Below are 131,818 nucleotides of genomic sequence, written 5' to 3' on the forward strand. Positions count from 1 at the left end.
ATTTTAATATTTGACAAATCAAATCTACTTAGGTGAGCCATGGGCCACGCAAGGGAGATTTATGGAGGTCTGGGGCCGTCGGCTGCTTGTACAGCCCGTGTTCGCTGCTGCCCAGCGTGGCTCCGGCGCTCACATCCTCACTAATCCCCCCTCCCCGGGGGTAGCAATACAGCCTTCATGTCCAAACGGCTGATCAGCGTGACAGCAGCAAGAAAAATGGCCAAGCCTCTAACTCTTGGCTTATTAGGCTGGCAGGAGTGACGGACCCTTTGCCTGCCCTGCTCCGGGCTGGATTTGCAGCGTAGACGTGGCCTCGCTGCGTAATCCCAGGTGACCCCCTCCTCTTGCCCGGCACCAGAAGGAGCAAAGCCCCCCGCGCCCCAGCACCGGGGTGCCGTGGTGCTGGGCTCCCCCGCCGTGTGCACCCCGCAGCCCGGCAGCCGGCCCTGGCGGGGGCACAAAGCAGCCCCGAGAGCGGTGCTGAGCGTGCTCGGCCACGTGGCCCGTGCCCCGTCCCGTAGCACTGGGCTCACAGCGAGACCCGGGGTCACAGCCCAAGCACTGCCTCGAAAGGGGCAGCCGTCCGCCTCGGGCTGAGGTGAGGGGGTGGCACGCCGCTCCGGGTGGTCCCGCAGCCGGGGGGCCGGCGCTGGTCCCCGGCGCCGAGCTGCCCGCCTGCCCGTGGTGCTCTGCGTGCCGACAGCCTGCGCCGCGCGCCCACGGCATGCAGCCGTGCGCAGAGCCAAGCACCCTGCCGGGCAGAGCTGCCCGAACCCCACCGCAGCTCCTCAGGGGCACGGCGTTTCCCGGAGCCCCCCAGCCCTGCAGGCTCCGGGGCTGGGGGGGCCGAGCTGCCCCAGAGCCGGCAGGAGCTGTGCCGGACGTCCCCAAGCCGGCAGGACCCAGCGCCAGCCCTCGAACAGCCGCCAAAGGGGGCTGGAGGGGGACTTTCCTGCCCTCCCAGGAAGACGGGGGATGCCCAGGGGCATCCTGCCCTGGGGGGCTGGACGCAGGGATGCCTGGGAGCGGCTGGGAGCGGGAGCGCCGGCGGAGCTGATGCAGAGCAGCCAGCTTTGCCTTGCGCACAGCGCTCTGGGGACCGCTCGTCCCTCCTGCAGGGCTGCAGCAGTTTCCTGTGGTTTCGGGGCAATTATAAATCTGCAGGCTGTCAAGTCGTTCTCGGAGATCAAGGTGCTCCCTCTTCGGGGTGTACAGAGCCGTTCCCTCGCAGGGTCATTTCGGTAACGGCTCCGCGAGCCAGCCAGCCAGCACGGAGATTCATGGGCCCCGGGAGGTGACAGGAAATCTGATAGGTTTTAAGACAGCAACATGCCCTGAATCTGCAAGGTGGCTGAGCAGACAAAGTGGAGAATCCAGAGCGTTTACAGCCTCAGGGGACGCCGCGACCGCGGCGCAGGGAAGGCAGGCTGAGCCTCCGGGGACGAGCCGTCCAAGCCAGGGGGAGACCGCCAGCATCCCCGAGGTGCCTTTGCAAATCCCTGCCTCGTGGTCTGCATTTCCCCCGCCATCCCTGCAGCTCTGCAGCACCCGTGGGACGGAGCAGCGCGGAGAGGCCGGGCGTCCCCACGCTGAGCCTGCTCCCGCGGCAGAGCCCTGGCCTGGGCTCTCCCCTGGGCTCAGAGGTCTCACTAGTGACACAGGAGAGAGCGCTCCAATGCTTTCCCAGGGGACATTTCTACCCTGGTGTCCCTAACTCCTCTGAAGGGTCTGTGTGAGTTAGGAGCAGCCTATTCCTCATAACCCTGGTATTTCTCTGCTCGCTCCTTTATTTGACACAGCTTGGCTTGCCTTGCAGCCCTGTTCCTCTGCCCAGCTCTGGCGCTGAGCTCCTGGGCTCCCTGGTGCCGAGTGCAGACTCCTCTACCTGCCCTAGGTGACGGAGGAAGGGTCGAGTGCCGCCAGAGGGACGTGAAACGTGGGGACCGCCAGCCTGTCCGCAGGGATGGACTGCCTCTGGCGCCTGGAGGGGGACGTGCCCGGTCTCTGCTGAGGCTGGGGGCCAGCCTCCGCATCCCAGCGTACGGGGGGCGCAGAAGGGCCCCGCAGGGTGATGCTTTCAGAGCCACGAGCCGGGAGCTTGCCGTGCCAGCCCTGTCTTCCAGGTGGCCGCACAGCCCACTGGGCTGTGGGTAAGTCATGACTGCTTCAGCTCCAGCTTTCAGCACAAGCTTACGCTCTAGTAAAATAGCTATATTTGGATGCAAAGATTTCCAGGGATGTCAGAACACTGTGCTGATAATTAAACATCTGTTCTGCATTTGTCTGTCTTCCTGCCACCGAGTCTCTCTGCCCTTTGCCTGCGGGTGCAGAGCCCTCGCTCTCCCCTGTCTTTCCTCAGGCAAGCGCTCAGGACCGCGATCACATCACTCGCGCGCCCGCTCTCCGGCAGCCCCAAAGCGCTGCTCGGCCTGGCCCCGGGTGCCGGAAAAGAGAGGGGCAGCTCCAGGCGCCCTCGGAGCAAACTGCCCGTGGCAGCGCATGCGAAGAGGCAGCTCTTCCAGGCAGGCAGCCGGCAGAGCGAGGAGACGGGCGTCCCTCAGCACCAGCTGTCTCCCTGGGAAGGGCCCATCCTGTGGGGCCCAGCACCCCGAAGCTGAGGGCTTGTTTACACTGAGACCCCCTAAAAGCTATTCTGCACTAACGAGCAGCGTGAGTCACTGCCAGAGTTAATTAAGACCACTTCAGATTGCGTCAGGAAGTGTCTACACAGGAACGTGATGCAGCTCCATCAATCTACTTCAGAGCTTAATTCAGACTCTCTTACTTGAGTGCTCCTCTTGCAGGCACTCCCCTCGCTCCCCTCACCACTGGTGACACAGGTGACACCCCAAGGACTAGGTACACACAAAAGACTCACCAAAAGCAGCTCCGCTCCCAGCACCACTGGCCTCCGCAGGGCTGGGAAGCTGACAACCTGCCCTGTGGCTCGCAGGAGCCCCGAGCAGCCCAGGCAGTCTTTGCTCAGGTGCTGTCCTGCAGAGTGACAAGCCCTGAGATGGCCCATGCACAGGGGAGGTGGCAGCAGCCGAAGCAACAGCCAGAGGCCAGCTGGGGCAGACCTCCGCGTCAGGCCAGCGCTCAGGACTGGTTGGCACCCCAAGGCCTCTGCTCTGTCACTGGAGAAGGGAAAGGTGACCCATGTCACCTCTCCCGTGCCAGGGACCCATCAAGCCCCTGAGCACCCTGCTGCATCCCGGGCCACCTTCCTGAAAATCTCAGGTCTTGCCAAGCCTCTGTCCTGGCAGTGAGGCAGGAGGGAGCCCGGCCCCACCAGGCACCGCTAGCCAGTGCTTGTCCATGCACGCGTCCCCTGGACTGAGCAAGCAGCTTCCACTGCCGACCTGCAGCCAGGAGAGCATCAAAACAACCTCCAAATTGATCTCTGAGGCTCTCCTGCAAGCCCCAGTCACGTCCTGCCAGGAGCAAGCATCCGCTCTAGTTACTGTCTCCTAGGAGAGCGCTGAGGACTTCAGCCCGTCACAGGAAGAGCGGACCCAAACATGACATCTCCATGGAGCCCAGGGTACAGCCGGCAGGGCCACCGTGGCTGAGCAGCTGGCAGCTGGGCCCAGATCGATGAGGACCCGCCTGGCCCGGCAGCAGCTCTAACAAGACAAACAGGGCCTGAGCTGGCGGTGCGATAACAGCTAGCGACAGGGGTCGGCCGCTTCCCCAGCCACCGGCCCCAACCCAGTCTGCGTCCCCTGCCCGGGCACCCAGCGGGGCTAGGCTAAGGCAGCTCTACACTGCCCCGCATTGCTGGCCGGGGGCCGCATCCTGCCCGCTTTGCGTCCAGCAGTGCACCTGGGCACCCTCATCCAGCTGCCAAAAACTCTGTGCTGTGCCAGCAGGGCAGTGCCGATGGCCGTGACACAGCCTCTGCCAGGAGCTTGCAGCCTGCAGAGGGGCCGGGGCTGGCACCCTGCTTGGGAGGAGCAAGGAGAGGAGCTGGGGGAGCAGGCAAGGCAGGCTGAGGGTCCTCCCGGCTCCCGGCGCCGGCACGCTCGAGCCCCACGGCTCCCCACAGCAGCGAGCCCTGCTGCAGCCTCGTGCTCCTGCCCCCTCGCAGGCGCTGGGAAGTCCCAAGGTGCCTCCACGCTGGCTCTGTCCCCTGCCTGCTCCCTGCCCCGGTGTCCTGGCCCCCATGGTGTTTGTCACACTTGTCACCCTGACAAGAAGAAGATTAGCCGAAGAGCGTCCGTTCCCACCCCAAGCCACTGATTCATATTCATGAGACTTCAAAGCGCCTTGCGTAGCCCTCCCTGCACCAAACCTAATCCTCTGCTGCAGCATCGTGCCAGCAACCCTTGCTCGCAGCATGGGCCCGGCAGGCTGGGCAGCGCTGCTCCCCGCAGCTCTGGCAGCCCACGAGCCCTCCTGCCCCCGGCCGCTGGCCGCCACGCTGCCACGCACCCCCATGCCCAGGAGGCAGGTTCCTGCTCCCCCAGCGGTCCAGCACGGCCCAAGGTTGTGGGGCTGCTGGCTGGATGCTCCTCGCCGCAGGGATGCCGCCTCAGTGCTGGGCTGGGCTGGGGCCAGCCACAAAAACAGCAGGGGGAGGTAGCGTGGAGGGTGATGGCATGCTCCCATCCATCTGTCCGTCCGTCCACCCATCTGTCCACCCGTTCGGAGGATGAGGCCATGCCCTCACCGCCCATCCAGCCGGCCAGCCCAGCAGCCGGTCACACGACGAGGCAGGCAGCGCCGCGTGGATCGCAGTGATACCGCAAGCAGCCCTTTGTAGGGGCTAATTGGTGCCGGTGCCCCGTGGCCCCCCCCCGTGTCCCTGCCACAATCAGGAGCGCGCAGGCAGCAGGCAGGGCCTATTCAGGGGCGCTCGGGTGTGCAGAGCGCAGCCCCCGCGGGCAGCTCGCCTGCTCCCGGCAGGGACGCATCCTGGAGCAAGGCAGAGGGGAGCGTGCCAGACGCCGCCACTCTTGGAGCCGCGGGCAGCGATGAAGTGACCATTTGTCACTAGCCCATCCCTATGGCGCAGTGGGGCAGAGCCGAGGGGAAGAGGCACCCGTGGGGCTGCCCTCCCCATCGCTCTGCTGCAATCATGCAGGGCTGCTGGCACCCGGCAAGCACCAGCATCGGCAGGCTCCGGCACCGCTGCGGCCAGCTTGGGCACCCCACGGCTGCGCTCCCTGGCAAGCTGAGGGTGAAACGCAGACAGCCATGGGCAGCACGGAGAGCTCACAGCGAGCTCCCACCCGCCGGGCGCTGGCACCTCCATGCCGTGGGGGACCAGCCCAGGAGCGGGGAATGTGCCTGCTCGGAGCGCTGGCCCTGGTGGAGGGCAGGCGGCAGGGCCCCCACGGAGCCGTCTCCTCCAGATGGCGAAGGCCATTAGAGCTGCTCTCGCGCGCACGGAGCCATAAAGTTTATGGGCCTCATCATTTAGCTGTAATGGAAATAGTTAAATCTGTCTCTGTTTAAGCAAACTCTGCCCTCGCGGGAGCGCTTGGTGCCGCGCAGGCCTGGGGCTCTGCGCAGACAGATGGGGGATCCCAGCGAGCCAGGCTGCTCCGCGCGCTGCCCACGCGCGGGAGAAGCCGGGCACCCGAGCCCAGCGCGCCGGCCCAGCGCCCGGGAGGGTCCCCGCCGTGCCAGAACGAGCACAGGCATGGGACACCAGCACACAGGGGCACTGCCGGCCCTGGTGCCCCCTGCATCCACCCGTGCCCTGAGCCTTTCCTTCGTGTTCGCCCTGCCCAGACATGGGAGCCTGTTTCGGGACCTGGAAAGCTGCCCTAGGGCAGCTGGTTGGCAGCCAGGGCCTGGCTGTCACCTCTAGGTGACCAGCCTCGCTGCAGCCCTTGGGGCTGTGGGTGCAGATGCACTGGGGACTGAGGTGGGTGCAGACCCCAGTGCCGAGCGCCTCTGGGGAGAGGGTGCTGCTGCTGCCTGCCCTCCTGGCCCTGCCAGCTGCCCCCCTGCCAGGAGAGATGCCCCAAACCCCGTCCCAGGGCAGCGGCAGAGCATGGAGCAGGCCAGGGCACCCGCGCTCAGCCCCCAGGCAGCCCCGGAGCTGCACCGCTCTCACCCTCCTCCCCTCGGCCCGGGCTTCGACTGCCCACCGGCTCTCTCCCCTTCCCTGTCCCTCTCCGCAGGCCGACAGCTGCAGGGACGCGCCACGGACAACACGCACATGCCATACCTCCGTGCCTGCCTCAGTTTCCCCTCCTGCCCTTCGCGCTCCCAGCGGAAGGAGGGTGACTTGCCTAGGGCAGCCGGGCAGCGCTTGGGGCTATCCAAATACCCCAGTCGGCTATTAGGAGTGTGCAAGCAGGAGGACAGGGAGCACAGGGAGCTGCGAGGAGGCTGACACCCGCCTGCTTCACCTTGCAGCCCTCGCGGTGGCAGGGTGCCAGCGCTGCGTGGTGGGGTGACACTGGGAATCAGCAAATGCAGCCTCGGGGTTGGGGGCACCGTGCAGGGCCAGGGGAGACACCAAGGAGCCCCGTAGCCCGACCTCACCGACTGCCCTTGGGCAAAGGGGAGAAGAGGAAATGATGCCTCAAAGATCACTCTTCATCCCTCACCAGGTGGCCCCGAGGAGGCAGGTAGGGTGCCTGGTGGACCCAGCACAGCGCAGAGACCCCCCAGCTCCTGAGGCTGCCCTGGCGCGGGGGCAGAGAGGGCAGCACCCCGCTTTGCCCCGCAGCGTCCGTGCTTCCTGCTGCCTCTGCAGCCGGGGCCCGGGGAACGGAGGCCGAGCGCTCCCAGCCCGCGCGGGCAGCCGGCTGCCGTGGCGCTTATGGAGGCCAGCGAGCTCTCTGCGACGGTCACGCAGGGGCCGCGGGGTGGTGCTGACCCCCGAGCGGTGGGGCAGCCAGGGGGATGGAGCCAGCCCCACGCACAGGGCTATCAGCTCAGCAGCCTCCCCAAAGGCCCTGGGGCTTGGGGCTGCAGCCTGCGGGCGGGAGGGCGCTGAGACCTGGGGCCGCCCCGCCGGCGGAGCGGGGTCCCCGTCCACCAAGGCTGTGGAGTCGGTGGGAGCTCGCCCCTCCCCAGCAAGGAAAGCGTGATTAATTACAGCGTAAGTCATTAATATTCACAGCTAATTAAAGATCCTTATCATGAATAATGGAGCTCAGACTCCATGTTATGGGATAAGGATGGAGGAGGGGGTGTCGAGCCCTGTGGGAAGAGGGGTCTATAGAGGGGCCAGGCTCCAGGGTGGGAGCGCAGTGGGCAGCGGTGGGACCCTCCACGGGGCGTTTTGGGCAGTGGGGTGGGGGCTGCTGCTCCGGTGTGCCTGGGCCCCTCCGTGCTGGCCCTGCCGCGCGGCTCCCAGGGAGCAGGGACTTGCCCGACCCCGGCGGCTCGGAGACCCCGATGGAGCAATTCCCTGGCAGCAGCCGCCCTGGGTGCAGGGAGGGGGACGGGGCCGCGCGGTCCCCGAGGAGCAGCCAGGAGGGGAGGGCACCGGCATTTTGCCTGAGCTCCTGTTATACAAATGAAAGGTTTTTAGTGGGAAAGACTCTGGGAGAGTAATACATCTCCCATATTGATCGCAGGCCAGGGACCAAGGCACGGCTTAAACAGTAATTGATTTCTAGCCGCCGAGATGTGTTGGGGAGCATTGATTTAACAGCACTGCAGACACACTGCTACTAATCTGATTAAAGTATTTAGCAGAAATGTTATTCTTAAAAAAAAAACAGAGGCAGGTGATGGCACCGCCTGGGGCTGGGGGGCTCAGCGGGGCTGAGGCAGGGCTGCGGACAGGAGGCGCGGGGTCCTCGTGCAGTGCTGGCCAGGGGGCCGGGGATGGCTCTGCGCCCGCGCCCTCCGCCACGGTGACCACGTCTCAGGCACATGTCTCCTGCCAGCTGTGCTCACCGCCACTTCCTTCCGATTCGTCAAGGGCTCACGCGAGCCTGGCAGGATGCAGCCGAGGCAGGGCCAAGGACGCGTGCTGGGGGAGCGGGCGACGTGTGCGAGCGCTGTGCCAGCCGTCCCGAAAGCCTGGCCAGGCCAGAGAAGGCCAAGCACCGCTGCGGGGACACACCAGGCGGCTCGCTCCGGGCTGAGGCTGATGCAGCCTGCAGAGCTCAGGCCGTGCAGTGCAAAAAAGGCCCTGGACGGAGGCAAGCTCAGCAGGCGTTGAGCGTGCGGCCCCAAACCACAGTGCCCAGGGAGACGTGGGAACCGCGGTCTGCCTGCGCTTGCTCTGGAGGATGCTGGCAGCCCCGAGGCCCTGCTCTTGCTACTCCCCGTGGGGCCTCACCGGAGCCTCCTCTGCTCAGGGAAGGGACAGGACACTGGAGCCAGGGGACTGCATGCATTGCTGGCCCTTCCCGGCCACGCGCCATCCCCAGGCGCGTGCCTTCCCTTACACGTGCCCTGCTGCACAGTCAGTCCGCTGCAGAGAGCTCTCTGCTCTCCCCACAGCCTGTCTCCTCCTGCCCCACGCGTGGTGAGAGTAGGCGTGGGGATGGATGAGCAGTGGTGGGCATGGGGGTCCCCCCTCTGCTCCATGTGGAGGCACCAGCTGAACGGGCGGAAGGGTGTCTCTCCCCCTGCTGCTCCCATCATGCACATCAGCCCAGTTAATTAACATGCAATATCAAACAAATAAATTATTCCTGCTTCCTATTGATTCTAATTTACTGGCCCCTGGGGAGCCTGGGCTCGTTTATCCCACCTGTCACCCCTGCTTAGCAGCTGCACTAACATCTGCCCTACGTGTTTTACCTCTCCCGCTCCTCGACCTCTGGGGCCGGCAGCTGGGTCAGAGCCTTGCACCTACCCTTGCCCCTGGCAGCCCGCGCTCTGCCCCGGCGCCAGCACCACACTCCCCTTGGGCCCGCCAGGGAAGCGCGCCTGCAGCGCAGCTCACCCGACCTGGCAGGTTGCTGCCGCTGCTGGGAGCTTCCCGCAAAGGCAGCTCTTCTCCCTGCAGCGCCGGGAATGGGGACACTGCGGTGCAGGCAGCGGGAGTGCCGCAGCATCCCCTGCCTCCGCGGCATGCAGGACCCCCCCAGTGCTGCCCCATCCTCAGCCCCCTGGCTCTGTTCCCGCTAGCCAGGGGCAGCGAGCACACAGGGCAGTGGTGGTGACACCTGCACTCCTGCCAGCCTGCCAGTCCCCCCGGCCAGCACACCATCCCACCCCATGAAACAGCCCTCGGCAGCTGGCCCCCTCCCCAGCCCCACCGCGGGGGGGTGGGGGGGTCGGGGGTGCCAGTTACGCAGCCCCATCTCTGCAAGGACAGCCAGGCCCCCAGCCCAGCCCTTCCCCCCCCGCGGCGGGACGGCAGCAGGATTTCCCCCGCATCCCACAGAGAGGCAAACATTCCCCCCCCCTCCCCGCACGCTCCCTGGGTGCGGGCAGGACGTTTGATGTTTGCCCTGTCTGTGCTAGACTGATCAAAGCCAAAGCTCCTCCCAGCTCCCTCCCTGTATTGATGCTGGGTCAATAAATCGATCCTGGCTCAGCTGCCAACTTCACAGCCCTTTGCAGCTTCAGATCAGGCTTGTTGGGGAGATCCCGGGGAGGCACAGGATCCCAGCACTCAGCGTTCCTCCCGCCAGCTTCAGGGGCCCCGCTCGCAGCCAGCACTACACTGGGCTAATCGCACATCACCGATGCCAGCCCGGGCTCTCAGGCACGATGGCCAGCAGCTGCCAGCCCGTTGTAGCCAGGACTGCCTCTGCTAGGGTCCATGCAGTGCCCATCCAGGTCCCTCCCAGCCAGAGCATCCCTGCCCAGCCCTGCCTGTCCAGGGCTGCGGTTGTGCTGGCAGGAGCACCTGGGCTGAGGTGCAGCAGCACCGTGCCCCACGGCCAGCCCCCTCTGAGCATGGGGAGGTTTGCTAGCAGGCTGAGCACTGAGCAGCAGCTTGTATGGGGTCATCGGTGTGCTGGATGCATGTAAACTGCTTTGCAGAGACCTCACCTCAACTCAAGGAGAGCGACTAGGGGGGAGAGGCCTGGAGGCAGGCTGGGGATGAGGGATGAGTTTGCAAGTATGGTGTGTGTGCATGCTGCTCTGGACCCCAGTGCTTCCGCTGCTCTGGACTGCAGTGCTTTCCAGAACTGGCTAAGCTGGATTTCCTTGGTTTGGGCAGCTTAAATCAATCCAGGCCAGAAATGAACAGCAAGCTGCTCACTGGCTTCCTTTGAGTCTGCCCAGAGTGTAAGACGGCTTGGGCAGGAGTCAGCCAGCATCCGGCTGGGGAGCCTCGCAGGCCCCAGTCCCCTGCCTGGCCTCAGTTTGCGTAAGCACACACAGAGCGCCGGAGCTACCCGGCAGCTCTCGGGGACCCCGCCAGCCCCCCAGTGCTGCCCTTGCCCAGCCCTGGGGCTGCACCCACGCTGCTCTGCTCTTGCAAAAACCCGAGCAGTGACGGTCAAACCGCTGTGCCGAGACGTCGGTGAGGAAGGGCAGAGGTGATGCTGCTGCCCAGCCCTCTGCCAGGCTGGATGCGGGTCGGTGAGGCGAGGCAGGTGACTCATCTGCCCGGGATGATTCATCCCGGTGTCTGGCAGGAGCAGACGGAGAGCCAAGGTGGGTTCAGCCAGGCCAGGTTCAGCCAGGCCAAGCTGTCTGGCCTGGAACGATCCCATCCGCCCGGCCGCCTGCGAGACCCCGGCCTGACCCGGGACACGTGTGCGCAGCCCGCTGCCGCCGCCGGCCCGGCGGCGCCCCCCGCGCCTCGCCGCTGCCCGGCCGGGCGGACGGGCCGGGGCCGGGGCCGGGGCCGGGGCCGGGGCCGGGGCCAGGCCGGGCCGGGCGGAGCCGGAGGGCGGCAGCTGCCGGCGTTGCGCAGCCGGGCGCGGGCGGGCAGGCGGGCGGAGGGGCCGGCAGCGGGGAGATAAGCTCCCGTCTCACCCGCATTGTGTCTGACGGCCGGGAGATTTATGGCTCCAGGCTGCGATTTGCGCGCGGCTCGAGCGCACGGTATCGATCGCTGCCGGGGCTGGCGCGGCTCCCCGCGCTCCCCGCCCCTCCGGCCGCGGCTCGCCGCGCCAGCCCGCCCTGCCCGTTCCCTCTCGCAGGGCGGGGGCCGAGCTGCGCCCCGGGCAGCGCACCCCCCGCCCCGCTGCACGGGGCGGCCCGGAGCGCCCCCGGCGCAGGCCCGCTGCCCGCCCCGAGGCTCCCTCCCTCGCAGCCCGGCTCTGGGTCTGCATCCGGTGCCCCGTGCTCCCCGGCCCCCCGGCGCCGTAGGCACCGGCCCTACCTAGGGGGTCCCGGCGGTCCCAGTGGCTGCGCCCGGCAGGCAGGAGGGGCACAGCAGCAGGCTCTTGCCTACGGCGAGTCCTAGTGACTCGCAGCGTGCGCCAGGGAGCTGGAGCCGGCGGGGCGGGAGGGGGGCTGTGGAAGGGCGTGGGGACCGAGCAGGGGCAGGGTGCCAGGGGTTCATCAGCCAGTGTTGATGGTCGCTGGGGACTGAGAGCTGGCAGGCAGGAGGTGGGACACCCAAAACCCTTCTGATGAGAAATGAATGGAGGCCAGAGGAAATGGGATGCTAGGGGCCCGTCTCTTAGGAGAAGGGCTGAGTTTTGCCAGGCCTGGCCTCGGAGCAGAGTCAAGCAAGGGTGATTTGGCTGGGTGCAATTGAGGAGCACCCCGTGGCATGCTGGGGGGCTGGGCGGGTGGAGGTCAGAGGGAGTCATGGGGTTGGCCAGGGATGCCAAGGGGATGGGGATGGCAGGCAGTGACAGGGGACAGAGCATGGTGCTGGGGGCAGTGCCAAGGGCACAGGGACAGCAGTATGCACAGGACAGCAGTATGCAAGGGGGAGTTCCCAGGTGAGCTGAGGGGCCAGCACCAAGGGGATGGGAACGGGGACGGGGAGGGGATGAGGACAGGGATGGTGGGTTGCTCTGCAGCAGCAGAAGGAAACGATGTGTGAAATGAAGAGTTCCTGCCCAGTGCCCAGAGGGAGCGTGCAGCATACTGAGTAGGGCCTGGGACTGGGGAGGGAGCTGCAGCAGGGGGGCACGGCCGAGGGGGCCCCCAGTGCTGCGTAGGGACCCTGGCGAGGGGGCTCCTCTGCAGCACAGGGCTGCCTCCCTCCTGGAGGGGAGGCAGGAGGGGTGCTCCTGGCGTGGCAGCAGGGGGTGGGTGCTTTCGGGAGCCCCAGGATGGAGGTTGTGTGGGCACAGCCCTGCTAGAACAAGCCCTTGCTGCACCCCCCCCCCCGCAAGATGCCCCAGGCCCGGCCGCCCACACCCCCTCCCTGCTTGCTGGTTTCCTGCTGCTCCGCGGAGATAATTAAATCCGCTATTTCGGCAGGTTCCGCATCCCCTGCCAGGCGGATCCGCAATCAGCGTCGAGAGTGCCCAGGGCTCCCCCACCTGCACGCCCCTCCTCCCCTCCCTGCCGCCCGCACCAGCCCTTGCCAAAGGGGCACCTTGTCTGGCCCTGCCGCCTCCTGCCTGCGTCACCTCCTTGCCCTCTGGCGTCTCTGCAGTGACCTTGCTTGGTCCCTGCCCCGGCTGTACCTTTGCGGGCCACCCCGGGTGCTCACAGGAGGGGTAACAGACCCCTCTCCTGCGTTGGCTGCATGTCCCCCACCAGCTCCTGGTTGCTCCTGGGTGTCACAGCCCGAGGCCGGCTCCTCTCCAGGGCTTGGATCAGAGCTGGGGCCAGCCCCCCAAAGCCAGGGTGGGCATGCTCTGCCCCCTGCAAGCCAGCTCAGCAAGCGGCATGGGTGCACCACCCTGCAGAGGGACCTATCCGGAGAGTGGCAGCTCCTGCTGCACAAACCTGGAGCTGACAGCCCGGGCCAGCATAGCTCCCCCGCAGCCATGGGCCCAGCGCCCGCACCCTGCCCCGCAAAGAGAAATCTCCCAGCCCCACCAGCCCCAGCTCACCATCCATCCCCATTTCCGACTTTATCATCTTTCCACGGCACCCAGGGTAGCTTTAAATAATTCACCAATGTGAATGCAAGCACAGATGTTCCCGCAGGCAGCTGGGCGCGAGGAGCCAGGCTGCGACTGAGCAGCAGAGATAGCGGCGTCGTTCCCGCTGGCGCCCTGGCTCACGCCAACCTAGGGGCTTCCCAGGGCCTGTGGACACATCCCAGGCGGGAGGGAAATGCCTGGGCTCTGTGTTCACAGAGGAAAAACATCGACAGCATTAGCCTGAGATAGCCTGGCGCAGGAGGTGGTGGGCAGGGTGCCCAGGCAGCCTGGCACCGTGGTGCCCCCTGTCCCCAGCACTGCTATGCCATGCACTGCAGCCTGGCCAGCGCCTCAGCCCTTACCTGCCGCTCTCCCCCCAGGTCTTTCCTGCACAGGACGCAAGATTGATTCCCAAGAAAGCCTGTTGTTAAGCTGGCAGCTCTGGCTGTAAATTTGGATCAATAATTTAAGGGGGTAAAACTATTAAGAGAACATTAAAAAATCCACTATTGTTTGAGGCACGAAGGTCAGAGTGAAGGTCATGGTGCCTGGCTGACATGTACCTCGGCACTGTTCAGGAGAGGCCGAGGACGGGGGAAGCCAGGAGAGGCAGTGCCAAGAGATCAGCCCGAGCACAGAAATACCTCTTTACATGGCTCACCAGGCCACAGCACCCCATTGCCCAGGTGCTGGGCAAGGGGGTCTGCAGGGGTCCCCCCGAAGGGAGCAGGGCTGGAGGCAGTGGATAAGCACTTGCATCCATGCCTTTGGTTTCTTCCTGTTGTTCCCATGTTGGAAGATTTTGCAGACCACCTGTGTAGAGGTGAAAATGCCTGTCTGAGTGCTCAGATCTGGGACAGAGAGCATTGCCCACCCAAAGCACCAGCGCCAAAGGACTCCTGGTAACCCCGTGCCCACTGCCTAGATCTGGCTGCAGCACTGCCCCATGCCCAGATTGCACCCATCAGCCCCAGGACTCTCCGCCACGGGCACGCACCATGCACGGCACAGGGGCTGTGGGTGGCAACCCTCCTGGTCCTGCCAAAAACCCCAGAGGGGTCTGGACCTAGGCGGGGGTTTGGACCCTCCGCTGCCCTAGGCCAGCCCCAGCTCCCCGCAGCCCCGCAGGGCAGCGGCGCGTGGAGTCCCCGGTGCTACCGATGGCAGAGAAAGGGGAGACTGGCAGCATTAATGTAACTAATCACAGGTCTGTGCCAGGAGTGGGGAGAGCCGCATCCATCAGGGAGTGGGTTATTGATGGACTCCAAGGCTGCTATTATCCGTCGGCCACGCTCCCTCGCAGCAGCCCTGCTATTACACACACCATCACTCAGCGCGTGGCCCCGGTCTGCCACGCCAGGCCCTCGGCAGTATGTCAGAGCCACCAGACGGGAACCTCACTGGAAACGAATATGATCGGACAAGACCTTGCTGAATGGAGGTGTTTCGCTTGGAGCCCCATTGCCCGTGCTGCTTCCTCTCGCCTGGTGTGCTTGGCCCTGGCCTGGCTGCACACCGCGCCAGCAAGCAAGCACAGGGCAAGTGGGTGCCTGGAGAGGGCAAATGCTGCTCCTATCCTGGCTCTGTGGCAAACAGGCTGGTGCTCAGTCTTGCATAGGATGAGCAGGCTAGGTCTCAGCTTGGAAGGCATGCCATAGCCTGGCAGCTCCGCAAAGTCATGCCATGCACCGTGCAAACGGGAGTCGTTGCTGGCTTCGCCACCCCTCTGTGGCCAGCGCAGCCCTGTGCATCCTCTGGCAGAGCCATCGGGAGGAGGCAGCGCCTGCCCAGCCTGGACGCGGGAGGTGGCCTTCCCCTGCCTGGAAAGGGAGCTCTCGGGAGCCTCCGTGCTGCGACACGGACAGCCCACTGCAGCCCAGCTCATTTCGGGAAGATTAGTCCTTGATCCCACGCTGCCCAGCCCCAGGGAGGGCTGTTCCAGGAAGCAAGAAAGGTTAATTTCAGGGAGATTAATGCTGCTCCTCAGCGGGGTGGGAAATTGAGGTAAATCTGCTCATCTGAATGGAAGGAACAACCGCCTCATGTGGGGAGCAGATAAAAATAGGCTGACATTTACCTGAGAGCCCCGAGCAGGGTGAGTGGCGGGCACCGGGGCCAGGCCATGCTTGCAGGGAGACGTGGGGATCCACACGAGCCTCTGGCGCTCGCTGCCAGCTGTCCTGCTGCAGCAGGGCCGGACAAGGCACATGGCATGCGATGGCACAGCCGTGCATGTATGCAGGGGCAGGGCCTGGGGACGGCGGCAGTGATGGGGAGTCCTTGATGCAGGGAGCAGCTTGCAGCACCGCTTTGCCCTGCACAGGAGTCACCTCACTGAGAGGGGACCGCGGCGGCAGGAGCGGCAACGGCTGCCTCCTCTCCCGGTCTGCATGGAGCAGCTCCTCTGCTCCCCCACAAGCCCGAGGGCAAGAACCAGAGCCCTCCCAGCCTGCAAGGCTGCAAGCCTTCTCCGACAACGCTGTGGCATCGGGAGCCGACCACGCACTGTTCCAGCCTCGGTTCAGTGTCTCGCTCCGGGACTTCGGCACTCAAGCCTGCGCTCGCATGCGTAGCTCTCCCTCCCTCTTTCCAGCTGTGCAGTCTTCATGGGCTGTTTGCCCGTTGTTGCTCTGTGGTATCCTGTAGCTTAAATAGGTTTTTGCTCCTGCTGTTTTTCCCACTCCCCACGGTTCCCCGACGGGCCGGGCTGTGCTTTGCTGGGCAGAGCAAACTGCCTGGCTCAGGTCAGCCTCTGCGTTCGCCTGCTGAAGCCTGCCACCTCCCTCTGCACCTGCTCCACTTTGAATTCAGTTTCCCAGACGCTGGAGACAGGACTGAACATGCTGCTCTCCAAGCCTCGTACAAGGGCATTAACATTTCCCGTCTGTGCTGGGAGCTCCTCACTGGGATGACATTTGCCTCTTTCAGAGCCGCTTCTGAGCAGCGACGGAGAGCTGCCCTGCAGTCACAGAGGCCAGCACTCCTCCTCCGGCATTGCCAGCTCAGCATCCCACCGCCGAGAGCAGACGTTCACCTTGCTGCGTGCCCAAGTGGCCAGGCGCTGGCTCTGCTGCTGCTCGGGCACAGCCTGCGCCCCAGCAGCACCGCAGCACCCTGCCCTGGGGCGCTCGGCTCGGCCCCGCAAGCCTGAGCATCCCCCTCTCTGGAAAAGCTGGAGCACAGCTTCAGGTGGGAAAGGTTTACAGGTCTGAAAGCCGATCCTCCCGATCCTCCCCCTTCTCTGTGTTTTACCAGCCGCAGCTATTAACCGGAAATATTCCCATCAGCACCATTGATCCCCTTGTTTACAACCCTGTAATCCTCACTCTGTTGACTGGAGAGCAAAGAGGAGAGGGAGAGTGGAGGTGGCTCAAGTGCAGACATCGCCTCTGCCCTGCCTGCATCCCTGGACGCTGCCTGCCCAGCTCCGTCACGCCGGGGTGACGTGCGTCCGAGCGCTGTGGCACCAGGTTGGGCATGGGGACTCGAAGGCTGGCGTGGCAGGGAGATGCTGCAGCCCCCTGGGGAGCAAGGTGCCTTGCACCGCAGGATGGAGGGTGGCACCCCCATGACGAGACGGGCTGTGACAGGGGCCACCCTGGAGCATCACCACAGCCAGTGTGAGCTTGCTGTGTATGTGGCCCCCAGGCCTGGCTGCTTGGAGAGGGTCCCCCCTTTCCCCACAGCAGTCTCCGCGGCAGCCCGGCTATGACTCCTGCCAGCTGCCCGACACCCGGTCGCAGAGCACAGCGTGGCAGCCTCGCTTTGTTCTCATTAGTGCGATGAGCGGAGCCGTCATGCTGAATTACGGACCCTCCCTCCGCACAGCTCTGCATCCGCCAGGCAGGGAGCAGCTGCCAGCCGGGAGAGCCCGGCGCGGCAGAGGTGGGTGCCTGCTCGGCCACGGTGCGGCTGGCACCCTGGGCAGACGCAGGGCAACAGAGCCTGCCAGGCTGCCCGCCAGCCAGCGGCACGGCACGGCCTGGGGCGCTGGCCCTGCACGGCCCTGCCCACCACTGCCCCTCGCGTGTCGGCTCTCCCCATCCCAGGGGAGCACGAGTGGCTCCCTGGACCTCTGCACCGGGGCTGTGGCTCCCTGCAAGCCCTGTATCACTCTGCCTCACCCCGGCCATACTGGGCTTTCACTAGCCCATGCTGAGCATCGCTGGTACTGGTGCTTGTGCAGCAGCCATTGCTGGGACTTTCCCAAGCTCTTGTGGTTCCTCCAGCTCCCGTAATGCTAAAAGCCCATCCAGCCTCCCTGTACCGAGTGCCCGCAGGCATCACAGCAGCTGTGTTCGCCGGCTGGGCAGGGCAGGACCTGAATGTGTCTCCCAGTACTCCTCTGCTCACTTCCACACCCTTGCTGGGATGCACCATATTGCCTCCCTGCTTGCTCCCCCCGACGCAGCCTTGCTGGGATGAGATGTCCTTTGCTCCCTTACATTCCCTGCACATTTCCGTCCTGCTTCGTGGAGCAAGCCTTGCCAGAGCATCTCCAGCCCAGCCCAGTTCACTCCCGCTCTGCCAAGGGGCTTGGCCCCACTCCCGCCAAACCCCCACACCAAACCAGGCCCGCATCAGAGCCAGGGCCGTGCCTCTGCCTGGGAGAACTGGCTCGTGGCAGCTTCCCGCAACTGCTGGTGATCACCAGTCCCCAGGAGGCAGCCACCCGTGGATCCCGGCAGCCAGGGGGCCGTGCCCAGCCCGCCCTGCCCCACGAAACATTCTGCCGCCGATTGGGCACTCACGGTCTGGAAGTCGCTGCCGTTGCACTTCTCATCCCCAAACCTGCAGCTGACGAGCATCTCGCCCAGGTCCAGCTGGTGGCTCACGCGCTCGTAGAACTCAATAAAGTCGAATGGCCGGCTCCTCTCCTCCTCGCTCAGGACCATCTTCCTCTGCAGGGCGTCCAGGATGCTCCCGTCCACGTTGTCCAGTGCCAGGATGCGGCCGGCCCCATCCAGGAGGCCCAGGAGCTCTCCCGCCCAGTACAGGTCGTGGCTGGAGAGCTGCGAGAAGCGGGCAGGGTTGAGGTTGCAGAGCGTGATGGCGGGGAAGGCCATGCCGCGCACGGTCTCCTCCTCCAGCTGGGTGCTGTGGGGGTACTGGAAGTAGAAGCCCAAGCACTTGGCATAGACGTGCACGAGGAGGGCGAGCGAGCCCAGGAAGGCCAGCAGCCAGAGCAGGTTGCGGGCGCTGTAGCGCTCATGCCGGAAGATGTGCTGGATGCCGTGGAGCGTGGAGCGGCTGGCAAACTCCTCCAGGGTGCATGGACGCTGCTGGGGGGCGGCATCCACGGCCGGCGAGGCCACCGTTTCGGCGTGGAAGGCATCGCAAGCCGGGTGCCCGGCAGGGCAGCCCTCAAGGTGATGGGAGGCTGAGGGCCTGGGGGTGGCCCAGTGGCGCGGGGGCGTCCTCCGAGGCTCCTCGAGCCACATGCCGCTGCACCGCTCTGCCTCTGCACTCCCAAGTGAGCTGGAGGCCTCAGAGAAGGTTTTGGGGGCAGCAAGGGCCCCTCTGGGGGTGTGAAGAGCTGGGACCGGGTGCAGCGCTGGGTGGGCAGCTCGGCAGGGCAATGCGGGCAGGCTGCGCGCAGGGAGGAGCGCCGCGGGGCGGGACCAGAGCATCCGTGCTCCTGCCCTCATCCTGCCCTGAGTGGGGGAGCGGGAAGCACGCTAAGTGCTGAGACCACAGAAATACTTAGCTATCACCACATCCTGCAGGAGCTCGAGCCAGAGGCTAAAACCCACCCACAGGGCGCTCTTAGCTCACGTCTCCTGGGGGTTCAGGCAATTAGCTGGAGCCCTGCTTGCCTCAACCATCTCCCTGCACTTAGTGCGGGCTCCCTGGGGAAGGAGAGCTGGGCAAACTCCTCGAGTCCCGCTGCCGGGGCAGGGAGGAGCTCCCAGGGCTCTAAGAGGTGCATGGGCAGATGTGCCCCTGGCAGCAACAGCTATTCATGTGTTTGGTCATGGGCATCCGAGGCTGTGCAGGGACCCTGGGACAGCTAAGCTTTGCACCAGCCTCACGGGAGCACAGCCAGAAGACATGAGGCTGGCCAAGGAACCGAGGCACCAAGTGTCACTCTTATCACAGCTCCTGCAGCTTTGGCTTCAACCGCCTCCTCTGGGCTCACCAAAGGCGAGGGGCCTGTGAGCAGAGGGGCTGCGATGTGCAGGGTGCCGGGGAGGCTGCCAGGGATGGCAGGGGCACAGCACGGGCTGCGGCGCAGAGCCCAGAGGGGAACTCTTGCTGCTGGGGCAGCTGGCATCGCCCACGCGCCAGCCACGGGGCCAGCTCGCAGCTGCCGCTGCGCGCAGGCTGCCAGCCTCTCCGGCACGGCCGGCACCACGAGGCTGGTGCGGGGCTGGGCTGGCGCGGCCTGGCGTGCCTCGCCCTTCAGGGATGCGGGAAGAGACAATATCTTTTATGAGGCCAGGGATATAGCTGAGGAGAACAGAACTGCTTGTGAGCACTGAGAGAAGCATCTGGATGCCCAGAGGTTATCTCTCTCCTTCCTAACAAAAGATATTGCCTTTCGCTTCCAGGCTTACCACGCACACATCCTCCGCCTGGCCAGGTCCAGCAGTGCTGTTATGCTGGCAGGGGCAGCGCAGAGCAAATGCACAGAGCAGAGCTGTGTCCGCTGGGGCCAGGGTGCTGCCAGGGCAGCAGGGCTGAGGAGGACAGGTCAGGACCAGGGAGGAGGTCCAAGCATGGAGGTGGTGATGTGTCCCCCAGCCCTGCTTCCAATGCTGGGTGCAGCAGTTCCCAGGAAGAAGAGATGGGGAAAACAGAGCAAGAAGGTGGCGAGGGGAGGTCAGGATGGTGGTGCCGAGGCTCACAGGGGCTGCAGGGAGGTGAGAGGGCTTGGCTCTGTCTTGCAGGTGCTTAGACCTGGCCGCGTGGCCAGCGAGGTCCTGGTGCAGGGTGAAAGGCACTGCTAGGGGGCCACAGTGTCTGTAGCCATGGGCCCGTGATCCTGGCCCTGCCCAGCTGTGCTCCCGTGGCCTGTGCTCCCCAGCGCGGCTCTAAACCCATTAGCTTTGCATAATTAGATTTTTCTCAATTACGAGATTATGATAATTAACAGCTCATTTGTAGGAGGCAGTGCCTAATCCGGGCATCACGCTTGGCTCAGTGCCAGCCTGGCTTGCAAGGTTCGGGGAGCTGGGATCATGGGTGGCAGAGCAAGTGTCAGCTGGAGGAGCAGCGTCGGGCTGCCAGGCAGCCTCGAGGACCGCTCCGGTTTCCCGAGCCCCTGGGACCCCCCGAAACCTGTCTGCCACCAGGGACTGGCCAGCCTGCGCCTCCCCTGCCCTGCCTGGCGGAGGGGGCCGGCCAGAGGGTTCGTGGGGTGGGCAGGGAAATGGGGGCTGAACGGCAAGGCCAGGGGAGAGGCTGTGCTCCGGGGCAGGGGGATGAGAGCCCACGTGCGGACACGTCACTCCACGAGGGGGCCAGGCAGGGGGAGTTAGCAGGGATTTAAAAGTGGCACCGGCACCCAAACGGCCCCGGAGAGGCAGGGAGCATCCTGCAACATCTCCTCCTGCAAACTGAGGCCCAGGGAAACCGCAGGAGAGGTTAGCATTGTGGGCTGGGCTGGCAGGGCTGCAGTCATTAAGGGGTTGTTAATGAAGTTTCCTGGTCAATAATGTTGCTGAGGAAGGACAGGAGAGTAGGGCTGGGGGAGGTGGGAGCCAATAAGGTACTAATCTTTATCACAGGAAGGCAGGGCAGTCCTGGCAATTACTGCCCATCAAGAGAGCTTCATCCCTAGTAAAATAATAGAACAAATATTAAGAGAAAAATGCTTCTAAAGACCTCGAGGGCAGGGGAACGGGGAGCAATAAAGATGTGCTCAGAGCTCGCACAGAATAAATCTGCCCAGTCCTACTTGATTGCCTTTTTTGGGTAAAATTGCTAAATGAATCGATGGAGAGGAGACAAGAGGTGTGATATATCTGGCTTTTATTAAAGCATTTGATATAGTGTGTCGTGGAATTAATTCCAGTTGGCATGGACGGCCGTCCCTCGCTTGGGCTGGGTGCTGTGCAGCGCCCCGAGGCGGCTTCGTGGGAGGGGAATCGGGCAGAGGAGCAGCACGGTGGCACGAGCGTGGCACGAGCGTGGCACGAGCGTGCACGGAGCCGGCAGGGCAGCCCCCTTCTGCCACCTCGGGGGAGCACGCCGCGGCTCCCGCTCCCTTACCTGCCTCCCGGGAGGGCAGTGCCGGGGGTCTGCGCCGGGAGCACCCGGCTCTGCTCCAGACCTGCAGCCCCAGCCCGTGTGCTGTCCCCGTGCTTTTGGAAGATGTCGCTTCTGGTTGTGGCCCTGCCTGTGGATCCCTTGCTGGGAAACCACATCTTGTGTGGGCAGCCATCGTGCCCGGCCAGGCGCGACTGGCTGGGATGTCTCAAGCTGTTCTCATGTGTCTCCTTTGCCCGGCTTTTCTGATCTTCTGCCATGACCGTCTCCGCGTGGGGGATTTGGTCCTGCGCCTCTGCCCAGCATGGGCAGCAATTTTGGCTCCATACAGGCAATAAATCAGCCTGCTTGCCCAGGGTGGCTGCGCGTCCCCTGCTGCTCCGTCTAGAGTTACCCACTCAATCTCAGATTACCGCGGGGCCGGCTGAGACCTGGGTAACTTTGTGTCTCTTGTTTGAGCTTCTCCAGCTTTGTTTCTGTCGCTGGATTTTGCCAAAGGCTCTTGAGTGTCCCTGCCCTTGTGCCCAGCCTGGGTGGCCACGGAGCAGCGTTTGCATGGCGCGAGGTCCCAGCTCGCTGCCCGAGGGTGGCCCTGCCGGGAGCAGACGTGCGCCACGTGGGATTGCCCGTCTGCGAGGGGAGCCAGGCAATCCAGCGGCTCAGCGAGGCAGCTTTACTCAGCCAGAACGGCATTTGCTCCCCAGCCAGATCAGTGCAGGGTCAGAGATCCCAGGCCAAATTTAGACACGTCCTGGGCAGGGGAGCAGGCCAGATAGTGCATTCTCTCCTGGAAACCACATGGAGAGCTTCTGCTCGAAAACAGTTTCTCCCCATGTGGTTTCTTTGATGCTCACATTGGGAAGGATCACAGTTAAATGCTATTCTCCAGGCCTGAGTCTTTACCTTCACTGAGGAGCTGCTCCACCGTCCCGTCCAGCCCCAGCAGCCCCTTTGCGCTCTCCCAAAGAGGAGGAGGAGGACACAGGCTTCTGCGAGAAAGCAACAGCTAAAAGCTGCAGCAGGCGGTCCCGCAGCCAGCCCCGGTCATGCACAAATCCCAACAGGTCAACCACTGGGCACCTTGCGATGCAACTCGCCATGTGGCTGGCAAACAGGCAAAACGGAGCCCCTGGGAGAAACCTGTCAGGCTTCGCACATGTGGAGGAAACCAAGGGGAACATCAGGGTTTCTCATGAAAACAGCCCCGGCGCAGCTTCCCCGCACGCCTTGCCCTGCTGCAGGGCAGTGGGTGAGCGAGTCCTCGTGCAAGCAGCACCCACGAAGTGATAGGGTCCGCAGGAGCCCCAAGACACTGGGGCAAGCTGGCCAAGAGCGGGCTTGCGAAGGCACAACTTGTCCCAGCACCCAGCTGGGAAGGCAGGCAGCACCCTGCATGGCTTGCAGCAGATGGCGAGGGTGTTGCAGCGATGAGTTTGGGGAGGTTGCAATGAGCACAGCCTCAGCACAGGCCAGCGCTCCTCACCTGGATACTGGCCAGCTACTGCCCAGTGCAACTCATGGACTTCCTGGCCCAGCTGCTCAGTCAGTAAAGCACTAAATATCTGTGAGACCATTCAGGCAGCCCAAATGGATGCGATTAGCAAAGCGCCAATGGTTCAGGGGCTGAGTAGAGAGAAAAGGCCCCAGGAACACACCTGTGAGCTTAATTTCCAGCCAAGCTTCCCATCCAACTGCTGCCAGGGTGCAAGGCACCGTGACACAGCCCTACTTCCAGACTGTCTCCCTAGGTGGAGCTCAGGGCATTTTGCTGTATAGGAAACTGACCCTTTTCTGCACAGGTCTAATCACACTGGAAGTTATTCTGGAAACTTGTGCAGTGACTGGTTCCTCCATGCCCTGGAGCAACCACATTTTGGGTGTCCAGCAGCTCCTTAGCAAAGCTGCGTGTGTCTGGGCAGCCTCTGCTCATCTTTATTAAAGTCTGTTCAGACTCTAATTAGGACTCCTGGATTCCAGCCTGGAGCAACAGGAGAGCTGGGGCAGCCGGGGCCAGCAGCCTGCTGGATCCCGCAGACCAGGGCGGTGGCCTTGGTGGGCAGGACAGTGCATGTCCTGTCCAGGACGATGATAGCCAACACCACGCTCCTTCATCCATCCCCAGGCTCATGCATTCTCGATTTGTGCTCTTGGATCTCACCCTTTTTGAGGCCTTTCCCAAACTGAGGATGATTCGTGTCCTGGTGGCATCAGCAGATTCCCTCCGGTGCCCCCCACTTTTGGGGTGAAAGATGAAGCTATGCAACGAGGCACGTCCCCAACGGTGCCAAAACTTGTCTCTCTCCTCCCTGGTATCTCCTCTTTCCTCAGCAGCCTCTTACCACCTCCTTGTGCTCATGATAATCCCTTAATTTGTGCAAAGTAATAATTTCCTGTGTGGCACTGTCTCTGTTCTTCCCAAGTCCCGACAGCCGAGATCTGCATTCTTCTTCTTCTGAAAACCAGCTCTCTTATCAGCAGAAGGTATCGGGTGAATCAGGCACCATCTTCCTCTGATAAGGCTATGTTTTATTTTGTCCTATTTCCATTTATCTCCCAGCCTGTAATTATCCTTCGCACAGCACGTTCTCAGGCCTTGTGCTCTGATGAGCAAGGCGCACGGGCGGTTTGCTGGGCAGGCGAGTCCTGCTGGGAGGTCAGCGGGCAGCAGTGAAGTGGTGGGGAAGGAGCCAGGTGCTCCAGGTCCTGGGAAAACCTGGGGCTGGAGAGAGATGGGAGGAGAAGAAGGGGATGCCAGGGTGTGCAGGGTGACAGGCAGACAGGGGTCAGGAAAATGCTCCCATTGTGGCTCAGCGTCAAACCAGGGAAATTTCAATAAAAATAATGAGAGTTTCAAAAGTTGTGCAAGGACAGACGAGTGTGAAACCAAAGAGAAAGTTTAGGGAGAGCCTCCTGCGGCAGCCCAGCTCCACGGGAGAGTGGAGCAGCAGAGACCCCCCATGCGAGGCACACGGCTGCTGCTCCCTGGTCCCTGCCTGCCCACGGGGCTGCAGCCTGTCCCATCCTGTCTGTGTTGGCATGTGGCACGGCAAGCAGCCGCCCAAACCCTCCCAGTGCAGGGCCAGTCCTTTGGGGTGGCGGGACCCAGTGGGCAGGGGAAGAGGGCTGGTGCCCTGCGTTTCCCCCTTTTCCGGAGGGCGTCAGCTGGACCCAGCACGCACAGGTTGGTGGCGATGGCTCAGGACTCACACACGCATGAACACACGGACTCATGCTTACACATGCATGTACCCGCTTCTGCACACACACAGGCACACGCAGGCTCACGGCAGCTCTCAGCAAGCCAGAGGCTCCCTGTCCACCTCTGCACGGCACCTGCGTGACCCTCCGGCTCCCTGGCTGGCTCTGTGCAGTTTGGTTGTCCCACCTCTGCCTGGGCATGGGCCACGAAGGGTGCTCGCAGCCCTGGACTGAGGCCCGCTGCCAGAGGGGTTAAGGAGGTGGTGGTGCAGCTGGGTGGTGCTCCGGGGCGATCCCTGCCCTGCCACGCTGCTGGCTGCGAGCCGTTCCTCCTCCGCCTGCACCCGCCGCTGCGTTCCCTTTAATCTCGCACAGCAGCAGCGATGGATTTTCTCCCCGTGAGCCAGATGTGTTGCACGGAGCATAAACACCCGCGACAGTTGTTGTGCTCCGCGGTGTGAAGGCATCAGATGTCTGCATTAAAACAAAGCTCTCCACTTAATTACTCAGGCTGATAATTCAGTGTGTGGAGGCGGCTCTGGCTGAGAGCAGAGGGCTGGATCACAGCTGGGACTGGAGAGCCTTGGAGTGCACATTAATCCCAGCTCTCATAGTCCTGATTAACGGTGCTGGAAACCTGCCTACCCCACTCATTCCCAGGGGAAGGGGCTGCCCACAGCACCCACTCGCTGCCCTGCCTGAGGGGCCTGGTGTCCCTGGGGGACTGGCATCTGAGGGGCTGTGCTGCCCCACTGCTGCCACAGCCTGCTGGGCAAGGCGTCCTTCTCTTAACATTTTTGGGGCTGGAGGGCTCAGGGTATGGAGGAGCTTGGCTGTGCCTGGAGGGATTGTGGTGAAGGGCACACTCGTCCGCTGCATCCGGAGCCCAAGGGTCCTGCCCACAGGACAGGGAGGGCAGGACCCTCCTCACCCTCCCTCACCTTCCTCCTCACCCTTCCTCATCCTCCCACTCTGACATGGACTTGAAAGGCAGGTGGCACCCAGCTGTCGCGGCAGCTCAGCTCCCCGGCACCCTGCCGCTGTGCACCAAGACTGTGCGCGGACACCCAGCTGTGGGTGCCCAGGCCAGGCCCCACAGCCCAAAGCCCCTGCGCTCCCTGCTGCCTATCTGGATTTTGGCTGCAAGCCCACCACAGCCTCTGGGGCCTTGGGGATGTCCCTCCCTGACCCCAGTACCCAGGGCATCCCTGGACCTAGGGCATCCCAGCACCTAGAGCACCCCTATCCCAGCAAAGCCCCTGTCCCTGGGCAGCTCTGCAGGCTGGCACGGCTGGAGAGCTGCCTGGGGGGTCCTGCCTGTACCTGGGAGACCGATTTCCTTGGGCTCCCGTCCTGCCTCTTATCTCTTCTCCTTTTGGCTCCACTGCCAGGCTTGGGGTGGGATGTGGCAGCTCCAGCTGGACGTCACCAGGAACGATAGACCCTGCGCGGAGGCTGGTGCTGGGCACACCACACGGCCAGGGCTCCCGCAGGCTGGCAGGCAGCTCCTGGGCAGCGCCGTCCCGGCGGGGCCCAAAGGGTTAAGTTGTCATGTATTCAGGGCCACGCGCTGGCCAGGAATTACACTTTTATCGGCATGCGGTGCTGCCGCCGCTTGAATTGGGACTGGGAACTCTATTTCCGAGCTCACCCAAATTATTCTCGAAGAGATAAAGCACGGTGCAGAGCAGCGCCGGCGCTTCATTAACATTCCCCAGCCCATTCAGCTTTAAACGAAGATTGCCTGCCTCGGAAAATGATAAAATTGAACATGTGAAGCAGGGCATTATGTTCCATCAGCAGATATTATTTCCCACGCAGAGGCCGAGCGGAGACACAAACAGCTATTTATGCAGCGCCTGGCCAAGCTGGGGTGGCTCGAGCACCAGGGAGAGCAGAGCGGGAAGGGGGGGTGCACAGGGTGGGCGGCCAACTTCCCCACCCATCCCTGGGCGTGAGAGCAGCAGGCTGCAAGGGGGTGCCTGCACGCCTGCCCTGCCCTCCTGGTGCCGTCGCTCCAGGGAGGCGAGCGTGGGGCTGGGGGACGCCGGGATGTCCCCTGCCGGGCCTGAGCGAGCTGGGACGCTGCTCCGCGTGGTTGCCGGCAGGAGGGCACCCCAGCTGCGGAGGGGGGTGCAGGGGAGGCAGGGCTCCGGGCGAGCCGTGGGGAAGGCGGCAGTGCGGGGAGCGCACCTCTCCCGCAGCCGCGCAGCGCCGCTCAGCAGCGGGCTGAGCAGGAAGGCCCCTGGGGCTGCGATTGGATTTTGCTTGGCCGTGCCGAGCCTATCGATCCAGCAGTAATTAAAGTCGCTCCAAAACCTGACTCATGTTCAACCTTGGGAGGAAGGAGCTTCTCTGAGAAACACCCCACGTGCTGGCCCAGCACGGTGTGCTCAGCACCAGGCACAGCACCGCCCGGGTGCTGCTGGCTGGGCTCAGCCTCCTGCAGGGCTCTGCCCCCTGGGAGGGCTCTGCGGAGAGGTGACCCCCCAAGGGGACCCTGTGCCAGAGCTGCCCGGGGACCCAAGGCAGGCAGCCCCCCCAGGCTGGAGCCCCCGGCACCGTGCACCCCACAGCAACCCTGACGAGCTCCAGCCCTCCGCGGGGAGAGTTCAAGCCCCATCTTGCTGCGACCCTATAGCCCAGGACGAGCCCAGGCTGCCAGGATGAGCCTGTTTTCTCATCGAGTCTCTCTGGCATGTCCCTGGGATACATGGGTGCTCCCTGCCCTACCTGCTATGTTGCTCGTTTTCCACCACCTGGGGCCGGTGCAGGACCAGCACTGGGAGAGGAGCCCGTCTGATCTGCAGCCTCCCCGCTGGGATGCACTAGGGGGTCAGGGGGAACCCGTCTCTACATGTCTGCAGGGTGCCAAAATCCCTTTTCTCAGTTAGAGGAGCTCAGAGATGGCCAGGGGTGCGTGAAGGCAGGCAAGGGCTGTGTGTGTGTGTGTGTGTGTGTGTGTGTGTGTGCGTGTGTATGCGTGTGTGCACGTGTGCGCATGTGTACAGGCACGGGGCCCCCTCTGCGCGCCCAGCCCTGCCGCCAGCACCGCTGCTATTCCAGGTATGTGCAGCAAGTCGGGACAGGCGCAGGGGAGGGGTAGCGCTGCCACCATGGTCCCCTTCTCCCCTAGCAGCCCTGCCCCGTGTCCCCAGCACCTCAGGGCTGCGAGGGCCCCTGTGGGGCAGCTGTGGGGCTGGGCTGTGCCAGCGAGGGCTGCTCCGGGTGCCGGCGGGGCCGTGCCACGGCGCCCCTCGGCAGGGTGCTGGGGGGTGAGGTTCCCTGCAGCCCAGGCCTGCGCCGGAGGAAGCAGAGCTGCGCTGGGCTTTGAGGCAGGGAGATGGCTCCATCTGCAGGACACGGCCCGGCCGGGAGCCCCGAGGCTGAGGGGGGCTCGGGGTCCCTTGCCAGGCCCCTGCAGTGGGCTTCATGGCCCCTCAGTCCTCAGGGGTCCTTCTGCCCCAAGGACCTGGAGATGCTGCGCGGCAGGGGGATGCGTTAGGTGGCAGGTGCCAGGGAGTCCCGACCGTCCCAGACAGACAGCAAGTCCCTGTCGCCACCACGTGCAGCCAGCCACTTAGCATGCGTGGGCACAGCGATCTGGGGGGACAGCGGGCCGGGGAGAGCCGCGCCGCGGGCCAGCACGTGCTGTCGCAGCAAGGCAGCCAACAGCGCGCTCAGCCCCAAGGACACCGGCTCCTCCGGCTCCCGCCCAAGGGCGTCTGTCTCTGCTCTCCCCACAGCACCCACGCCAGCAGCAACACCTCTGCTGGGAAACGGGGGGCTGTGGGAAGCGGGAGTCCCACACAGCCAGCCCTGTCATGCACTGCTGCACCCAGCACCCCGAAGACACCCCACACCCGGCACTCTGCTCCAGCACTCCTGCATCCTGCACGCAGCACCCCACAGCACCCCATGCCCAATGCTCTCATCCCACGCTCCTGCGCCCCAGGGTGCCCAGGACTCCTGGGCACACAGCACTCCTGTCCTGCACCCCGCACTGCTGCACCCAGCACCCTACAGCACCCCACGCTCTCATCCTGCATCCCTGCACCCCAGGGCGCCCAGGCACCGCTGCACCCAGCCCTCCTGCCCTGCACCCTCGGGCACCCGGCAGCCAGCGCTCCCGCGCCGCAGCCCGGCCGCCCAGGGCAGGCCAGGGCCGGGGAGCCCGGGCAGGGCTCGGCCGCGCCGCAGCCGTCGGGGCGGCGGAGGCGGAGCCGCTGCGGGCTCCACCCCGGCCCCCGGCCCACATAGGCGGCCGGACGGGCCCCTCGCCCCCGGAGCCTGCGCCGTCCCGGGGGCGCCCGACCGACCGACCGCGGGCACGCCGCCGGGAGGCGGAGGGGGGCCGCGCTGCCTCTGAGGGGGTCTCCCTGGGCTTGGGGGGGCTGGAGCGGGGGGGGTCCTCTCTGATGTGCCCTGTCTCTCCGCAGCAGGATGATGCGGCAGCGCGGCAGGCACCTCCTGGTGCAGCTGGAGCGGGTACTGCGGCTGCTGGAGCTCAGCGGTGGTGTCGAGGAAGGTGGGTGTGCGCAGCCCCTCGGGGTGGGGGAACCGGGGGGGCCCCTGCACCTGGCTCAGCTGCAAGCCCCCAGGGCCTGTCTGCTACCTGATGTGTGGGATGAGGGGAGCTTGGGGCTGAGAGCCCCTTCCTGGCTGGCCACCCGCTTGTGTCCCACCCAGACTACATCCAGATTGCCCGGTGCTTTGAGGCAACGCGCCAGAGATGCTGCCGCCTGGAGCAGGACGGGCGCTGGGCCCGGGAGCAGCTGGCCCGTGCCGAGGCCGAGCGGGCGGCGCTGGAGGTGAAGCTCAAGCACGCCCGCAACCAGGTGGAGGTGGAGATGAAGAAACGGCACCGGGCAGAGGCTGAGCTGGAGAAACAGGTCTGTGGGCTCGGCAGAGGCTGCCGGGGGCATGCTGCAGGGCTGGGTGCAGTCACGCAGGGGACTTTGGCCTGCAGGCCTCCACCGCTGCCCCTTTCGCTTGCAGGAGCGCAAACTTCAGCTGGTCTTCGAGCTGCTGATGCAGGAGCCGTCGGGCAGCGCTGTCCTGACAGGAGAGCAGCGGTCTGTCCTCAGCGCCCTGGCGGGCCGTTGCCTCGGGGGGGCCCTGGCACCAGGGAGGAGGTGAGCAGGGCTGGCTGGGCACTGACTGCTGGCAGGATGGGGCTGCAGCCTCTGCCTTGGGGAAGATCATCCTGGTGGTGACCCTTGTCCCTGCCCCATTGCCCCCTGCCCCTTAAGCAGCCCTGGGCTCAGCTCTGCCCTTCTCTTCCCCTGTGCTGGGGTGAAGGGAGGGCTGGGGCTGGGGCTTGGCTGCGCTAGTTCTGCAAGGGTGGCTGGACCTTGCAGAGATGTTAGTCCTTGCAAGCCTTGGGCTTGTAGGAATAGATGTACAAATAGATGCCCTGGCTGGGGTGGGGGTGTCCCCCGGCTGTGCTGATCCCCTGGTTTGCCCAGCAGGTCGTCGGTGGTGGATGAGTCATGCCACTCTTTGCTGTCCCACTCGGACATCAGCTACGACCGCACCGAGGACGATGTGGTAAGGAAGGATGTGCTACCTGTCTCAGGGCTGGCTTCTCCCCACACCTCTGTCCCAGCAGCACCTCTAGCAGCAGCCTGGCAGTGAGGGAACAGTTTTGCCCCGCTCCTGCAGAGGGGCAGCCCCTTTGCCTTGGCCAGCAGCAAGCAGTGGGCTGGATGCCCCCTGATACCCTGTGCTGCTGAGCATGGATGCTGGGGGTACCCTATGCCGCCCTACCAGCCCCCAGGCACCCTCCTGCCTTTCAGGTTGTTGACGTGACAGTGGTGAAGACCCTGAAGCGCAAAGCTCAGGAGAGACAGGTACAAGCGAAATGATGGGACGTAGTGGCCTGAGTGTGCTGGGGCCAGTGCTGAGCTGGAGTTTCACCCTGATGTGGGTGAGCGGGTCCTGGGAGGGTCTCTGGGTCTCCTCTGCTCTCCCATGCTGTAGCTGTGAGATCCTTTGCCCAGTACAGGCCCCGTGGTGCCAGGGTGCAACCCAAGCCTACGGTGCCAGTGCTGGGCCCGTACGATGTAAGGGTACTTGAATATCTCCCTGACCCTGCATGGGAGGCTGCAAAGAGCCTGGCAGAGGGGTTTAATTTATTGATGCTGAGCTGGGAGCTCAGTCGTCTCTCAGCAAACCTCCCGCGATCAATAGAAACTCCATTACCCCGCACCGCGGCCCAGCGGGGCTCCTCAATAATTCATCCCCACGTGCAGGCATCCCGCACGCTGCTCCTCTCACCCCTCTGCATTGCAGGCCTGGCCTGGCCTGCCCCAGTACAGACATGGGGAGGGGGCCTCGGTCCCCAGCGGTGCCTGGTGGGGGACAGGCGGTGAGATCGGGACCCCTTGTGGGGCTGAGACCGCTCGGCTTGGGTGCTTGGTGCATGACTGCTGGGGGCAGAGGCAAGGATGGTGTCCCTGCCTACCTGTCACCCCATCTGCTCTGTCCCCAGCGTGCGTCCCTGGCCCCTCAGATCGGCCCCGTGGTAGTGGCAAAGCGGCACCGTCCTTCTGTGGCACCCCCCAATGCTGTGAGTAGGGACCTGGCCCCCCAGCCCACCTGGGGCAGGGGTGGGGGCAGGGGGGAGTGATGGGCAGTGCTACACCTTCCACCCTGCAGGCTTGTGGGTGCTATGGGGCCCCTGGGTGCTCATCTGTCCCCTCCGGGTACCAGTGCCCCACAGCCCGTATCCCCCGCGGGGACAGCATCCCGGGCTGCGTGGGGCCCTGTGGGGTGCGGGAAGGGGCCGAGCAGAGCTCGCGGGAGATGTTAGAGTGCTGTGGGGCTGCGGCCAGGCACCGTGCCTCACCGCCCCCCACCTCCGCAGGCGAGCGTCCCCCCCGCACCCCCTGCTGCCGGGGCGCCGGGCCCTGCCGGCAGCCTCCCGCCCGCCGCCCTGGTGCCGCGACGCCGCTCTCGCCAGGGACATCGCCTCTCCACGCGTGCAGGTCGTGGGGAGGGTGGGGGGCTCGGGCCCATGCGTGCACGCCGCCTGCGTAGCCTGCTTGGCTGTGGTGTGGGACAGCTCTGGCTGCTCCCGTCCCTGGGGAGGGTGGGGACCCACTGGGAGATGCTCGCCTCCCGCTGCGGTGGTAGCAGGGTCCTGCAGAGACCCCAGATGCCCCCCAGCCCAGGGCAGCCGCAATGCTGCAGGGGATCCCCTGAGAGGTGGGGAGCCTCCCCAGGTCCCTCACGGGGCCACTTTACTTTTTGGGGACCCCCCCGCACTGTCTCCTCTCTCGGCAGAGCTGACCACGGTGTGGGGCACCAGCGAGGGTCAGGGCTGCTGTGCCCCGGGGCAGGAGAGCGGCACCGAGGGCGGCTCTGCGGGGCGGCCAGCGCCAGCCCCCTTCCCCTCCCCTCCGCAGGGCCTCGCAGCCCTCCAGCATCAGTTCGCCTCCAAAACGGTGCGTGCCTCCCCCCATCCCTCCTCTCGGGGCGTGGGGGACGTGCCCGTGGGTGGGCAGCGCTCTCCCCCGCGTCTGGAGGGCTGCGGCCGGTCCTGGGTGCTGCCCTGGGTCCCGGGAGGGGGGGGGGAGCGGCGCGGGCAGGGCCGCGGCAAGGCGGCCCTGACCCCGCCGGCGCCTCGCCAGATCATCCGCCCCGAGCCGTGCGCCGTCTGCGGCTGCCGCGTCCGCTTCGGGAAGGCTGCCTGCAAGTGCCGCCGGTGCCAGCTCCTGGTGCACGCCAAGTGCCGGGAGCGCTGCCCCGGCCCCTGCGCGCCCCGGTCTCGCCAGCGCGCCTGGCCCCGCGAGGTGAGGGCTGCGCCGGGGGTCCCGGGGCAGGCTGCCCGCCCTGGCTGCGGGGACGGCTGCCGCGCTGCGGCCGGCCCCGAGGGCGCGCAGCGGGGCCGGGCTCGTTCTCCCCCCTCGCCTTGTCGTTCCCCAGGGCGTCCTGGCTGACTTCGCGCCCCCCGCGCCTCCCCTGGTGCCGGCCCTGGTGGCCCGCTGCGTAGCCGAGGTGGAGACGCGAGGTTTGACGGAGGTAGGGGCGGCGGGGCTGCCGGAGGAGGGGGGGCCGCGGCGGGGCTGCGGCGCTCAGCCCCCTCTCCCTTCGCCTGCAGACGGGGCTGTACCGGGTGCCGGGCGCGGAGCAGCTGGTGCGGGAGTGGAAGCGGAGGCTGCTGCGCGCCGGGGACGCGCCGCCCGGCCTCGGCGCCGTGGCCGACATCCACGTGGTGTGCGGGGTGCTCAAAGACTTCCTGCGGGGACTCAAGGAGCCGCTGGTCACCTTCAGCCTGCACCCTGCCTTCCTGCAGGCCGCTGGTGAGGGGGAGCCCCGGGCTGGGGCCAGGGGGCCGCTGCGGGCAGGCGAGGGGCTGCTCCTCCCGTAACGGCCTCCCTCTGCGCTGCCGCCGCAGACATCCCGGACGAGGCCGCCTGCGGCACGGCCCTGTGCCGCCTGGTGAGCGAGCTGCCCCCGGCCAACAGGGACACCCTGGCCTTCCTCATGCTGCACCTGCTCAGGTGAGGGGGGCTCATCCTCGGGGGCATCCGGCACCCTGCGTATCCCTCAGCTCCCCCCATCTGGGGGGCAGGAGCAGAGCCCAGCCCAAGGCTCTTGGGGCTCCTCTGGGTGTGGGGTGCTCTGGGTCCTGGCTTTGCAGTAGCCTCGGTCCCTGCTGCGGGCTTGAGCTGTCCTTTACCCTTCCTGGCAAGCTGGGGTCTCCTGTGGGTCTGTCCCCATCTCCCGTGGTCCTGCCAGGGTCTCTACCCCCTTGCCCAGGCTCTGTGCCCCAAAGCAGGGGGTAGTGCTGAGGGTGAGGGGTTGCGCTGCCCTCCGGTGCACAGAGGGGCCCCGTGGCGGGGCAGCGTGCTCACGCCATCCCCCCCTTGCAGGGTGTCCCGCAGCCCCGAATGCAGGATGGACGTGCTGAACCTGTCGCGCGTGTTTGGGCCCACGCTGGTGGGGCACAGCTCGGCCAACCCCACGCCGCTCACTATCATGGAGGACACGCCGCGGCAGTGTAAGGTGAGCGCAGCCCCCAGCTGCAGGCTGCGCCCTGGGCACTGCCTGCCTCCCCATCCTCCCTTCCTCCTTTCCTGCCCAGGTGGTGGCTCAGCTCCTCTCGCTGCCACCCGACTTCTGGAGACGCTTCGTGGGGATGGAGCAGGAGAACCCAGCGCCGTTGCCAGCCAGCACCCCGGCCCCAGATGGCACCCCAGGGAGCGAACGTGGTGAGGCACAGGCCTGGGAGCGGAGAGCCTCCAAGGGGAGGCTGTCCTTGAGCTGCAGGGTGCTGAGGGGCCCTGGGTGCCCAAGGGGGCTGGCATGTGCTGGCCCATATCGTGCCCTGACCAGGCCTCTGTCCTACAGAGCAGCTCTTCTGCCCCATCACCTCCCCAGAGTCCAACTCTGGCCAGCTGAGCCCTGCTGGGACCTGCTGCCTCCCCAGCACGCTGCGGAGCTGCGTGGGCACGCCTGCCCAGCCACCGTGAGTGCTGCCTGAGAGCCGGGGGGTAGGGGTGGGCGGGCAGCGTGCCTTGCACCCCTGACTCATCTCCTCTCCCTACGCAGGCAGGGCCCTGCCCCGAGGAACGTGGGTTGGTTCTTCCCTTCCCTGGTGTAGCTGTTGGCAGCAGCTCCCCAGGGGGATGGAGCAGTGATGGAGGAGGAGCGAAGCCTGCAGGACCAGGCAGCTGCCCTGGGCTTGCTCAAGGGCCCGTAGGCCCATGGTGCTGGGTGGTGGCAACGGTGTTGAGCTCTGGGCCCTGCTCAGCTTCCTCGGGTGCTCCTGCAGCCTTGTGCTTGGGGAGGGGGGAGCAGGGCCCGGCTCTCTGCCCAGCTGGGGTGTTGGGGATGCTGGCTGAGCACTGTACTTACAGGCTGACTTGTATTAAATGCTTGCAGCAAAACAGGCTGGGCTGTGACTGATGCCTGTCCCCCTCCAGCACCGTGAGGAGCTCTCCCCTTCTCCCAGGGGTGCTGGGCAAGAGCAGAAGCCCTTTCTTTGCCAGTGCTTCTAGGCATGGCCCTGTACCTATACCCTGCTGCAGGCTTGGGGCTGGCCCTGGGCCTGGACTAGATGAGGGCTGAGGACAGACTCAAAGCAGGGGCCAGTTGCCCATTTCTGCAGAAGGGGTGCAAGGCTCAAGGGCTGGGGTGGGGGCAAGGCCTCGGGGCTCACTGGCATAATGAGGTCTGACCTGGGCACTCATGCCATTGCATTCATAGATACTGGACAAGAGCTGTACTGAAAGACAAGGTGAGCAGTGGTCCCCAAAATCCTTGCTTCTGGTGGTGGGCTGGATTACTGGGGACTAGGCAGTAGCTGGAGAGGACAAGCTGAGCCTTCCCTGCCCTGTCTCAGTGAGCTGGATGGGAACTCAGGTTACAGATGAAGCCCCTCCTCTCCCTGCTCTGGATGTGAGAGGCCCCCTGTTGCAGCCCAGATGTTGGCCTCAAAGTAATCAGAGCTGCTGCTAAGGGCAGGACAAGCTTAAGCATTTCCAGACTTCCTGGCACCTCAGCTGAGGCTCCTTTAACCCATTCTTTCCTTCCCTCTAGCCCCAGGAGGTGCTCCCTCAAAGATGGGGAAAGCTGGAGTGGAGCAAGGGCCCTGGCAATGGCTTGGCCCCCAGTTGACTCAGTATGAGGGACAGCCAGTAGCAGAGCTTAGATGAAACAGGCCTTATGAAACAGGGATGAATTGCCACATGGCCATGTCCAGCAGCTGCACTGTACTAAAAGCCAGGACAGATGTAGGATACAGAAAAGATAACTTAAGTCCTGAAAATGAGCAAGTAACTCTGGCTCAATTTCACCCAGTGCCAGGGGTGTTCACCAGAGGGCAAGGAAATTAGCACATCCAAGGCAGAGGCAAAACCAAAGGAGTTTAATGTGCTTAAAGTTAGGGAACAGCTAATCCTCCCCACCCCCGGACCACAGAAGAACTGGCACAGGAATGTGCAGGGCTGGGAGCAAGGATTTACTGCAAATCCATCAAGCTTGGGTGGTACTGGATGGATGTAAAAATCCCTAATGCAGTGCCTAGTTGAAGGTGAGAGGTGTGATGGGGGTCCTCAGCCAGCAGAGCACAATGTGGGTGGTGCTTTAGCACAGCCCTCCCTGACAAGAGGAGAAGATGCAGATAAATGGATAAACAGCAACACTGGTTACTGTAGTGGGAGTGTGCTGGGCTAAGCAGGGACTTTCCTTTGATAAAAGAACAGGTTTCTCAAGATGCAGGCAAGGTGGTAGATCTCTGCCACCTGCACATATTTAAGATGATTGCTCAGGTGCCCTGTGGATGTGGGAGACTGAAAGCAGGACTGGTGCAAGGGGAGACATGCAGCAAGCTCCCAAACTACAACCATGCTGGTGGGAAGGAGGTTGTTGGCCTTCCAGTGGGGCAGGGGCCTGCTGCTGTCACCCAGAGCTCTGTGCAGGCAGTCTGCACAGGTCTGAGCCTGATGGGAACATACCCTGCAGGGCTGGCAGCTTCTCTGGCTCAGATTGAGCCCTTGGAGATGTAGGGGTTCCTGGAGAATGGGTGCTCTACACCAGCACCCAAGCAGAGGGTGGCTACAACGACATCTGAGCTGGACCAATGAGGTGTCTGAACCCTCAGAGCCTTTGCAGCTCCCTCCAAGGCCAGCAGAGCTCTCAGAGCGCCTGTGTGTCCAACTCAGCACTCTGGTACCAGTGCCCTTGGGACACCCTTGGCCTGCTCTCAGTTTTCACTGGGCCACTGGGGCCCAGCAGTAGGCAGGAGCCAGCTTCGAGCTGTTGCACTCATGCTGCTTAAATCAGGCTCTTTACAACAGCCTCGTAGAGGGGAAGGCTGCCCCTGCAGAAGGGCAGTGGGTGCTGGCAGTGCCCTTTAGGGGAGAAACAGCCAAAGCTCATAGGACCTAGAATGCTGCAGGCAGCAAGTGCTCCACCCAGCAGCTTCAGCTCAGGGCTCCCTATACAGGTGCACAGCAGCCAGCCTGGTGCCCTGCCCTGCAGGGCAGTGTGCTGTCCCCAAAGCCTTCACCCTGCCCCAGGGCAGGCCCCTGGGCTGCAAGGGAAGCAGCACACAAGGCTGATGCTCACCAGCTTTAATGTCTGGCTGGAGAAGGAATCAGGCACTTGGAGGATTCCTGGCCTGCATTTGCCACTCCGGGGACGAGCTGGGAATCTCCCAGGAAGCAAAACCCTCTTCTGTGGGGCATGGCAGGGAGCTGTGGGCCAGCACTGGCAGTCCCAACCTGGCAAGTGGCTAACTCACAGGATAATCTGGTTCTTGTAGCTGCGGCTCAGCTCCTTGTGGGGAAGGACGATGGAATTGAGGATGACCACCTCAGCAGGGATGGTGACACTGCAGCCTGCAGGGAAAGGATGAGTGGGGTCAGCAAGAAGGGAGAAAGCTCTGTCCCATGCTTCAGGGCCAGGGCTGCTGGGTGCAGGCATGAACTAGGACATACCCAGGATTGTGATGGAAGGTGTGAGCCGTCCATCCCGGAAGAGGGTCTCGCTGTCAATCTTAGCATAGGGATCATTGGGGTTGGGGTCGCTAGGTGTTCCCTCGACCCGGGCCCAGCGCCCAATGGTGCTGTCCCAGCCCACAATGGTATTGAGGACGCAGGTGTGATCCTGGGGGGGAGGAGATAAGTGGTGGATGAGGGGTGCTGCCTCAGTGCAAGGGGCTGGGGTATGGACATCCACCCTAGGGCAGCCATACTTACATGCAGTGAGGCCCCATGCAGGACAATGGACTCACGCACACGCACGCCAGCTCCCACTGTCACCCCCTTCCCAATAGAGACGTTGGGGCCCAGCTGTGAGGACAGAGGGATACGATGAGGTCGAGGACAACAGCGCCCTCAGCCTGCCACAGCAGGAGACAGCGAGTGCTGGGCAGCATCACCCCGAGGCCGCCCTGCTGCGAGGTTCCCCCCAGGCCTGCACTCACCACTGCAGTGCTGTCGATAGAGGCTGTTGGGTGAATGTACACGTTTCCTGCAACACAAAGCAGCTGCATGAGGGGAAGCAGCTTGCAGAAGCACCTGTCTCTCAGATCAGAGGAGGACCTGCCCATGGGTCCCACTTCCTCCCCACCCTGCTCTGCCCTCTCCTGCATCTGGCAGTACCAAAGCCTCTCAGGGTGTCGTAGGGATACCTCGGATGATAGGGCCTCCAGGTTTGTTCTGGGCCAGCCTTTCTGGGTGGCACTGGCTGTACTGGTTCAGGTAAAGGCGGCTGGCATAGATGGCAGAGCTGGGGGAGGGAAAAGAAGAAGATTGCTACTGCTTCTCTGGCACTACGAGGGCAGAGAAGGGTCGGGACTCAGCACCTGCCCCCCCCACCTAGGCCCAGAGCCCTGATTAGTTACCCTCCTCTCCCACCTCCAGTGTGGATCAGCACTCCTGCTGCACCAACCCCAGCTCCAGGCCTTACCCAGCTGATTTGATCTGGCTCCAGAAGCCATCAGTTTTGTAGACGTAAAGTTTGCCACTCCCAGCCAGTGCTGTGAAAACGTCCTGCTCGAGCCGGATCACTTCTGCACGCTGCCAGCCATTGGAGCCCTCCTCTCTGCAAGCAAAACACCCTTTAGACGCTCACCCCAGCAGTGCCTCGGCCAGGGGGCCCAGCAGCTACCCTTTCCAGATCTGGGGGCTCTTTGGCGATGGGGCTTTTCCTGGACTCCTTCCTAGTCATGCATCTCTCCTCATGGGAGGGGACAGCCCGAACTGTCAGGCCCAGCCTGCCCAGCCCTGCTGAGCCCCAGAACAGCAGAGGGACAAGGCCCTGCCACCTGAAACAAGCTCTGAGCCAGAAACTGCAGGGTGAGAGCACCACCCACCCCAGGGTGCATGTGCTGGCACGTGCCAGTTCCTGTCCTCCATTCCAGATGGGACCAGTGAGCCCTGCACAGCTCAATCTGCACAGAGGTGGTGGCACAGATGAAAGGCCAACTGAGAGGGTAGAGAGGGCTGGAAGGGGAAGCAGAGTATTCCCCACTGAAAGGCTCGCTCACCCCCTTGTCCTGATCTGTATGAGGATGGGGAGGGGGGAAGGAAAGGAAGGCAGAGATGGGGAGCCCCAACCAGACCTCAGCACTGGGGCTGCTGAGGTAGCCAGGAGGGGAGCAGCGCAGCAGGGAAGATGCACAAACAGTCTTGCGGAGCAGCCTGGAGCAGGCAGGAAAGCATGTGTTATCACTAGCAAGATCCAGCGCTGAGAGCAGCCAGCACAGACACAGAGGGAAACTTACCCAAGGTAAGGGCAGCTGGTGCAGGATCAGGAAACAAGTAAGTGATGGCAGAGGAGGAGAGAAGATAGAGAAAGAATGGAAGATGAGTGTGCTGCTGCAGCCCTGGGAAGCAGTGGGGTGGGACGGACGCAGGGCAGACAGGGGCACTCACAGCACTAGCTCCTGCTGGTTCCTCTGGAAGACATCGCCGATGTGCTGGAAGATTGCAGGTGTGAACAGGTAGATACCACAGTTAATAATCTCACTGACAAACGTGCTGGGCTTCTCGACATAGTGCAGGACCTGGAGGCAAGGGAGAGACTGAGTCCCAGGGCGCAGCCCCCACACCGGTCCCGCACCACACCCTCTGCGCCATCACGGCATGCCGGGAACACTCGCCCACGCAGGCGGCGCGGCACCACTGTCCACACCACACCCAGCTCCCCTATGCCCTCCAGTACCTCGTGCGTGTCCGTGTTAGCCACAATGCAGCCATAGTTCAGGGCCTGCGTCCTGTTGGCCTGCAGAGACAGGAAGCATTAGCAACGGTGAAGCAGCAGGCATGTAGATACGGGGCAGACGGGACACAGAGCTCGCACCCAGACCACGTCTGCCGCAGAAGCCCCTGGCTTTTAGGCAAGCGTGTCCCAGAGCAATGCTGTTCCTCTGCTCCCCAGCACCGCCACTCACCGTAGTGCCCAAAATGACAAAGCTGTGCATGTTGCCGTGCTGCTGCCGGAAGTCCAGCATCTCCTGCAAGGGGAACTCGGAGCACACATCTGCGTTGAGGACAAAGAAGGCCTCAGGACCACCTGACAGGATCTGGTCCCGAAAGTGATAGATGCCACCACCCGTGCCCAGTGCTGCATACTCCTGGAGATACCTGCAAGCCAAGCGGGGAAGAGTGACTGCTTAGGGAAGCCGGTGTCTGGTGGCATTACCTGCAAGCAGGGCAGGGAACGACTGAAAGGAGCCAGACAGATGCGATCCTGCCATGCAAAGAGGGGACTCATGGGGGCTTTGGCACACGTGAAGGGGGCAGAGGCAGCAGCATCCAGCCAGGGCAGAGCCCAAGACGAGGGAGAGAGCGTGGGCTGGGGATCCCTGACAACTGGTGCAGCAAGGCGGGGAGCCCGCCGGGAAGTGGGGCGAGGGAGAGAGGCAGGCCAGGCGGGACAGCACAGGGCGGGCTCCCCGGTGGCGGGGACGCCCAGGGCGGCAGGGCTCCGGCCCACCTGATGGGGATCTTGAACTCCTGCTGTGCCGACACCAGGAAGCGGCTGAGGGCCTCGTGGGGCTGGTAGAAGCCCATCAGCAGGATCTCCTTCATGCCGGGCACCTGGCGAGAGAGCAGAGAGGGGCGGGCAGCACGGGGCCCCCGGCCGCCGCCGCCCCGGCCCACCCCGGCCCGGCCCGGCCTACCTTGGCGCAGGCCTCGATGTGGTGCTGCACCATGGGCACGCCGGCCACCGGGAAGAGCGGCTTGGGCACCTCGAAGGACAGCGGCCGGAACCGGGTCCCTGCGGAGAGGCGTCGCGTCAGGGGGCGCCGGGGCCTGACGCGCGGGCCGAGGCGGCGCCCCGGAGCCCTCTTACCCTTCTGGGGGCCGCCGATGAGGATCACCGCCTTCAGCATCGCTGCCGCGGGCGGCCCCGGCCGCCGCCGCCGCCGCCGCCCCGGCCGCTTCCGCACACGTGTCCTGCCACGTCAGCGCGCGAGCCGGCGGCGGCGGCGGCGGCACCGGGGGCTGCTCGTGACGTCACTGCGCGGGGCGGGGCCTCCCCCTCCCGCGCCCCCCGCCAGGGGGCGCCGCGGAGGAGCGCGCCAGGCCGCATGCGCGTGAGGCGGCGCTCCGGCGTCCACGCGTGTCCGCGGCGGGGTGCGGCGGAGCGCTGCCTGCCGTTGCCTCCCGCGGGTGTCCGAGGCGGGTCCGTGAGCCGCAGCGCTGCCGGCGTGCCGAGCCCGTGGGTCGCGGCCCCGCGTGGGCCCCTCCCCTCCCCCCCGCGTTGCCCCGCCGCGTCCACGTCGCGCGGTGCTGGCACTTCTCCCGGCCGTCGGGGCCGGCGCGGTGTTGCGTGGCAGCCGGCCGGGCTGCCAGCGCCTGGTGTTTGCACTCCGTGAGGCAGGCGGCGTGGCGAGGGCGTCCCGGCCGTGGCGCGCTCGGCGTGCCCACCCGGCCCGCGCACCCTGCAGCCCTTCATACAGCTTTCCTGGCTCCTTCTCCAGCTTTCCAACAAGCTCCTCAAACCAGCCGGACCTCGAGCTGGTGGTGGTGCCCAGGGGCTGCTCCCACCTCTGCTGGGCCGTGGCGAGACCCTTCCTTGGGCCGTGCGTCTCGGTGTCCCCTCGCTGTCCCCGCACAGGTGCCCGGGGCTCCCCGGAGCACCCCAGCCTCCAGCTGCCTCCCGGCCCCCAGCACAGCTTCCCCCCTGCGCCCCAGCCTTCCTGGGGCAGGGCTGAACGGGGAGCGGGCGCCCCTGGGCGCCGCAGGCGCGCGGACCCCTCTCTTGGCTTCGCAGCCAGGCAAGTTGGGATCAGCCCCGGGGACCGTCCCCAGAGCCCCTCGTGGCCCATCACGTCTCCTGGCTCTCCCCGGAGCGGGCGGTCCTGCCGGGCGGCCCTGCCTGCTCTGTGCCCCGTCCCCTCCCAAAGACGGCTCCGAGACGCCACCGGCTGCTCAGGGCTTTTATTGCTGCTCTGGCACGTTGCTTGCTCCGCACCACGGGGCCGCTGGCAACTCCGGAGCCCAGCAGAGAGGAGAGGGGAGGACGGGGACAGGGCCAGAGATGGCACAGAAACCTTCTCACCAAAGTCAATAAATAAAGCCTTATCGCTACAGCAGCATCTGGAAGGCGGGTGCCCAAACGCTGCCCCTGTCCCCTGTCCGGGGCGCCCAGGCCATGCTAGTGCATCAGATCGAGACCAGGGGAGGCAAAGGGGGTCCCGCGCGGGACTGCAGGGAGGGGATGCAGCCGGGGCTGGGGGTGTGGGCCAGCGCACGGCCCTGCTGCCACCTTGGGCCAGGGGTGGCCATGGGGGCTGCAGAGCCCTGCGCAGCCCCGGCCCCGAAGCAGGCGGTGAGCCCTGGGGTGCGCAGTGTGTGTGTGTGTGTGCGCGCGCGCGCGCAAGGGGAGGTGCACAGCTTGGCAAGGCACGTGTGGGGCTGTGTGCGAGTGTGCGCACCCGGGGGTGGGCGCGGGCAGGGGGTGCTGCACAGGGAAGCGCTGGGGCTTTCGGGGACAGGGGTGGGTGTATGTGCACGCGTGCACCAGCATCTCTGCGTGGGGACCGGGGCTGTGCTGCTGCCTGCGGTGCGGGGCTCCGGGCAGGCGTCTGGCTGCAAGCTGGCCCCTCTCTGCAGAACCCGTTGGAGCAGCCTCAGTCCTCGGGTGCTCACATGCAAACCAGGGTGACCGCAGGCACCCGCAGTCCATGGCAGCGGCAGCTCCGGGGGGCCCGAGGCTGCTCCTCTCCCCCCCGTGCCACAGCTGGAGGCAGCTCTAGGCTACGGCGTAAGGCATCTGGCTGAGCTGGACGCCGCAGTGGCACCCACGTGGCGGGGCCGGCTCCCCGCCGGCTGCGTGGCGAGGCCTGGCCAACATGCCGGTGACTTTCCCACTCCTCCCTCGGACCTCATCCCCATCGCATCCTTCCCCCGTCCCTCTGCCACGTCCTCCATCCCTCCCAGCAACACTTCCCTCCGGCCGCCCGCAGCCCAGATCGGCTCGGGTGGCACCTTCTCTTGCCAACCACGCTGCCCCGTCCCCATCCCTCCCCAGCAGGTCCCGGCGTGGGCACGGGCGCCTGCCACCCGCGTCCTCGGCGGCCATCCGTGAGGTACGTGGGCTCGTCCCGGTCCTCGGCCGCCCCGTCCCGGGGCCCCTGGAATGTTCCTTCGGCTCCTCGGCGCCTCCGCGGCCGCGGCGAGGGCACCCGGCTACTGCGGCCCCGGCGGCTGGCCACCCTGGTAGGAGCGGAGTAAGACCTTGTGCTTGGTGACGGCCTCGCCGCGGCGCCGCTGGTGCTCCACCAGGAACTCCTTGAGGCGGTTGGTGGTGAAGGTGAGGGTCTGGCGGCGCAGCTTCATCAGGTAGGCGTCCTGGAGCCAGGCGTTGGCGAAGCAGTCCTTCACCGTGGGGCGGCTCCTGGGGCGGCACGGGCAGCGCAGCGTCAGGGCGCCCGCCCTGGGCACGGGGACGGGCCCTCCCAAACCCAGCCACCATTGCTTCCCTCTGAGATCCAGTGAGTCCCAGCTCTCTCCCAGGGCAGGGATGGACCCTGGGGTCCTAAGGACCAGGAGATCCCAGGTGTCTCCAAGAGCAGGGTTGGATCCCAGGCTCCTGGTACCCAGTAGATCCCGGGGCAAGGATGGATCCCGAGGGTCCCACTGATGACCCCGGACAAGTCTCTGGAGGGTTCTGTGGGGCAGAGAGCTGCCTGCCAGCTGGGGGCATGCGTCTTCACTGGCTGGGCTGGGCACTCACCAGGGGTGGACGGAGAGGACCTTGCGGATGAAGAGGGCAGCACTCTGCGAGACGTTGGGGTAGAGCTTGAAGGCATCAAAGCGCCCTGCCAGGATGCGGTTCTCTGTCTCGATTGGGTCCAGTTCAAAGAACGGTGACCGCCCGCTGAGCCTGGGAGGATGGAGGGGTGGCACGGGCTGGGGTGCCATCCTGCCCAGCTCTGCCCCCTGCTCCCTGCATGCCAGTGGTGGGGGCACCTGGGACCCAGCACCCTTCTCCCGCCGGTCAGCCATAGCTCCCCAGGATGCCTTGACCCCCATATGTGGCTGGGAAGGGCCTGCAGGGCTATGGCATCCCCCACAGCCCCCCCACAGCCCACCACTCAGCCTGGGATTCCCCATGGTGCTGAGCCCCGGACAGGGCACGCTGAGCCCTGGGGTGCTCACCCCCCATCTCCTCATCTTACATGATGTAGGTGAGGACGCCAACACCCCAGACATCCGCTGCAGAGCCCACAGGGTCACCCTTCACCACTTCTGGTGCTGCGAGCAAGGGAGAAGGTCTGTCACAAATATAGGGGGGGCCCACTATTCCTGGCACCCCACCCTCACACCCCCCAACACCCCTCACTAACACCCTAATGCCCTAACAGAGCCTAACACCCCCAAGGACACCCCAATCCTCCCACAGAGCCCACTGGCCCTAAAGAAACCCCCCGCAGACACTGCCAGCATCCCAGAGACTTCCCAGCTTCCCCCATGGATACCTCAACTCCACCACAGTCCCAGGCCCCACAGAGCTCTCTGCACGGGCACACACGTAGCTCTCCTGCACGACCGCAGGCACAAGCGTGCCTCCCATCCCATCCCCATCCCCATCCGATCCCACCCCCATCCCCAACCCATCTTCATCCCTATCCCTATCCCTATCCCTGTTCTCATCCCCATCTCCACTTCCACCCCAACACCATCCCATTTCATCCCCACCCCACGCATGCTCCTGCTGCCCCACTCACACATGTACTCCAGGGTGCCCACGCGCCGCCCCAGCTGCCGCAGCACGAGGGGGTTGTAGGTCTGGGCACTGCCGAAGTCGATGATCTTGAGAGCGTTCATGCCTGACACGACGACGTTGTCTGGCTTGATGTCGAGGTGCACGATGCGGCGGCTGTGCAGGTACTCGAGGCCCTGCAGCAGCTGCAGCACGTAGCTCACCACGTCGTCCTCCGAGTAGCGAAACCTGTGAGCAGGCGCCGTCAGCAGGCGGCCCCACACCTGGGAGCCCCACTGCAGCCCCGCGCCTTCCCGTACCTGTCCACGATGCTGTAGAGGATCTCCTTGCCCATGCAGTTTTCGCAGATGAGCACCAGGTAGCGGGGGGTGATGTACGCCTCGTGCAAGGCCATGATGCGCTCGTGGTGGAGCGCCTTGAGGATCTCGTACTCCTGCAGCACGCTCTGCTTCCTCTCTGCCTCGTACGGCACGATCTTGGCCATGAAGTGCTTCCCCGTGGCGTTCTCCTTGCACAACCGGATCACGCCAAACCGGCCCCTGCGGCACAGGGCAGCGCTCAGCCCCCATGTGTGGGACACTGCCACCCACACGCTGGCCCAGTGGGAGGGCTGGGGGGCAGCCCCAGGATGCATGGGGCAGCCCGCAGCTGCGGAGGGGCACGTGGTGGTGGTGCCCCTGGGGCCGGGGCTCCCAGCCAGCGGGGACCCCCCCGGCAGAGCACCCCATCCCGCAGCTCCTCACCTCGCCTTCTCGTCCAGGAAGGTGTACGGCTTCTGGGGGACGCCCTGCCGCAGCACCGTGCTGTCCTTGGCCTCCGGGGCCCTGCTCGGAGCAGGGGGCTCCTTGGAGGATGGGGTGGTGGCGGGGGGCTCTTGCGTGGTGGGTGATGCGGGGGGCGTCGAGACGAAGGAGGTCACCATGTAGGGGGTCATTTTCCGAGAGGGAGCAGCATTGGGGGTGGGAGCCAGTGTGGGGGCTGAGCCAGGAGTGGTCGATGCCGGGGAAATGGGGGCGAATTTGGATGGGGATGGAGCACGGTGCTGGGGAGAGCCCTGGGCTGGGGCAAGGGCAGGCGAGACGCGGGCAGACGTGTCCGTGGGAGCCGAGGGGGAGCCGCGGGCAGCGGCGTCTGTGGGGGGCGAGGCGGCAGTCCGAGGAGGGGTGAACACCAGCTCCGGGGGCACGCACACGGTGACGTTGGGCGGCAGCTCTGGAGCCGGTGGTGGCCCCTGCTCGCGGGGCGCAGGCGGCTGCAGGTCCTCCGCAGAGATGCCCGCTTGCAGAGCCTGGCTGGGCTTGCGCACGATGCCCTGGTGCTTGCGGGGTGGTGTGGTGGGGACAGGCCCTGCTGGCAGCGGCTCTGGCTCTGCCAGGGGTGTCTGGGTCGACCGGCTAGAGGCTGCCTTCTCGGGGACGGGAACAGCGACGTCCTTCTTGGCCGGGGCAGCTCGGGAGTCTGCGGGGAGGAAAGGGAAGTGTGAACCAGGCACTGGGGAGGCCGGGAGCGGGATGGAGGCAGCACCGCGTTGTCCAAACTCCTTGGGGGGGAAAATCCCCTGGGACTCAGAGCTGCCCATAGCAGCGTGCACCTAAGCAGCCCCATACGCTGCCCCACGGCTGCCCCACGCTTCGCGTCCCATGGGAACGAGCTACGGTGCAGCATCGCCGCAGGCTTTGCCCCACGGCAGGGTGCTTGCTCACCTGCTGCCTCGAGGTGCACCTTGCCCGAGGGGTTGCTGTAGGGGCCCTGCCCAGCCTTGTTGACACAGGCCACCCGAAACTTGGCGGTGCTCCCGGGGGGCAGCTCTGTCACGTTGAAGTAGCAGTCGGCGATGCCTGTGCTGACAGTTTTCCACTCGTGCTCTCCTATTGGCAGAGGCAAGCGAGGGTCAGGCAGGGGGGGCAGCCTCTTGTCCTGCACCCTGGGCCACTTCTCTAGGACCACCAGCACCCCACTGAGCCCCGAAGGGCAGCAAGGGGCAGCAGGGAGGCAGGGTCATGCCAGGGCAGCACAGTACAATGGGCATTGCCCAAGGCAGTGGGGACTTTTTGTCCTGGCTTGGTGTCACTGGGTGAGACCAGGTGCTTTTTTTCCAGATGTTGCTTCCAGAAAAATGTGAAATGTTTCAGCCCCCCTGAGGCATTTAACCTCCCAGAGTATTTTCCCCCTTGGGGTTGCCCATTAGCAGAAGCGAGCATGCAGGCTGAATGTGCAGACCTTTCCCAGAGGCCATCCCACGACCACGGTGTCTCCAGTGTGGGCTTCAGACCCAAGAGACTAGCTTGCAAATGCATGGGGAGGGGGAGGCAGCAGGGCTCTGCTCTGCCTGCCTTTGCCCAGTTCTTGTGCCCTGGCCCCCCAAACCCATGGGTTTTAGCCAAGCCAGCAGGGAAGAGCGAGGAGGTGCCCTGGAGCAAGTGGGATGGGTTGGCCAGGAGCTGGACACGTTCAGCAGGCCGGAGCACAGCTGGGGCCAGCTCCACGTACCGTCCAGCTTGCACTCCAGCGTGTAGGTGCAGGGAGCTTTGCTCTCTGCAGGCTTCCAGAGCACCAGCACCGTGTTCTTGTACTTCTGGGGGATCTCCGGGGTGCCTGGCCTCCCGGGAAGTCCTACGAGGGGACAGACAGGGCAGGCTGGGGTGCCTGGCCAGGGGCAAGGCAGATCGGCTGCAGAGCCAGGGCAGCACAGCATGTGGGCTCGGACACATGGGGCCTGGCTGGAGATGCCCATGAAAAACAGCCTGTCCCCCCATTAAAAGTCCCAGTCTCTTTTGATTAAAAGTCCCAGTCTCTTTTGCAGATGCTCGAGGCTCTGGTGGTGCTCAGAGCTGGGGCTTGAGCAAGGGCAGAGCAGGCAGGGGCTGGAGTGCGAAGGTGAGCTGGGGGCTGCTGCAGCAAATGGCAGCAGGAGGGTCAAAATTAGCCTTGCTCTGATTAGGAAGAGCTAATCAGGAGCTTGTGAGGGAAGGGCACAGGGCAGCTGTGATGGTCCCCGCACCGCCAGATATCAAGTGACGTGCTCTGATGGGTGCCCCCAACCCTCAGGCTCTGTGCCACTGGCATCTGAGTTAACAGCCATGCCCAGTGCTGGGCACTGTGCAGCTGGAGCAGGCAATCCCCAGAGCCCAGGATGTTCTTTGTCCCCTGTAGGACGGCACTCTATCCCCCAAGGTCCCCCCAGAGTCCTTACGTGCCACAGCCAGTGTGCAGGAGCTGATGGCTGTGCCTAGGGTGTTGGCGGCTGCACACTCATACAGCCCTGCGTCCTTCCTGGAGACCTTGGAGATGGTGAGCATCTGGCGGCCGTCCTTGCAGGAGACGATGTTTAGCACGTTGTCTGACTGCAGTGACCGCTTGTCTGCAAGGGGGAGCAGAGAGCGATGCTGGGTGCTGGGTCCCCCTGTGCGCGTGCCTGTTGAGGCAGCGCATGCAGCCGCCGGGCTGCAGGCCCACACTACGCCACAGCAGGCCCCCACCTTTCATCCAGACGATCCTGGGGGTCGGGCTGCCAGCGGGCAGGCAGCAGAGGGTCAACGCGTCACCCTCCAACAGCACCTGGTCCTTCAGCTTGATGTGGAAAACAGGGGGGAAATCTGAAGAGCAGAGGCAGGCACAAGGGCAGGGTAAGGCTGGAGCAATAGCAGGGCATGCAGGCAGAGCTCTGCAGGGACCTGTCCCCATCTCTGTCCCCATCTCTGCAGCTGCAGGCAGCGCTCAGGGCTCTCCTCGTCCTCAGGGATTGCCCTGGGGTCCCTGAGCCTGGCCGTGAATGCCCCTGAGCTGCAGAGAGGGGTTGTGAGCCCTGGGCACAGCCCCTGCATCCCGTCCCAGCCCAGCTCCTGCAGGTGCTGCCGTGGTGGGTGGCAGGACACTGACGTGTCCTCACCAGGGCTGTGCCTACCAGACTCGCTGTGCAGGTGCTGCCGGCCCGCAGTGGAGCCATCCTCCTGCTGCAGGCTGGACGGGATGTTGGGCTGTGAGGCCACCTTCTTCTTGGGCCGGGACAGGCCCCAGCGCTCCCAGCGGGACCGCTTCTGGCTCTCACTGGCACCTGTGGAGACCGGGGACCCGCACATCAGAGGCAGTTGAGAGCCGAGGACAGGGGAAAGCTGGGGTGCCCGGGATGGCCATGCCCCGCTGCACCCAGCCCAAGGACCTGGGCAGGACAGGGTCCGTCCCAGGGTGAGCACCACCCACCAAGGGATGCCAGCAGCCCCCCAGCTTACCTTTTGCAGAGGCGGAGGAGCGGGTGCTGCCCTCCGACTGCAGGGACTCAGAGGAGGGTGCGAGTGCTGGGTGGGGGCCCACCTGATTCTGCGCTGCGACCCCCACCTGCCGCAGGCTCTCCCCTTCTGAATTGGCCCGACGAAGCAGGGAGAGGCGTTTCTCTGGATGCTCCTTGGCCCCCTCATCCTCTGGCCGCTCGTCCGAGAGGCTGCGCAGCCGTGAGGAGACCCGGTCCATGGTGGCACTGATCTTCCTCCGCACAGCCACCACTGGCGACTCGCTCTCGCCAGCACCCGTCTCTGACTTCAGGCTCTCCGAGTCCCTGCGCTCCTTGGAGCTACCCAAGCCCAGGCTCCAGGAGAAACGCCGCCCACGTGTCGGGGTTTCTCCTCCTCCTTCTTCCCCCTTGGTCTTCTTCCTCTCCACAGGCGGTGTCCGCTTTAGGCGCAGACTCATTCTCCGGATGAAGCCACCATCCTTCTCCACCTCATGCAGGTCCTGCACTGACTTGGACTTTTCTACCAAGGCAGTGGGACGGCCCTTGCACAGCTCCAGGGGCACACCAGCTGGTGTAGGCCGGTAGATGCCCTCATCACGGGACGAGGGGCTGGCCAAGTGCCGGTCCTCAGAGCGCGAGCGGGTGAGGAGCTTCAGCCCACGGCTGAGGGACGATTCCCGGCTCCGCTTGAACTTGGCCTCGAAGACCTCCTCCGAGTCAATGTCCTCAATGAGTAGGGAGCTGGAGGAGCCTGTGGGCTTTGCCTCCTTCCTCTCTGTAGGTGCTGGTGCTGGGGGCTCAGCAGGGGCAGGCACAGCAGGCTTGAGGGCTTCCTTGGCGGTTGGCTCCCCCACTCGTGTGCTTCCCATGGCTTGCATGACCTCCGCATAGGAAGACATCTTGGGGGCTCGGGCACTGGGAGTAGAGGGCCCTACCTGCTGCGGTGTGGATGCTCTCGTCCCAGTAGGTCCCTCCCCCGGCTCCTTGCTGGCTCTGGTGGCTTCAGCCGTGGCAGGCACCTTCCCCTCATGCCCCTCGGCTGCAGCCTTCTTCCCCGCAGCAGCCGCAGCCACTCTGGCTCCGGACTGGCCCCGGTCCTCAGGCACACGCCTCCTCTCGTGGGCTGCCTTGGCTGGAGGGGCCCGGAAGAAGGCAGTCTCCAGCGCAGGGGGCAGTGGCTGGCCGGCAGCATCCCGTGGTGTGTGGGGCCGGGCGTCAGAGAGGGCTGAGAGTGATGGGGACTCCTTGAGCCGCTGGGCCTCCGCGTGAGCCACAGGGATTTCCAGGGGTGCACCAGAGCGACGGTGCCGGATGACAGGCTCGGCATCGCCGTGGCTGAAGGAGCTGCTCTTCTGCAGCAGGCGCTCCTGGGGGAAGAGCTGCGGCGAGGTGGCCTCACTGGACGCCGCACGCACCAGCCGGGGCCCTGCTGGCACCGGCTGCTCCAGCCGTGGTGGCCGCAGCATCTTGTCGGGACTGACACCCAGCGTCTCCAGGAGGGGACCCCGCAGGCCACTGACCTTGCCGTCCACGGGGCTGCCCCGCAGCAGGCGCTGGCGCATCAGCTCCAGGCGCTGGGCATGGTCGTCCTCGCCCAGGCCCCCCTTCCGGCGGGGCAGCTCCATGGAGGCCGCCTTGGCCAGCACCCTGCGGGGCTCCCGGCCCAGTTCGGCCCCCTCTTCGGCCCCTAGAGGCTGACTGACCAGCAGGGCACCATCGGCGGAGCTGCCTCGCTTCAGCTCGCCCCTCTGGGCCGCCCTGCGGGTGCTTTCCGGGGACTCCAGGCTGGAGCCTTTCCTCACAGCTTTGCGGGGATGCTCTGGCCGCTTCTGGGCCTCCGGGGCTTCCTCATCGGAGGAGCCGGGTGCCTCTGCCTCCGCGTAGGGCCGCCGTGGCACTGCACCCCTTGGCCTCTTTCCCAGGGCCACCACTGGCTTCCCTGTGCCCTCGCTCTGCCACTCCATGGCGGACACCTCCCCTGGCACGGCCGCCTCCTCCCGTGGTCCTTCAGCTGGCCCCATGGCCTCATCGTCCGTGGGGATCTCATTGAGTGACATGCGGGAGCCGGAGAACTCCACCTGGTGCGGCATGGGGATGAAGGGGAGCTCGTCCAAGTCATCCGAGTCTGAGGAGGATGACAGAGCTGGAGACTCCTTGAGGTGCCGGGGCACTGCGATGGACAGGTGGTTGGACGTGTCCTCCAGCAGCTCAGGGATCGGCCGCAGCACCATATTGCACTTGTAGCTGATCTGCGAGCGCTGCACAGAGTGGTGAGTGCTGCATCAGGCCCAGGCAGATGGCCCAGCACCATTTAGCCCAGTGCACAGCATCACCCAGCCCTCCACAGCACCCCATCCAGCCCAGCATATGGCACATCCCCAGCCCAGCAGCCCTCTTCACCCTGCCCAGCTCACAGCCCTGTCTTTACCTGCCCTTACCCTCCTCCTGCCTTTACCTGCCATTTCCGACGGGAGAGGAAGAGCTTTAGGTGGTCAGTGCTGATGACCTTCCCCTTGGCCAGAGTCTGCAAGAAGAGGGGAGAGTATCATCACATGGACCCTGCAGCTGCCTCAGAGGAACCCCACCGCCTCCAGGTCCCTGACGAGACTCACTTTGAACCAGGGGTGCTCCAGGGTCTGCTCTGCATTGGGTCTCCTGTGAACCAACACCACCAGGTGAGAAATGCCTGGGACAGGGGATTTTGGCCAGCCAGGGGGAGGGCAGGAGGGTATGGCAGGCGAGTGTCCATGCTACAAGTCCTACCCTCAGCAAGCTGAACTGGGTGCACAGCTGTACATCCCTCCTGCCCTCAGACACCCCAAAAATATATGGGTCACCACCCTCCCTTAAGCACAAGGATCATGCCATAGGAGCAGCAATGCAGATGGGGAGAGCATCACCCTGAGCCAGGGCACGGGAGCTACGTCCAGCTGCACCCTTGCAGCCTCAGCTGGACCTATCAGCCGCACAGTGCTCTGCGCTGCCTTGACACCCCCAGGCACCCTTCGCTGCCTAGGAATATGGCCCTGGGGTGACCCCACGCTCAGCCCAGTCTCTTCCCAGCCAGTCCCATGCCTGCCACTCCTCCGCCCCAGCCCTCCCCACCCCTCGCGCACACTCCACATCCTGGAGCCCACTATCCACGTGGCCAACGCCATGCACTCTTGCGGGTGCACAGGGGTTCCCACACCACTCACAGCCTGTCGTTGACCAGCACTTTGATGACAAAACCCTTGGCTTCTCGTGTGAGTCCTTGGAACATCCTCTCCTCGAAGGCCACGTTGTAATTGCGGATGTTCATCAGTGTGGTCTTGTCATTCTCGCCCACAAAGGGGGAGATCCCTGTGAGGCTGCCAAGGGAGGGGACACGTCATCAAGTCATGGGGATGTGGGGAACAGCACGGCAAGTCCTGGGGACACTATGAACTGAGGGAAGGATCCGGGATCCCAGCCCTAGTGCCACAGGGGAGGTCAAGCCAGGCCAGCCTTCCTTCCTTCAGGCTGGGAAGGAAGCTGAATTTGCAGAGATGCATGTGTGACCCAGACCCCAGCACTGAAACTGCTAATGAAGCAGAAAGGGAGACCCTTCTGTGGCTCCTTGGGGGCACGACGAGGCACTTACCATAGGTAGGCGATGACCCCCACAGGCCTGCGGAGAGGAGAGCGCAGTTACTGCACAGCACCAGTCCCCTAACCCTTGGCTTCCCAGCGCCCCCCAGAGCTCACCCGAAGCCTCCCAGGGCACTCTCTGGTGCACCCCTGTGCTTTCTTGGCTGCAGCGGGGAGACCATGGCCCAACCTGGCACTGGGGCTGCTCTTACCAGACGTCGGTGACACTGGAGACGGGGCTCTGATTGACGATCTCAGGACCCACGAACTCGGGGGTGCCGTACTTGCAGTACTGCGGCTCGTCTGGAGTCAGCTCCTGCGCATTGCCGAAGTCGCAGATCCGGACCTGCTCACTGCTCGAATCCGCCATCAGGAGGTTTTCTGGCTACAGGACAGTGTGGGCAGACGGGAGCTTGGCAGGAGGCTCTGCTGCCAGGGGAAAGGCAGGGCAGGTACTGCCCACAGGGGATACCAAGGGGCATGGGGCAGCCCCCAAAGGAAGGGATGGGAGCAGCTAGCCCAGAGAGGGGGCTGGGGACAAGGAGGAGGTAGGATGTCCCCTGTGAGCAGGACCAGAGCCTGCCCTCCAATGCTACGAGCCCAAGGAGGAGGTAGGATGTCCCCTGTGAGCAGGACCAGAGCCTGCCCTCCAATGCTACGAGCCCATGTGTGCCAGGGCAGGGAGACAAGGAGCAGGATGGGGCCGGGAGAGCCCCACACTCACTTTGATGTCCAGGTGCAGGACTTTTTGCTGATGCAGGTAGCAGATCCCCTCCAAGACCTGCCGCATGTAGGACCGGACCTGCGAGAGATAGACGGGGCTGGGGACACTGGCTCCAGGCATGGGTCAGCCCCATGTGGGGCAGGGGACCAGTCCCATATAGAGGAAAGAAGGGGGCTGCAGCCTCCTCTGTAGCATGTTGCAATGGGCCCTGCATATCCTCTGGGCTGGGATAGACCGCAGTATCCCCAGGCTCTCTCTCTACCCTGTCACTTGCTCCCTATGGATTACCCACCTCGGACTCACAAACTGAAGGCTTCCTCGCCATCCTGTCCAGCAGCTCGTCCTCGGCGCAGCTGGACCCTGGTCAAGGAGCACAGAAACACCATGCCCAGCCATGTTCAGCACCCTCCTCGATGCCCTGCTCCTCCGCACCCCACTCTGCCCATCCACCTGGCCCCCAGTTCTTCCCTGTGCCCCCATCGCTGTGTGCCCCCAAGCTGCGCCTGGGCCATGCCCAGGCTGTCCCCACAGGATACAGCTCCATGACCATGATGACGGCGTTCTTCTTCTCGAAGGCGTCGTGGAAGAAGACAATACGCTCGTGGTCGAGCTGCGAGAGGATGTGCAGCTCCCGGCGCGCCGACTGCTTGGCCTTGGTCCTCCCAGGGACAAACTTGGCAGCAAAGTCCAGTCGGCTGCTCTTCTCCGTCACCCTCCGCAGGTAGGAGAAGGCTCCCCTGCAATGCAACGATGCGGGGAGATGAGGAGGCAGTGGGGAATAAGAAGGTTGGTGGGGAGGCTTGGAAAGAGCCTAGCAGGAGACCTCCCCATTCCCACGGTGGCCTGGACAGACACCTGCTCGGCAGGGAACTTCATGCACCCCTGGCAGCCCTTGAGGACCATTTTAGGGAGACTCTAGGCCTGGCTTCACATCAGCTGCCCTGGATCCCCACTCTGAGCTAGCACCAGGATGCCCGTTGGTGCCCCAAAATGGCCACAACCCATCCAGTGCAAGGATCCAGTTTAGCAGGGCCAAGGAGCTCGGTCCTTGCTGTCAGAGCCCCACGGTGCAGCTGTGGCTCCAGCACCCCGGGGAGAGTAGACATCCCTTCCCTTGCCACATCCCCACAGCTCTGTACCTCCCAATCTCCTCATGCACATCGTAGTAGTCAGTCAGGCGTCGTGCCTTGTGTAGACCATCCTCCTCCATCGTGGCATCAGCAGCAGGCTGGGCTGGGGAGAGGAAAGGCACTTGCAGGGCTGAAGCGAGACACCAAAGGACCTGCCCGGCAGGGCTGGGGCACAGGAGAGGGTGCCGCAGGGCTGACTCGGCCATACCTGTGCGCACCACAAGCTCAGCCTTGCAGGACACCTCCCCAGCGAGGTTCCTGGCCGTGCAGGTGTAGACCCCACTGTCAGGCTCGGCTGCGCCCAGGACCACCAGGGAGCACTCGTTGTCCTCGTACACAAAACTCAGGTGGCTGCTCTCCTCCAGCAGCTCTCCATCCTGGGGGTGACAGTGCGTTCAAGGGGGCCCCATGCGATGCCCAAGCAGCTCTCAGTGCTAGCACCCCTTCTCCACGGACAGAGTGCAAGGATGGGCTGGAGGCTTTTGGCACGGGGCACATCTTACATCGCTGGGGCAGACACGGACCCAAAGTCTTGTTGCAGGGGCATATGTGAGGCAATGACAGGGAGCAGATGCTGTGGAGCTTGTGGGGAGGCTGTGGGTCAGGAAAAGGTTTTGGGGTACCAGCTCACCTTATACCACATGATGTCCGGCAGTGGTTTGCCCTCCACCACCACGCCAAAGCGTGGCGTTTCGCCTTCCTGGGCATCGATGTCCTCCATGATGGACTCAAAGCGTGGCGCCTCTGCCGAGAGACGGGGCGTGGGGCACCATGAGGCAGTGTCACCCCTCTGGCACAGGCATGGAGCACCATGGGGTACTGCTCCCATGGCATATGGCTATGGAGCACTGTGAGGCAGTGCCAGCCCAGGGCACAGGGGCAGGGAGTATCATGAGGCAGTGCCACCCCAGGGCACATGGGTGTGGGGCACTATTGAACAATGCCTTAATGGCATGAGCCTGAGCCAGCATGGGACAGTCCCCCAAGGTATGAGTGTGGGGTACCATGGGACAGTGCCACCCCACCCCACATGGCATGTGACTTAGTGGGGCAGTATCTCCCCATTACACATGGATGTGGGGTCCTGTGGGCAGTGATGCAGGTATGGGGCATTGTGCAGAAGCCCCCAAGGCTGATGGGCATAGGGCACCATGGGGCAGTGCCACGCCATTACATACAGGTACGCAGCAGTGCCACGTATTGCACATGGGTAAGTGGCACCATGGGGCTATGCCAACTCAGGGTACCTGGGCATGGGGCACCGCGCACAGGGCCACCCCCACAGCACACAGGCATAGGGCATCGTGAGGCAATGCAGGGGCACCTACCTGCAAGGCAGAGGCGGAGGGTGCAGTTGGTGGTGCCGTGACGGTTGCTCACCTCGCAGGTGAGCGGCCCCACGGCTCCGCGGCCCACCTGCAGCAGCCGCAGGCAGTGCTGGTCGTCGTCTGGCATCATCACCTCGCATGCGCCCTGCTGTTCTGCCAGCACCACCCCACCCCTGTGGGCACATGCTGTCAGCCTGCCACCAGCCCTGTCTCACATCCCATCCCATGGCCACCTCCCAGCCGATACGAAGCTCCCACCTGCAGCCCCATAGACAGTTCCACTTCACAGCCCCATGGCCACCTCCCAAATCACAGTCCTGCAGCAGCTGCAGACCCTCAGCCCCATGGTGAACTCAGAGACAGCCCCTGCCCTACAATACTCTGTAGCCCCCACAAACAGCTTGCACCCCATAGCTAGCTCTGCCTCCTGGACAGCTCTCAACCCCTAGCACCACCCAGACAGGTCGCAGCCCCCAGCAGCTCCACACAGCCCTCAACAGCACCCTCCAGCATGCCCAGACAAGCCTCAGCAGAGGACTTCCCAGCTAAGGGCTACATGGGCAGCTGGTACAGGACCCCCTTTGTGCACTCCATGGGGTGATGCTGGGCATGGGGCAGGTGAAGAGCACAGCATCGTGTCCTACCTCTTCCAGGTGACGGCGGCCTCCACGTGGTTGATGGTGATGGTGATGGAGGCCAGCTGGCCCTCCACCACATACACCAAGTCTGGCTTGTCCAGGATGACTGGGGCCTCCTCCAGGTAGGGACCTGCCGTGCACATCATCACCACCACCTCCAGACACCACACCACCCAGCCCTAGGCCGCTCACTACACCGCTGGGATGGTGACCCCTCTGTGTCCTGCCCTCCATCCCAGTACTCTATCCCCTCCTTGCTGTCCATCTCACCCCGATCCAGGAGCTGCATGGGCCCCACAGGCGGGGAGGGCTTGCTGTTGGTCTTGGGGGTGGCAGTGATGACACGGAAGAGGTACTGGGCACCCTTGGTGAGCTTGTGCACTGTGTAGGTGGTGTCCCGCAGGCCAGCAGCCAGCACCATCCACTGCGTCGTGCCCAGCACTTGCATTTGTACCACATAGGTCACCGAGGCAGGGTCTGCGTGGGGAGAGGATCAGTGCACAGCCCTCAGGAGAGGGTGCCGCAGGGCTGACTTGAGCTTGCCCGTGCACCCTGTCATGCTGCTGAAAACCCCCACCCACCCCATGCCCCAGCCCCGGACCCCTCACCTATGGCCGTGTCCAGCCACTTGGGCTTGTTCCATGTCAGCGTGATGCATCTACCTGTCACCGAGGCCACAGTGGGTGGCCCGTCTGGAGGGGTCGGCACCACATCTGCATGGAAGAAGCAGAGAGGGGTGTCAGCTGCCAGGAAACATCCATCCGGCACCGGGCCCGTGCCCTGGCATGGCCAACACCAGCAGCACTTCAGGGGGATTTGCCTTATGCCCTGGGAGACATGGACTGGAGGGGACAGACCAGGCCAGAAATCCTCACTGGAGACCCCAGACACTCCTGGGGGCTCAGCCTGGCAGGGACTGTGGGGTTAGCACTGACAGCACATCCCTCGTGGGGTCTGAAGGACAGGGATGGGTCAAAACCCTACAAGGTGAGGACTTCATAGCTAACCCTGCTTTGAGCAAGAGGCAGGGCTAGGGACCTTGTGAGGTCCCTTCCAACTTGAATTGTCCCAAGATCTGACCCTGCGACCTTGCAAAGGAACACAGACCCCTTAGCCCCAGGGCACAACCTGGTGGGGTGGCGGTGAGTGGCTGTGAAGCCCCAGCGATGCTCACTCCTTACCTGTGACATAGAGGTGGGCGTAGCACGTGGCCTTCCCTACTTTGTTGGCAATGACACTTTTATAGACGCCGGCATGTGCATGGCTGACAGCCGTGAACACCAAGCGATGGATATCCTTATCTGTGGGGGCACAGGGGGAACACAGGGAGGCAAGATCCCCATTAGCAAAGTGGCACAGAGCTGCCTACCCAGAAAGCCAATCAGGCTGGGAAATCAGCATGCAGAGCAGAGTGTGAAAGTTTAGGAGGTGATGCCTCCTCCCTGCGGGGCAGCAGGCACAGCTGTAGGTCCTGCACCGTCCCCCCTCCCTCCACTCCAAGCTGGTGCCACTGTGGTGCCAGAAGCACCTCCCGTGAGTCCTGCCAGCCCTGCTGTGGTGCGATCAGTCTGAGCATGCAGGGAGCCCTACACTGCATCATCTTGCGGTCGTCGGTGCTGTCGATGCGGGAGCCGTTGTGGAACCAGGTGATGGAGGGGTAGGGCAGCCCGGCCACCTGGCACTCCAGCACTGCCTCCTTGGACTCCACCACGTCCAGGTTGTGCAGCGGCTTGAGGAAGTCTGGCATGGTGAAGCATTCCACCTCGTTTTCCGCCTGCTCTGGCTCCTCTGGGATGGATGGCATCTTCTCCAGCTTAGAGCTGCAACCACGGACACATGGGCTCCGCATGAGGGGGAGGCAGGATGCTCCCAGCCCAGTCCATGGTGGGCTCCCCCAGGACCATGTATACTGCCTGGCAAGCACCCCCCATCCTGGCTCTTACATCTGGGAAGCAGCAGATGGCCGTGGTTCCTCCACGTAGAGCTCGGCAGAGCACTCCACGTGGCCGTGGGCGTTCCTGGCGGTGACTGTGTAGTGTCCCTCGTCCTCGCTGCCCACGTGCACGATGACCAGCGAGTACAGCCCCCCGTCCCGCTGAATCCGCACATTCTCCCCTTCCTGCACTGGCTGCCCTGCACAGAGACACGCACATGGTGTCGGTACCCTCCTGCCAGCCCCAGGCAGGGCAGGAGCAGGGCAGAGCCCTTGGTAGCCCCTGCGAAGAGCCCAGCGCCTTGGCAGGGCTCCTTCCCTCCTGGCGTGGCCAAGAGGCAGGAGGCCAGGAGACAGGCTAGGAGAGTTGGGATTTCCATGCAGGGCTGGAGCTGAGGATGCACACCCCCAGGAGGATGGGGGTGGAGGCCTCCTTGCAGAGCCCCAGCAGAGTCCTGGGCTTGGAAGATTACCAAAGTGGGTCCAGGTGACTGTCGGTGGGGGAGTCCCGCTGATCATGCAGTCAAAATGTGCTGTCCGCCCTTCCATCACATCCACATCCTCCAGCTTGCGGGTGAAGAGCGGCTGCACAGAGGGCCGCACCGTCAGCCGGGCGCTGCAGGTCAGCTCATCTGCAAGGAGAGCGGGTAGGTGTGGGCCCCAGCGCCGCTAGCCCCTGAGGCGCAGCGGGGGCCGGTCAGAGCCCCACGTGCGTGCGGAGGGGCTGGGGCAGGCAGGACGTGGCATGGGACTACGCGTGCTCCAGGGGCAGCGCGGGCAAGCTGCAGCCCAGCAGCCATCACGGGTCTGCTTGTTCCTGAGTGCAGTCCCCTGCTGTCTCTGTGGGCACTCAGTCAGCGGGGCTGAGCACTGGCATGCTGAGTGCGAGACCCTGTCCCTGCACAGGGTGCACGTTTGCATGTTCCCCAGGAGCCCTGAGTGTGCATGCGTGTGTGCAAGGTCCCCACGCACAGGGCTGGGGCTCTGCTGGCAGGTGGTTTCCCCTTTCCACTCTTCATGCCAATGCAGATGCTGGCTGTCCAGCAGGGCGGGAAGATGCCCTGTCTTCACCTTATGGCAGAGGACCGCAGCCATGGGAGATGGGCTGCCCTGTCCTCTCGGGGACAGGGCCGTGACCCCGAAGCAAGCAGCACCAGGAGATGCAGCGCCCTGGGCAATGCAGGGCTAAGCACGGGCTCTGTGCTCCAGAGACACCACAGGCAGGCACAGCCTCACCTCACCTCCCTGGGCCCCACACTGCTCCTGTGCTTCAAACCCCAGTAGGTCCCTGACCTCTGCAGACTTGCGACCCGCTCTGGGGTGGGATGCAACGGGTACCAAGCGCTGCAGGCAGAAGCAGAGCTGCCTCCTGCACCCACAGCAGCCGAGGGTACTGCAGAAAGGCTGCATGGGCAGGCTGGGGCCAGGGAAATGCGAAAGGGACCCTTTGCCCTGTGCCATTGCGTGGAGGGACCGTGGTGGGACTGAGCTCTGGAGGCACAGGCTGTGCGAGTGCACAGGCGCAAGGGGCTGGCGGGGCCACGGGACGGGGCTGCTGGGGGCATGCAGGGCACTGGGTCCTGCTGCTCGTCCTCAGCTGCAGCCAGGGACATGGCACACCTGGCCTCTTCCCTTTGCCACCTCCTGGGCCAGCAGGGAGATGTCAGCATCCCAAGCTGAGCGGCCCGGAGGCTCCAGAGCCAGGAGAGGAGGGCAGCTGGGCTCCAGAGCTGCGTACAGCCGCAGTGAAGGAAGACAGCCAGCTTGGGGTGCTTTGTACAGCCAGGGTGCAAACTTCTCTCCTTGCTCTTCTGGGAGCCACATGCATGCTGGCAGAGGAGCTGCCTGGGGTGGGTTCACAGTGCTAGGACTGAATAGAGCCATTCCCCTGAGGGTGCTGGAGACCCATGGATGGGCACACACCAGGGAAAAACAGGCAAGCTCCCCAGCTCCCAGGGGCAGAAATCACATCCTGCCCCTCTAAATCCTCCCTCCACCACTCACCAGCTGCATCTGGTGGGGCCAAAGCCCCAAGCCCAGGCCCATGGGCTCGGGGGGGGGGGGGGGCTGACCTCCCCCAACGCCACGCCAGGGCCGGGCCTCAAGCAAGACCCGCTGCGGGCTGCGTGGCCGCCGCTTACCTTTGGCCGTGCTGAGCTTGCAGGTGTAGATGCCGCTGTCGTCCTCGTGCACGGAGGTGAGCAGCAGCTTGCACTTGCGCCCGTCAAAATGCATCTTGCATTTGAGCAGGGCGGGCTGGAGCAGCCGGCCCCGCGACAGCCAGTCCACGTCCATGTCTGGCGGGCCAGCCACCAGGCACTCAAAGAGCGCCAGCTCCCCCGCCCCGACCACCACGTCCTGCAGGGGAGCCACGATGGCCAGGGACTGGCACTCGGGGCGAGCTGCCCAGGCGAAGGGGGGAGAGAGAGAGAGAGAGAGAGAGAGAGAAAGAGAGACGCGTCTCAGCAACTGAAAAGCAACCGTGGGAGGTGGTGGGGCCGGGGCCGTGCGGGGCCGGGGGCATGCGGGGCCGGGGGCCCGGCGCAGGGCGCAGGCACAGGGGGTGGCGGGGTGCAGCAGGGAGGAGGTGGGGGCAAGATGTGGAAGCAGAGCTGAGCCGGGGGCTGGGGAAAGGCGACCGGGGTGGGGGGTGAAGGGAGGTGTCCGTGCCAGGAACACACCACACAGCGCTTTACCAAACAGATTTTATTAGAGCTACAAAAAGGGTCACGGCCTCGCAGCCCTCCCCCCGCCAAGCCCCACTGGGGAGAAGAGACCCGGAGCTGGGGGCACCTGGTGGTCCCTGGCCCTGGGGACGCGGCAGGGCTGCGAGGGACGTCTCGCAGCGGCCAGGCTGACGCCTGGGCTGCCGTTGCGAAGGCAAAGGGGCCGAGACCCTCTCTCCCCACCACCCGGGCACCCTCTGCACCCAGGGCAGGGTGCCGCGCACAGGGCTCCCCGGGTCTCTTGTCCCCCGCGCGCCGAGGTGACCGCTCCAGAGCTGCCACCGCACCAGGCCCCTTCCCTACGTCCCAGGCCAGCACAGTCCCCGCAGAGGTGACCGCGGGCCAAGCTCCCTGCTCCCCTTCCCTTGGCAGCGAGGAGAGGAGCAGCAGGACACACAGACATGGACAAACGGACAGAGCAAGAGACAAGACAGCATCGTACAGCCGCCCTGGCCAGGCTCAGGGGGTGCCTGGTGCTACCCCACGGCTCCCCCCGCCCCGCTGCTCAGCCTCGGCTGTGCCTCCCCCCGGCCATCCAGCGAGCCCCTGCCCGCGGTTGAGGGCCCGCGCGTCCCCGCGGTGCGTCCAGGACGAGGCGGCGGATGGAGCAGAAGGTAATAACACAAGGTGAGGTCCACTGCCTAAGAGGTGTCCAACTAAGAGCCCCGCGGCCGCGGCTCTGAGATGCACCCCCTTATCGTACTCCCCCTGCGTACAGACAAAAACCGCAGTCAGCAAGCAGAAGGGTTAGTGCAGCGGAGACGGGGCCGGCACGCACGCACGCACACGCCAGCGCTGGCACGAGGGGCGCGAGCACACGCCGACACGCAGCACCGCACAAAGCCATACGCCGAGGGGCAAGCAGCCCGCGCGCCCGCAGAGCAGACGCCCTGCCCGGACCCAGCCTGGTGCCTCTCCCGTCACCCCGCACCTCCCGCTCCTGCCACCACTCGGGCACGTTTGCAGCTCCCATCGCCCTCCCCGTGCTGCTGCGCTTGGCCAGAGGCTCACAGCAGGGTCCTGGCAGGGGCTGCTGAGCGAGGGCCTCCCTCGCTGGGGCACAAGCCGTGCAGGGGCAGGACGGGCACGGCCTGGGGGGCTCAGGCAGGTGTTAGCAGGGAGGACCGGGGTCAGCAAGGTGCACAAAGCAAAGAGAAGGAAGACATCACTTATCCACGCAGGCTCCTTCCCCAGCCTTGGGGGACACTGGGAGGAGCCTGGCCCTTGGTCCTGAGCTCCCCTTTGCACACTTTATACTATAGGACCTAGGAGGAGGCCTGAGCCCACAGCAGGGCTCGGGAGGGATGGCAAGGGCTGGGGGCTGGACAGGCCAGCCCTGCATATGGGCAGGACCTGCTCTGCGCTGGAAACAAGTAGGGAGGAAACATCTCCCACCTGCCCCATGGCTGGACACACAGCTTGCAGGCTGTCTGGGGCAGGGAGAGAGGGAGCGGTCAGCATGGTGGGGACATCTCCCCTGCAGGGCTGCCAAGGGTGACAGCCTTCTCTGCACAGCAGGGGCACAGTCCTAGCCGTGGGCGCTGTATGGGACGGGGGAACACAGGAGGAAGCCAGACCGCAGAAAGCAGCAGGCTCTGAGACAGGCCGGGGGCCCTGGCACAGCTGGGCAGCGGGCCCCAGCCATGAGCTCAGCACGGCTGCTCCGGGTCCCCTCCCCACCTGTCCCACGTGGAGCCAGACATGCAGATCCACGGCTCTGCCGAGGCTTTCCTACTCTTTGCTTGAGCCTGCTGTGCTGTGGCAGGAAAGGACAGGCTGGCTCTTCCCCTGCTCCCAGCAGGGCTGCCGAGAAGGGGGATCTGCAGCAGCCCCTTCCCCCCCCCAGCTCATGCAGGGCACTGGAGCCAGCCAGCCTCTCGTGGCCAGGGCGACACGTTAGGAGCTTTACCTCTGACCTCCAGCTTGGCCTCGCACTGCTTCGTGCCATACTCGTTGACAGCCTTGCAGGTGTAGAAGCCAGTGTCGGTGCGCTCCGCCGCCAGGATGTGCAGCACGAAGAGCCCCCTGGCCCCCTCTGCCTCCTCGGCATGGTGCCGGCGTCCGTACTTCACTGGCTGCCGGTTCCTCAGCCTGGCCGGGGGGATGAGGAGGGAGCAGGATTATCACACTCAGCCCTGCAGACCCAGCTTGGCTGTCCCCAGAAGGGTCTCATCCCCTCCAGCCCCAACCCTCTTCTGGACCAGAGCTCCCTGCCTTGGGGCTGCTCCGAGCTGGCAGTCCCCAAATGGGGAGGTCTCCGTGTCCATCCCCTCCCTGCCCAGCCCAGCCGTGACCCAGCAAGCAGAGGGACTCACCAGTAAATGATGGGCTTGGGCTCCCCACGGACGCGGACACTCAGGCTGACATCCTGCCCCTCTAGCACTGACTGGTCCAACAGGGCCACCTGGGGAAGCAGGGGGTTAGAGAGCAGCGAGCACCCACGAGCACCCAGGGTCACAGGTCTGCTGCCACAACAGCAGCCCTGGAGCACTGCAGGTGCCAGGGGAGCTGGCTGGGAGCAGGCTCCCCAGGGCACGCAGAGCCAGCACCGAGCTTCCTAGGCTGGACTGAGGCACGGTAGGAAAGCCTGACCCAATGCCTCTTGGCGCAAGGATCACGTGGCTGCGGTCACAGGGCGTGGGCCCGGGGGGGGTCTCAGCTCACCTCAAAGGTGGGTGCAGCCTTGAAGGTGGTCTCTGGGGAGCCGCGGGCAGCCCCATGCTCTGCTCTAGGCTGCAGCTTCATGGCCGGCCGGTGCTGGGGGGTCCCGGACTCGGGGAACTCTTCCAGTGGGCTCAGGTACTCCTCGTCTGACGTGATGGGGCTGACCTGGCCGAGCGGGGGGGCCAAGTTCCCATGCCTCTCCACGGCGGGGGCTAGCAAAGGGAAGAGTCTTGATAAGGAGCTGGCAGTAGTTAGAGCTGGGAAAGCAGATCAGGGCACCCCTCCCCACCACCCTGCACCCCAGGGAACCCATCCCGCTGGGGAGCGGCACCGAGGCAGCCAGGGCCCAGCAGCGAAGGGGTGCTGAGCAGCGCAGGGGGAGGGAGTGAGAAGCACTCCACAGGACGATAAGGGGACGCGATATCCCGCAAGGCGACAGCAGGGCTCAAGTGGCTCTTACGCAGCAGGCCGCGCTCCCATCCTTAAGCTGCCCGGATTCCCGGAATGGCTGCCCCTGCCCCGAGCCGGGAAGGGCTGAAGGTGACATTGGCAGCTGCGCTCTCCTCCCAGCCCAGCCGACACGGCTGCCTGCTCCGGGGGTGGCGGGGACCCACACCCGCCTACATGGGGAGCTAGCGTAGGCGGATTCAGGATGGCCTACGGGGTGACGGGGGGGGGGTATGGGTGCGAGCGGGGGCCCACCGTGCCCGGGGGGTGGGTCGGAAGGGGTGGGCAGTGGTGTGCGGCTCCAGCCCCGCTCGCAAAGCCCTGCCCCGGGAGGTCAGGGTGCTGGCCCCCCTCCAGCCCGGGTGCTGGACCAGCCTCCCCCCGCCCCAGCCGCCGCAGATCCCCTTCCCGGGAGCTGCAAGCCAGCTGCCGCGGACCGGCAGGGTGCCCCGTGCACCGGCCGGGGCTCGGCGCCCCCCGCGATGCCCCGGGGTAGCGCAAGGGCGGAGAGTAGGGGGGATCCGCCGCCCCGGCTCCCCCCTACCCCCACCCCGGTCGCGGCCAGGGACACCGCGGGGCGCCCGGCCGCCCTCCGCCCGCAGCCCCCGCTGCCCCGCACTCACCGCGGGGCGCCGCCCCGGCAGCCCCCGCCGGCGCCGGCGCCGCCCCGAGCCGAACCGCGGAGCCGCCGGTGCCGGTGCCGGTGCCGGTGCCGGTGGCGCCGGGCGCGCCTCCAGCGGGCAGCGCCGCCCGCCCGCCTGCGCCCTCCCCGCCCGAGCGCCGCCCCGGGCCGCCGCCGCCCCTGCCGCCGCCGCCGCCGCCGCCCGGCCCCCGGGGCTGGGCCAGCAGCGCGGGGGAGGGCCCAGCCCGCGCGGCCCCCCGGCGGCACCGCCCCGGGCCCGCTGCGGCCGGCGGCCCCCCGACGGGCTGCGGCTCGCCCGAGCCGCCCCGGCCCCCCGCGCAGCGGCAGCGGCGGGTGCCGGCACCGCCAGCCTCGCCGCGGGGGTGCTGAGCCCCCCCGCCTGTGCACCCTGGCGCGGGCCTGGCCCAGGCGCTCGCCCCCGCCGGCAGCTGCACCAGGCAGCGCCCGCTTGGCTGGGGCCTCCGTGGGCTCCGCGGGGACCCCCGCGGCGGGCTGGGCTGCCCCGTGGACAGGGGCATGGAGGCAGGCTGGGGCGGGTGGGGGAGGCCGGGCGCGGGGCTGCTGCTGGGAGCCGGGGATGCTGGCAGGCCGACCCCGCTCGCGCGGCGTGGCAGGAGCGCGCCACGCTCGCCGGCAGCACGTCAGCTGCTTCGGTTCAGACCGAGCCTTGTACGGTCAGGAAGCCGGTTTCTTCCCAGTGACAGCAGAGGCTGAGCTGGCAGCCCGCCTGCTGCAGCGCCGGCCCTCCGGCCGCCAGCCGCGGGGAACCCTGGCGTGGCCCGACCCGACCCGACCCTCCGGCCGCCCCACCAGGCCCTGCGCCCGCCGCCCGGCACTCACCGGGCCGCACGCTGAGGATGGCGCTGCAGCAGGTGGCCCCCACTTCGTTGGACGCGGTGACCGTGTACAGGCCGGCGTCGGCTACCCGGGCGCTCCTGACCAGCAGGGTATGGCGCTCGCCCTCCGCCTTGATGGGGCGCGCCGTGCTGCTCCTCAGCGGGACCCCGTCCTTCCTCCAGGACACTGAGGGCAGAGGCAGGGTCACTCTGGGCCACCCGCAGGGCAGGAGAGCCCCCACTCCCCCAGGCATCTGGAGGGGGCCTTGCAAGGCCAGGGGCTCCCCGCCCAGCCTGGGCACCCCTCCGCCATGGGGAGCAGCCCCAGGTTCCCATGGCCCCGATAGAGGGAGCGGTGGCCAGCCCCTCTGATGCCTGGCATCCTCCTGCCCTCCAGCGGAGGATGCAGGAGGCACCGGGGCTGCCCAGGGTTCAAGGCCAATTTGCTGGTGCCCATCTCTGTGGCTGGGTCTGACCGTGCCTGGCCCCAGCCCTGCCTGGCCAGCGACCCCTGCCCACACGTGCTGAGCCCTGCAGCTAGGAACCAGGGGTCTACCACTGGGAAGCCACCCAGGCTGTCCTGGCGGCATCCCGGGGCACCACCCATTCATGTCTGCCGAGTGCTCAGCATTGTTTTTCCTCTTGCTTTCCCATAGCCTGGGGCAGGGGAATCGCCGATATTCCCCTGGTTGTCCCCTGGCGCCCTGCCTGCTGCACCATGGCACGCCCTCTGCACCCAAGCAGCTCACTTCAGCCCGGCTGGTGTGAAAGAGGTGCCCTCGAGGTGGGCACGTCACATCCCTGTGGAGCAGAGAGCCCGGCTGCCTGTCCTGCTGGGTGCACAGCCTGGCAGCCGCACTGCTGAGGCCTGCAGCGAGTGCTGGCCGCTCTCCCCTATTCAGAGGCCTCATGGCTCACATGGCCTCCAAGGGACAACTCAGCATGTGCCCTCTGCTGAGCACAGCACTGCCTGGGCTCAGCGGGGGATGTGGACGCTCAGGGAGGCAGTGGCAGGGCTGTGCTGGAGCCCCACAGCGCCTGGCGCTGGGGCCAACGGCCGCCCCGGCTGGCTCATGTTCCCGCGCCTCCGAGCTTGCTCACCTTCCGGCTGGGGGTTGGCCGTGACGATGCACTTGAGCAGCACCTCTGTGCCCACAGCCACCGCTGTGTCCTGAATGGGGATCTCAAAGATGGGCGCTTCCAGGGGGTCTTCGCCAGCTGAGACGTAGGAGTCGTCGGAGGACTCTGGACAGGGAGAGAAGAGCCACGTGGCTGTGAGTGGGCCTCTTGCAGGCAGAGCAAGCAGGTCCTGGTGCGGTGCCGGACAGCGCGCAGGCTGAGCCAGGGGCTGGGGTAACCCTCTCTCTGCCCATCCCTCCCCTGCACAGAAAACTGCCGGCTCGTGCCCCACGTCGTTACGGGGGTGGTAGCAGGTCCCTGGGCCACTGCAAGGGGGGAAAGAGCTGTGGCTGGCTCAGCCACGGAGCGGTGCCTGGGGCAGGGCAAAGCTGGGGACGACGGAGCAGGGAGCTCCTCAAAGATGGGGCAGATCTGGGAATGAGAGGCAATGGCGGGGGTGGGAAGGAGGAAGGTGACACAGCATTTCTGTCCCCAGGTCAAGCCACTACAACATCCTCTGGGTGCACTTGGGATTCATGCCCTGCCTGCACCACCAAGCCTGGGACAAGACGCCACGGGTGCCTTGTGCCCCAGTATGATTTCAGACCAGCCCAGGGCTGAGTGCCGGAGGTCACCACCTGGGAACGGGCCCATGAGTCTTTCCTGTGCCAGGCAGGAGGGATAGAGACATCAGCAAACGTTGTGACCTTGAGGCCCAGCAAACTGGTAGCCTGGTTTATCTGGGTTATAGAGCTGGCTGGTGCCAAAGTGCCAACCTGCAGAGCAGGCTGCACCCTGTCTGCCCCGTCTCTGCTCTCGGGTGCAGCTGGGGGCACCCTGAGGCTGGAGATGGGCAGACGGTGACGGGGCAGAGGCAGACTGGGGTCTCTAAGCCCGCAGAGGGGACAGCCAGGCCAGCTCTGGGCCCATGGCAAGCAGGAAAGCAATGTCCCTACCTAGCTCTGGAGAGGTGGGCCTGGCTCGGCGCCCCTTCCCCTTGCTCCGCGTGCTCCTGCCTTCCTGAGCGGTCCGGACGCTGTCTTTCTTCTCTGACACCTTCAGCTGCCGTCTCTCCGGCTCCCTGCCCGCGCTGTGCTGCCCTGCCCAGCTTCTCTCCAGGCGGGCCTCCTGCTCCATGCCCGGCTTTGCCCAGGGCAGGAACCGCACCTCTGAGGGCACCTCCGGCCGCCGGTACAGCCCATGGGGTACGGCCAGCCTCGCGGTCAGGGCTTCGCTGCCCACCCCGGGGGCCCTGGCTCCACCAGCGGGGCCCCCGTCCAGGCATGGGGTCCCTTCGGTGGCGCTCGCCTCCAAAAGGGCTGCCCGTCCCAGCGGGGTGGCTTGTGCTAACGGCCACTGTTCCTTCTTCTTCACTTCTCCAGTGCCTTCTTGCTGCAGGCTCTTCTTGACGCCCACCTCCTCCGCCTCTGCGGGCTGGCTGCTCCGCACCGGGGGTTTCCTCCAGCGCAGCGCCCCCACCTCCGGCTCCTCGTTGGGCCCCACCAGCGCCATGCTGGACAGTGCGAGATGCTGGATGACGTGCGTGTTCTCCGCCGGTGAGAAGGCCTTTGGCAGCGGGGCTTTGCGACCGGCGGTGCCTTGCAAGGACTGGGTCCGGTGCGCCCGGGGGGCCGCAGGCTCGCTCGCCACCTGGGGCGAAGGCGCCCGGGGCAGCCCGGGTTTCGCCAGCTCCTGGGAGCGCCTCAGCTGCTGCTTGGAGACCGTCCTCTTGATGCGGCTCAGCTCCTCCGAGAACTTGCGCTCGATGTCGTAGACGCGGCTGGCGAACTTGCCCCGCTCGTCGAAGGAGGCGGCTTTCTGCCGGAAGGCCAGGCGCCGGCAGGCCGCGCTGCCCAGCTCCGAGCGGCTCTCGTCCCGCACGTCCTCCCGCGAGCTGCCCGGCGTGCAGGGGCGGCGCGAGTCCAAGCCGGGCTGGTCGAAGGAGCGCGTCTTGCGCAGGGGCAGCCAAGGGTGCCCAGGGAAGGGGCTGTCCGCCTGCTCCAGGCTCTTCCGACGCTCCTCAAAGTACTGCAGCCTCTCGAAGATCCTGGAGCTGGAGCGCACCAGTTTGGGGGATGCCCGGATGGAGACGCGGCTGGACGTGTCGCTCATGGGCGTCTGAGGACGGGACTCTTGCGTGCTGGCCTGCGAGTATCCCGAGGACTTGGGCTTCTTGATCTTCTCCTCATACTCCTCAGGCACGGTGTCCTGGTACTCAGCCGGCACCGCGGACTTCTTGCGAGGGGTCACGGGTGTGAAGGAGGGCACGCCAGGACCACGGGCAGTGGGCTGGGTCGCAGCACCGGAGGACGGGGGCGGGCACGGGCCGGCGCGGGGAGATGGCGAGCGGAGGATGGGGGGCTTGGCGGTCAGCGGCAGGGCCGCAGGGGATCTTGGGGGCTCGGCGCCGGGCTTTGGAGAGACGGGGCCACCGTGGGGGTCATCTCTCCGGTAGCCCCCTTGGGGGATGCTGCTGCAAGCAGAGAGGACACAGGAGAGAGGTTCAGAGCCCTTGCTCGCCTGTGTGCTGCATCAGCCCTGCTAGCCCCGACCCCAGCACTGCTGGGCAATGGGAGCAGGGTAACCCTGGGACTGGGGAGCCTGGAGGGGCCACGGCGAGGGGATCCAGCCATGCCGAGAGCACCAGGGGCTGGCTGGGCTGGCCTGGGTGAGAGTCCTGGGCTGCTGAGGCCGGTATAACAGACCAGTGCCCAGGGGTCTAGGCAGAGGTGTCTGGGGCTGTGACACTGGGACACCCAGTGAGTCCCCTTTCCAGGGTTGCCATGCAGACAGGACTGGAGGGAAGAGGGCCGTGGGGAGCCCCAATTTGCCCAAGATGTCCTGATGTACCCAGCACAGGCCAGGTCCACCAGGCAGATGGGGGAGGCACCAACCGCTCTGCTCCAGGCATATCCCCCCATCCTGCCGCCCCAGCCCCGCTGCCCGCCTCTGCTGGCAGGGCAGCCAGGAGGGGTTGCAGTTTGTGGTGCAGAAATCATAAGGTGGAGATGAGGTTCTGGTGGAACAAGCAGCCTTGAACACAAAGGGGCAGGATGGAGGTCGAAGGAGCAGGCCTGCGGGCATGGGAAACCAAAGGCAGCGGGGAGGCAAGGGGGCTCTGAGCACGTCAGCAGGTCCTGGGGACGCAGCGGGTCCCCTGTGCTGCGGGAACCAAGTGTCGCAAAGCCCCAGCAATGGGCAGTGCTGCCCCAGGCCACTGAGCACCCCTAGGTGCATGCAGAGAGCCCACCACGGCACCGGGGGACCTGCTGCCCCACCTGTGGGACGGACCTGCAGCTTGTGCAGGGGCACACGACTAACCCCAACCTCAATCTAGCCACAGCAAAAGGGATCCAGCTCCAGGACTCCCGTGTCCCCAACACCCTCACCCGAATGTCTGCCCCCTCCTCTCCCCGGGCTGCTGCCTCCTCCTCACCAGGGACAGCACTGCCTACGGCTCAGAGCCTCCGTTCCTCATCCGGGGATGGAGAAGCCAAAGAAAGTCCCAGGCAGAGGGGAGAAGATGGCTGCGGGGGTTGGCAGGAGATGGCCCCAGCGCGATGTCCCCTCCGCGCACTTCCCCTGGCTACTTACACGTGGAGCGAGAGCGCCCGTCCTCGGTACAGGCTGAAGGCGCTGCCGTAGGGGTCGCTGGCCACCGAAAGGCTATCCTCCGACCCCCAGCTTGTGCCCACCAGATTAGCCCGTGAAGCCCGCACCAGCGGCTCCACGCCCAGGTGCCGCACCTCGGCGCCGTGCGGGGCCGGCGCGTTTGCTTGCCTTGGGGTTCCCTGCGGCTGCCAGGCACTGGGGCGGAGGTAGGGTCCCCTGACGGGGAGGCTGGCATCCGTCTCCTTCTCCACCACGGTCTGCTGGCTGCCCGACCAGCTGGAGCGCTCCTCCGCCTGCGACAGGGCCAGCACCGAGGTCGGCGTCGTGTTCATGGAGGCGTCCACGAGGGTGTCGGACTCGCCTGGAAGGAGAGGGGTGAGCCGCCACAGCCTGCTGGAGGTGGGGGCCAGCCCAGCGCCCTGCTCGGAGGCGTGAGCTGGCACGGGGCGGCCCAAGCAACGGGCAGCTGACCCGAACCCGCTTTGCACGGCTCCCTCCCCACGGGGACCCCAAAGCCGGGTCGGCAGAGAGGGGCCGTGCCCAGCAGCCCTGCCCGGCCGTGCCGGGCTCGGTGCTGCCCGAGGACCTGCCGCTCACCCGTGGGGGTGCTGAAGGCTGTCTCATCCTGGAGCTCGCTGCGCTGCGTCACCTGGGGGTCACTGGGCTCATCCTCACCGGTCTCCGAGTCTGCGGGGGGAAAGCGGAGGGTGAGGGGACACAGGGACAGCAGGGGAGGCTGGCACTGCCTCTTGCAGACCCACCGAGTCCAGGGCAGGAGAGCAGTGCCGGGGCAGCTCCGGGCAGCGTGGGACAAGGCAGTGCCGGGGAGGGGGCACGACCGTGACCATGGGCTCTGCAGGGGGAGCAGAGGGCACAGATCGCCGGCAGGGAAAGGCAGGACCGGGGTAGGAAAGAGCCAAGTCCAGCCGGGGCAGGCAGGGAAGGACATGCTGCGGAGTAGGAAAAAGGGGGCAGGAGCCGCAGCAGAGAGCAGGGCACAGGGTGCGGGCGGGCGGGAAGATGGTGCCGGCGGGTGGGAATGCAGGGGCAGGGGCAAGGCAGGTGGAGACAGCGGGGCAGCGAGGGGACAGGAGCGGTGCGGGGGGACGGAGGCAGGCTGGGGGCACGGGGCCCGTCCCAGGGGCACAGGGGCTGGCATGAGGTGAGTGCCATCCTACCGTAGCTTTGTTTCCTGCAGGAGCGGAAAACTTCGCTTCCATAGGGGCAGCAAGAGAGAGAGAGACATCAACACCCGGTTATCGGCCCGGCCTGCGGAGACGCGTGGGGCAGTGGGGAAGGACGCTTGTCCCCAGCACCTCCCCACGCTGGCATGTGGCAGGGTCCTCCCAGGGCAGCGCTGTGCCTGGGCCATGCCGGGTCAGAGAGCCTGGCACACGGTGCCTGGGGTCCAAGGAGGGGGCACAGGACTGGGCATTTGCCCCATCTTAGGACCCCTTAGTAGGCACCCCCTGCCCTACCCAACCCTCTAGCAGTGGCCGAGCACCCATGGGGCACGGGCACAGGTCTGGCACCTCCTGAGCTCCCTGCCACTTGTTCACTGTGCAGCACGCAGCTGCCCTTTCCTGACTCGCACAGACTGAACCGCTTGCACAGCACACCGCATCGCCTTCCTGCCCCACAGTCGCATCCAGGCTCCTGTCCCTGGACCCCCTCCGAGCGGCCCCACAAGCTTGCCTCGTGGCCGCAGCACCTGCACACCGTGGTGCTCAGCGCAGGGCCTGACTCCCGCAGCCCATGACCCGGCTGTGCACTCCTGCACAGACAGCTCCTGGTGCACGCGTGCGTGTGTGCCCACTTGCACGTGCGCTGGCTCAGAGGCCGGCATGCATACACCCTCCTGGCAAATACACGTGCATCTTCTACCCCACCTGTGGGAAGTATTACACTATATTGCAGTACCGCACAGCCCTGCCCTTGTTGAGAAAGCTGTGATGCTCCTAGAGATCAGCCCTACCGCTCTCAGCATAAGTTTCTGGTCCATGCCAAAGTGGGCCCAAGTAGGGCATCTTTCCAAGCCTCCCACAGGCAGGATGCAGCCAAAAAAGATCAGGAGCCACAGTAACACCCCATGCAAGGAAAGGTGGCCCCCATGCAGCCATGGAGGGCTGCCCGAGCATTCACAAGCCACCACAACGGAGCCCTTAGGTAAGAGGCACATCCCTTGGCCTGCAGCCGCGCTGGGGTGGGAGGGGAGGGCACAGCGTCCCCTGCCCCACTGCCGCCCCCATCTGCCACGCACCACCCCAGCTGCACAGGGGCAGCTGCCTGGCGCACAGCGCCTGCGCCGCGCTACCCTGCAGCCCCCCACCCAGCCCCAATGCCGGCAGGCGCCAGCCCCCCGGCTCGGCCCGGGCCAGGCCCTCGGGAATGTTCCCCCTTCGCAGCGGCCCAGGGTGAACCGGGAGCAGTGCCCGGAGCTGCTGGGCCAAGATGAGCCCGCAGAGTCCAGCCTCGCGGGGGATGCCCGGAGCCCCTGGCCCGCCGGGGTGCCACCTCTGGGGGCGCCCAGATGCAGCCCAGCCCTGGGCACCCCCTCACCCCCTCCCCAGCACCGCAGTCGGAGCAGGAAGGGCCCGCTCGCACGGGTCAGACCCCCCGATCCCGGCCGCACTCAGAGGGGACTGAGGGAAGGACGGGGTCTTGGTAATTCAACGCACCATGCGTGAAGCGCCCGAAGCGCCGTGAGTGGCCGGTTTTCTGCAAAGGAAAAGAGAAAAGAGCGTTATCCCTCCAGTCAGGCACCCCACGAGGACAACCTGGGCAGTGCCGGGGGGCTCGGGGCTTGCCTTGCCCCACATAGGGTTGCTGAGCGGGGCAGCCCCTGTCTGGGTGCTGCAGGACCCCCCAGGACGTCCATCCGAGCCCTCCCCATGAAGGCCGTGGGGATGTGAGCAGGGCGCACAGGCGCACTGGCAGAGCAGGCCAGGCAGGGACCTGGGGATGGCGCAGGCAGTGGGGATGCACACGAGACAAGGGCCAGCAGAGGAGCCCCCCCAGCCCCCCAGAGCCATGCCCGAGACGGTGTCTGCCTGCTCCTCCAGTCCGGGTGCACAGGTCCCTGCAACGGGGGTGCTGGGGATGTCTGCCAGACCCTCCCCAGCCCTGAACGCATGCGGCGGGCTGCCCCGGGGGCTCGGACACAGCGCAGCACCCTGGGCATGCCGTCTGCTCCATGGCACTGCCAGAGGAGCTGCAAGTGCCCAGGGTGCCTGGAGACGGGACGCGCCGGGTGCAGTGCTGTCCGTGCCGGGTGCAGAGGGAAGCTGCCCCCCGGGCAGATGCAAAGCAGGAACCAGCAGCCCAGCAGCAGACTGGGGCACCGTGGAGACCAGACTGGCATCTGCCGCTCCAGCCCGCTCCTGGCCCCAGCCTTGGTGCCAGGGCCCCTGCCTGGGGGAGCCGGAGGGCTTGCACCCAGCGGGGCATGTCAGTGTGTGGCAGGGGTGCTCAGGGTGAGGCCGGGGCTGGAGACAGCCCCCAGGTAGCGTGGGCTCACCTCGGAGCCAGCGATGGCCAGCAGACCCTGCCGTGGGGAAGGCAGGGAGACACCCTGCGCTGCAACCTGCCCAGTGGCCCACTCCGAAACCAGGCTGGGGACAGAGGGGTCACTGCCCCTACCCACGGCAGGACGCAGGCATGTGTCCTCGTGTCACACACTGGGCAGGTAGGGCATGGCACACGTGGCACCACGCACACAAACGCACGGCACACACAGCACCGCTGGCACGCACGCTCGCACGCACGCCACGGCATGACTCATGTGGCATCGCTCACCCGCACGCCCCTGCACGGCACACCCGGCACCGCTTGCACACATGCACCAACGTGGCACGCGCAGCACCGCGCACATGCACGCCCCGGCACGGGACACACAGCCTCGTTCACGCACACGCACCAGCACGGCGCACGCAGCACGGCACACATGCACACCCCAGCACGGCGCGCGCAGCACCGCTCACACGCACGCCTCGGCGCGGCACAGCCCTCCTTGCACATGTTCTCCCTCCCCCGGCAGAGCACAGCCACCACCACACACATGCACAGTACACCTCCTCGCTACACCTACAGACACACACGCACCCCCACGCACCCGTGTGCAAAGACACAGCTAGCCACACCTGGCGCATGCACAGCTTTGCACACACACACACACACACACACACACACACCAGTGCACACACACACCCCTTGATGTCTCTAAGGTCTTTGTTCACATCCTGGCATCTATTACCGCGCGCACGCTTGGACGCCTGCAATGACATGCACGTCTTCCCCGACAGCAGCCCGGCCCCGGTATGAGACGTTCCCTGAACGCAGGGCACACGTGCGCTCCCACCAGCTCAGACGCCCGGCCCTGCCGGCCCTGCGTCGCGGGGACGGCCGTGGCTGGGTCCCAGCCGCCGGCTCCAGTCCACGTGGGGGCCGCTCGGGGCTCCCCCAGCCTGAGCCCCCACGTGGAGCAAGGCCAGCTCTGCAGCAGCCGCGCTCCGCTCGCCACCATCACCATCCCGGCGCTTGGCGCTATCGGGCTCCTGCTGTCGCCCAGCTGAACAGCTTGGAGCTGGGTGCACCCACGAAACACCGTCCCCGTTGCACCTCGAGTGCCTTTCCCTGGCTGTCTCTCCAAAATGTGACAGGCGACCTGCTCCAGGCGGGTGCATCCCAGCAACAGGCGAGCCCGGGGGCCGGGACTGCGGCCCCTTCCTGGGGGGCGAAGGGCCCTGCGCACCCCGGCTGCCCCGGCGCTGCTGCCCCCCTGCCTGCAGGCAGCCCCGGGCTGCAGCAGGGCCTGCGCCTGGGCAGGTGCCCGAGTGCTCGCAGCCCCTCCGAAGCCACGGCGCGCGCCAGCACGGGGACCGGGCCAGCAAAGCACTTTCCAAGCTCTGGCCCAGACGCAGCCAGCCAGGCATGGACCCAAGGCAGGGGCAGCCTCCCTCCCTCCTGCACGGAGGTCGCGCCAGCTGCGCGGGAGGCCGCCTTGGCACAGGTGGCATGGGACCGTCCTGCCTGCGAGGGGCTGGAGGCGTGGGAGCCGCGCGTGCTCCCGCCGTCTGGGCCGGCGGAGGGAGCCAGCCGCGGGGCGGAGGCGCTGGCAGCTCCTTGCCAGCTCGGCTGCCCTCCGCGCCAGCAGCTCAGCGCTTGGGCACCTGCTTGCCAAGGGAGAGAGCAGCCTGGGGGCGACCCAGCTGTTGGGCCCAGCGGGCACTGATGCCATCTCCTGGGAAAGCAGAGGGACGAGGCAATCTCTGAGGCAGGCAGGGCAAGTGGGATGCAAAGGGGATGCAGGGGGCAGACAGGCAGGGTTGGGCTGCCAGGCCTGGACCAAGTCTCTTTTCCAGCCAGTCCGGGCGATGCTGGGGACACTAACACCCTGCACAGAGCCACGTGCAGGACACGAAGCCCTTGCTCTTCCAGCCCCCCTGCCTCCACGCAGGTCCCAAGCAGAGTCATGGACAGACAGCCGCCAGGGATAGACAGGCATGGCCAAGGCTTAATTGCCCTCTATAAGGGTAGCAGGTTCATTTTGCAAGCTCCAACCCTGCTTTTGCAGCAGCCCCCAGCTAGTGGGTGGCGCGTGGGGGCTCCCACTAGCCTGCAGCCGTCCCTGCATGCGGCGCCGGCCGGAGGGCAGCGGCTGCACGAGACACATTTGTATTCAGGCTGAGCTGGGCTTCACCTCCCGCCTCGGCTGACTGTGCTGGTTCTGGCTGGCAGCCCATCTTCCAGGCCAGGGAAAGACACATGAGTGATTAACTGCACCAACGGCGGATAATTCCCCCATTAAAAAATGAAAATGCAATTGAGTGCCATTATCGGGTGCTCTCGTGGCTTCCCCGGGGACTAGCGCCATCAGCTCCCCATCGAATCGGGTGAGCGCACCCGGCAGGCCTGGGGCCGGCTCCGTCCCCCGGAGCAGCGGGGTGGCTGGGCCCTCTGCCCTCTGCACCGCAGCAGATCCCTGCAGCGCTGGGGCACCCCGCAGCCCGGACCCTCTGCGGGCACAGCGCTCACTCGCCGCTCGGCAGCGAGCAGCGCCCGCCAAGCTCCGGGTGACGCAGGGTCACCAAGCCGCAGCTCCGGCCGGCGGGGGAGAGCTGCCCCTCTGCTTTCTAGGAGGGGAACGGTCCGGACACGGTGGCAGAAAGGGAACAGGAGCAGCCCAGAGCACAGGGTGTGTTGTGGAGCTGGGATCGGCGCTCCAGCATCCACCAGGGAAAATGGGGGATGTGGTCCCTGCCGGGCATTTCTTTTGCACCCCAGGAAAAGGGTTAACCCCTGGAGCCTGCTCTGCGCTCGGCCAGCCTGGGGGTGGCGGAAGGGCCGGCCGGGCTCGGCACCCAGCTCCGGCTCTGCCTTGCTTGCCCCGAGCGATGCATGGACCCACCCTGCCCAGGCTGGGGACCTGTCCTGGGGGGTGCAGAGGCCTTCGCCGTCCCTGGCCAGGACCGTGGGCCCCACGGGAGCCATGGGGGAGAAGGGACTCCTGGGGACTTGGAGCACAGCCCTCACAGCCTGCCACCGCCCGATGTGTGGAGCCCAGCACCGCACCACGCTGGTGCCACGGCTGTGAGACAGACAGACAAGGAGCAGGGACAGACGGGAGACGGGGAGGCAGGGGGTGGCTCGCCCGATGCGGAGGGATCGCCGCTGCGGGGGTCCAGATGCCCCCAGTGCCTGGGCTGACGGAGCAGGGCCGTCCCCCAGCACGCACCCAAGCCCCTGTGCGCGTTGTCCCCAAGGGCAGACGGGGCAGCCAGTGTGACCCTCCCTGCCCCGATGGGAGACGAACGCCCCCCCAGCGCCCCGCTCCCAGCTCGGACGGGTCTTACCCCACCCCCCCCACATCCCGGGGCATCCGTGTCCCCAGGTACCTCCTGCAGCCACCATGCAGGGGCTGTGGGTGACAGCCCCTCCCCAGCCCCGGGGGGAGGAAGGACTAGCAGCCAGGCAGGGTGACACCGGAGGGGGCCGCGCACCCTGTGGCGGGGGGTCGTGTGCCCTGGGGGAGCCCGGAGGGCTTCCTGGGAGGCTCGCCCCCGTCCCCCCCACCCCCCCGCCCCGAGGCCAAGTGACGTCCTTGTTCAGCGGCAGAGCGTGTGGCGAGGGGCCCCGCGGAGGAGCTCTGCCTCTGCCAGGCATGCTCCTGACGCGGAGGGGATGACGCATGCAAAGCCTCCGTCTCCAGGTCCGTGACCACCGGCAGCGGGGCTGGAGGGAGCCATGAAGCAGCCTCCATTTGCTACCGCGGCTCAGGAGGGCAGAGAGGGGAGCGGGTGGCCTGGGGGGGGGGTGCGGGGGAGCCCAGGGAGAGGGTCAGAGCCCAGCTCCTCGGGATGGTGCCTGGCAAAGGCGGTGCCGCGCACCTGCCCTGTCCCCCTCCTGGGACAGTGCTGCCCGGGGGTGCCGGGGACAGGCAGGGAGCTGGCAGCTCCGCAAGCTGGGCTGAAGCTGGCAATAGGTGAAGCCCTGGCAGCCCCAGGCGGCAGGGACAGGACTGGGGGGACACCTCCTTCTCCAGTTTGACTGGATCCGCTCCGGCTCGCTGGCACTGCCCCCTCCGTGCTTTCCCCGGCACAGGAGCCCGGAGCCCTTACCTGGAAGCGTTTCTTCACCCAGATCTTCTTCATGCTTCTGCAGAGCCCTGCTGGCCCAGCCACGCTGGCTCGGGCCCAGCAGGACGCCAACCCGCTCCCGGCGGGGTCCCCAATGTCAGCACGCCCGAGGGGCCGGCGATGCTGGGAGCATCCTCCGCCGCCTGCAGCCGGGGAGGGCGGCTGGGGAGGAAGGGGCTCGCCAGGTTGGGCTCCGGAGGGCTGGAGCTGCGAGCATGAAGCATCACTGGAGTGCTCCTCCCTCCATCCTTCCTCCGCCTGCCTCCGCCTCCGCCTCCTCGCCAGCCCTGGCACACACAATGACAGCGGCGGGGAGGCTGGCAGGGCACAGGTGGCGGGAGGCGAGGGCAGCCGTGCGGCGGGGGGACGCTCGGCTGCCGGCGGGCGCGCGTCCTGCCCTCCCGCTGCCTGCTGGCTCGGCTCCGTGGGACCCGCGGGGTGCCAGACCCCTGCCCTGCCCAGCGCGATGGCCCCTGCTGTGTCACCGTCCCCTGCCGTCAGCCCGTCCCGTCTCGCCACCTGGGGCAAAGGCTGCTCTTTGCCGAGCGCCGCGGGGCACCGCCGGCCACCGCGGCTCCCACACGGGGATGAGAACGGCACGGCGCCCAGCAGCAGCGCTGCCCGCCGCCACCCTGCACGCACGCTGCCCACCGTGGCCCCAAGCGGGGCTGCCGCCGCTGCACACCGTGGCCCCGCCACGGCCGAGCTCTGCGCTCAGCGGTGCCCCTGCCAGCCAGTGCCGCCAGGCCTCCTCCAGCCACCGCTGGCACGGGCAGACGCCCTCTGCAAGCCGTGGCTTGGGGTCCCAGCGCTGCCTGGCCCACGCGCACGCAGACAAGGGAGCTAACGTGGGCACGGTCCTTCGCAGCAGCCCGGCAGCGCCCGCAGCACGGCACGAGCGCTTCCTTCCCCGCCAGCCCCCCTTTCGAACCGCACCACCTGCAGCCCCGGGCACCCCCACGCTGGCCTCGCATCCTGCCGTCCTTCCTGGGTGCTGGTCCCCAGCCCCAAGCGGGATGAAGAGCTGGACTCTGGACCTACGTGCTCACCTTGAGGCACAGCCCTGGGCTGGCATCTCCGCATTGCGTCTGGCGGGGACACCCGCTTGACCTGGGGAGAGGGGCTGGGGGCCTCCGTTGTGCCTGTTTGTGTTTCATGACGCACACAAGGTCTCCCCGCGTCCTGGGGGACGGATCCTGCCTGTGAACAGCGAGGGCTGGCTGCTTCCTAAGGGCAGGGAGCCGGGGGTGACCCAGTGCCATCCCCAACGGGGGGCCGTCCCACAGGGGCTGAACCCAGCCGGGAGAGCCACGATCTGCTCACAGGGTCCATCAGCAGCCCCCGATGAAGTGAGCTATGAACCAGGTCCACGGTCCATCCAGGGTGTCCAGCCAGGGACAAAGGAAGATGGGGCCACCGGCAGAGCTAGAGACAGGCACCCCAACAGCACAGCCCAGGGCATGGCTGGGTGCCCACAGCTGAGCTTACATGCAGCTTAAAGGAGCCTAAATGGGGCATGGACGGAGGGTGGGCGTCCAGGTCTCAGGTTAGGCTGCTCAGGGCCATTAAGGTCTATTAGTGCCCCCCGCGATGGGCTCCTGGGGAGGCTGCCAACTTCCCTGCCAGCCACAGTGCTTCCTCACCCTGGCGGGCCCCAGTAGCATGGACACCTTGTGGTCCAGGGAACAGTGCTGGTTGCTGCCCCCGAGGAGAGCGTGCTGCTATAGGGCATCAGTGAGGACACTGCTGGAGGAGGTCTCCTGGCCTCTTGCTGCTCATCCCTCCCGTGGGGAGCCAGCCACCCCGCGCCAGCATGCACACGAGTATCACGCGCAGCACAAAGCTTGGCAGCTCCGGCAGCTTTTCTCCACTTCTCCTCCCAGCCCATGACTCCCAATGTGGAGCTTTTCATGGCTTCGTAATAACTTGCAAATTACCCAGTACAAAAGGAGCTGTTTATACAACATTTTTGACAGTCCCACAATTCAAGTCATGCTGCGAGGTTTCTGTGGAGACCCTGCACGTCAGGCAAGTCATGCAAAAGCCAGAGCCGCCACAGTGGGAAACTCCTATCTGGGTGAGAGGACTCTACTGTCCCCCTTCCAGCCCCGGGAGAGGAGCCTGCGCAGCAGATACCCTCAAGGCAGAGCCCTGCGGCAGGGCAGGCTGCAGGGCTCATGTCTGCCAGGGTTTCTGCACCCAGGGTGTCTCGCTTGGGCTGTGCACACTTGACACGTGATCCTACCAGGTCTGTGCATTTCTTTGCACTCATGGGAGCTAAAAGCGTGGTTGGAGACGCTATGAAGGAGCACTGAAGCCTGGACTCAGTACATGGTGGTGCCTGAGCCTGCCAAAATGCAGGGGCACAGAGGCGTCTGGGTATGACCCACGCTTCCCTCAAAGCGCCTGCTGCACCATCAGCCACGTCTCCTGCAGGAGTCACTGCAGAAACGTGCGGTGGGAGGTGATGGCAGCCTGCGCCCCGCACTGCTCTGGCCGGGGGCAGCCCCACAGCATGGGCCCCCTTGTCCTCTGCGCACACAGGGTAGGGGGGGACCGGAGCCAGCGCAGCCACGGTACGGCTGAAGGAAGGGCAGAGGGGTGAGATGAGGGGCAGAGCTGGAGCAGCGAGGCCAGTTGAGCCCCTGCGAGCTCTGCCCATGACCCCCATCACCGCCCCACTGCAGCTTCTCCTGGTGGACATGCACGAGTACGGAGCAAAGCAGTCAGTAAACACTTGCTCAAAATGCAGTGTTAATCACACCGCTCAGGCAGCTGTGACTCCCAGCACCTCGCTGGGCCTCCCTGCGCTCCCCAGCGGGTGGCACCCATCCTGTCCCTGCCCTACACTGCAACACCAGCCAGGCACCAGCCACCCGGCGCTGGCCATCAGCCCCACGGAGCTAGTGGCGCTGGGCGCTTGAATAATTGATGGCCGCCAGTGTGTGCAGCCGTCTCGGATGTAAGGAGGTCTGATCATGAATCTTTCATGGGTCTGTGCCTCGCAGAGCTGCTGGGATGCCAGGCAGAGGCCTGCACACAGCGCAGGAGTGGCAGGACAGGAGGTGGGGATGTGATGAGAGCCTGGGCAGGTGGGGCACTCTGTCCCCATCCTCATCCTCAGGGGGAAATCAATCAGCACGCTTCAGTCCGGGATCTCCCGGGGCCTGGGAGAGGGGAGTCCGCGGGGCCGGTGACAGCATGGGGTGCAAAAGGGCTGCTGGCCACAGCGCACAGCACTGACAGGAAAGACCCTGCACAGGGACAAGCCTGCAGCAGGCCCCAGGGTGACCTTCGGGAGTGACGGTCCCCAGCAGCCGGGGAGCTGGTCCTGAGCACACCAAACGTGCAGCTACGTTCCCGGGGAACGGCGGCCTCGCTGCTGCAGGCACAGAGGGACCCGAGCCGGGGACATGCTGCCGTGCCCTGGCCGTGCCCACGCGCCTGGGAGCAGCTCCAGCACCTTCCAGGTGAGCAGCTGAACCGGGGGAGAAACGGGAAACCGTGGCTCTCGGTGTGGCCTGACACCGGGAGCCTGCCAACCCCTCCTGGCCCCTTGGCATCCTGGTGACTGGCACCATCCCAGAGTCCCATTACCACGTGGACAAGTCGCTTCGTGCCTGTCCCAAACACGTCCCTGCACTGTGGGCAACGCAACCAGGGGTGTCACAGCAGCTCCTGCTCGCCCAGGTTGTAATGCCTCGTCTCCCTGCTCCAGGGCCTTCCCAGCCCCGCTCTGTCCCTCGTCCCCGGAGCAGGACAGCGCGGCAGCAGCTCCCCTGCCCCGGGGCGCCGGCGCCTGCAGAAGAGCCACGCTTTGCTCCGGTCTGTCCGGCAGTTGGTACCTGCCCTGCCAGCCCCGGTCCTGGCATCCCACCGCCGGGTGCAGAGGGTACCTACCGGGGGGCAGACACGGGCAGGAGGAAGGGGCCGTCTGCCCCATCGCTCAGCCCCGAGCGGCGGTGCTATATTTACCGGCGTGCGGGCCCGGGTCTCGGCCTCTCGCCTGTAACACAAGCCCTGCAGCCCGCCACAATCCGAGGGGACGGCACATTCCTCAGCAAAAATAACCCCCCGGCAGCGGGAGACAGGGCAGGGGTGGAGGTGACTGACTGGACAGCTGCACCCGCTCAGCTCCAGCCTGCCCCGCTCCTCAGCACCCCGCAGGTCCGGCCCCGCGCGCAGCTCTGCGGGGGTGACGCAGCCGGGAGCTGGGGGCAGAGCTCGGGGCCGAGGTCTCCTGCAGGACGAGGCTTCGCCAGGGGCAGGGGATGGGCAGCGCTCTGCTGCCCTCAGCACCAGCACCCGCACGGCGAGGTCCGTCCTCCAGCCCCGTGGGCTGCAGATATCCTAAAGGACAGGTCTGGTCTCATCGCCCCTGCACCAGCTGGGACCAGCACCCAGGGCGGCACCAGCCACGCAGGGCATCCTGGCATTGCAAAGGCTCGCGTGGGTCACAGCAGCTCTGGGATGGGCACGGCAGCCGGGGCTGGGGCCCTGCTGCAGCCCGGACTCCTCCGAGATGCTGCTGTGCCGTGGGGTGAGGGGACCGCCAGGGGAGGCAGCCTGGGCAGCCTGGGAGAGTGCCAGGGAGGAGCTGCTGCTGAGTGCAGGAGGTGGCAAGGGGAGGTTTTAAATCCTGCTCAGGCCCTGAGAGCACAGCGCATTGAGGAGAGCTGGCAGGGGCTGCCGAGGGAAGGGGCAGTTGGCACTAAACATGGGCACAGCTCTGCAAAGCAAGGGCCTAAAATTAGGCACCGCGATAAACAGTCGGGGTGCTGAGCCGCCAGGGGCACTGTCAGCACAGCCGTCCCTGCTAGGGTGCCATTGCCATGGCCGCTGCTGCGTGCAGCCCCTGCACCCTGTCGCTGAGGGCGAAGCAGCGAGCGCAGCTCCTCCAGCCGGAAAAACCTGCCCGTCGCTGCCCTGCTGCCGGGCCAGTTGGGGAGAAACCAGGGACTGGAGAGGGCAGAGCTGCGCGGGCCCGTAGGACATCACCCGGTCGGGCCACCGCACATCGCTGCACGGCGAGGGACCGAACCAGGCTGCAAAACCCGCTTCGCCCCACAGCACTGCTGGGGAGTAACCGGGGCTGCGCGGGGGCGCGGGCAGCTCCTGCTTCCTTCTCTGCCCCTAAACCTGCCCCGGCTCAGCCTGTTCCCGCAGCAGGGAAAAGGTTACAAGGCGGTTTGATTGCTGAGTGCAGGTGGAGGCGAGCGGCGCAAGATCCAGGGCTGGGAGCCGAAGACGGACAAATCCAGCCTTGAAATAAGAGGCAGCCCCGGCGGGGAGGATCAGCGGGCGCTGGCCCAGCCGAGGGAGGGCTGGGCCCGGGCTCTGCGGGGAGATTAGCCGGAGTTCTTTAAGAGGTGACTTAATCCAGCTTAGGGGGAAACATTCAGGAGGTGCAGCTGGAGAAGTGATACAGGCTTTAGCGGGCTCGGAGCCGGTGGGGCCCCGGTGGGGACCAGCGGCAGCGCCAGGGCTGGCTCGAAGGGTCTGCGAGTCCCCGAGCGCCTCTGCGAGCCCCCCCGGACCGCCCGGCTTTGGCGGCCGTGCCAGACGGGGTGGCGCAGCCCACCCGCGCCCGTGGGGCGAGGAGGCGGCAGGGGGAGCCGCGTGGTCCCAGGGGTGCCGGCGGCGCGGCACGCCGGTGCGCCCCGTCGCCCGCCAGCCCCACGTGGGCCTCCCCGTGCCCCCTGCGCCGCCGCTGACGCACTCAAGGGACCTGGGAGAAGAGCAGGAGGAAATCATTAGCGGGGTGGAGCGACAGATTCAGGGCAAGGGATTAGAGGAGCTAAATCGGGCTCGCGCGAGCAAGGGGGAATGCGGAGCCGGTGCAGCAGGACCTGCCGAGGCCGAGCGCGGAGCTGGGCAGCGCAGACCCCCCGGCCCCTCGGCACTGCCCGGAGCCCCCTCGGCCCCACGTGGGGAGCTGCCGCCTGGGGGGCAGAAGGCGGAGGACAGGGCTCTGCGCCTGCCGGAGCCTGGCACCCCGCCGCACGGCGCAGGCGGGTGGGCGAGGGTGACCCTCTCCCGCCAGACGCAGGACCCCCAGCCTGCGCCTTGCACACCCCCGCCCTCGGCTCTGCCACCTCCCCCTGCTCCGTTTCACACGTGTGGCCCCGCATCGCCGCTCGCCTCCCAGCACGGAGAAATGGACTCCAGGAACAGCGTGCTGAGCACCCGGACCCAGCACCTCCCGCCTGCATGCCCAGAGGTGCTCCCTGGGCACTTCTGCAGCACATCACCGAGACTTTCTGCCCAGGGACGGCGGCAACGCCGTGCCTGGGGGCCGCCGCTGCTCCTTACACAGCCTGACGGCCCCGGGGCCTGCAGGGCACCCCATGCTGCTGCCCCCAGGGCTGGCTTTTCGCTCGGTGCCAGTGCATGCCCTGCAGCCGCCCAGAGGAGCGTCTAGGGCAGGGTGACATTCAGAGAGCACGTTAGGCGGTGCTGTCTGCTCCACGCCTCCCTCATCCGCTCCAGAAACGCGGCCACGAGGGCCGGCGGCTTGAAATTGGGAGCAGGGACGAGTGCGTCAGCACAACGGGAACGGGCACCTGGGGAAATCAGGCAGCGCCGCGCGGCTGGGCAGCGGCAGGGGGGCCCGCGCAGGCGGCACGGCAGAGAGCCGCGTCGGCGCGCCGAGCGCCCCGGCAGGGTCACCTGCCTCCCCCAGCCCCAGCAGGACGTGCTGCTGCCCCACGGCGCGAGGCGCATCTCCCGCTCTCTCCGCGGGCGCTGGGACACGCTCAGCGCCCCCGCTCCGAGCCCCCGGCACCACGGCGCGGTGCACCGGGACCCCACACAGCCCCGCGGCACTGGCAGCCCCGTTGCCCTTCAGTTCGCCAGGCAGGCGGCAGTGCGCGGAGCCCCCATCCCCGCTGCTGGGCAGGACCACTCCCGCACAGCTCTCTGTGCCCCCCCAGCAGCGCATACTCCTTCCTTCTTCCTCCAAACGGGCGTCCCAGCCACACGTGGAGCAACGCCTCCTCCCCCTCACGTGCTCCCCTGCACCTCGGCAAAGGCCCCTCCTGCCCCTCTGCTGCCCAGTCCCGTCCCCCCCCAAAAAACGCAGCGTCCCCCGAGACCCCGCAGCGCAACCCCAGGCGCGCCCCTGCCCCTGGAGCCGCAGCGCTCCCCACGCTCGCTGCCCTCACTGAGCAAGTGCTCACGCAGACAGCGCATCGCGCTCCCCTGAGCAGCCCAGCCCAGCCGGGGGGTCCCGCTGGCCCTGGGGAGGTGGCCAGCCCGGTGGCAGGTCCCACCCCTGCACGGAGGAGCTGGCTCCGTGGCAGCCCTTGGTCACCTAGCCCACAGAGGCTGCCGACGGGTGCAGGGGGCCGCGGGGCGCCTGAGCCCCAGACCAGCCTGGCCCCCACGCACACCAGCGCGCACACGACGGACAGCAGCCCCATCAGGCACCCAGGAGCACCCAGCCGCCACGGCCGGGGCCCTTCCGGCGCGGCGAGGCCAGCGCGGCCGCCAGCCCGAGGCCACACTAGCCCAGGGGACGAGCCGCCCCCGACGTGGCGCGCGCTGCCCCTCGCACCGGGGCTCCCGGGGCGGCGAGGAGGCAGCGCTGAGACCCCAGCCCAGGCCGCCTGCTCCCCGTGCTGCGTCACCGACAGGCCCCGCCTACTGCCGGGCATTGCCCCGCCCCCAGCGGACAAACCACGCCCCTTTCAGCTAGTCCCCGCCCACTGCCATGACGGAGGCTCCGCCCCCCCCGGAGGAGCCCGGTGCCCCCCGGAGCTGCCCCCCGGGCCGAGCGCAGCCCTGCCGCGGTGCCTTGGGAAGGGGGCTGCGCCGAGCCCCCCGCTCTCTCTCTCTCTCTCCTCCTGCCCCGCGCAGGCTCTGCCCCACACCTCGATGCCCAGCCCCTGGCACCCCGGCCGGCGGCGGCAGGGAGCGCCGGGCGGGTCGGCGCGGCCCCCAGCCCGGCCCCGCCGACCCCCGGCGGCGTGGGGCAGCCCCCGCGGCCCTTACCTTCCATGTCGATGATGGCCAGCACGGCGCTGGTCACGGCCTCTCCCCGCTCGTTCTGGGCCACGCACGTGTACACGCCGGCGTCGTCCTTCTTGCTGTCGCGGATCCAGAGGGTGCCGTCCTCGTCCCCGCTCGGGGCGAGCTGCTCGTCGTTTTTGTACCAGCGGAGGCGGGGACGGGGGTTGCCCACGGCCACCACCTTCAGCCGGATGTCGCAGCCGGTGCCGATGGCCGCGTTCTTCAGCTTCCGCGCGAAAACCGGCGCCAGCGGGCGGGCGGGGGCCCCCTCGGCTGCCCCCCGCTCGGCGGTCACCTTGGCGCGCTTCGGGGGGATGCCCGGGCTCGGAGGCGCTGCCCCGGACCTCGCCAGCGGCCGCCCGGCCGCCCCTGCCTCCTCGCCGGCCCCGCTCATGCCGCCGCGGCCCGGCGCTCGGTGCATGGCGCGCAGCTCCTCGGCCGGCGCGCGGCCCCCCGGCGCCCCGACCGCGGCGCCCCTCTTCGCCCCCTGGGGCCGCTGGGACGTCCCCGCCAAGGGGCGGCGAGGCGGCTCCCCGGCCCAGGTGCCGCTCGGCCCGGCGCCTGCCCCCTCAGCCGGCCGCAGCCCCCGAAGGTCGCCGCTCCGGGGGCGAGCGGCTGGATATTTTTAGGCCGGGGCTCGGGTTGCCCGCCGGCCCCGTCGCCGAGCGGCACCCGCGCTCCGTGCGGCAGCCCCCACCGCAGCCCGCCCCGCGCTCGGCGCCCGCCGCTCCGCCGCCGCCGCCGCCGCCGCCGCCGCCGCCGTCCTCGGGTGCAGCTCCCGCGGGCAGCCCTGGTGCGGGGGCCCTGGCGTCCCCCCCCCCCCGCGCCCCGTGCCGCGCCGCGCAGCCCCTGCAGCACTGCGCTCCCTCTGCCCCCTCCGCCGAAGTGGCAGCTGCCGCTGATATGTCACATTCCTTGGCCGGGCTCCCCCGCGCAGCGCCCAGCGCCGGCCCTGCCGCCCGGCTCCCCTTGCAAAGATAGCAAGGGGCCAGGGCCTTGCCATATTAGCAGCGCGCCCCGAGCGGGGGGGACCCAGCCTTCCTTCCCCCCCCCCACCCCCTTCCCCTTCCCTGGCCGTGTCACCGGATCGGGACAGAGAGACCCTGGTGGCATGTGAAGGGAAAGGACACTGCAGTGCTTCCTGCAACGCGAGACCCCAGCCGGCTCCGGGGCAGGCGGGCAGGAGCCGGCCCCCAGCAGGGCCGGCCGCGCAGCGGGTAGGGAGCAGAGCGAGCTCGCCCGGGGGAGCCCCGCAGCCCCCCTCACCCCCGAGCAGCCCTGCCACCACCCGCAGACGCGGCACAATCGTGTTTGCCTACCCGAGCCCCCCTCGCCGCCCTGCCCCGGCGCGTGCCAACGCCGCGGCCGCCCCGGCTAGCCTCTGGGGGCTCCGCGTGGAGCAGCGCCTCGCCGCCGCTCTGCCGTGGGGGGCCCCGCGGAGGCCCCCCCAGCTCTGCTCCGGGCCACGAGCGCAAGCGAGCGCCCCTGCCTGCCTGCCGCCCCCCGGCAAGGCAGGGCTTCCCCCGGCTCCGGGATTTATGGCACACGACACATGGCTGCAGCCGCCCTCTCCAGCGGCTGTGAATCTGGGCGAGCCGGACGTGAGCTGCACGGCACGCTGCTTCCCAGCTACAAATGAGCGTGGCTGGATGTGGCAGAGCTGGGGGCCGCCGCTCCGAGGACACGGCAGTCAGCGGCACATCGCCGGGCAGAAGTGCTGCTGTCCCACCTGGTGGGCAGCAGCAGCCCAGGCGGCTCCTTGCTGGGCAGCCAGGCTCGCGCAGGTTGAATAGCCTGAGACGTGCCTGAGTAGGAGACGCTGCCTGACCCACGTTACGCGCTGCAGAGCAGTGAGCGAGCTTTAGAGGCTCTGAGCTCTGGAGAGAAAGCCTGTGAGAGCCTTGAGGGGATCACAGAATCACAGAATGGTTGAGGTTGGACCTCTGGAGATCATCTAGTCCAACCTCCCTGCTCAAGTAGGGTCCTCTAGAGCATATTTCCCAGGATCTCTTCCTGGTGCACGTAGCCGGCGGCCTTGCAACGCGACGGGCTGCTCTCCCCCGCTCCCCGTCCCCACGCTCCCACCTTCGTCCTCCAGCCCCGGGAGGAGAGACTCAGGGATGGTGGAAGGGGACGCGGGGGGCGGCTGGGCGCAACTCAGCCCTCGAGGCACAGCCGCAGGAGGTGACGGCGGCAAAGGTGGGGAAGAGGGAAGGTCCCTCCCGGCAGCCCAGCTGCAGAGGGGTGTGGGGGGGCAGAGCCCTGGCCCTGGTATCCCAGGCCGGGGACCAGGGACGGAGGTGACTGGTGATGTAATCCCTGCCCAGGGCCAGTCCTGAGGACTGTCCTCGATGTCACAGGGCCACCTGCTGGAGAGAGGCCTTGAGGCCCAGACCCCCAGCCCAGGACAGCCCAGCAGGGTTTAGCCACGCTACGGGCTGGCCCCGCACTGGGGTCTTCGCTGTCTCTTCAGTAGGGACCCCACAGCCTATCTGTACTGATGGCAGTAGCACCCAGATCCTGACGTGTCCCTCAAATGCCAACCCCCGGCCCTCATCCCAACCCACCACCCTCCCAGAGCTCCCACTCCCTGCCACGGACGTGTGAACCCTCCAACTCCTCCCTGGCCAGAGCAATCCTAAATCTCAGCCCTCATGGGATGCTGAGCCCCAGGTTCCCACGCTGCATCCCCCCATCACTGGGCCAAAGGAGCCGTAGCCAAGAGCCCGACGTGCTGACTGGGGGGAAGGCTGAGGAGGGATGTGGCACATGTGTGCCCTGGGGACCTAGTAGGGCACGGCGATCCCACAGCACCTGCAAACCTGCTCTGGGCTCAGCTCCCTGCGGCTGGGGGCCGTGCTCTAGTGCCAGCCTGGACCCCCCCTCCCCTTACAGGGAACTCCAAAACCCTCCACAGCAGGCAGCCAAATTGCTCAACGGTCTGGAGCAGCTTCAGTGCGAGGGAAAACTGCGCTGGGGGGAGCCTGCAGCCTAGAGGAGAGACGGCTCCGGGGCGACATGACACGGCTGGTCCCCCCCGTCCCTCCCAGCTCAGCCCCAGGGGTCCCGGGCGATGCCCCCCAGGCGATGCCTCCCGGCCGCCCCATCCCGTCCCTGCCCCAGACACGTGCTCCGAGGAGGGGGTCATGCTCCGCTGTTTATTTCAGCCGCCTGGAAGAGTCACGTACACGCGGTGGGGTGGGGGTGCAGTGGGGCGAGGGGTGGGGGCGCCCGCCGGCCCCCTGGGCCTCTCTCCGGCTCCTCTCTCTCTCTCCCCCCTCTCTCCCACTCACTCACTCCTTCTCTCGCCTGTGTCCACCTACGAGTTTCCTCTCTCGGCTCACCGAGCCTGCCCCCAGCGCAGCCTCCTGCGGCTGGGGTCCCCCGCGGCCCCCCGGCAGCGAGGGGGGCGCACAGCGGGGCTGACGCGGGGCAGCCCCTCCCAAGGGGGAGCCTCCGGCAGAGCCGCGTCCCCTCGCGCCGAATCCGCGGCGGGCAAGCGGGCGGGCGCTGCCCTCCGCCCTGCGGGGCTGCCTCTTGGGCAGGGGGGAGCCCAGGTCTCTGGCCCCTGGGTTGGGGGGGTGATGCAGGCTGCGAGTACCCTGGCTTCAAGCCAGGCTGGGGGGGGGGGGGGGGCTCGGCCCATCCCCAGCTCCTCCCTGTCCCCAGCATCACTGCCCTCTGCCAGGAGAAATACCAGCTCCGAGGAGGCCAGCGGTGCCGGCGCGGGGAGACGGGTCCCTGCTCCTGCAGGACGAACCCCAAGTCTGTGCCCGGTGTGGGCATGGGGAGGGGGTTCAGGGGTGCGGGGGGATCCAGAACCTGCTGCTGGGACCGTCCGGCTCTCCGGGGAGCTGGCAGAGGCCACCACCTGCTCCCCCCACCCCATCCTGCCTGTCCCCTCCGTCCCTCTCTGCCGCCCCCAGGCCCAGCCCTGATCCTGACGCTGGCGTTCCCGCTGCAAAGCTGCCAAAGCAGAGCGCACGTTTCGAAGCCGAAGGAGAGAGCCCGGGGGGCGTGGGGGGGGCACGGGGTTTGGGGGCGCTGGGGGCGTCCGGCAGTGCCGTGCCCCGAGGCGGCTGCACGGGGTCCCTGGGGCAGTGCCGGAGCGAGCGCCGGAGGGGGATGGGGGCGAGGGGGGGAGCGGGCCGGGGCTCGGCGCCGGCGGCGGCGGGACGCAGGCAGGGGTGGAACGTGTCCATGGGCCGCCGGGCAGCGTCGTCTACAGCACTTCGTGCTGCTGCTGGGTCGCCTCGCTCACCACCTGCCGGGAGAGACGCGCCGTGAGACACCGAGCCGGCACGCAGAGCCGCAGGGCTGTGGCAGGGCAGAGCCCAGCGTGGAGCCCTGCCTGGCGCCAAGGACCCGGCTCCCGCGTGCCCCCGGTGGGTACAGCCCCCAGCCCCGGGCCCGTGGGGGCCAGGGTCTTCCTGCTCTGCAGACAGCTGCAGGCGCTGGGAATACATGGCTCAAGGGCCAGCACATCCTCCAGCCAAGGGTACCTTGCCCAGGGGGCAAGAGCCCCCCCCGCCCCTGTGTCCCACGGGCTCCCTTGGCCCAGGGCACTGCCCTGCACTCACCTCCCCATCGCGGGTTTCAATGGTTTTGATCATCACGGTCTTCTTGGTGTGCACTTCAGAGCCACGCTGCTCTGGGCTGGTCTCTGCAGGCAGGAGGACACGGGGGATGTGGCCAGGTGTGGTGAGAGCCACCATGGAGGACATGCAGCCCAGGGATGCAGCATTTGGGCTGGGGCCAGTGGGGAGACGCCTGGCACGTGGGCGGTCTCCAAGTGCCCATGCTGTGGCCATGGTCTTCAGGACCCCCAGGGTTACCCCCACTTCAACCACAGCTCATGGCAAGCACCCTACTGACTGTCCCCACTTCATCGGCTCGGCATGGCACCCATGGGACCTCGCAGGGTGAGGGGCAGTGGGGGAGCTCCCCCCCTCTGCCAGCCCAACTGCATCCCTCCAGGAGGGAGATTTGCCCCATAGTCTGTCCCCATGCTAGGGAACCCCAGGGACTTGGCCTGGGCCCCACACAAGCATCCCCTCCTCACGGAGTGACACTCACCTCGGAAATTGAGGGCAGAAGCGAAGGTCTGGTGCATGGGGATGCTGATCCTGCATTGAGACAGACAGCAGAGGTCAGGGCCACCCTGTGCGGCCAGCGCCAGCCCACTCAGCCATGGGAACAGGACCAGCCCCAGAAGGCTGGGCATGAGGTGGAAGCCCCAAAATCTAGCTGACCCTTCCAGCCCCCCCGCCCCACCGCTCACCGGTTTTCCTCGCCCTCCAGCAGCTTGCGGTATGTGGCAATCTCCACGTCCAGGGCCATCTTCACGTTGAGCAGGTCCTGGTACTCCCGCAGGTGCCGGGCCATCTCATCCTTGAGGTGCCGGATCTCCTCCTCCAGCCGCGCAATGGTGTCCTGGTAGCCACTGGCCTCCCCGGCGAAACGCTCCTCCATCTCCCGCATCTGGCGCATCAGCGAGTCGTTCTGCAGGGACAGCGGGGCTCAGCGCCGGGGGGACCGGGGGGGCTGGGGGCACCAGGGGCGCAACGGGCTCAGTGCAGAGTGCCTGGGGCAGAGCCAGGGAAAGGGGCAGGGCAGCCCCAGGAGGCAGGGGGAGAGCAGGGGGTAGCAGAGGGGCCGGGGGTGTGACACGCGGCTGCCTTTGGGGCACCCTAAGCAATGAGGGCCCTCCTGGCTCCCGGCTGGCTCCCATGACTGTGACGGTGCCAGAGCAGGGCTGTTGTGCCCTTGGTGTTTGCAGCCACCTTCCCACCCTGCAACCAGACACCCGGAGCCCTGCTCCCGCCTGCCTGGAGCCTCCCAGGCTCGGGCACCTTTCGCAATCCCTGTGCGCTGGTCCCCGAGCTCTGCCAAAACACGTTGCAGAGGCCCAGGCTGTGGCTGGAGGAGGCGCAGGGCCCGGCACTGCCAAATGCAAATTCTGAAGACAAGCTCACTGTGTCAGTGACTACAACAGCTTGGAAGAGCTCCCCCATGCTGGTCACATCCCCGAGCTCCCCAAACTGCCCCAGAGCAGCAGGGCCTGGCAGGGGAAGCTGAGGTTTTCCCCGCACCACCTGCGGCTCACCGTGCCCTTGAGGGCGTCAATCTCGCAGGTGTAGGACTGGATCTGGTGCCGGTACTCCAGCATCTCCTGTTTCGCCTGCCGCAGCGCGTCGTTGTTCTTGTTGGCCGCCTGCGTCAGGTCAGATACCTGGGGAGACAGCAGGGTCAGCAGGTGCTGCCACCAGGCTGGATGGGACCGGGGGGACCCAGCCACCCCCCCCACGCTGGGGCCTCTGCAGGCTCAGCCCAGATCCTGCCACCTCCACACCTTCGACTTGTACCACTCCTCGGCCTCGGCGATGTTCTTGGCAGCGATGCTCTCGTACTGGGCGCGGATGTCTCGCAGCGCAGCTGTCAGGTCCGGCTTGGAGATGTCCATCTCCACCTGGATGTGCTGCTCCTGCAGCTGCGCCTGCAGCTCCCGGATTTCCTGGGGAGCACAGGGATGCGTCAGAGCACCCGCTCTGTCCCCCAGCCCCATCCCTGCCTGGGGAAAACCAGCTCACCCCAGACCTACCTCTTCGTGCACCTTCTTGAGGAAGGCGATCTCCTCCTGCAGGGACTCGATGCGTCTCTCCAGGTCGATGCGTGCCAGGGTGGCTGCGTCCACGTCCTGGGGGAACACGGAGAACGATGGGGTAGCTGTGGGGCTGAACACGCCTGGGGCCATGGGGGAGCACAGGGGCCATGCTGGCATTGGCAAAGCTGCCCACGCTACTGGCTGGCAGGGCAGAGCCGCAGCCCCTCGGGGGACGCCTTGGCTGCCCGGCGCTATGTGCTGGTGGCCACAAGGGCCGGGACCCGGTGGCCGTGCCCTGGTGCTGGGGATGTGGTGGCTGGGGGAGCAGCCCTGCCTGGGGGTCTGGCTGCCGGGGCGAGATGGGGAAGGAGAGGAAGGCTGGGGACCCCGGGAGGTGGCCCAGCAGTACCGGGGAACGGGTACTCACTGCTCTGAAGGCAGCCAGGTTGTTCTCAGCCTCCTCCTTCAGCTGGATCTCCTCTTGCAGCCTGGGGGCAGAGAGGGAGCATTAGGGGGGCCCAGACAGAGCCCTGTCCCCTTGCGGAGACGTCCCTGCTCGCCGTCCCCGTGCCCAGCGTGGCCTGGCGGGAACACAGCGGATTGTCCTGCCTTCCCGGCAGGCGGAGGGAGGGCTGGCGGGGGGCCAGGGGCTCTTCCTCCCATTCCCTATTATAGTCAACGCCAGAGAGAGCACAAAGGCATGAGGTCAGCTCGGTGCCATGCTCGCTGCCCCGGCCCTTATAGGGGAGAGTGGCCGGCAGCTGGGAGACGGGGTGCATGCCCCGGGTTGGGGGAACCAGGGGGAGGCTGCGAGCAGGGAGATGGGGTGTGGGGGGTGATCCCAGCTGAGCCGTGCCGGGAACAGCAGGAGCGAGGGTGGGCACCGGACACCCCGCTCGGGGCACAGGGCAGCACAGGGACTTGCAGTGGGGTGGGTATGGGGACCTCAGCTGTGCTACGGGACTGGGGGCAGTGCCAGGCTAAGGGGGGACCACGGGGATGTCGCCTGGGGATGTGACGCTGGGGCAAGGGTAGGCAGCTGGGGAGGGGGCAGCGAGGGCCCCAGCTGCGTGACAGCAGGGTCAGGGTGTAGGTGGCCGGGGAAGAGGGAGGTGCCCAGGGCGGCGTTGGCACAGCAGGGCCGCCGGGAACCTGACACGGGTTTCTTCCTGCCCTGCTCCTCCCTGACATTCAGGGGTCGTCCCCCCAGGAGCCAGCTGGCCCTGGGGCCGGGGGAGCTCCCCAGCCCGCAGCCCGGCCAGCAGGCTCCCTGGGGCGCTGGCACGGCCGGGACTGTGCCGGGGCCACGCTGGGGCCAGCACCGCGCACCGAGCACCACCGCGACCCCGGGGCCCCAGCCCTGCCCTTCGCTCCTGCGTGTCTAGGGCAGGGGCTAGACCTGGGGGCAGGAGGTTGGGTCACCCTCGAGAAAGGGGCTCTCCAGCCTCCTCCGTCCCCGTGCCCCTCTGTCCCATCAGCACAGCCACCAGCAAGCCAGGAGGGAAGGAGCAGATGAGCAGCGGAGGCTGCTGCAGGAGCCAGCGGCTGCCCTGGCCCCCAGAGCACGAGTGCCCGGCCACCAGGGGTACCAGCCTCACCATCCCTGGGGTGACTCCCCTGGGCCCCAGCCCCAGCCAGCCCGCCGCGTCCTTGGGGGGGGGCGGTCTCCGCCGGACGCCCTCGGCAGCCCTGAGCACCTCTGGCCTGCGGAAGCGTGGTCGCTTCCTCCCCCTCCTTCGCGTCCCGAGTCGGCGGAGTATCCTCCGCCCCCGCTTCCGCCTGCCCAGCTGGCTCCGTCCGTCTGTCCGTCCGTCCGTCTGTCAGGGCTCAGCTCGCCCACGGGCCGATGGTCATTCCCGGTGTGAGCGGTGACCCCAGGAACCTGCCGCTGTGTGCAGCGCTGGGGCAGGGCTCCCCGCAGCCCCCCCGCGCCGCACCCCACGGCGTCGCAGCCTGGCCCCTGGCAAGGGGGCATCCAGGCAAGGGGGGATGCAGCGACAGCCCTAGCTTCTGGGGCTGGCCTGCCTGCTGGGCGCTCCTTGGGCACCTCCCGTGGGCCGCGCAGGCTGGCAGCGGCCGTTCGGAGTGCCCTGCTGAGATTTACAGGCCTGGGCACCTCTCTCACCCTGCCCCACGCTGCTAGGTGAGCTCCCCTCTCCGCCTGTCCCTGTGCCGCGGGTTGGGGGGCACCCAGCACTGGGTAGGTTGTCCTGGGTGCCCTTCTCCCTCCCAAGACTTGCAGTCATGATGCCGGGATGTGGCACAGGCTGTGGCCCTGCAAAGTGCCCTGCGGATGGGTCCCCAGCATGCAGCCGGAGAGACGCACCGCAGCGGTGCTCCCCTCCCCAGGGAGACAGAGCAGGGGTAAGAGGGATGGAGAAGAGAGGGCCCATGATGGGCTCTGGGCCTTGGGAAGGAGAGCAGGGCGCTAGGACAGCACTAAATACCCGAGAGGACCCAGTGCTCACTGAGCGAGGGCTCTGCCTCTTTCCCCAGGGACGAGCTGCGGCGCAGAGCCACAGGGAGGGACGCCGCGGGGCGCGCAGGGTTGGCCCTCACCTCTGCTTGAGCTTCTGCAGGTCGTCGAGCAGGTTGTCACGCTCGACCTCGACGCGTGCCCGCTGGCTGGTGAGCACGTCCACCTGGCGCCGGAGCTCCCGCAGCTCCTCCTCGTACATCTCGGCCACGCGGGTGGGCTCCTTGCCCCGCAGGCGGTTCACCTCGGCCACCATGAGGGCGTTCTGCTGCTCCAGGAAGCGCACCTTCTCGATGTAGTTGGCGAAGCGGTCATTGAGCTCCTGCAGCTCGACCTTCTCGTTGGTGCGGGTCTGCAGGAACTCCTGGTTCATGGCATCGGCCAGGCTGAAGTCCAGCAGCTCCCCGGCGCCCTGGTAGGCGCTCTGGTAGGAGCGCAGGGGCGTCACGCGGGTGGCATGGAAGCTGGACAGGCTGGGCACGGCCGAGGTGCGGGACACCTGGTAGATGCGGGAGGTGACGGAGCTGCCGCTGCCCTTGCCCCCGAAGGAGGCGCGGGAGAAGACCGGGGAGGCGCCGCCGAAGGTGCGGCGGTAGGAAGAGACCCGCTGGCTGGAGGAGTAGGACTGGCTCATGGCGGCGGCGGGGCGGCGGGCGGCGCGGCTGGAGCGGGGCGCGGGGGCTGGCGAGCGGCTGGGAGCTCGGCGAGGTGTCGGGAGGGGACCCGCGCGCCGGCTATTTGTATCCTGCTGACATCACCGGCCCCTCCTGCTCCCGGACAGCTGGGGGATTCCTGCGCCCGCCCCGCCGCTGGCCGCGGCCCCCCGCCCCCTCACCTGCGGGGACGGCCCCCCACCGGGCCACCGCCGCCCCACGGGGGCCACGCGTGGCTGGAGCAGGCTGGGGACCCGGGGGGACCCCCCCATCTAGCAGCCTCCCCCCACCACCACCCCTGCCCTGCCCCATCCCGGGCGCTGTCGCTGGGGGTGCGAGGGGAGGAAGTGGGGCGCAGCCTGATGGGGACCCCCAAGCACCACCGGCACCCTCGTCAGGGCGCGGGGCAGCATGCAGGAGCGCCTGGACAGACAGCCAGCCAGGGCTGAGGCTGCGTTGGGGGGGAAGGGGACTCAGCCCTTGGCACCATCATTTGCCCCTCCTTGAGTGAGACCCCCCCCCCCATGCCGGTGGTCACATTCCCCAAATTGGCCCTGAACACCCCAAAATCCCCCCGGAAGTGCCGTGACCTGCCCCACAGCAAGAGCATCGGGCTCAGCTCTCAGCTTCAGGGGGACGTGCCCCAGACAGGGGCCTGAGGGGGGCCCTGGGGGGGGGCAGCACGGGGGGGTCCCTGCCCTGAGCACGCTGGGGCTGACCCTGCCACCCCAAAGCCCTCTGCCTGCTGCATGGGGGCCGAGCTGGGGCTGAGCACCGGCCTGGGCCCGGGTGCCTCCGGGGTGGTGCTGAGTGACCCCGAGCAGGTGCTGGGTCCAGAGCAGCCCGGTGACATCAGCATATGGCTCCTCATTCTGGCACATTCCCGAAGCAGCAGGCACCCAACCAAAATAGCCTCCATAGCTCATACCCTCCTCGGACATGGGCGGTATTTATAGCCCGGGGGAGGCACCCTGTTAACCCGTCCAGCGCTGAGCATGCGGAGAGCGCGGCTGGCTGGGGACCCTGCCGGAGCAGCCCCAGCCCCCGCCATCCCCTTCCCCTCGAGCACGGGACGAGGTCCCCAGGCCAGCCAGGGCCCGGCAGGCTCTGCCCTCCCTCCCACTTGGCCCTGCAGTACTTTGGGGAGCAGAAAGTCCTGCCCAGCTCCCCAGATCTGGGAGCACCCTCCAGCACCCTCCAGGGCCCAGCTGCAGGGCAGGCAGAGGGGAGCAGAAACCCTCTCCCAGCTCGGCACCAGTGGGTTAAGGCTGTCCCCATCGCTGTCGCCAAGGATGGGGTGCATAGGGGATCCCTGCACAGGAGCAGAGGCCCTGCACCCAGTCCTCCTTTATGGGGCACCCAGGCATGGGGCCAGCACACCAAGCTGTGGTCCCTGAGCCAGGGCACGGCTGGGAGCAGACCCCCATCATCTGGGGTGCTGAGGGCAGGGAGCGGCGAGGGGCTGTCACAGCCCACCGGGAAGCTGCATGATGCTGTGCCATGCCCTGGGCATTGGCCAAGCTGGGCTGAGGGACGGGGCGCAGCCGGGTGAGTGGTGAAAGGGGGTCCCCTCGCGTGGAGGATGATGCAGCACCCCAGCCCACAGAGCTGCCTGTGGGCAGCACTCGGGGGGGGGGTCCCACCACAGCTCCCCACGGCGGTCCAGGGCAGGGGCCCTGCACCCAGTGACCCCAGCCCAGCCCAAATCAGGCTGTTTTTGCCAGCATCAGCTGGCACAGCCCCAGCGCCACTGTCCCCAGGACCACGCTGGCCCTTCCCAGCTGAGCCAGTGCCAGGACGCCCCGGCAGAGAGGGGACTGCGGTGCTGCTGGGCACAGGGTGTCTCGGCAGCAGCAGTGCTCAGCCCCGCCTGGCCCTTGCACCTCCCCAGCCCCCTGCGCCAGCTGAAATGGAGATGCCGAGAGGTGTCAAGGCTCGCTTGCAGCCACACCGGCATGGGAAGCCAGGCGTCCAGGCTCGGTCGCTGTAGCATCCTGCCCCACGTACAGCGCCTGGGGACTGCCCCATCCCCTGGCAATGGCTCCTGCCTGCTCCCTGCCAGCCTGTGGCCATGCAGGTGGGCAGGAGGCTCCAGGCCCTGCATCCTGGCCAGCCTCCTCGGGCCCCCCCATCTCTGGAGCCCCTCCAGGCTGCCTAGATGCAGCGTAATGCCGTGGCTTCCCAGACGGTGCACGCAGCCTGGTGGAGCCTGCCTTTAAAAGGGAAGGTATTTCCAGATGAGGTTGTTTCATCCCAGCATGAGGGGGGGGGGGAAGGGGGGCTTGAGGAACGGGGGGAAGAAGATGGAAAAACATACAGCATCCTTCCTTCTCCTGGCCCTGCTCCGAGCGCACCCTGCGCATCCCCGAGCCCCAGCACGCCTGCCCTCCCGCTTTGCCAGCCCCCCACGCCAGCTCCGACCCAGGCACGGACGCGCTCCAGCCCTCAGAGTCGGGCGCTTGCCCGACTAGCAGGGCTAGCAGGGCCCCATGTTAATAGGGGGTGAGCCATGGGGCTGGGCCACCACAGGGCCAACCACAGCATCACCATCGTGACCCAATCCCACCGCCCTGCTGACTGGGGGAGTGGAGTAGGATGCCAGATGTCCAGCAGTGCTGAGCGCCCTGCCCTGGGATCTCAGGTAGGGCCACAGCACTGCAAGACCCCCGAGGCCTGGAGACCCCTTGCCCCCATCTAGGCCTGGTGGGATGGCAGGGTTAGGGGAGGACGTAGCAGCCTGCCCAGCTCTCCAGGGTGCTGGGACTGGTCTCCTCAGCACCCTATGCCTCCCGGCACTGGTGGAACCTGTTGGCAGCAAGCTGAGAGCAGGGATCAAGCAGCAGGGAGGGCTTTGGGGTGCTGCAGAGCCGCAGGGCAGGGAGTAAGGGGGATTGGGGTGCCCTCAGGAGGGGAAATGCGCTTTTGGACAGTGCTGCTAGGAGGGGAAGTGGCTCAAATGGGTTAAAAGAGAAGCATCTCACTGACCCCGCTCTGGGTAAAACTTTTTGAAGTGGCCTTTCCTCAGCTGCCCAGAGCCTTCCAGGCTCTCTCAGCAAGGGCAGAGGCCCCAGGCTGTGCAGGGAGGGTGGACGGACGTGTCAGCCTTTCCGCAGGCTCTTAGGAAATCCCCATCTCCGTGCAGGATCCCAGAGCACAGGAAGCAGGCGGGTGAAGAGCAAAAAAGGACTCTGCCCCACACAGTCCCATCCCAGGGACCCTGACCCATATGGTCCCATCCCACAGACCCTGCCCCATACAGTCCCATCCCACAGACCCTGACCCATACCATCCCATCCCAGGGACCCTGACCCATATGGTCCCATCCCACAGACCCTGACCCATCCCATCCCATCCCACAGACCCTGCCTCATATAGTCCCATCCCAGGGACCCTGCCCCATATGGTCCCATCCCACAGACCCTGCCCCATACGGTCCCATCCCAGGGACACTGCCCCATGCAATCCCACCCCAGGGACACTGCTCAAGCAGTCCGAGCCAGCTGACTACCCAGGGGCTGCAGAAGGTGACCCGGTGCTGGTAGCAGTGCAGGGACAACGGGACACTGCAGGAGCACCAGGGCAGTGTGGGGACAGTGAGACCAGGAAGGGAGCTGCCTCCCGCCGTGTCCTGCCTGTTTGCCCTCCCTGCAGCTCTGGCCCAGGACAGGCTGACCCAGGCTGGCGGAGCCTGGGAACCGAGCTCCAGTCTCATCTCCGGGCCCCGGCGCTGGCCTGGCCCCAGCTCCTCCCGGGCCTTGGGAGGAGGCTGCAGCCGGGAAGACGGCAGGGAGCTGGAATGTCAAACAACTCCGGTCATGACTTCCCCATGAGCGAAGCCAGCTGCATCCCGCAGCCGCCCCTCCTCCCCGGCCCTCCCTCCCCGCTGCCTCCCCTGCTCCCCCAGGATTTAAGCCGCGCGGGGAGCCGGGCACAGCCTCCCCGCGCTGTGGGCACCTCCGGGCCTGGAGCCAGGTAAGATGTGGGGACAGGGTGTCAGCTCCTCCTTGGTCCTCTGTCCCACAGCACCATGGGCCACCAGGGCAGGTCTGGGCCTCCCAGGTCCCCAGCACCCTTCTCTCTGTACCCACTGTGCCAAGCACGGATGAACGGATGGATGGGAATGAAGCAGCCAGGGCATCCGGCCCCCTCCTTCCTGGCCCCAGCCGCCTCCTTCAGTCCCGCTCCTTTTACAGCCATGTGCCTCCGAGGTGCCTTTACCCTAACAGGGAAGGACCGTGCGGCCCATTCCCCGGCGCTGACAGACCCACTTGGGCGCGTGCTATTGTCTAAATAGGAGATTATTCTCCTTTCCAGCCTGGACCGCAGCCCAGCCTAGCACACCCAGCTTGCAGGAGCTCTCGGGTGCCGTGCATGCTGCTCCAGCCCCGCCAAGGCTCCGCTCCAACCCTGCCACCCCGGCCCCCGCACCCATAGCACCCAGTGCTCACCACGGCTGCCTCTGCTCCCTCACATATCGCAGGGCTCGGAGCCGGCACCACGCACGTGGTTCTGCCTGTCCCAAATCTCCATCCCTGTGCCCCAAGGTAAGGGGGATGCTGTGGATGACTGGCTGCCTCTGAGGGCCACAGGGATGCTGGGAGCATCTGGTGGCCTGTGTCAGTACTGGGGGGTCCAGCTACCCTCCATGACCTGTATGGATGCTGGAGGGTGTTCAGTTGGCCCCTGGCCTATGTGGACCCTGGGGATGATCTGTTGCCCCTCAGGGCCTATGCAGATGCTGGGCAAGACCATCTAACTCCATGGTCCATGCAGATGTTGGAGGCAAACGCCTGCCTCCAGCAGTCCTGTCCGGCTGCCAGCATGGTCCCTGGGGACGCTGGCAAAGTACACCTGCCCTGAGGTCCTTTGGGATGCTGGGGGTGCCCAGCTGCCCTCATGGCCACGTGGAGGTAGGGGTGGCTGGCTGCCCTAGTGGTCCATGGGGACACGGGGGGTGTCTGTCTGCCTTTGCCCAGGCCCTGATGGCATTACCCATGCCAGGGAGATGAGGTAGTGGTTACCCGCCCCAGCCTGCTGCATCACTGGTGGCTCATGTAAGGCATCGTGGCCATTCGCTCAGCCTCCAGCAATGCCCAGGCAGTGATTTCACTTTCCCATGCTCAGACACGTGACCTGGCGTGGGGGTTCAGCGTCTCCCACGAGGACCGCCCCGCTCTCTCCACAGCAGCCCCAGGCGCCGGCCCGTCACTGCCGTGCCATCTCCACCGTCATCCTGCCAAGAACCCGCAGGGAGGGGGTCCGGCCGTCACCGCAGCCGCATGAGGAGCGGGAGAAGGGGGCGGCACTTCCTGGAGCACCGGCTCTGTTTACAGACTCTGTCCTAGGACGTCTCAGCCCTTAACTCCTTCCAGCAGGGCTCAGCTCCAGCTGCCTGTGCCCAGCGCCGCTGGCCGTCCTGGAGAAGGCTTCCTGGTGCAGAGGCTGCACGGCACCAGGCCCTGCCGATGCTGGGGTGCAGGAAAGGGCACGGCGCCCTGCTCCCGTGAGCCCAGCCGCCGTGGCTCGAGCACCCAGAGGGGGAGCGGGAGCCAGCTCCAGCCAGACGGGTGGCAGAGCTGCCTGGGGCTGCGTGCAGCACCCGAGGGGGGTCTGCGGGGCTGGGGCAGGAGCAGCACGTTCCCAGGCCCTGGCAGGAGCAGGAGCACGGTGACGGGGTGGGGGGTTGGCCGCGGCAGGTGCTGCACAGACTCTGGCATCCAGCCAAGCGGGAGTCAGAGATCACTCGGAAATAGCCTCTGGGAGCTTTTTCTGGAAGTCCCGCTGTTCCGGGAATAGCTGTGGCATGCCAAGGCGCTGCCCTTTGCTCACCACGCACGGGGTGTGGGCAAGGGCCACACCCGGCCCTGCCACTCATCCTGCAGCCCCAGCACCCCCGACACCCAGCACCCACCTGCTCCTGACACCTTTGGTCCTGGTACCCACCGGCTCCGGGCACCCACCAGCTCTGGTCACCCACCGGCTCCCAGCACCCATGTGCTCCAGACACCCACCAGCTCTGGTCACCCACCAGCTCTGGGGACCCACCCGCTCCAGGCAGCCACCGGCCCTGGGGCCCTGCTGGCTCCAAGGACATGTCTGAAGCAGGCACCTGCTCTTCAGAAGGCCCCGGGTGCATCTATCCAGAAGGCCCGGCCCGGGGATGGCCTCGCAGCAGCCAGCGCCCAGCTGGGGGCCGGCAGCAGCCGGGGGCGACGCTGGCAGCAGGAGCAGGGACCCGTGGTCAGGAGGGTGCCGAGGGCGGGCAGGATGTGCGGGCGGCCCCGCTCCGGGGCTGTGCCCTCGGCCTGGTCCCCTCTCCGTGGGGCGCTGGCCGCTGTGTTTTGCTGTGGTGGCCGCCGTTGACATGGAGACCCTCCAGCTGTCCGCTGGCGGGCTGCCAGGCCGTGGGGGCACGTTGTTTCCCGGGGGGGGGGGGGAAGGGAGGAGAGGCAGCTGGTGGGGCTGGGAGCATAAATCCAGGGCTGTCAGGGGCTGGATGCACGCAGGTCCCGGGGTCAGGGGCAGCAGGGCGGCCAGCGTGCAGCCCCCGGGACAGGGCAGGAGCGGGGAATCCGGCCGGCGCGGGCACAGCTCGCAGGGCCGCCACGTCCCGCCCGCCCCCGGCACCCCACGGGAGGCGGCCGGGGCGCTGCCGTGGGGCGCTGCCGTGGGGCAGAGCAGGGCTGCGCGCAGCCGGGGCGGCCGCTCGGCCCCGCCCCCAACCGCCGCCCCGCCCCGCCCACGCGGGACGCCCCGGGCGCCGTCGCGGCTGCGCGGGCCGCGGTTCCTCCGCGCCGCCAGGGGGCGCGTGGGGCGGCGCGGGCCGGGCCGTGGGGGGCGGTGCGGGTCGGCGGCCATGCAGGTAGCGGGCGGGAGCGGCCCTGCTGCGGGCCGGGGGCTGCCCTGGCGGCCGCCGCGCGGGCACCGGGGGGGGTCAGGGGACCCTTGTGGGGCGTTCATGGCACCGGGGGGGGGTCAGGGGACCCTTGTGGGGCGTTCACGGCACAGGGGGGGTCAGGGGACCCTTGTGGGGCGTTCACGGCACCGGGGGGGGTCAGGGGACCCTTGTGGGGCGTTCACGGCACCGGGGGGGGGTCAGGGGACCCTTGTGGGGCGTTCATGGCACCGGGGGGGGGTCAGGGGACCCTTGTGGGGCGTTCACGGCACCGGGGGGGGGGTCAGGGGACCCTTGTGGGGCGTTCACGGCACAGGGGGGGTCAGGGGACCCTTGTGGGGCGTTCACGGCACCGGGGGGGGGTCAGGGGACCCTTGTGGGGCGTTCACGGCACCGGGGGGGGGGTCAGGGGACCCTTGTGGGCGTTCACGGCACCTGGGGGGGAGGGTCAGGGCACGGTTGTGGGGCGTTCACGGCACCGGGGGGGGTTCAGGGGACCCTTGTGGGGCGTTCACAGCACCGGGGGGGGGTCAGGGCAGCGTTGTAGGTGCCCTCAGCACGGAGGGGGTCAGGGCCCCGTTGCGTGGTGCCCTCAGCACGGGGGGGGTCAGGGCCCCGTTGCCTGGGGCGCTGGCGGGTGCCCCGCGTGACACCCCCCCCCCCCCGGCGGCGCGGCGCGCAGGCGGCGGCAGCAGGCTCGAAGCAGGCGGTGCAGGCAGCGGCCCAGGAGCTGGTGCGGTTCGTGAACCGGAGCCCCTCGCCGTACCATGGTAAGGGGCCGCAGGGCCCGGCCACGCCATGCCGCGAGCGGCGTCCCCGCACGTCCCCGCCTGCTGCTGCTGCGGGGCGGGGGGGGGAGGCGTCCGGGCGAGGGGACGCCCGGGCGCCCCGCGGTGACGCCGCCTCTCCCCGCAGTGGTCGCCGAGTGCCGGAGCCGGCTCCTGCAGGCTGGCTTCCAGGAGCTGAAGGAGACGGAGCACTGGGACATCCGGCCCGCGCACAAGGTGGGCGCGGGGCTTCGGCCGGCGCCGGGGGCTGCCCGGGCCTGGGGTCCGAGCCCCCCGGCAGCGCGGGGCGCCCCGCGGCCGACTGCTGCTGCGTCCCCAGTGGGGAAACTGAGGCAGGAGCGTGACCGAGGGCTGGCCCTGACCCCTCTGCCCGCAGTACTTCGTGACCAGGAACTACTCCACGCTCATCGCTTTCGCCGTCGGGGGCCGGTTCCAGCCGGGGAACGGGTTCAGCCTGCTCGGGGCCCACACCGACAGCCCCTGCCTCAGGGTAAGACATGCTGCTGGGCACCTTCCCCCAGGGCTGGGGCTTTCCCTGGTGCCGTCCAGCATCGCTCCTGAGCAGGCGCTACCCTGACCCGCCCCGTGCCCTTGTAGCACAAGTGCGCGGTCAGAGTGACCCCAGCCCCGTCCTGACCGGCCCCTCCTCCTCCCGGTTTCCCCCTGCCGCTCAGAGCAATCGCCTGGTGTGCCACCCAGCACCTGGTGCTGCTCCCCGTGGCACCCTGCGGTTCCCCAGCCCCACAGGGCCCCCCACACTGGTGGGATCACCAAGGGGCCTCGGGGCATATTCTGCCCACTCCCCTCGGGGTGCTGCCTGGCCCCAGGGCCTCGTGGTGCCCCCCGCGCCGCCCTGCCGGCAGCGACGTCTCTGCTCTCGCCCAGGTGAAGCGGCGCTCTAAGCGGGGGCAGGTGGGCACGGTGCAGGTTGGTGTGGAGACCTACGGAGGGGGTATCTGGAACACCTGGTTCGACCGCGATCTCACCGTGGCCGGGAGGGTGATCATAAAGGTGAGCCTGACTTGGGGTGGGGGAGGGTTGCGTGTGGCTTTATACAGAGCCTGTGACTCCCACGCGGAGTGAGATCTACTCCCATCCCTTTGACCTGTCTGTTGTGCCCTGGGCTGGGAATTGGCGCTAGAGCTCTTGCTCTCGCTCTGTGTCCTGGGGTCTGTGCTTGTGCCAGGCTGTGCCCCTGGGTCTTTGAGACTGGTCCCGTAAGCCTGACTGGTCTGCAGCCCTGCCAGGCGCTCTGGCACCTTAGACAGCCTGGTGACCCACAGTCCGTGGATGAGCAATCCCAAGGCAGAGCAACGAGGTCTTTGCTGGCTGCAGAGCTGCCCCATCTCCTTGTCGCCCTGCCAGGTCTGTCCTTGGCCATCCCTTCTGCCAGTCGCTGCACCCATCGCTCTTGGGTGCCTGTTATTGAAATCTCAGGCCTTGGGGTGGCCCCATCCTATTCCTTATCCGTACCCAGCATCACCCACACTCCAGCCTGGAGGTTAATTCTTTCAGTCAGCACCAAGGTGTGCACAGGGGACCCATTATCCCCACCCTCTCTGTCTGTGACAGGGGCCCGAGAGCAGCCCTGCTGGGGTGCAAGGACAGTGTGGACACTGGCTGATGCCGGCACCTGTCTGTCCTGCAGAGCTAGTCCTGGCTAGGCTGCTGAGCAGTCCTTCTTGCGTTTCAGGACCCAACCACCGGGCGCCTGGAGCAGCGCCTGGTACATGTGGAGCGGCCCATCCTCCGCATTCCCCACCTGGCCATTCACCTGCAGCGCAGCATCAATGAGAACTTTGGGCCCAACACCGAGCACCACCTGTAAGGCCTGGCTCGACCCAGACCCCTGGCAAGCCCTCCAGAGGGCTGGGACCCAGCTGGAGCAGTGCTCAGCTTCAGATCTGGCCCTTTGACAGCTAGTCATTGCAATGAGCATTTTTGCAATGACTTTTCTCCATCCGTTAGTCCTCCTGGGACATACTGCCAAGACTGGGGCTTGGGGAAAGATACTGAAGTGCCCTGAGGTGGCTCACAAAAGATTTATGCTTTGATTTGGGTGTGTCCTTGCTACATTCAGCCTGGCAATCACTCCCTGGAGAAGCAAGGCCGGCACCCCAGAACGGCTTTGTGTGCGACTCATGCGGGAGAGGGGAGCATCGCCCTGGGAGCTAATGGCACTGTCGCACTGTCTCTCCACAGGGTTCCCATTCTGGCCACTGCTGTGCAGGAGGAGCTGGAAAAGGAGGTCCTCATGGAGGGCACACCTTGCGAGGCTGCGGCCCAGGTGAGCTGGGTGACGGGGACTAGCAGTGGGCTGTCTCTAAGACTTCACACTTGCCACCTTGTGATCTCTAGCCCTCAGGGCTTCCTGTCAGCAGGTTCTCCTCCTTCCCCTTCTCCCTATTCAGTGCTGGTGACCCTGCACTCCACCCCACAGCCACATACACTATGGACATGCCCAGCCACCCCTCTGTTCCCACCCTGTCCTGCAGAGGGGGACGCAGTCCCCATAAAGCCATCACAGATGGCTCCCCCTTTCTCCCTGGGGAGATGGGCAGGGAGGGGAGATCTGTGCACTGGGCAGAGAAGTCTGTGCTGCCCTGTAGGGTGAGGGCTTGAATGCAGGATGTGTTAGTAGGAGAGGGGACCGTGCCAGGATGAGTGAGGTGTGGGACTGCTCCCCAAGGGGGAATAGAAGGTTTTTCCCTATGCTGTGTATCCCCAGCCCTGCCTCCAGCTCTGCTTTCTTCCCAGACAGAGCGGCACAGCCCTGTCCTGCTCTCCCTGCTCTGCTCCCAGCTGAGGGTGAAGCCAGAGCAGATCTTGGAGCTGGAACTATGCCTAGCGGATACACAGCCAGCGGTGAGTAGGAGCAGGAGCCTCCTGCTGCCTGCTTGCACAGCGTGCTTGCAGACTGGCACTGCACAGGTCCTGTGCCTAGGACATTTCCTCGGCCTTGGGAGGTGTCGGGGCTGGGAGATGAGGGGACTGAGAAGAGACAGCCCCTGAGGGGGCAGAAGTGAGTGGGATGAGGACCCAGTGGCAGGTGCCTTTGGTGACCCAAAGCCTATGCCCTGCTGCTCATTTCTCTGCCTGCAGACGCTGGGTGGTGCCTTTGATGAGTTCATCTTCTCCCCACGCCTGGACAACCTGCACAGCTGCTACTGTGCCCTGCAGGTGAGTGGGAAGTGGAGGGGAGCCTCAGAGCCCCAGCATGGTCCCCATGCACCCTGGCTTCACTCAGCGTGGCCATGAGTCACAGGAGGCTCTGGGGTGTGGTGTATTCCTATGAGGTGGGTCTCGTTTGTCAGAGGATCTGGAGTTGGATGGGTGCTGCCCCCGTGCTGGGTGTGTAGGAGTCCCAGCAGCTCCCAGGGGTGATTGCAGCTCTTGCTGGACAATGCGCACATGTATGTGCGGGTGACTCCCTCCCTTGGTGCTTTGGGCTTTCCTGGGGAAAAGCCCTGCCTGTCCAAGTGCTGAGCTTCCTGGGAGAGGATGGCAGCTCAGGCTGGTGCCTTGTATCTTCCTCTGCCCCTGCAGGCCTTGATCGACTCGTGCACGGCTCCCTCCTCCCTCACCCAGGAGCCCAACGTACGTCTCATCGCGCTCTATGACAACGAGGAGGTGAGCGTGGGGTGCAGCCAGGGAGTGACTGGCACAGGGAGGGGGCCTGATTTCTTTGCTGGCCCTGATAGCGTGTAGGAGAAGGCAGATCCTAGGCCCCCATGGAGCAAGATGGGGTTCGCTCACCCCAGTGTGAGTCTGGGAGAGGCTCCACTACATTTGGAGGCTGCCATACTGGCTGTGGGGAGCACCCTGCCACAGAGCTGGTGCTGAGGTTGGGCGGGGGGCTGCCTTGTGTAGGTTGTGCTGATGGTACTCCCCGGCAGGTAGGGTCAGAGAGCGCCCAGGGCGCGGAGTCCCTGCTGACGGAGCTGGTGCTGCGCCGGATCTCGGCATCACCGCAAAACCTGACAGCCTTTGAGGAGGCCGTGGCCAAGTCCTACATGATCAGCGCTGATATGGCCCATGCTGTGCACCCTAACTATGTGTGAGTGATCTGAGTGCTGCTTTGAGCTGGGCGAGCCTGCCCTGCCGGCTGGGGGCATGTATCCCTGTCGCTCCCCAAGGAGCAGAGGCAGGGGAGTCTTTGCTGCAGCGAGGAGGGGGGGGCTTTGGCATGAAACTCCTGCTTCTCTTTCGCAGGGACAAGCATGAGGAAAATCATCGGCCGGCCTTCCATAAGGTGAGGGCAGCCCTCCGCTCTCTGCTAGACCAGGCACCATCCATCTGTCCTGCAGCAGCATAAAATGCCCAGCTGGTCTCCCGAGCACAGTCCCAGAGTGTGATTCAATAACACTTGAACAGGACATGTTTGTCTTGTTTGCAGCATGGTTTGGTCACGCCGCATGTCTAACATTAATCCGTTTGGGCCCATGGCCTCAACCCTGGAGTCCTTCATTGAGCCAGCCCTAGCTCTGAGCCTGGGTTGTCCCTGAGGGAGACCTGGCCCTTGCAGGACCCCCATTGCCATGGATCACTCAGGGAAGAGAGAATGGACTGATGGGTTGGGGGGGGGGGGGCAGTGTTTCTGCCTGAATCCCTGTGAGTCTCTCCCTGGGCACTGGTACTGCCAGATCCTCAGTCTGTCCCCCACCCCAGGCCCAGGTCTCATAGTGCCTCCCTTGCACAGGGCCCTGTGATCAAAGTGAACAGCAACCAGCGCTACGCCTCCACCGCTGTCACAGAGGCAGTCATCCGGGACATCGCGGCCCGCGTGGGTGTTCCTCTGCAGGTGAGCAGGGCTGAGTGAGCACAGTCCCTCAGAGAATGTCACCAGCTTGCACCATGGCCTTGCACCTGGGTGCTGGAGAGGGTGCCTGTGCTGGAGGAGTAGAACCTATGTTAGACACTTGCCCCTTAGTTACTGTGTCTGTGCTCTCTGGGGTCTGTCATGCCTGCTGCTCTGGAGTCTCCATCTCCTGGGGTTTTGGGGAGCAGGCTCAGGAACAGAAGGGAGGGCAGGCCTAGCCTGACCATGTTTCTTCTCTGGGGGACTTTGCACCAAGGCACTGCTTCTCTGTCCCAGGTTGTCTCCCTTCAGATGCTATCCAAACACCCAGGCCTGTGGGAGGGTGGGTGCTGGGAGGCATCGTGGGGGGCTGCTGACGCCATGTCCATGTGCAGGAGTTCATGGTGCGGAACGACACGCTGTGCGGCACCACCATCGGCCCCATCCTGGCCTCCCGCCTGGGGCTGCGTGTGCTGGACATCGGCTGCCCACAGCTGGCCATGCACTCCATCCGGGAGATGTGCTGCACCTCAGGGGTGCTGCAGAGCATCAACCTCTTCAAGGTGAGTCAGGTTCCTGCCTGCCACCCCCTGCCCCACGCAGCGGGGCCCCGTCCCTGCTGCCCTGCTTCCTGCCATGTCAAGTGCTCCTGCATCCCCATCCAGCCCCTGTTTTTGGGGCTGACCCCATCCACCTGCAGCCCTGCTGGGCTCCCCACCCCTCGCAGGGCGAGGCAGGTGCTGGATGCTTCCGGATGTGCCCCCTCGCATCCCCACCATGTATCCCAGTCTTCCCTGGTGCCTGCCATCCCCAAATGGTTCCTATGGCAACTGGCGCTAGCCTTGAGTCAGTGATGGGTTACTATGGCGACACGGTCCTGCTCTGTGTGAGTAGCTGGCTGCTATGACGCCACACGTGTAACCCAACGGGGAGCTGCTGCCTGCCCCCACCGCCTGTCTCCCCCATCGCCACCGGACTACCCAGCCCACCCTGATGCCCCGTCTCATTCCAGGGCTTCTTCGAGCTCCTGCCAGAGGTCAGCAGCAGCCTGGTGGTCGACTGAGCACGATGGGGAGGGAGCAGCTGCGGGGTTCAGCCCTCGACACGGGGTCGATTAAAGCATCTCTGTCTTGCGAGCGAGTGGCTCTGTGTGTGTGTGGCTGGGGCAGAAGTGATGGACCCAGATCCCTGAGGGCAGCCCGAGCAATGCCAAGGTGTGGGAGCCAGTGCTCCAGAGCTACCACCAGTGCTTTCTCCCATGCCTTGGGGCCAGAAGTGGGACCCCTCCCCCCGCCACAGACTGCTAGCTGCACCCTCAGAATCAAACTTGGTAGAGGGTGCTGTAGCACCCAGTTCATGGGCAGGGGACTGAGCTGCAGTGGGCAACAAAGGAGCGTTCAGGTAAATTGGGGAGAGTTTGTCAGTGTGGGCACACTGCCCACTCCTGCTGTCCCACTGCCCAATTCTGCCCCCAGGCACTAGGATCTGGGAGACTGGGGGCAGAGGATGTCCCCTGGATTTTGGGGGGCTGGAGCTTTCATCACTCCAGGGGGAAAAGAGAGGTGGGCTAGATCCATGGGCTCCAGCATTGAGCCTGCCCTGGTGCATCCGGGAGTCTTTGGGATGTCTGCTGTGATCCCCCTTCCAGCCCAGCAGCTGCATCCGGCACAGGAATGGAGCAGGCAGCATCTTCTTGGGCTCTGTGCGGCAGGGCCAGGAGGCGTCCTGCCCACTACCCCTCTGCCGGAGACCCTAGCCCTGGGCACCCAGTGTGGGCATGTAGGACACAGACCCACTCCCTGAAAGCACCGGGCCCTGGAGGAAGGGGGCTGGGTTGTGTGGGCAGGGCCCTGGCTCACCGCTTTTGCAGGGGAGCAGTGGGCATCACCCTGGGCTGATCCCTGAATGACCCCCGAGAGACAGGGGCTGGGGCTCCCCTCTGTCCCCAGACCTGGGGGCCCGGCAGCCCCGGCCCCTGTCTGAGGGGCCCTGCTCTCCGCGGTGCCCAGCAGGGCCAGGCTGCTCGAAGCGCAGGGAGGGCCGGGCCGGGCTGGGCTGGGCCCCGCCGCGTGCCCTGCCTGGGCCAGGTGCCGGCGGCCGGGGGCTCCCCGGGGGCTCGCCTGGCTGCTGCTCCTGCCTGGGCAGCGCCGCGGGCCCCGCGGTTCGAGCCTGCGCGAGGGCGTGTCCCCCTGCTCGTCGCCGATTGGTGAGATCCTGAGAGGCGTGGCCCGCGCTCTAGCCAGTCCGGCTGCAGGGCCGGCCAGGGGCTATAGGCGATTGGCCCAGCCCCTGCCGGCGCGGTGACACACCCGCTGGGGGCGGGGGCGTGGCTCGCCCTCCAGGGAAGCTGCGATTGGCCCGTCCGCTGAGCGTCTCCCCGCGGAGCGCGACGCCATTGGCCTCTCCCTGCAGGAGCGAGCGGGGCAGAGCCCGCGGAGCGGGGGCCGCGCAGGCTCTGATTGGCTGCCGCGGCGGCGGCGGGCGCGGCGCCATTGGCGGGGCGGCGGCGCGGGGCGGGGCGCGGGGCGGTGGCGGCGGCGGCGGCGGGGGCGCGGCCGGCCGTGCGCCATGGTGCGGCCGTGAGCGGAGCATGGGGCGGCGGCTGCTCCGGGCGCTCCTCTGCCTCCTCCTCGTGGCCGGCCGCGGGCTGCTGCGGGCCGGCGGCGCCGCCACCGCCGCCGCCACGCACGGTGAGCCGGGGCGGCGGGGCTGGCGGCCCCGGGATCGGGGTGCGGCGGCCCGGGGAAGGGGGGGAGAGCCCTATCGGCGGGTGGTGCCGCTCCGCTCCGCTCCGCTCCGCTGGCTGGGTGCCCCCCGGGAGCCGGGGCTGGGGGTCGCCCTCCCGCGGAGCGGCCCCGCGGGTGTCCCGGCGGAGGGGGTGGGGGGGGCCCGCGCCGTTGGGGCGATGCTGTCAGCGCTGTCGTGGACGTCTGTCACGGCGCGCGTCACGGAGCTGCAGGCCCGGCCCCCGGCTGCGAGCGGGCGAGGGCCTCCCGGCGGCGGCGGCGGCGGCACCGCGGCGTGCGTCACCGGCACCGGCCCCTCCGCCGGCCGCGGGGGCGGCCCGGGCCGGGGGCGCCTCCCCCGCGCTGCCCGGAGGGCGGCAGAGCCGGGGCCCGCCGTGCTGGCCCCGGGACACCGGCCGGCTGGAGTGGCGCTGCGGCCCCGGGGGGCCCGGCCCGGTTGGGCGGGACGGCGGACGCCGTGCGTGCAGCTCGCCCACAGCCCCCCGCCCGGCGGCGCCGCTGGGGCCGCGGCACGGGGTGCAGCCAGCCGCGGGGCTGCCGGAGGAGCGAGGGGCCGGGCCCCGAGAGGGGGCTCCCCGGGGACCCCGGTGCCCTTCCGCTGCCCCCCGCCGGCCGGCCCGGTCCGCTCGGGCAGGGAGCCCGGCGGGGACGGGCGCGCCGCGGGGCGGCCGGCCTGCAGCGCCCGGGGCGGCGGGGGCGCGTCGCTCGGGGCGCCGGGACGGGGAGGGCCGCGGCGGGGAAGGGCTGCGGGGGGAGGGGGGGGCTCTTCCCGGCCCCGGGGGTCCCCGCCGCCCCGCGGAGCGGGAGGGCGCCAGGGGCTGCGGCCCCCGCTGCCCGCGGCAGCCGCTGGGGCCGGGGCCGCCTCCCGGCTGCGCCGCTCCAGCACCGCGGACAGCGCCCGCCCCGCCGCGCCCTCCGCTGCGCCCGGTCCCGCCTGCCCCAGCCCCGGAGCCCAGCAGCCCCCCGAGGGGGGGAAGGGGTTGTGCCCCGGCCCCCTTGGGTACCGCCCCCCCCCCATCACCTCCAGTTGTCACCCATTGGCAGCGGTGTCCTGCGCCCCCCGCGGGCTGGGTTCGCCCCCGCCCCGGGGAGCTGGGCGGTGCTGCCCGTGTTTTGGGAGGGGGGGGGGTCCACCCCCACTTGCCCCCTTCCCCTGCGGCGGGCTCGGCGGGCCCCTCCCTCCCCTCCCCCCCCCCCCCGGTTGTTTTCTCGTTCCTTCCTCGCCATCCGGGGCTGAGTCATCGCCTGCTGCCGTCTCGCTGCTGATGGGCTTGGACCGAGACGCGGGGGGGACGAAGGGGGAAGCCGCCCCCTGCCCAGGTGTTGCCCCCTGAAGGGGGTGGGGAACCCCCCCCCCCGCTGCATGTGTGATTTGAGGTCCCCCCTGTAGGGACAGTGGGTCCCCCATCACAGGGTGCAGGGCTGTGCCCCTGCTGTGTAGTACCACGTGTGGGAGGTGAACAGACACAGTCTTGCAGGTCTTTGCCACCTCAGCCTTGCCTTCCTAACTGCCTGCACCCCAACAGGCTCCAGGCTCTCTCCCAGCTTCCCAAGGCTGCGAAGGGGCTTTGCAGTGTCCCCTTTCTGGCTTTGAGGAGGGGGGAAGCTTGCACTGAGGCCTTGCCCTGTGCTACCAGGCCTTGGCCCCCCAGCTCCCATTGCACCGCCCTCCCCAGCACTTTCCTGAAGTGTAGAGGTCCCCAAGCAGCGTGCCTGTCCTGCTGGGGATGCCCAAACCCCACTGAGGATGCCCTTGCAGGCTGCTCTGGCCATGCTATGCTGAGCTGACTGTGCTGGGCCTGTCTGTTTGTCCATCCCAGGCTGCCTGTTTGACCGGAGGCTGTGCTCCCCCCAGGAGGTGTGTGTGCAGGGTAAGTGCCTAGGGCAGGCGGGGGAAATCCCTTGTTTCTGCCCTTTTCAAGGTGATGTGGCGAGGGCGGGGGAGGGCAAGGTGCAGGAATGCTTTGCAGGGAGGCTTGAGGTGCCATGGGGGGCATTATGTCAGGAGAGAGGTGGGGCTGGGCCCAGAGACCCTTGGCCCCTCTAGGGTGTTCCTCTGGTGTTTGTCCAGGAGTGCTGTGCCTGCCCTACTGCCTCTGCTCTCTTGCAGATGGGCTGTTTGGGCAGTGCCAGGTGGGCTCCGTGCAGGACAGACCCTACTTCCAGGTCACCTCGCCCGTGCTGCAGCGCCTGCAGGATGTCCTGCGGCATCTCATGGCACAAGGTGAAGGGGGGTGCACGGGGTGGGGGAGTGTCACTGTGGTCCCATGGGGAGAGGGTGTCAGGCAGCACTGCCTAGTGGCACTAGTAGAAGCAGGGCCTTTGGTGTCCTGCTGGCCCCAGAGGCCAGGCTGGGACGGGATGAAGGTGGATCCAACTGATCCTGGGAGGAGTGTGATAGGGTCAGGACAAGTCCTGGCTAGTGGCACAGGACTGGGGTAACCAAATACCAGAGTAGCCTCCTGTGCACTCTCTCCATGGTACCTAGGTCCCCTCCGTATCTAACAGGTCCCTCTTGTGTCAGGGCTGTCATGGCAGGATGGCATCACACAGTATGTGATCTCTCAGGAGATGGAGCGTATCCCCCGCCTCCGCCCACCGCCCTCGCTGGAGCCTGTGGCCAGGGACAGGTAGGACTGCTCCATCCCTCAGCCTGGAGAACAGAGCCAGCCAGGATCCTCCCCACAGCTGGGCTGAGGATGTTGTGTGGTGCCACCACTGGGTCCCTCACCAACAGCCCCTTCCTGCTAAGCAGGGCATGGTGGGTTTCAACTCCCAACTGGGGATGGGGGGGAGGCCTCCCTTTTGGCCCTACTCTTGGGCCAGGATCCCATCCTGCTGCCCCAGAGCTGGATGGGGAGGAGTGGCCCCATAACCAGGTGGGTCACCCTGGTGCTGTTTGCCTCTGAGGTTCCTGCCTCTCCGTGGCTCCCCTCGGAGAGCCCTGCACCCCTCAGACGCCGGCCTGCCAGCGGCTCAGCATCTGGGGCAGCCCCCACCACTGCTGCCCTCCGCCGTGGTGCAGCGGTACCTGGAGCACCTCCTACTGCCCTCATCACCCCAGCTGGGCTACGAGGAGGCCCTGCTGCACCCCTACTCCTACCACAAGGTAAGTAAGAGATGGGGGCAAGCCTCTCTCCCAGCCAGGTGCAGTGAGAGTGCAGTGAGATGGGCAGGAGCTGCTGCAGGCCCAGCACCCTTGGTCTCCCGGGGTTGGCGGTGTCTCTGGTGCCCCCAGCCCCTGGGGACACATTTGAATAGGGTGGCTGAGACCCTGGGGGATTCGACCCAAAGACAGGGCAGTTCTGTGTTTCGGTTGCAGTTTGGCTACCAGGACGGCACTCACCAGCTCCCCGGCAGCTCAGCCAGACAGAGCCCTGAGACCGCTGCGCTGCTGGGCCGGGTCCCTGCCCAGGCCCTTTTTGGGGCTGGCCCTGTGCCCTCCTATGGTGGGCAGCCAGGAACGGACGGGGGGCATCTCTTCCAGGACTTGGGTATGCTATCCCTGCCCAGAGAGAAATCTCGCCACCCGGACCCTGCTCACCCTTCCAGCATGAGGCTCCAGCACAGCTTGCGGCTCCCCAGTGATTTCAGGGACATGGAAAGAGAGCAGCCGTCGGCCCTGGCTGCCCAGCCAGCCCCTGTACAGACAGGTACCATGTCCTCCAGCCAGGCACCAGCCCTCATCCCCATCCTGTCCCCACAGTCACGTTCCTCGTGGTTCAGGCTCTCTTTCCTTCTTGGTTTTGTGCCTGCCGGCCCCTGGACTGGGTTTGTGGGCAGCATAGACCACAACAGCATAGACCACCCAGACCCCACCAGAGACCTGTCCCAGTTGCTGCTTCCCGAGCCTGTGGTCCCTGTGCAGATGCAGGGCTTGACCTGATGCTGTGTCCTCTTGCAGATGCTGCCCTGAAGAGACTGGGATCTGTTCTGGCCAGCTATGGCCTGGGGCTGCCAGAGCTGAGTCCCCAGCAGCTGAGCAGCCTCTCCACCTTCCTTCAGCTGCTCCAGGGCCCTGGTGAGTGGAGGCACAAGGGACAGGGCAGGCAGGGAGCTCGCAACCTTCAGCCTCGGCACAACGTGTTTTGGGGTCGAGGGGTTTTGCCTCTCCTTGGAGCTGCCTCTCGGAGCAGATCCTGTGTGAATTCTGTCTCTCTCCTTCCCAGGTGCCTCTGGCCCCGAGGTACCTGCAGCAAAGAGGGTAAGTTTGCATCCGGGAGATGCTGGAGGTGGTGCTATGCAGCAGGTGGGAGGTCTGTGTGTGCAGGGAGGGGGATGCAGCCCCCCGGGGCTCCTCAGGGGTCACAGCTCCTCCCTTCCCCTCCCTCCAGGTGACAGAGGGGGACATGCAGCATGGAGAGGAGCCGGAGCCCCCTTCCTCCACAGTGCCTCCCCCCAAAATCCCAGCCAGCAGCTCCCCAGCAGATGGGCTGGGGGTCAGGGCAGGACACACACCAGCCCCTCAGGCAAAGCCGCAGCAGGGGCACGGTGGGGACATGCTCAGCCCTGGGAAGCTAGTCACAGTGGCGAAGAAGAGCTACACAGCGGCAAGTGACGCTGGGGAGCAGCGGGGCATGCGGCCGGCTGACGAGTATGGCTACATCATCACGGACCAGAAGTGAGAGCCGGGGGTCGGGAGAGGCAGTGTGTGTGGGGAGGGGCTGTATCCCCTCTCTGGCCCTGGGTCCAGCTGCCCATGGCTCTCACATGCTCCACCAAAGCCTGTTGAGTCTCCAGTGGGGTCAGCTCCCCCCATGCCCTCTTCCCCCCTGGCTCTTTGATCCTCCTGCCATGGGAAGAGAGGGCAGAGAGGTCACTGCTAGAAGTGACTGCAGTTTGATCATGCTGTCCTGTCTCTTGTCTCGCCCCAAAGTCTCCCTCTCTTAGCCCAAAATAAGACTAGTTCACCATTGCAGGCTGGGAGGCTGGGACAGGCTCAGACATAGTCCTGCAGTCTCCATGCCAGACGGGCACGTGCCCAACCACATCTGTGCACGTTTATGTGCAAAGCAGGTCAGCTCACCCTCACCACCATGAGCTCCGTGCTCCCTCAGCTCTGCCTTACCTTCTACCCCTTGCACGCCCCTCCAAACCCCCCTGATGCTCCTCTAGCCAGCACGGCACTCACACCGGGGCCGGGGCTCCCCTGAGCCTGCCTGGCCCCTTTCCCTGGGCCTGGGGTCTGCGCGTTCCCCTCTTGGCCTCCGCATCCGGTTCCTCAGCCTGTCTCTGCTCCCTGCAGGCTGCTGGGGCTGGCTGCCGGCGTGCGGCTGCTGGAGGTCCTCGCGAAGCGCGTGCACCTCTCCACCGCCAGCTTCATCAACATCAGGTGAGGGCAACGGGGATAGCACGCAGGGTGCCGCGACCGCAGCCCTGTGCCACACAGCTCAGAGCTCCTGCCCTCGGCTGCCTCCCCGGGTGGGGGCACAGAGGGGCCAGGCTATGATGGGGGGGCACAGAATCTGTGGTCCCCGATCTCACGCTGTGTCCCTCTGGCAGCGTCGTGGGCCCCGCACTCACCTTCCGTGTCCGGCAGAACCCCCAGAACCTCTCGCTGGCTGATGTGGCCAGCCGGGCTGGTGAGTGGGGCTTGGGGTGGGGGTCCCCTAGTCCTGCCTGTGGCTGCAGGGTGCCCCTTCCCGGGGCAGGGGAGGGAAACAGCATTGGGAGGGGGTGGTGGGAGGGCAGGGCCTGCCCCCATACATCCCAGTGCCGTTGACTGAACTGGAGGTCTGGCAGGGGCCCGGTGGCTGTCAGGGGCCCAGAGTGTCCCTGAGCTCTGTCTCATGGGATTCCCCCCTAGCCTGCTCTGGGAGGGCTGGGGGCATCTCTTGGAAGGGGGAAAACACCCCCCCCCCCCGACTCTTTTTCCTGCCTGCAGAGCAAGTAAAGGCAGAGCTGGAGGCAGAGCTCGGCCTGAAGATCATGCAAACAGGAGTGGGACAGGTAAGAGCAAGGCAGACCTGTCCCTTGGGGCTGAGATGCAATGTGTGGCTGGGGGAGCCAGGGACAAATCTGAATGTGCTGTGGTCCAGGCATGCGGCCAGGAAGCACACTGCTTCCAAGCCCCTTGGGCGTGGGGGTCTTCATGAGCAAACTGTCTCTGTGGGTCTTGGGCAGCCGGAGGGCAGAGGGCTCTGGGCAGCTTTCGGGCTGGCCATGGGCACCACGTGGGACTGCAACGGGGCTGTCATGTTGGGGACAGTGTGTGATTATTTGGGGTGGGCTGGAGCAGGACTGTCCAGTGACGCTTTCTACCCGCCAGTGTGATGCTGCCCAGCCCGGATGCCTGCAGGCCCAGGGCACTTGGTTATGTTTAAAAACAAGTGAAAAACCTCTGCAGGGTTTAAAGGCAGATTGGGAGAGGTCACTTGGAGGCTTTCCCCCCCTTTATCAAGATCAGGGGGCAATGGGACCATGGGGTACTGCAGGCTGCACCCCACAGGGCTCACTTCCACCCTCCCCTCCCTCCAGCCTGTGCATCCCACTGTAGCCAAAGCCTGGGCATCCTTGGGCCGTGCCCCAAGTGCCTTGGAGAGCAGGGCTCAGCAGGAAAACCTCCATCCCCTGCAGGGAATGGCAAGGGGCAGGGTTGGAGCAGAGCCATCTGCCCTGAGAGGGCTCCCCTGGGCTCCAGGAGTCGTGTCCCTGATGGGGGAGACCAGGGCCTGGGGGCTGCGGACGGGGGACCTAGCCTCGCTCCCATGTTCCCAGCTTGGGGAGGGGATGCCGTGGCAGGATGAGGCGTGGGTGGAGAGTGCAGTACCCCCCTGGTCCCCATTCCCCACCCTCCCTGCCCTAAGGTCTTAGCCTTGGGCAGGGAGGAGGGAACTGGGGATCCTGGGGGGGGGGGGGCAGGGAAAAGGGGTGGCCTGGCCACAGAGGCAACCTTTCTCCATCAGCAACTTGTGGAGCATTGCTGTGGCAAAGCCTTTTGATGTGACAAGTCGCAGAAGCTGGGAGAGATGACAGAGGGGAGCTATGGGGAAGCAGAGCCCGGGGAGGCGCTGGGCAGGTTTGCCCCACGGCTCAGCCTGGCAGCGCATTACGGTCTGGGGCCGGCTCCCTGCCACCCCGCTGCAGGAGCTGCGTCTGGGGTGATGCTGGCGGAGCGGCTAGTCTTCTGCCTGGCTTTTGGCAGTGCCAGGACTATGGGGAAGTCGGGAGGCACCACAGCTACATGGTCTCTGGGATGCAGAGCCCCAGGGCAGGACAAAACGATGAGCAGTGGTTGCGGCGTGCCACTTCTAGGGGGCACGCAGAGCCTCTTGCGCCCGCTTTGGGAGCGGTGCTGCAGGGAGCAGGGCCTCTGGTAGCAGCAGGTCTTTGCCGGGGCTGCCTGTGGCCGAGCCGCTGTGGGGGCTGTGCCGCTGGGCTGGGGACAACGTGAGCAGCATTGTGGCACTGCAGGCAGCCAGTGAGGACTGATGCTGGGTCGTTAGCATGGGGCACGGTAGCCCCTTAATGGGAGCGCTTCGTTCCCTGGGAATGACAGCCGGGTAGATCCTGGGGTATCTGCGCGAAAACACTGGGGACTGCCAGGGTGTTTAGTCCCATGGAGAGAGGCAGGGCCAGCCCAAAGCTGGTGGGGGGAGACGCAGGCTGGGGGGTCCTGCAGTGCCCAGGCTGCTCTGCAAGGGTCTCCCAGCCTGGTGGCCTGAGCTGGGGGAAGCGCCAGGGGTGCGGGTTGCTGCCCCTCAATGGCAGCAGGCCTGGCAATGCCCCGTGGGCAGAGGCAGAGCTGGCTGGGGGCACCGGGGCAGGGGGCTGGCAGTCCTGGTGCAGGCAGCAGGGACCCCTGGGGACCCTGCCCCAGGGCAGGGGCATCCCCACACAGGGTTGGCGATGAGGATGATGATGATAATGATGATGCAGCGTCCTCTTGGCAACCTCATCGGGCCCGCGGCCAATGGGAGGCTGTCACGGTGAGGTAATGCGTGGCTCCGGCGCCTTATTGGGTGCGGGGGAGGGCTGCCCCCCGCATCCCTGGGCTGCCCCAGGGCCGGCCTGGCTGGGAGGACTGCAGGGGCTGGGGGGTACCATCCTGCCCCCTAGGCACCCTAGAGCTGGGGCAGGGCCTTCCAGCAGCTCAGCCCTGCAGGGTCTCATCCAGCAAGGGCTCAGCACCCTCCTCTCCCAGTGTGGGAACTGGTATGGAATGCAGAAATGCACCAGTGTGGGGTTCCTGGCTGACCACTGGGCCCCCAGGCAGGCGGGGGACTTGGCTGGGGCCCTAGCCCAACCCAGGCTCCAAGGGGCCCGTGTCTGCCCTGCCCCAGGAAAGGGAGCAGCCCAGACCAGGGGGTGCCCCAGGGGGCAGCCCGGGGTGCTGGGGTCAGGGAAGCGGCCGGATGCTGGTGCCTGGGCTTGGCAAAGCTTTGCATCTCCCTGCAGCCCTGGGTGTCGTCACACTGGTTTAGCCCCAAACAACCCCAAGCGTGGTGCAGAACAGGGTGACCCCTCTCGGGGGTGCCTAGGCCCCATCCCCAGGGTTCCCCACCTGGTGATCCTGTCCCAGTAGGGTGGCATGGCCCTGTTGCCATGGTAATGCCTGCTCTTGGGTACTCCGCTGCAGGGAAGGATGGAGCTGTGCCTGTTTCTATGGTGACCTCCAGATGCTCTGCTCTCCCCCCACCCAGGTGTAGACATCCCTGCTAACCCTTGCTCTGCTCTGCCCCCAGCGAAATGAGGCGGCCACCTACCCGCACCCCTTGCGCTTTGGGGACAGCTTCCACTCGGTGCTGCTCACCTTCATCGCACTGGCCTGCGTGGCAGGCATCACCATCGCGGCCGCTGCCGCCTTCTGCCTGCGACACCACGCCAAGCAGCGGGAGAAGGAGCGCCTCGCCGCCCTGGGGCCCGAGGGCGCAGCCGACAGCACCTTCGAGTACCAGGTAGGGCTTTGCTGCCCCTTGGGACAGGGTGCAGCCACGCGGGTCAGGTGACGAGGGGACGGGGGGGGGGGGTTGGTGGTGCCGTGGCTCAGGGGTCTGGCTGCGGTCCTCAGGAGCTGTGCCGCCAGCACATGGCTGCCAAGTCGCTCTTCGGCCGCACGGAGGCCCCCGCGGCACCGGCGGAGACCTCGCGGGTCAGCAGCGTCTCGTCCCAGTTCAGCGACGCCCCGCAGCCCAGCCCCAGCTCCCACAGCAGCACGCCGTCCTGGTGCGAGGAGCCCGTGCAGTCCAACATGGACATCTCCACCGGACACATGATCCTGGTGAGTCACCCCCAGCAGGGAGGCAGCTCCCTGCCCCGGTCCCCCGCAGCTCCCCGGCTCCCGGGGTGACCCCTGCGCCTCTCACCCAGGCATATATGGAGGACCACCTCCGCAACCGGGATCGGCTGGCCAAGGAGTGGCAGGCTCTGTGCGCCTACCAAGCTGAGCCCAACGTCTGCTCCATTGCCCAGAGTGAAGCCAACCTGAAGAAGAACCGCAACCCAGACTACGTGCCCTGTGAGCGTCCCTGCCGCCCTGCCCGAGGCACCTGCTCCCAGGCCCTTGGTGGGAAGGGGGGTGCAGGACACGGGGACACGCAGGGCTGCTGGAGACCAAGGCAGGCTGCAGGGTAGTTTTGCCCCCAGCTGCACCTGGAGCAGCGCGAAGCCCCTGCTCTGGCTGGGCCCTGCCTCCCCCGGGAGCTCACAACCCCCCTGGGCTCTGTTTCCCCAGATGACCATGTGCGGATCAAGCTGAAAGCCGAGAGCAACCCGTCCCGCAGCGACTTCATCAATGCCAGCCCTATTGTGAGTGCTCACCACGGGATCCTGCTCCACCACGCGCTCAGACCCAGGCTGGGCTCCCAGCTCCCCGCCACTCCGAGACGGAGCCCAGCTGGGCTCACAGCCGCATGGGCTGCCCCAGGATGCGCCTGCCCTGTTGCTCACATATAGTTAAATCCGTTTCCCTCCTGTGGCAACTAGTGGTTCCTCTCCATCCCCTCTTTGGGCCCATGACCCCTGGAGCATCCCCACCCTCCCCCGAGTGGCACAGACCCCCTGTCCCAAAAGTGTGCACAGTCTGACCCCCTCCTCCCCCTCTTCCCGCTCCAGATTGAGCACGACCCACGGATGCCAGCTTACATCGCCACACAGGGGCCGCTGTCCCACACCATCGCCGACTTCTGGCAGGTGAGTGCCAGTGCACCGGGGGAGAGGGTGCCGCTCCGGCATGCGTGCCCTGGGACCCAAAGCTGGGACCTCTGCACTCCTCTGGGGCGATGGGTCTGCTCACCCAACTGTGGTATGCCCTGCTGCTGCCCCAGCTCCCTCCACTGTGGTCTTAAGTGTGACATCTCCTGGCCTGGCCTGGCCCTCAGTCACTTGGCCCCTCCAGGCCCTTCCAGTGGGGGGCACGCACCCTTCCCCAGGGACTGGGTCCTGCCCAGCCCTGGCCGTGCACCTGCTACCGGCCCACCCTGATGGGCCACGGGAGCTCGGCCGCCGCGCTTGCCCCGCACCATCCCGGAGGGTGCCCTACGCTGACAGCCACGGCGCCCTGCATGCAGATGGTGTGGGAGCACGGCTGCACCGTCATCGTCATGCTGAGCCCGCTGGCTGAGGACAGCGTCAAGCAGTGTGACCGCTACTGGCCGGACGAAGGCTCCTCTCTGTACCACATCTACGAGGCAAGTGCAGGCCTGCGGCTGGTAGCCCAGGGCAGGGGCTGGCCGTAGCTGATGCCGCCGGCCTCTCTCCGGCAGGTGAACCTGGTCTCCGAGCACATCTGGTGCGAGGATTTCCTGGTGCGCAGCTTCTACCTGAAGAACGTGCAGTCGCAGGAGACCCGCACCCTGACGCAGTTCCACTTCCTCAGCTGGCCGGCCGAGGGCATCCCCGCCACCACCCGGCCCCTCCTCGACTTCCGCAGGTGAGCGCCCTGCGCCGCGGGGACCGACCCCGCTGGGGCGCCCGCGGCCACGTGCCCGCTCCGAGCAGGGTGGGCTCAGCTCAGCACCCATCGGGCCAGGGCAGCCGGGGGGTGCCTGGATGATGGGAGCTGGCAGCGGCACGGAGCGCGGGGGACCGCAGGCAGGAGGTCCCTGGGTGGCGTGATGTGGGTTGACGTGCCAGGGGACGCGGGGATGCTGTGGGTGGAGAGGACCAGGACGAGGCTGGGGGCGCTGGCCAGCCTGCAGCGAGGCTTGGCCGAGCTGGACCGGCAGGATGCCTCCGGCTGCGGCAGCCACAGGCTGCTGGGCTTTGGGGCAGCACAGTGTCTTGCTCAGGAGAGCCGTGAGGCAGCTTGGGCTTAGCATGGTGAGGGGGGAAAATGTACCTTTTCCCAGGAATGGCGATGGGGGGGGGGGGTGACACAATCTGGCACTCCCCAGCTGTGGGTGCAAGACGGAGCCCCAGAGCCGGTCTTGAACAGCTGGTCCCGTTGCTCCCTATGCTGTATAGCTGGCCGAGGGTCCTCAGCTCCCCCCGTGAAGAGGGCTGCTGGGCTGGGACTGCTCCCGGGGCCTCTCCAGGCCGTGCCTGCAGGGCTGGCAGGTCCCTGGGCGGCAGGTTGGCGCAGGGAGCCAGCCTCACCCCCCAGGCGGGCTGAATCAGCCTCGCTCCTACCCAGTGGTGCGGGTGCCGAGCGGCTCGGCTCACGGGGCCGCAGGGGCACACGGCACGGCTGTGCCGCGGGGCAGGGCTCGCTGCGGTCCTGCCCCTTCCCCCCGACGCAGATAACAGCGGTCTGGGAGCCAGCGCCTGCCCCGCGGGCTCGCTGAGCTCAGCTACGGCTTTATCTGCAGCCCGGCAGGCTCCCGCCGGGGGCCCTGGGGTGCCGGCACAGGGCTGCGATGGGTGGCAAGGAGGCCCCTGGGGCCAGGGACCCTGCTGAGGGCCCCGCTGGTGTCTCCGAGCACGCGGCCCTCCTCTCCGCCCTACTCACGCGTGCTCTGTCTCTCTCTCGCAGCTGCCGGCGTCATTTTTGTGATTTGCAGCTAGTAATCTGGCTCCAGTTGCATAGTCACAAAAGTGATCGTTGGCAGCCGTGCCTGCTGCGTGGAGCGTGCTGGGAGCCGAGCTGGGACCAGCGCTAGCCCCCTCCTGGCCGCCGGCCCTGGGGCCCTGTCCCGCCGGAGCTCCTGGCGCTGCGCCCTGCCCCAGCCCCGATGGCCAGCAGTGTCGCTCCCAGCCAGGCCAGCCTGGCTCCTCTCCGTGCCCCGGGGCCCTCTTCCTCCCGTGGCTGCCGTCCCATGCCCGGCCTTCCCTGCCCCGTGTGCTGCCCTCCGCGCCGGGGCAGGCTGCAGGAGCGTCTGCCAGAGCCCGTCGGGGCCAGCGCCTGCCCACCCCGCTCACGCCGGTGGGGCGAGGGGGCACCCACGCAGCCCGTCCCCGGGAGGGCAGGGCGCCGCCTTGCTGACCTGCTCCCCCTTGTCCTTGCAGGAAGGTGAACAAGTGCTACCGCGGTCGCTCCTGCCCCATCATCGTGCACTGCAGGTACTGCTGGGGACGGGGCAGGGATGAGGGCACGCACTGGGCTCTGCCACCGCCACGGCGGGCTGCAGGGCAGGACCCGCTGGCCATGGGGCAGCCTGGCCTCCCCGTTGTTCCCCGCTGTTGGGAGCCCCCGTCCTCCCTTGCCCCCCCCCCCCCCGGTACAAGTGTCTGTGTCTTTCAGTGATGGTGCAGGCAGGACCGGGACCTACATCCTCGTCGACATGGTCCTGAACCGAATGGCCAAAGGTGAGCGTGGCGCCTCAGGCAGCACCGCTCCAGCCCAGCCCTGCTTACAAGGACGTGTCCTTGGCCCCCGGCTGCCGCCACGGTGCTTTTCTCCAGCCGTGACCGCCCCCCCCCACTCTCACCCTGCCCTAGGTGTGAAGGAGATAGACATAGCTGCTACCCTGGAGCACATCCGAGACCAGCGGCCCGGCATGGTGCAGACCAAGGTAACCCACACGCGCCCAGACCTGAGGCAGCCCTCTCTCCCGGCCCTTGCCCAGCTCCCCAGGACACCTGGGTCCCACGGGCGCCAGCGGTGCCGCGGGGACCCTCACACGGCGCTCTCCTCCCCCAGGACCAGTTTGAGTTTGCACTGACCGCCGTGGCCGAGGAGGTCAACGCCATCCTGAAGGCGCTGCCGCAGTGATGGCGAGGACCCCGGCCCCGGCCCCTCTCGTCTCCCCTGGCCCCGCCGCCCCTCTGGCTTCCAGCGCTCTCCCAGCCCTGCCCGACGCTGTCTGTGCTGCTGGCTCTGTCCCCCTGTCCCCCCCCCCCAACCCCGCCCTGCAAAGGCGCTGCTGCCCCTTTCCGGGGGCCCCGCATGGGCCGGGCCCCCCATGTCTGCCGCGCTGCACGGCACCGAGCTCCCCCCCACGCCGGCCGAGGGGCCCAGGAGTGCAGGGACGGGTCCCCCTGGCTGCTGCCCTGCACTGCGACCAGGGTGCCCAGCACGAGCCCCTGGCCCCTGCTGGGGAGTCCTGGCCCAGGGTGTATCCCCCCCCCCCACCCCCCAGTGTCATCCCAGCCTTGTCACTCGAGCAGAAGAGAAATTTCTAGAGAAATATAATTTTGTATCTTGATGTGAATAAAGTTCTCGTGTCACGTTTGTGCAGCTGCAGCCGGGCCTGGCCTCTGTCTGTGCGGGGAGTGGGGGTCCGTGCATGGGGCCGGGAGCGGGCCGAGCCCCCTGCTGCGCCGTCCCTGTCCCCCCAGGAGCACACCCCCTGCACCCCCTGGCTGCAGCGCCCCTCCAGCAGCCAGCCCTGCTCCAGCCCCCCCGCCCCAGCCCAGAGACACCCCGCAGGCAGCAGCTACTGCAAACAGGTTTATTGACTGCTGGCAGCAGGCAGGGTTGGGGGGGCTGTGGGGGGGGGGGGGAATGCACCTCCGGGCCCAGCACAGCAGCACCACCCCTGGGGCTGAACACCGCACTGCCCCCCCCCCACCCCACACCCACCCAGCCCTCCCACCACCAGCACCCCTGCCCGGGGGGGGGGGGCCGACAGCAGCTACTGGCACTAAGCTACAACACCCCCCTCTCCCAGGCTCCGAGCGCCCGGCCCCCTCCGCCGCCCGCCGCCCCCCGCGGCGCCCGGGGCACGCTTGCTCGCCGCCCCCCCGGCCCGCCGGCATGGCTTGGCCACGAGGCCCGTCCCCCCCACCGCGTGGAGGCAGAGGGTGCTGGGGGCAGGAGGGGGGCGGTGGGGGTGGCCGTGCAGGGACAAAGCGGAGTCCTGGCTCGGAGAGCCTCCGTGAGCGGGCGGGCGCGCGCGGGTCCCCGGGGCGCAGCAGCCTCAGAACACACCTGGGGAGACAAGCACAGGGGGGGGACACAACACACCCCGTGAAACCGAGCGCCGGCAGCCAGCCAGCCAGCCAGCTGGGACGTGGGCACCGCCGCGCGCTGGGCCTGGGGGCCCCCTCGGCCCGCCCCCCCCCCCCCCCCCGGGAGGCAGTGGAGGAAGGCCCAGGAGGAGGAGGAGAGCCAAGGCACGGTGCAGCGCGGCAGCCAGCTGGCCCTACCTGCAAGCAGGGCTGCGCCCTCATCGCTCCTACGAGCCCAGGGGCAAAGGGACAAAGCCTGTCCCTGCCCCACAGCTGGCCCCACACGGGCACTGGCCGAGGCAGAAACAGCCAGGGGTCCAAGGAAACCGCGGCCAAAGCAGGAGGTGGGAGCGCCCTGCAAGCAGTGCAGAGGGTCGCCGCTGCCGGAAGCGGTGGGGCAGGGAGAGCCGGTGCCCCCAGGCCGAGGCGGGTGACAGTGCCCTGCGGGCTGCGCGAGGGGCAGGGGAGGGGGTTACCTGGAGGGGAGGCAGCGGGGAAGGCAGGCAGGGTCTGCGGCGGGAGGGATGGAGGAGGAGGGGGTAGAGGCAGGAGCAATGGCATCCGGACGGGAGAGAGACAGACAGACACAAGGCACCACGCAGAGTCCACGCGCGCATCCCCCTCCTTGCAGGGTGGGACGGAGGCGGGGGGGCCTGAACCCAGTCCCACGCAGCCTGGGCCCAGGCGGGGGGGCGGCAGCGCCCAGGAGGCACTGGCGGATGACCCAGCCCTTAGGGGTGCCCCTCGGCTCCGCCGCCAGCCTGCCCCGCGGGGCAGCGCCAGGCTCTGCCTGCCCACAGCAAGTGGCCAAACTGGCGGAAGAGGGGCTGAGAGCTGCAGGGACCCCCCCCCCCGTACAGGCAGAAAGCGGGGAGCACGGGCTGGCCAGCCTGGGGCTGCAGATGCCCCGACCCCCTGCCGCAGGCAGGCAAACCCTGGCAGCCCCCCCTGCAGCCCCCCCTGCAGAGCAGGGGCAGCCGCGGCCTTTGCAGGGGGCAGCAGGAGCCGAGGGGGCAGCCGAGCCACGGGCAGCGGCAGTGCGGTGGGTCCCCGCTCCGGCCCGGGCCCCCCTTTCCTCCCCGCGCCCCGCAGAGGCTGAGCAGCTGCCCCCAGCGCCCCGCTCCGGGGCGGCACAGCCCCGGCCCCCAGCGTCACGCTCATAGCAGGTGGCAGTGCCACTGCTTTGGTTTCGGGGCAGGCTCGCGCCCCGGTGCGATGGGGCTGCCTGCCCCAGGCGGCTCCGGCTCCTGCCCACCCCGGGGACCGCGGGCTCTGCCGGCAGAAGGGGTGCCCGGGCTGCTCGCCGGCGCTGGCGGGGCACCCCGCTGCGGGACGCCTCGCTGCGGGGCGCCGCGGCCCTGCGCACCTGCTCGGTGGTGCCCCGCCGCCTCCATCTCGGAGAGGCTGTAGGCCATGGCCAGCTGCAAGTCCTCATCCTCGTCCTCGCTGTCCGTGTAGAGGCAGACGGGTGAGGAGCTCTGGGGCTGGCGCGGGGCGGGCGCCGGGGATGAGGGGGGCCGCCGGCCCTGGAGGGCCTGCTGCTCGCGGCGGCTGAGCTCCAGCCCCAGCGCCATGTCGTCGGGGACCCCTGCCGGGAAAGGGGACGTTAGCAGCGGGTGCGAGCGTGGGGCTGCAGCAGAGATGCTGGCCTTTGATCCTAGGTGCTGGAAACAGCTCCCGAGCCCCCACCCGATCTCAGTCCCCCTCCTGCGAAACGCCACAAGTGGGGGACTCCACAGAGCTCCTCACTTTGCAGAGGTACCAGGCTCAGGGCCGGGCGAGCGCTGGAGGCCGGGACGGATGTCACGTCCCTTCCAGCTCCGTGCAGAGCCTGCGCAGGGCCCTGGCGACATCTCCCCACCGCGGAAGAGCCCCAAACCAGGGCTGATTAGGGCTCAGCCCAAACACAAGCTGGGACACGGCCCCTCGCAGCCACCCCAAAGGAGCTGGGGCTCGCCAAAGGAAAAGGGTGCTGGGAGGTGGCACAGCCAGGCCCGAACGACACACTCCGGGGCCAGCCGTGCTGCTTCTCACCATTGATGTGGATCGACTTCAGCTCCCCGTCCTCCTCCACTTCCACTCGCTCCTGCCCATTCTCAATAATCCTGCAGGCAGGCAGGCAGACAGACAGACAGACAGTCAACAGCCAGAGCAGCGCAGGAACAAGCTGCAGCCCAGCAGGCCACGTAACCCCATCTGCTGACCAAGGCGAGCTGCAGCCGGTGAAATCTCTGAAGGGAGATGCAGCCCAAGCTGGCGCAGAGGCAGCCCCGGCTTGCAGGGTCCCTCCGGCCCTACGCAGCCTAGCCAAGCCAGGAGGAGCGGGCCCAGGACCGACCACCCACCACGAGGGTGGAGGTGAGATGACAGCGCAGGGTGCCAGCGTAGGGACTGGGGGACAGATGGGCAGGATCCAGCCTGGCACTCTGCTCCTCCGCAGCGCCTGCCGGTGCTGAGGCCTGCCTGTTTCGGCCGCGGCGCCGCGCTGCCCCTCACCTCTTGGTGGTGATGCGCTTGCCGTTGACGAAGGTGGTGGAGGTGGAGACGGAGCGGAAGCCCAGCCCTGCATCAGCTCCAGAGCCAAAGGACGAGGCGAAGAAATCTGGAGAACGGGGCAATAAGGTCAGTGCTCAGATCGAGCAGCCCTCCAGGCCCAGGGGTGAGCAGGGCACAAGGGGTGAGAGGAAGGCAGGGGACAGACCACGCACGGGCATTACCAGGTCTGAACAGCACAAGGGACCTGGGCGAGGCAGGTCAGGCCAGGGCACGCAAGGCTGGGACTGCCTGGCAGCCCTGGGTAGGGGGAGGCAGCAGTCTGGGACTCCTGCACAGGGCCGGGCTGGCAACGTTTCCTACCTGAGGATCCTGGGAAGGGAGAAAAGAATTGGCCTGGTCCGTGGTGCCGGGGACCAGGTCCTCGCAGGTCAGAAAAGGGCAACATCTCATCTGGAAGGCAGGGAAGACAGCGTCAGCACCGTCCCGATGGCCCCCAAGAGGCACCGCAGCCCACGGTCCCAGCCTGTGCCCACTGGCTGGTGAGCCCAGAGCAGGGCACTGCTGGAGGTAGCTCGCTGCAGGGCTGGCTCCCAAATCAGAGCAGGCCTCGCTGACAGCACACCCCATCCCCGAGCTCTTTGGCTGCCCTAGAACCGGCCCCCTCCTGCTCCGCACGCACCGAAGAAGTCAGCGAAGGGGTCTCGCCCACCGAAGAACTCCCGGAAAACGTCGTGAGCGCTGCGGAAGGTGAAGGTGAATTCGGGGGCTCCAGCACCAGCCCTGGAGCCCCCTGGCCCTGGCGGAGGGAAGAAGTGCAGAGTTAAGTAGTGCCCTGGGTGGGAACCCCCGAAGGAGTCGCTGCAGGGGCAGGGCCTCTGCACGCCCGAGGGACACAGACCCACACCAGGGCCTTGGTCACACAGTGCTCTATCCAGAGACACATTAATTTCCCTGTGGCCCCCATCTCGCCCTCTCACCTGCACCCATGAGGCCATCTTTGCCATAACGGTCATAGACATCACGCTTTTGCTCTGCAAGAAGAGGAGACGGACGCTGTGGGAAAGCCAGGTACCACGCATGGTACCTAAACTGGAGGCACGGGCAGGAAGCAGCGACGTTTCCCCCAGCAAGGAGAAGCAGAGAACAGCGCGGAGCGAGAGGAGGAGGGTGGCACAAGCACCATCTGCTCCTGCACCATTTCCAAAGCCCCAGCTCCGGCAGTCAGGGCATCGGGCAAGGCTGAGCTCGCCCCAGCGGGAAGACATCGCCTTGGGAGGCCATGCAGCCTCGCAGCATCTCTCACTCACAAGAGCCTTCTTGGATGACCCATGGGGAGGTAACCAAGCCCTGCATGCTGGGCAGCACAGCTGGAGACATCTGCTACCTCCCAGGCACCTGGCTTTTGCACGGTCCAGGGACACCACCCAGATGAGCACAGAAGCAGGACACCCCCGGGTGTCAGGAGGGGATGGGGACACGCGAGACAGGACAGCACCGCAGCCTCTTACTGTCCGACAGCACTTCATAGGCCTCGGCGATTTCCTTGAACTTCTGCTCAGCATATTCCTTGTTGTCAGGGTTTTTATCTGGGTGCCATTTCAGCGCAGCCTTCCTGTACCTGCACAGCCCGGACAGACAGACAGTCAGCGACGGGGACGCAGCAGCCCTCAGGAGGCGAAGAGCTGCCAGGGCAGCCAGCGCTCCCCACTGAGCACACACAGCGCCTGCCAGGGGCTCACCTCTGGCTCTGACAGGCAGGGGCACCTCTGAGCCCATCTCACCCATCACGGCGGTCTACGCTGACCCCCCAAGCCGTGGCGCTGACCTATGCAAGCACAGCAGCACCTCGCAGCCAGCCCGGCAGCCTCAGCTGGCAAATGGACAGAGGGCCCTCCACTTCTGACTTCTCCAGCATCTCCCCAGCCAGCAGGTCATTTCTGCTATTTCTTTCTGACTTACCACCTCTCTCTTAAAAGCACGGCCCCAGAGCTGTCCAAAGCATCCCAGGCGTCATCCCAGTAACGGTGCATATACAAAGAGACAGACTCACTGACCTTGACTTCCCTACAGAACCACAGCAGGGTCTCGCCTACGCCGACCCCAAACCTTCCTGCAGGGCCTCCTCTCATGTGTGCAGGTTTCTGCACGCAGCACCGGCTGCGTTTCCTGTTCCCGCAGTTACACTTCCTTGCATCCGACTGCACTGCAATGCACTTCACTGGAGCGAGCCCAGCTTGCTGTGCAGCGCAGATGCCCCACGTGCCTGCCCACCCCGCTCATCACTCATTGAGCCTCGTGGCAGCCACGAGTTTGTTCTGCAGACACTTTGCGTTTGCTTCCAGATCACTGAGCTGGGCCAGGCCTCCAGCTAATCCCCCCCCAGGTCTGCTCGTATCACCCTGTCATCCCGCTTCCTTCCACTGCCTGGGCAGGAGCATCAGATCGATGCCTGCTGCACCACGGCTCAGCGCCACAGCTCAGCGCCTGTGGTCTCACAGCCACCCAGCTCACCCCTGCCCACTCAGCTCCCACTTCTTCCCTGCTCAGCCAGGTCAAATGGCCCAGCAACCCGGGCATGGCTAATGAGAGTCCCCAGAGCCATGCCGACTCCACTTGCCATGGGGTCCTGGACACCCAGTAAGTATCTTGCCTGTGGCTGGACAAGCCGCATGTCACACTTTGCCCGGGTCAGGCCCAGGGCCTGTGAGGTCTGTGGCTCCCCAGGGCGCTGTCATACACAGTTTCAAGCTGACTTTTGTCTCTCTGTCTGTTTTAGCCAGGTCAGGGATCTGGGTCACAGAACAGCTGTTGGCAAGACAAGAACTTCCTAAACTGGTTCTGCCTCCAGAGCAAATATTTGTGGCATGATCCCACGTTGCAGGCTGTGCCCATCTCAGCTCCCACAAAGAAGCAGGTCTCTGCTTCTCATAGGTTTGCTCTGGAGCCTTGCTGGGTCTGCTGCATGTGTGTGTGCATGGACCAGGGGGTCTCTTGTCCCCCCTGTCTGGCCCCCACAGTACAGGTATCCTGGGGCCAGGTGAGCACAAGACAGCCTTTCCCCCTTTGCAGCTGGCTGGGGATAACTGAGGCTGCCCAGCTTCTCTCATGCACTGAGTTCGTCAGGAATATCCCCTCTCCAGCAGGAACCTCTCTGCCCCCTGCTCTGAACCCATCTGCCCTAGGCACAAGCCACCAGTTGGCACCTATCCACCATGGAAGAAGGCTGTTTGCTGAGACACTGTACAAAACTTTGCTGCTCTGCACACAGTCCTCTTCCTCCAGCCAGCCTCCCACCTGCCCTGCTGCTGCCAGCAGGGCGCAAACCCAGCTGTGTGCCAGGGTCAAGGCAGCTCCCTGTGCCGAGGAGCTCCAGAACCAGAACAGGATCTGACCAACCAGCTCCTGCAGGGACCCCTCCCGCAGCCACCATCACACTTGTGTCACCAGGGCTCACTGCAGGGCTGAGCTGCACGGGCAGAGACAGCCCCCTTCCAAGATGTGCCTGTCCCCTCTGCACCCGGGACCCCTCGCCCCTCCGAGGGCACCAAGTCTTCATCCACCCTGCAGGTAACTGGGGCCACCTGAGGCACAGCACAGGACACCGGCCGATGCCTGCTCTGGGGAACAACGTCGTGGTGAGGGAACACGCTCATCTCACGTGCCCAAGCTGCTCCCCTCTGGGCAGCAGAGCCCCCCAGGCACCCAGCCTCCCTCTGCCATCCCCACATCCTGAGGAGGGAGAGAGGCTCTTTCCAATGCCAGCAGGACCAGGAGAGCCAGCGCTCCCTGTGCCCAAGCCGCTGCTGGATCTCTGCTCAATCCCCCAGCTCCCGCACCCATGCCAAGCCCTAGGCTGAGCACAGACCAGGGACCAAGAGCCTGAGAGAGGCCTTTGTGGGACAACAGCAGTGCAGAGAGGCCCAGCCCCACGCTGGCCTCTGCAAACACACAGCATGAGACTGCTAAAACAGACAGAAACAAAGGGCAGATTGTCATCTCCGGAGCAGGGCCCTCTCCACAATGCCCAGCAGCAGAGCCCAGAAGGCAGCCTGAGTCTCCCGGTTGCTGGCACCACCAGGGTTCAGGCAGCTCTTCCCCTGCAGGAGCAGCCGGCAGGCTCCGGAGGGGCTGAGCTGGGATGCAAGCACCCGCCTCGCACGGACTTACGCCTTCTTGATGTCATCGGCAGTGGCGTTCCGGCTCACACCCAGCGCTTCGTAGTAGTCCACCATGACGCACGTCCGTCCCTAAGGGTCACTGGGGAGAAAAGGCAATGTCAGTGGCTCCTCCGACGTAGCCAGGCAGCACAAGAGGCAAGAGTAAGGGACTGCCCAGGACTGCGGACAGGCTGTTCTCTCCTCCCAAGGAGCACCAGCCACCGCACAGGTCCCCAAGAGAGGTAATTCCCCTTAGCACCCATCTCCAGGCACAGCAGGGCTCGGACCCTCCCAGCACCCAGCTCAGCCATTTCAAAGCACGTGCAGCTCGAGACTTTTCTGCTGCCACACCACTATCCCAGCCAACTGCATCACCCCAATTACCCAAACTCCCTCCCGGGCTGGGGCTGGCCCTGCCTCCTCAGCATCCCAGGGGCAGGCATCCACCCCCACGGGGGGCCAGCAGGGACATCTGCAAGGGACAGGCTCTTCTCGTGCCCATGCAATGGCCAGGACAGAGCCAGCTAGACTTTCCTAGAGAGGCTCTGCCTCTCCCTGCAGGGGTTTTGTTCAGAGGTGGTGGGTGGCACAGTCTGCAGTCCTGCCCCCCAGGCTCGGGCTGCACCCGGACAAGGGAAGAAGAGGGTGCACAAATGCCACCTTTGGCCTC

General features: G+C 66.5%; 8 protein-coding genes across 17 annotated transcripts in view; 3 read left to right on the forward strand and 5 right to left on the reverse strand.

The window, feature by feature from the left end:
• Nucleotides 1–13,330: 13,330 nt before the first annotated feature.
• LOC138067655 (acid-sensing ion channel 1-like) lies at nucleotides 13,331–18,441 on the reverse strand. Its single transcript, XM_068948830.1, has 2 exons — nucleotides 17,636–18,441; nucleotides 13,331–13,697 (listed from the first exon to the last, which is right to left on the reverse strand). Exons 1-2 carry the CDS (start codon nucleotides 18,323–18,325, stop codon nucleotides 13,542–13,544), a joined length of 846 nt encoding a protein of 281 aa, XP_068804931.1. The 5' UTR covers nucleotides 18,326–18,441; the 3' UTR covers nucleotides 13,331–13,541.
• A 10,089-nt stretch (nucleotides 18,442–28,530) lies between these two features.
• Nucleotides 28,531–34,185, forward strand: LOC104144958 (rac GTPase-activating protein 1-like). Of its 2 annotated transcripts, none has more exons than XM_068949599.1 (17): nucleotides 28,531–28,621; nucleotides 28,733–28,821; nucleotides 28,983–29,185; nucleotides 29,292–29,428; nucleotides 29,765–29,843; nucleotides 30,092–30,145; nucleotides 30,787–30,864; nucleotides 31,162–31,282; nucleotides 31,581–31,741; nucleotides 31,928–32,089; nucleotides 32,223–32,318; nucleotides 32,398–32,599; nucleotides 32,695–32,800; nucleotides 33,173–33,305; nucleotides 33,385–33,511; nucleotides 33,651–33,768; nucleotides 33,852–34,185. In XM_068949599.1, the coding sequence occupies exons 2-17, from the start codon at nucleotides 28,737–28,739 to the stop codon at nucleotides 33,901–33,903; spliced, it is 1,914 nt and encodes a 637-aa protein (XP_068805700.1). In that variant the 5' UTR covers nucleotides 28,531–28,621; nucleotides 28,733–28,736; the 3' UTR covers nucleotides 33,904–34,185. The 2 variants fall into 2 exon arrangements, with proteins under 2 accessions (XP_068805700.1, XP_068805699.1); XM_068949598.1 differs by having other exon boundaries at nucleotides 28,562–28,621; nucleotides 33,856–34,185.
• Nucleotides 34,186–35,147: 962 nt separating this feature from the next.
• GMPPA (GDP-mannose pyrophosphorylase A) lies at nucleotides 35,148–40,290 on the reverse strand. Its single transcript, XM_068948831.1, has 12 exons — nucleotides 40,107–40,290; nucleotides 39,934–40,031; nucleotides 39,747–39,850; nucleotides 39,202–39,394; nucleotides 38,973–39,032; nucleotides 38,684–38,814; nucleotides 37,716–37,850; nucleotides 37,438–37,535; nucleotides 37,231–37,277; nucleotides 37,004–37,096; nucleotides 36,743–36,911; nucleotides 35,148–36,643 (listed from the first exon to the last, which is right to left on the reverse strand). The coding sequence occupies exons 1-12, from the start codon at nucleotides 40,144–40,146 to the stop codon at nucleotides 36,543–36,545; spliced, it is 1,269 nt and encodes a 422-aa protein (XP_068804932.1). The 5' UTR covers nucleotides 40,147–40,290; the 3' UTR covers nucleotides 35,148–36,542.
• Nucleotides 40,291–41,193: 903 nt separating this feature from the next.
• SPEG (striated muscle enriched protein kinase) lies at nucleotides 41,194–77,487 on the reverse strand. 4 transcript variants are annotated; one of them, XM_068948835.1, is made up of 43 exons: nucleotides 77,239–77,487; nucleotides 72,301–72,340; nucleotides 70,801–70,830; nucleotides 70,220–70,309; nucleotides 69,791–69,983; nucleotides 66,967–68,483; nucleotides 65,993–66,136; nucleotides 64,896–65,078; nucleotides 62,966–63,177; nucleotides 62,617–62,705; nucleotides 62,211–62,392; nucleotides 59,717–59,977; nucleotides 58,049–58,207; nucleotides 57,586–57,775; nucleotides 57,233–57,462; nucleotides 56,824–56,943; nucleotides 56,251–56,355; nucleotides 55,913–56,119; nucleotides 55,649–55,772; nucleotides 55,005–55,177; nucleotides 54,308–54,420; nucleotides 53,885–54,053; nucleotides 53,686–53,779; nucleotides 53,083–53,283; nucleotides 52,839–52,899; nucleotides 52,547–52,624; nucleotides 52,035–52,207; nucleotides 51,836–51,862; nucleotides 51,411–51,563; nucleotides 50,826–50,868; nucleotides 50,669–50,737; nucleotides 48,215–50,471; nucleotides 47,890–48,039; nucleotides 47,465–47,581; nucleotides 47,179–47,346; nucleotides 46,476–46,598; nucleotides 45,689–45,853; nucleotides 44,729–45,443; nucleotides 44,285–44,524; nucleotides 43,990–44,213; nucleotides 43,441–43,516; nucleotides 42,996–43,145; nucleotides 41,194–42,656 (listed from the first exon to the last, which is right to left on the reverse strand). In XM_068948835.1, the coding sequence occupies exons 1-43, from the start codon at nucleotides 77,269–77,271 to the stop codon at nucleotides 42,449–42,451; spliced, it is 10,056 nt and encodes a 3,351-aa protein (XP_068804936.1). In that variant the 5' UTR covers nucleotides 77,272–77,487; the 3' UTR covers nucleotides 41,194–42,448. The 4 variants fall into 4 exon arrangements, with proteins under 4 accessions (XP_068804936.1, XP_068804934.1, XP_068804933.1 ...); XM_068948833.1 differs by having other exon boundaries at nucleotides 66,967–68,480; nucleotides 69,605–69,983; XM_068948832.1 differs by having other exon boundaries at nucleotides 69,605–69,983.
• A 10,924-nt stretch (nucleotides 77,488–88,411) lies between these two features.
• DES (desmin) lies at nucleotides 88,412–95,056 on the reverse strand. The gene is made up of 9 exons (XM_068948836.1): nucleotides 94,430–95,056; nucleotides 92,298–92,358; nucleotides 91,868–91,963; nucleotides 91,619–91,780; nucleotides 91,373–91,498; nucleotides 90,548–90,768; nucleotides 90,343–90,392; nucleotides 89,847–89,929; nucleotides 88,412–89,530 (listed from the first exon to the last, which is right to left on the reverse strand). The coding sequence occupies exons 1-9, from the start codon at nucleotides 94,978–94,980 to the stop codon at nucleotides 89,489–89,491; spliced, it is 1,392 nt and encodes a 463-aa protein (XP_068804937.1). The 5' UTR covers nucleotides 94,981–95,056; the 3' UTR covers nucleotides 88,412–89,488.
• Nucleotides 95,057–101,784: 6,728 nt separating this feature from the next.
• Nucleotides 101,785–108,616, forward strand: DNPEP (aspartyl aminopeptidase). The gene is made up of 15 exons (XM_068948837.1): nucleotides 101,785–101,861; nucleotides 102,577–102,664; nucleotides 102,810–102,898; nucleotides 103,059–103,172; nucleotides 103,568–103,693; nucleotides 104,376–104,506; nucleotides 104,885–104,969; nucleotides 105,440–105,547; nucleotides 105,785–105,862; nucleotides 106,229–106,312; nucleotides 106,579–106,739; nucleotides 106,895–106,934; nucleotides 107,382–107,483; nucleotides 107,876–108,043; nucleotides 108,493–108,616. Exons 1-15 carry the CDS (start codon nucleotides 101,856–101,858, stop codon nucleotides 108,541–108,543), a joined length of 1,431 nt encoding a protein of 476 aa, XP_068804938.1. The 5' UTR covers nucleotides 101,785–101,855; the 3' UTR covers nucleotides 108,544–108,616.
• Nucleotides 108,617–110,022: 1,406 nt separating this feature from the next.
• Nucleotides 110,023–123,788, forward strand: PTPRN (protein tyrosine phosphatase receptor type N). Of its 3 annotated transcripts, none has more exons than XM_068948840.1 (23): nucleotides 110,023–110,170; nucleotides 112,048–112,098; nucleotides 112,338–112,451; nucleotides 112,752–112,857; nucleotides 113,138–113,336; nucleotides 113,550–113,880; nucleotides 114,132–114,248; nucleotides 114,397–114,431; nucleotides 114,562–114,848; nucleotides 115,473–115,559; nucleotides 115,730–115,809; nucleotides 116,112–116,176; nucleotides 118,912–119,124; nucleotides 119,238–119,447; nucleotides 119,537–119,684; nucleotides 119,901–119,974; nucleotides 120,281–120,358; nucleotides 120,736–120,855; nucleotides 120,931–121,097; nucleotides 122,612–122,665; nucleotides 122,847–122,911; nucleotides 123,044–123,117; nucleotides 123,246–123,788. In XM_068948840.1, exons 1-23 carry the CDS (start codon nucleotides 110,071–110,073, stop codon nucleotides 123,315–123,317), a joined length of 2,847 nt encoding a protein of 948 aa, XP_068804941.1. In that variant the 5' UTR covers nucleotides 110,023–110,070; the 3' UTR covers nucleotides 123,318–123,788. The 3 variants fall into 3 exon arrangements, with proteins under 3 accessions (XP_068804941.1, XP_068804940.1, XP_068804939.1); XM_068948839.1 differs by having other exon boundaries at nucleotides 113,715–113,880; XM_068948838.1 differs by lacking the exon at nucleotides 110,023–110,170 and adding an exon at nucleotides 111,437–111,547.
• A 195-nt stretch (nucleotides 123,789–123,983) lies between these two features.
• The window catches only part of DNAJB2 (DnaJ heat shock protein family (Hsp40) member B2), a 9,134-nt gene continuing 1,299 nt past the window's right edge, over nucleotides 123,984–131,818 (reverse strand). Inside the window, exons 2-11 of one of the 4 annotated variants that reach the window (XM_068948844.1) lie at nucleotides 131,159–131,248; nucleotides 128,500–128,609; nucleotides 127,969–128,022; nucleotides 127,671–127,787; nucleotides 127,352–127,441; nucleotides 126,992–127,097; nucleotides 126,530–126,600; nucleotides 125,862–126,083; nucleotides 124,360–124,475; nucleotides 123,984–124,151 (exon numbers count right to left, since the gene is read on the reverse strand). In XM_068948844.1, the coding sequence (XP_068804945.1) occupies nucleotides 124,465–124,475; nucleotides 125,862–126,083; nucleotides 126,530–126,600; nucleotides 126,992–127,097; nucleotides 127,352–127,441; nucleotides 127,671–127,787; nucleotides 127,969–128,022; nucleotides 128,500–128,609; nucleotides 131,159–131,223 (846 nt within the window). In that variant the 5' untranslated portion in view covers nucleotides 131,224–131,248 and the 3' untranslated portion in view covers nucleotides 123,984–124,151; nucleotides 124,360–124,464. Of the gene's footprint in view, nucleotides 124,152–124,332; nucleotides 124,476–125,566; nucleotides 126,084–126,529; nucleotides 126,601–126,991; nucleotides 127,098–127,351; nucleotides 127,442–127,670; nucleotides 127,788–127,968; nucleotides 128,023–128,499; nucleotides 128,610–131,158; nucleotides 131,249–131,818 lie in introns of those variants that run through there. The other 3 variants (XM_068948843.1, XM_068948845.1, XM_068948842.1) reach the window with 3 other exon arrangements.

Source organism: Struthio camelus, chromosome 6 (genome assembly GCF_040807025.1).
Source record: "Struthio camelus isolate bStrCam1 chromosome 6, bStrCam1.hap1, whole genome shotgun sequence".
In the NCBI taxonomy this organism is placed as follows: Eukaryota; Metazoa; Chordata; class Aves; order Struthioniformes; family Struthionidae; genus Struthio; species Struthio camelus.

Coding starts and splice junctions, on each gene's coding strand:
- LOC138067655 (XM_068948830.1), bottom strand. CDS start 18,325: ATGTGGCTCGAGGAGCCTCGGAGGACGCCCCCGCGCCACTGGGCCACC. Junction 13,698..17,635: donor ACGGCAGCGACTTCCAGACC/GTGAGTGCCCAA, acceptor ACCTCTACACAG/GTGGTCTGCAAAATCTTCCA.
- LOC104144958 (XM_068949598.1), top strand. CDS start 28,737: ATGATGCGGCAGCGCGGCAGGCACCTCCTGGTGCAGCTGGAGCGGGTA. Junction 30,865..31,161: donor CTGTGGCACCCCCCAATGCT/GTGAGTAGGGAC, acceptor CCACCTCCGCAG/GCGAGCGTCCCCCCCGCACC. Junction 33,306..33,384: donor ACACGCCGCGGCAGTGTAAG/GTGAGCGCAGCC, acceptor TTTCCTGCCCAG/GTGGTGGCTCAGCTCCTCTC.
- GMPPA (XM_068948831.1), bottom strand. CDS start 40,146: ATGCTGAAGGCGGTGATCCTCATCGGCGGCCCCCAGAAGG. Junction 39,851..39,933: donor ACATCGAGGCCTGCGCCAAG/GTAGGCCGGGCC, acceptor CTCTCTCGCCAG/GTGCCCGGCATGAAGGAGAT. Junction 37,097..37,230: donor CTATCGACAGCACTGCAGTG/GTGAGTGCAGGC, acceptor CTGTCCTCACAG/CTGGGCCCCAACGTCTCTAT.
- SPEG (XM_068948832.1), bottom strand. CDS start 77,271: ATGAAGAAGATCTGGGTGAAGAAACGCTTCCAG. Junction 62,706..62,965: donor AGGCTGCACCCACCTTTGAG/GTGAGCTGAGAC, acceptor CTGCTTCCCCAG/GTGGCCCTGTTGGACCAGTC. Junction 51,863..52,034: donor TCCAGTGTCACCGACGTCTG/GTAAGAGCAGCC, acceptor TCCTCTCCGCAG/GCCTGTGGGGGTCATCGCCT.
- DES (XM_068948836.1), bottom strand. CDS start 94,980: ATGAGCCAGTCCTACTCCTCCAGCCAGCGGGTCTCTTCCTACCGCCGC. Junction 91,781..91,867: donor TCAAGAAGGTGCACGAAGAG/GTAGGTCTGGGG, acceptor TGTGCTCCCCAG/GAAATCCGGGAGCTGCAGGC. Junction 90,393..90,547: donor CTGGAGGGCGAGGAAAACCG/GTGAGCGGTGGG, acceptor GTCTCAATGCAG/GATCAGCATCCCCATGCACC.
- DNPEP (XM_068948837.1), top strand. Junction 105,863..106,228: donor GCTGCTACTGTGCCCTGCAG/GTGAGTGGGAAG, acceptor CTGCCCCTGCAG/GCCTTGATCGACTCGTGCAC. Junction 106,740..106,894: donor GCTGTGCACCCTAACTATGT/GTGAGTGATCTG, acceptor TCTCTTTCGCAG/GGACAAGCATGAGGAAAATC.
- PTPRN (XM_068948840.1), top strand. CDS start 110,071: ATGGGGCGGCGGCTGCTCCGGGCGCTCCTCTGCCTCCTCCTCGTGGCC. Junction 115,560..115,729: donor GCCAGCTTCATCAACATCAG/GTGAGGGCAACG, acceptor TCCCTCTGGCAG/CGTCGTGGGCCCCGCACTCA. Junction 115,810..116,111: donor TGATGTGGCCAGCCGGGCTG/GTGAGTGGGGCT, acceptor TCCTGCCTGCAG/AGCAAGTAAAGGCAGAGCTG.